Source organism: Pogona vitticeps, chromosome 4, assembly GCF_051106095.1.
Source record: "Pogona vitticeps strain Pit_001003342236 chromosome 4, PviZW2.1, whole genome shotgun sequence".
Classification (NCBI taxonomy): domain Eukaryota; kingdom Metazoa; phylum Chordata; class Lepidosauria; order Squamata; family Agamidae; genus Pogona; species Pogona vitticeps.
Window position 1 is genome coordinate 56,814,084 of NC_135786.1, and position 136,031 is coordinate 56,950,114.

At 42.3% G+C, this 136,031-nt stretch overlaps 5 protein-coding genes and 1 long non-coding RNA gene across 12 annotated transcripts in view; 3 read left to right on the forward strand and 3 right to left on the reverse strand.

Annotated features, from left to right (window-relative positions):
- Positions 1-1,516: 1,516 nt before the first annotated feature.
- On the forward strand, positions 1,517-14,337 carry SMPD2 (sphingomyelin phosphodiesterase 2). 2 transcript variants are annotated; one of them, XM_020795000.3, is made up of 11 exons: positions 1,517-2,031; positions 4,642-4,693; positions 6,091-6,187; positions 6,419-6,495; positions 9,095-9,188; positions 9,309-9,398; positions 11,259-11,341; positions 11,726-11,858; positions 12,285-12,389; positions 12,756-12,912; positions 13,109-14,337. In XM_020795000.3, the coding sequence occupies exons 2-11, from the start codon at positions 4,644-4,646 to the stop codon at positions 13,450-13,452; spliced, it is 1,230 nt and encodes a 409-aa protein (XP_020650659.3). In that variant the 5' UTR covers positions 1,517-2,031; positions 4,642-4,643; the 3' UTR covers positions 13,453-14,337. The 2 variants fall into 2 exon arrangements, with proteins under 2 accessions (XP_020650659.3, XP_020650650.3); XM_020794991.3 differs by lacking the exon at positions 1,517-2,031 and adding an exon at positions 3,263-4,444.
- Positions 14,338-15,472: 1,135 nt separating this feature from the next.
- On the reverse strand, positions 15,473-64,250 carry MICAL1 (microtubule associated monooxygenase, calponin and LIM domain containing 1). Of its 2 annotated transcripts, XM_072997460.2 has the most exons (25): positions 64,112-64,247; positions 50,151-50,241; positions 47,432-47,725; positions 44,633-44,840; positions 43,465-43,581; positions 42,832-42,933; positions 40,872-41,027; positions 40,364-40,464; positions 39,067-39,324; positions 37,647-37,762; positions 35,662-35,788; positions 35,187-35,271; positions 31,941-32,088; positions 29,165-29,352; positions 28,158-28,267; positions 27,850-27,900; positions 24,549-24,723; positions 23,686-23,771; positions 22,843-23,461; positions 21,700-21,779; positions 20,203-20,304; positions 19,721-19,814; positions 19,503-19,602; positions 18,448-18,521; positions 15,473-17,283 (listed from the first exon to the last, which is right to left on the reverse strand). In XM_072997460.2, the coding sequence occupies exons 3-25, from the start codon at positions 47,693-47,695 to the stop codon at positions 17,117-17,119; spliced, it is 3,528 nt and encodes a 1,175-aa protein (XP_072853561.2). In that variant the 5' UTR covers positions 47,696-47,725; positions 50,151-50,241; positions 64,112-64,247; the 3' UTR covers positions 15,473-17,116. The 2 variants fall into 2 exon arrangements, with proteins under 2 accessions (XP_072853561.2, XP_072853560.2); XM_072997459.2 differs by lacking the exon at positions 50,151-50,241 and having other exon boundaries at positions 64,112-64,250.
- On the forward strand, positions 17,773-19,765 carry LOC144589012 (uncharacterized). The gene is made up of 3 exons (XR_013544839.1): positions 17,773-17,907; positions 19,117-19,229; positions 19,672-19,765. It is a non-coding gene; the product is annotated as an uncharacterized LOC144589012 (long non-coding RNA).
- A 3,635-nt stretch (positions 64,251-67,885) lies between the features above and the next one.
- On the reverse strand, positions 67,886-102,428 carry LOC110081298 (inositol 1,4,5-triphosphate receptor associated 2). Of its 5 annotated transcripts, none has more exons than XM_072997462.2 (16): positions 102,320-102,428; positions 90,350-90,460; positions 89,930-89,991; positions 87,898-87,974; positions 86,004-86,100; positions 84,676-84,751; positions 83,441-83,468; positions 82,566-82,706; positions 81,977-82,108; positions 78,275-78,422; positions 74,109-74,158; positions 72,260-72,310; positions 71,357-71,436; positions 71,118-71,258; positions 70,181-70,303; positions 67,886-68,530 (listed from the first exon to the last, which is right to left on the reverse strand). In XM_072997462.2, exons 2-16 carry the CDS (start codon positions 90,373-90,375, stop codon positions 68,371-68,373), a joined length of 1,392 nt encoding a protein of 463 aa, XP_072853563.2. In that variant the 5' UTR covers positions 90,376-90,460; positions 102,320-102,428; the 3' UTR covers positions 67,886-68,370. The 5 variants fall into 5 exon arrangements, with proteins under 5 accessions (XP_072853563.2, XP_072853562.2, XP_020653555.3 ...); XM_072997461.2 differs by lacking the exon at positions 102,320-102,428 and adding an exon at positions 100,878-101,016; XM_020797896.3 differs by lacking the exon at positions 102,320-102,428 and having other exon boundaries at positions 71,118-71,255; positions 90,350-90,641.
- A 5,477-nt stretch (positions 102,429-107,905) lies between these two features.
- On the reverse strand, positions 107,906-114,738 carry RPL10A (ribosomal protein L10a). Its single transcript, XM_020794981.3, has 6 exons — positions 114,608-114,738; positions 113,118-113,192; positions 110,915-110,995; positions 110,360-110,508; positions 109,138-109,310; positions 107,906-108,102 (listed from the first exon to the last, which is right to left on the reverse strand). The coding sequence occupies exons 1-6, from the start codon at positions 114,610-114,612 to the stop codon at positions 107,932-107,934; spliced, it is 654 nt and encodes a 217-aa protein (XP_020650640.1). The 5' UTR covers positions 114,613-114,738; the 3' UTR covers positions 107,906-107,931.
- A 4,758-nt stretch (positions 114,739-119,496) lies between these two features.
- Positions 119,497-136,031, forward strand: part of PNPLA1 (patatin like domain 1, omega-hydroxyceramide transacylase) — a 19,293-nt gene continuing 2,758 nt past the window's right edge. The window contains exons 1-6 of the mRNA XM_020805304.3: positions 119,497-121,510; positions 126,853-127,085; positions 128,228-128,293; positions 130,097-130,306; positions 133,081-133,141; positions 134,360-134,602. Of these exons, the coding sequence (XP_020660963.3) occupies positions 121,309-121,510; positions 126,853-127,085; positions 128,228-128,293; positions 130,097-130,306; positions 133,081-133,141; positions 134,360-134,602 (1,015 nt within the window). The 5' untranslated portion in view covers positions 119,497-121,308. The remainder of the gene's footprint in view (positions 121,511-126,852; positions 127,086-128,227; positions 128,294-130,096; positions 130,307-133,080; positions 133,142-134,359; positions 134,603-136,031) is intronic.

Below are 136,031 nucleotides of genomic sequence, written 5' to 3' on the forward strand. Positions count from 1 at the left end.
CAAACTGGAGCCGAAACAACGAAGCAGCTACTTCATATTTACAGCATCAGATCCTGATCTCCCAGTGACCATTTACATGCCCCTCTTCATGCGCAGGATGCATTCCAAGAAAATGGATCCCTCAGCAGGAAACAGGGCAATATAATATTGCCCTTTCTGCCAGGAGTTCTGGAGGCCTTGGCACAAAGTGGGGAGATAGGGCTCCAGATATTTTGGTGATCTGGTTTACCACTAGCACAGGGTGAGCTGCCTTGGGTCCTTTTGGAGGGAAAGGTGGCATAGAAATATCATTAGACAGACAGACAGACAGACAGACAGACAGACAGACAGACAGACAGACAGATAGATAGATAGATAGATAGATAGATAGATAGATAGATAGATAGATAGATAGATAGATAGATAGATAGATAGATAGATAGATAGATAGATAGATAGATAGATAGATAGATAGATAGATATCTGAAAGCAGATCCTCTCAGGCAAGAGTTCAAAAAAAGAGAGGCAAGGTTTTGTGAATTGTAGTTTGAGGCTCATGGATCTTCACTTGGAAGGACATGGAAAGCAAAATTATTTTTTTGTTGGACATAACATCTGCCAGATTGCTTGTGAGAAGAAAGGATGGAAGGGCAGGAACACCTCTTCATCAGAGAAATATGGGTCATGATACCTCCCAACAACAAACTTCAGATAACCAAACATCTGCAGGATGGTGTTCTGTGAGGATCCTGTGGCCCTTCAGATGTTGAACTACAACTCCTATCATCCAACACTGACTGAGCTTGTTAAAGAGAATGAGGTGGCCTATTGAGGCACCAAGGGTGGGGGGAGAGAGCTAGGTGACCACTTCACATTAGCTGATGTGCACCCTTAAACTAGTTTTCTGTCTTACTAAACATTGAAGAAATTACCGGCCAATACAGTTGGTTTCTGTACTAGCAGTATTGATGAGTGACTGGTGTTCAGCTTGTCCTTTGCCTCAGGCGGCAATGGGATACTAAAGTATCTTGGCTAGAGGAATCCCCCTCCTGACTTCTTGCCCAAGAGGCTGCTGCTCATTTGATTGCCAGCATTCCAGTCCTCACTGCACCTTTTTATGAATGCTTTTTAGACCTTGATGTATTGGCTGCCGATGGATGAACCAAGAAGGATGACTGATATCGTCAACTGACATTCCTGATGTTTGATGAGGCCAGACAGCATTAAAAACCTTCAGCCATCTATAGCAATAAACGTTGTGCAAGGTTTATTCGTTTCTGCACTCCTAGAACACTTCCACTTTACTTCCAAGCATGATTTATTAACATTAATTTCCTATTGTGTCAATGGCTTCTATTTGAAAGTAAGTATATGATGGATACTTACGTGCAGAAAATATTCGGGTGCCGATTTTTTTTACACTTTGATCTTGTTTTAGGGACCTGAAAATACAACCATCTTGACAAAAACGAAAGACCCAAATGGTGTGGTTTAATTCTGCTTAACCACGAAAATAGGAGTCTGCCACGTTATTTATGCTGGGGAAACAGATGCATGTACATCCAGACACAACAAGATTTTTCAGGTCTGCAACACAGCTTGCAATAATATGCTAGAGCTAAAGGCTATAAGTTTAAACAGCGGTTTTTTAAAGTCATCTAGTCTTAAGGGACCAAAAGAGACAAAAGGGTAGAGATGATCAAAGCGATGGCGCCGTGATCCATCGCAAAGTATTTCGGTACTCGTAGTTCACGATTTATTTCAAGGTAGCGCTTCTTCAAGATTCGGCATTTTGTTCAGTTTCATCCGGCAGCGCCATCTCGTGGAACACCGACTGCGAAGGGAAAAGGGGCTTTAGCTTCAGTTGGTAACATAAGGCCCAAAGCAAAAGCCTACAACTCCCAGAATGCACCGCGCGCATCTCAGTTAGGAACTGCCGGCTCGCTGCCGTTGCGGGATTCTTGTCGGCCAGAGAAAATCATGAGGAGGAAGTGAATGAAATTTGACGTTGGAGTCGATTGGCCTGGGCGTGAATATATCGCGTCCGGTCAGGTAAGTGGCGGCTTCCCAAGAATTATCCAGGCTTTATCATTATGTATTGGGGGGGGGGGGGTTGTAGGTGGGGATCATTTGCTTCTGTTTCAGTTTCTCCTCTTTTCCAGCCAGCCAGAGTTAGATAGGCTTCATCTCGGGCTGGATCTGGTATACAGTAATATAGTAACTTAAAGGTACCAAGGCACATTTTGCTTTCCTTTTTCCCTCCTCCTTTCATTTTGTTCTCAGCAGCAGATTAACACGATGAGCCCTTTGACAACGGGGTCTCGTTTGGATCACCCATGCCTTCTCCACCTGACGTGAAGTCTAACTTCATTATGGCTCTCCCCAGAGACAATAACAGCACACTTAATTTTACGTTACAGGGCTTCTAACTTTTCTGTGTGTGCCGAGGGGAAGTGATTTTAAGCTGATGCAAGCAGCTTTCCCGTTGTTTCTATGTATTTAGGACACTTTTCCACTGGGCTTACATTTTTACATTTTAAAATCTTTTGCAAATGTGATTTTAAGGGGAATTATCATGGCTTTATACATGTACTTAAATGATTTGAATAAGCATGCTTAATTGATGTGTGTTATCTATGATAGCATAGGGTTGCAGGGTTTTGGTGGAAAGAATATTTTAGCTTTCACTCCTTACACCTCAGCCCTCCCCTTGATTAAGTTGCTTGTTTCTTGTACATGAAGAAATTAATCCGTGTGCATGACAGGTGTTTGGATATGCAACCTAGTCTGTCCAACAGCGGAGCTTATGTGTACACTTGTGTGTTTAGTCGTTTAGTCGTGTCCGACTCTTCGTGACCCCATGGACCAGAGCACGCCAGGCCCTCCTGTCTTCTACTGCCTCCCGGAGTTGTGTCAGGTTCATATTGGTTGCTTCGCAGACACTGTCCAGCCATCTCATCCTCGGTCGTCCCCTTCTCCTCTTGCCATCACACCTTCCTAACATCAGGGTTTTTTCCAAGGACTCTTTTCTTCTCATGAGATGGCCAAAGTACTGGAGCCTCAGCTTCAGGATCTGTCCTTCAAGTGAGCATTCAGGGTTGATTTCCTTTAGAACTGATAGGTTTGTTCTCCTTGCAGTCCAGGGGATTCTCAAGAGTCTCCTCCAGCACCACAATTCAAAGGCATCAATGTGTACACTTGTACCCTGTGCATATCTTGTTAAAGAAAATAAAGTTAAGTCGCCGGCTGGCTTGCTGTCCAGTAATGAAACATTGAAGGCTTTTCTCTAAACAGCAGGAAGAAACATTGCAAGAATTCTGTGTTGTGAGGGGGTTTCACCTGAAGAAATCAGGAAATTTAGTGTCAAATAAATTGTGTTCAGTGGCAGAAAATGGATGAGGTGCAAGATAAGAGGTATTTATGCCTCACTATGGTTTCTGTAGACAGATCTTGACAAACTGACAGATTTTCAACATGTTGGTAAGCCTGTGTATTGCTTTAAAACTCATATAACCACTGTTATAAATTTAGGAAGGAAAATAAACACAGTTCACATTCTTCTATTACAAGTTACATGGAGTCATACCAATTGGGAAGAAACTGCCCGGGCAGAACACAAGCAGGAGAGTGCAAGTTTGGAAAGCAGTCTTCTTGACCACTATCTGTTTCTAAATTTTATGCAAATCCTACTGCGTGCCTAATCTCTAGTCTAGCCAATAAAATCTCAAGAGTACCCTTAAGGGGAGGAGAAATCTATGGTGATACATTGGGGTAGCAAAGTACTAGAGGTTCACTTGTTGGTGTAAAGCTGTCTGCCATGGTTGAAAACAGATCCTGAAAAGAAATGCAAGACTTGGCTTTATGGATTGGGTGTCATCATCCTGGGTGTAGTTAACTTCTTGCCTTTGCAACGTCGCATTAAAAGTTTGCCAGCAAGAATGGTTTTGTGGCACTGAGCCAAAGACAATATTGTAGCCTGACCTGTATGGTTTGGAATATTTTTGCACAAAGGCCTTTAGATTCTACCTGGGAAACACATGAAATATGTTTAAAAAGAAGTAAGCAAACCCAGAGAACTATTGAAACAGTTCCCCCCCCCTTTTTTTTTAAAAAAGGACTTAATTCTGTGATAATTACAACAATGTGTCTCACAATCATAAAAATTTATGGTCTTTGAAAGATGTAGGTTTGCTTATGCTTATCAGCAATAAGGTGGAAATGGTAGCAGCAACTTCATTATAGAGTACATTTTATTGGCAGTTCCAGAAAGTGCAAAAGATTCATCTCATTTGACCTGAAGATGTCCCTTTAATGCTACATAACCCTGCTAAGCTGCAGGTCATCTTTGCACTTCCTCTTTCTGTTAAGGATTTCTATCTGCTGTTGCTGCAGAGTTTAATGGAGAGAGGCACACCCTGTCCTCATACACAAGACCACAGGCTCAGGGTTAGATTGGTGCCACCAAGTAAGTGCCCTGCCTCCTCCTCCCTTCCTTAATAATAACTTTTTGCATACAACTCTTAGTTACAACATTGCTGTCATAATCCTTCGGCAAAGGGAAAAGACAAAGCCAGAGAGCTATAGGCAGAACAGATTGATACTGTATTTTGAATCGAGCAGAGTGCAACTGGATCCCACCTTGACATTGTCTCATTCGCACAGGGATGGACAGGGACCGTCTGCTGCAGCTACGCATCTTTGACCTCAATTGCTGGTAAGTTTATGTTTTTGTTTGAAGCCAGCAAGGTTAGATTTAATCATGCTGCAATATATAGCATACAGTGTGAGGAATGGACTAGTATTCTCTCAGCAGAAGTACAGTTGTGTTTTATTAACAATATACCCTCCGGGTTGGGAGCATAGCTGGCAGAAGTCTCCTGGGTGATGAGGGCCACTTTATTTTATTTTCCTCTCTGCCTATGCCAGGTGGGGCAGAATCCACACAAAGACATTCTTGCCTGTAGCGTTCCATAGGTCTGAAGGAAGTCCTGCTCAGAAAATTAAGGACTTCCTCAGACAATAATAAGTTCCCATGTTTGCCTGTATTCTGATCTGTGCTGAGGAGCTTCCATGGCTTATCTGAACTGAGCCAGATACTATCATGGCATCATAGTTCTGCAGAGTTGGAAGAGTTCTAAGGATCATCTGGTCCAAAACCTGCTGACACAGGAAATCCGTGGTTACAGCATCCCTGATAGATGGTCATCCAACCACTGATTAAGAACATCCAGTGAAAGAGAGCCCATGACATTCTCAGAGAGTGCCTTCCACCACTGGTTCTTAACCTTGGGTTACTCAGGAGTTTTGGACTGCAACTCCCAGAAGCCTCCACCACCAGCTGTGCTGACTGGGGTTTCTGGGAGTTGCAGTTCAAAAGCATCTGAGTAACAAAGGTTAAGAACCACTGCCTTCCACTATCAAAACAAATAGTTCTTTGTGACATTTAGTTGGAGTTCCCTTTCCTGTCATTTAAATCTGTATTTAGGGTCCTATTCTCTGGAGCAGTAGAAAACAAGTTTGGTCCGTGTTCTCCTTTGAATATTTGATGGCTCTTTTAGTACTTTTGTTTGCCTTCAAGCAGAGGTTGGTGTTTTGCTAGGAAATCTGACCTTTTCTGATTACTTCCAAGCCATTTTGGTATATCTCAAGGCCCAACTGGGCCTACTATTAAATATGACTTTGTGTATAATATATTTGAGTGTCTGTGTAAATGCAGATGGGGACATTAAACCTATCTCTTCTGAGAGGAGCCTCATAGTGCAGTGGTTAAACTGCTGTACTGCAGCCAAAACTATGCTCACAACCTGGGGTTCAATCCGAAGTAGCTGGCTCAAGGTTGACTGCCAAGAGAGTGCTTGAAGTGCTATGTGGGACGGTATATAAGCAGCATGCTTTGCTGTTTGCTTTGATGTGGCCCCAACTAACCATGGTCCCTTGAAGCCCTCATTAGGGTTCCCCTCAGTGCAATAAGTGGCTCTCAATGTAATGCAAAATTGACTTTCTCTCTTCTTTACCACCTCTGAAGTATGAAGGACTAGAATACATGTAAGTGTTGATTCTTTTTTGAGGCTGCAGTTTCACTTATCTTCCTTTCCTTTCCACCCCTTACAGGGGTATTCGATACCTGAGCAAATTACAGCAGGAACGCATTGAACTGATTGGTGATGTCCTCAGCCAGGAGGGATTTGACTTGGCGCTCTTACAAGAGGTGAGGACCTGAGCTGCTACAATGGATCTTGCTAGGCTGGAGTTGAAATCCCTGTCTCACTGGGCTGGTATGCAGTCCTGAAACACTGCACACACTTCACAGTACTAAATAAACATGATTAATAAACATAGTTTATGGAGGAGATGCTTGGCCAAAGGGTTCTTAGTTCCCAAATTAGCTTGCCACTCCAGTCCTCTGGTTAGTGTGATTATAGCCTCTCTGTTTTTCCAGGTATGGAGTGAGAAGGACTATTGGGGGCTGAAAAAGAAACTATGTGCCCGTTACCCTTCTTCCCACTACTTCAAAAGGTAAAAAGTTGCTTGGATGATCTCATAAACCAGACTGCCCTTTGATCTCCCAGTGGCAATGGATGAGCACAGATCTGATAAGGCTGACTGTTTAGATATTACTTTATAAAGATGCAGGGAGCTTCACAGGCACTGATGGAAAATGATGAATTGTTGTATGGTTGATTTGTTGAAAACATGTAAGTAGACAAGTTAAGAGAAACACATTGGCCTTAGAAAGTGCTGAGGCTTTTGCTGATAAGATATTTTCCTGAAAGTTTGTGCTTCTATTAACTGCACTTAAATTTACCATTTACATTCATATAGACACCATAGTCTCCCAACAGATAATTATCTTTTGCTCTCGAATGATATTTGTTGCTTAATGATTCTTGAAAAACAAGGTGGGGCAGGTTGACTGAAAGGTCTGTACATCTGTTTCAGAAGGATGTGTTGTTACACACTTCTGTTGGAGTCATTTATACTCATTGGTTCCAAGTGAGAGGCAAATGATTGTAAATGTGCAGCTGGTTCCTGAAAGCATTAGTATCTCCTTTGAGCTGATGCAGCAGAGTGCAGAAACTTACTTGTATCAAATTGAGGTGGGTGGCTAAGTTTCTGCTTCCATTTCTTATCTTACTGTATTCGTTTACTAGATCCCCTGCTCTGTTGCATCAGATAACAAGAGAAAAAGCCCAAGTATACCTCTTACGCCTTATAATAAGAATGACAATACTGTAGTACAGGGCAACTTATTTAGTGCTAGGACAACTGGTGAGTGGCATTTCTACAGAAGACAAGGTACAGTCCATACATTGACCATAACAATCGGATTCCATATTCAGTTACAGAATGGGTCGTATGTAACATGTATGCTAACATACAACACAATGCAGGCTAGCTGGGTTAGATGCATGACAACACATACCTGATGTCAAAACCAACCTGCAGATTTTCATCTGTGGATGATACACATGGTGACATTAGGAATGCTGAGACTGTATTGTGAAGTTAGTGGCTAGTTAGTGTAACACTGATCTGCCTCTTGGCATCCCTTCCTCTAAACCTGCAAAATATCCTTGGCTAGGACAGCTGGCATCCATAGTACCACTTGAATGCTAGCTGGCTTTTCTGAGCTTCCAGCTCCACAAAGCAGTGTTTGATGTACTGACACCTTCAGCTACAGCTAGCTCAAGGTGTCAGCTTGATATTAATTTCTAGCTCCATCTCCCAGCAAAAAAGATGAGGAGAAATTTTATGTAGATATGCCCTTCACCTGTTTGAAGAATTAAGTTGGCCAGCTACTCTGCTTCCTCCTCCATAACAAATTTCATTAATGTTGAAAATGCTCCTTTGTCACCCTTTATCCCTGCCTTACTTCCCAGCCAACCATGGATGCTGCAGGTATGCAGTCTGTAAGCAATTTATATCAAGGAGTTTAGTGTAGGTTATTAAGTTCATTTTTCCCCTTAAAGCCATTTGCATATACTCAGCTCCCCCTTTTTGTTTTTCATTATACTCCTTTAATGAAGCTTTACTCTTAATGTAGACAAGAAGTTTAGGATGTGGCTTTGTTACCTAAATCTAAAAGAGTAGCTTCATAGCTATTAAGTCCTAATGCCATGTTTGTGGGGAGTATGCCTCCAAGAGCACAGGAGAGGAATTAGCTGCCAGTCTGTGACTTCTGGTGATTACTTCTTTTCCAGGTGAAAACCTGGCTCCTTGCTCTGGAATTCCTCTAAGCCACAGTTAGAGGAATGGGCTGATGGCAGTAACTACCTGCCAGATATTGGTGGCAGCCAGTGTGATATAGGGGATAGAATAATGAACAAGAACCTGGCCTTAGATCCCTATTTGGTCATGGCAATTCACTGCGGGACGGACATCGGTAAAACCATTCCTTAAACATATCACATTTTGTAAAACCCTGCTAGGGTCACTGTAAGTAAGAGGTGTCTTGACAGCACATAAAACACGCACAGATATGGGTCTGCCTTCTAGTCCAAGGTATGGCCTGAGAGTGGTATTTCACAGTTACTCCCTGATGGAGCTTCAAGTTCTGTAGTTTTTCTGTGTTCTTAAGATACCTCTTGTAAAGGCCGTGGATTTTAGGTGGGTACTAAGCATCATCACATCTTTTACAGTCTTTTTGGTTAGTGGATCTGTCAGCCTTTACTCAACTTAGTGTCTTCCAGACTTTTTGGTCTACAATTCCAATGTTCCCTTGATCATTAGATGTGCTCTCTGGGATTCATAAGTGTTGTGGTCCAAAACATCTAAAGAGTACTCTGTTGGGGGAAGCTGTTTTAATTTTATGTTTTGGTTGACTCCTGTTCTTGGCTCCATATCCTATTACCTTCGAAATGGGTTTTGCAACATCTTCTTCCAGTTTTCTCCTTGCTGGCATCACAAGATCTCAATTCCTTGGTAGAGCCAAGAATCACTTCAAAGGATCTTGAACCCTGTTTTTCTTTCTATAGACGCTAGCCCCCACCCCCAGTAACAACCACTAGTTTTGGACCAAATGGTAGGTGAGAGTGAAGTGGTAACATTGCATGAGGAGGTACAGTGTTGCCTCACCTTAGGTGATGACTTCGGGGTCTATTTGTCTTTTTTATAGTGGGGTGATTGGCAGCGGGCTCTGTATCTTCTCCAAACACCAAATCCTGGACACCTTCCTGTACCAGTATTCTGTGAATGGCTATCCATACATGGTGAGTAAGAATTAGCTACATCTCGCTATGGGGGAGATAGCCAAGTGCATCCTTTTGTCCTTACGTTTTCATCTTAACCAGCTGTGCCTGTGTGTGACTCATACACTTTTCTCTTCACAGTTCCAGCATGGAGACTGGTTTGGTGGCAAATCTGTGGGGCTGGTAGTACTAAAGATCCAGGGCATTGTTTTCAATGTCTATGTCACCCATGTGAGTTCGTTTGTGTAATTCTTTTATTGGTTTCAGATTTTATGAATAACTTTGTCACCAAGTTAGATACACAGAGCAATGTGAGTAAGTAAAAATGGTTGAGGAAAGGGGAGTCTAGATGTGAGGAGCACTGAACTGAGTCGCTGGAAGCCATTTTCTACTGAACCAGCCGCTTGGTCTGTTTAACTCACTGGTTTGTATTCTAACTCATTGCATCTCTCCAAGATGACAGGCCGGCGTTTTCAGTGAGCCTTTCCTGGAGAAGCTAGTTTTCCCTCTTGGTCTCCTATTCATCTGTTAACCAGAGTTGACCAAGCTTAGTTTCAGAAATAGACTGTATATTCTGAGTGGTACGGTAGGATGCAGGACAGCAGTATCCACTTTTGACATGACTAGACAAACTTGGTGATTACAGAATATCTAGTTCTTTTTTATTTAACTGTACCAGGTCCTGAATATGTGGGGCTGGCCGTTTAAGCGACTTACCCGCCAGCAGGGGGCACATATGGCAAACCAAGGTTTTGAATTCTCTTTATTGACACCTTCTCAAGGAGGGAAAATCTGTCAAAACAGACAAAGTAACAGCTGTTTTTGTGTTGTCTTTATCTTTGACTCTTTACTTTCTCCCTCCATTGCATCACTTCCTTCCTTTCTTTCTTTCTCAAATGTTTGCAGTATTAGTACTCAATGCTTGTCCCCATCCCACTAATCAGGACGTTGCTATCTTGGTGAAATTCATGGCAGACTGAACAGCTGAAATTGTAACACAGACCATTCCCTTAAGCAGCAGCCTTCAGAAGCTGTTACTTCCATTTCAAAGTCTGTAAACTCTTTTCTGTTTGTGAAAGTTTCTCTGAAGTAATTGCTAGCTTTGAAAAGAATAGGCAGAGACAGCAGAATGAAATGTGTAAGACAATCTACTACAGTTGGCAGGCTTAACAAGAATCACTTCCACAGTCTGCTCTTAAAGGGTTCTTGGCCATACGTGGTCTGCCTAAGACCAAAAGTAGTTTCTGGAAGTGTCTTAAAGGTCTGTTTCATGCTCAGAAGATACAATTATCCCAGAGTATTTTTGAGAAAATGCCTGTATAAAGAAAAATTCCAAGATATACAAAGCTACAGTTTAGCATTCTGTGAATAAGCCTCATTTAGGCTCTTCCTCTTAATCTTCCAGCAAGGTTTCAGAAGCAAAACTGACTATGGCTATTTGATACTCTGAGGTCGCTGATCAGCCATAGCTTAGGTTTGCACCCAAAACAGATCACTCTTTTTACTTGGATCGTTTATGTGTGTTTCAGTGAATTCCTACTATCTGGCAAACACTTTTTTGTATTGTTTCACCCTTTTAGCTTAAGATACCCAGGGAGATGCTGTTAGCTCTTTCTACTTTGATATTCTTACTTTGAAATTAGAAAGTGACTAGAGGTACACATTTGTACAAACTATGGAATGCACTCCCTTTCAAGTTGCTATCTGTTTGATTTCAAGAGGGAAATAAAACACACCTTTTAAGAGTGGCATGTGCTGTTTAGTCTGCCCAGGGTATTGTCATTTGAGTTTAATTTGTTTAATGCATTTTCTTTGATTTTAATGATTTCATGGTGCTGCAGTTTTATGTGATTTTACTAAAGTTTTAGCTAAATGTAGCTTTATATGTTTTCATTCTTTTAAAAAATGTATAAGCTGCCTTAAAGCTATCTGTTAGTGTAAAAGCAAAGTATAAATGCAATAAATTTTAAAAAAAACCTTTATTTTGTAATTGAGGTGGGCACAAAGGCTGAAGTCTTTACAGACAATGCTGTCTTGTGGTTTGCTGTATTCTGTACTTACTGAATCTTGTGTGTGTTTTTTCCTTCCTAGCTCCATGCAGAGTACTGTCGAGAGAAGGATGCTTATCTGTCCCATCGTGTAGTTCAAGCTTGGGAACTTGGCCAGTTTATACAGTAAGTAACTTTTAAAAAAGGAGGTGTGTGCTTCAGTGGATGCTTCATGGGACACAATTTTATGTGCCGTGTCCTTTGGCTCCCACCTGATCCTCCTTAGTTCCCTCCTTAGCAGTGGTCAAGATCTCTGACCTGGGAAAATACTCAGTTCATCTAATGGTTAGTATCTGCAGGAAAAAAGAAGAAGTCCTAAATGTAATGTAAGCCCCAAGTAGAGCATACACATCGAAATCAATGGATCATAAATAAACTGAAGTCATGTTTCATTGATTCTGCTTTACTTGGGACTAACATTGGATGTAACATACTCTGTAAAGCACCATCGCAAGAGCAGTGGGGCTGTTTGTTTCCTTCTGTTTTGGTGACACTGTCTCATCTTCCCAGGCATACATCAAAAGGGGCTGATGTAGTGCTGCTGGGTGGGGATCTGAATATGCATTCAGAGGATGTTGGTGTTCGGCTCCTGCGAGGATGGGCAGGGCTCCGGGATTCCTTCATTGCTGCTGAGAAGGTGGTGGTGAGTATCTGGACAAAACAGTCAACAGAGGAGAAGTGTTCTCTCTCTCTCTCTCTCTCTCTCTCTCTCTCTCTCTCTCTCTGTGTGTGTGTGTGTGTGTGTGTGTTTCTGATCAAAATAAGTTGGCAAGTATGTGATCACTGCAGCTCCCAGCATTTTCCAGCCAGCAGGGTCACAGTCATGCTGGTGAGAAATTAGAGGAATTGTAATCCAAAGAGAACCTTTTCCAACCTTTGGAAAAACGAAGCATTTGCTTTTATAAATCTAAGAGTTTCATATCCTTAGTATACTTAGTATGATCTGTTTTGGCCACATGGATGTCTCCCTTTCTCTGCTTACAAGATACAGCCACCATAGCCTCAGCCAGATGTGCTGGAGTGTTGTGATCTTTTGTTGAGAGTATTGATATCCCCCTCTTGCTCTCAGGGTTGTGAGGATGGCTCTACTCTGTTGCCTGCCAACCGCTTCACAAGCAAGAAGGAACTAAAGTGTTATCCTCAAGGGATTCGTATTGACTACATTCTTTATAAGGTATGTGCACACAGAGACTGTAGAACTGTATACAGAGCTCAGGAAACAAGTGAATAATACATACGCTCAGATCTGAGTTGGATGCTGACCACTGACAAAGTCCATATCAGTGTTTTCAGCTTGAACTGGGGGTGGGTGGGTGGTGAAATGCCGCTGTATTTCTGCTGGTAAATTCCTTATATGAGGTCTCCAAAATTATGCCCTGTTAGTCTAGATATGTCCCTTGCTACAGAATTCAGTTCATCCCTCCTTATGAACGCTTTTCAACACTGTCTAAATGCAAAATTTCTGGAGGCATTTCTTATTATGTTCACACCCTACAACCAAGAGGCAACCTCCTATCATGTCTGATGTCTATTCTTTTAGAGTATGTCTCAGTATGAAGTCAGATGCAATAGCCATGAGACCACCACAGGAACAACTCCCACTAAAGACATTCCTTATTCTGACCATGAAGCTGTCATGGTCACTCTGTCTGTGGCTAGAAAACCACCACAGGAAGAGCTAAATCATCCCACAATTGGTGAGTGACTGAGTTTCATTGAGGGGAGGGGGGTGCAGGCAAGTTAGTTCGCTCCATCCAGCTGCCCTAGGCAAGAAAACCTTCTTTGGACAAAACAGCATCTGATCTCTATAATCTTGGAGACAACTGGACCGAAGACAATATCATTAGTGGCCTCCCTGTTTGGTTTCAGTATGTATCTTCTGCTTTTTTGTAGAGCCAGTGCTGGTGGACATCTTAAATGAAGCCCGGATGGAGGTGCGAGTGGGGCTACACTCAGCTGAGCGCCAACAGTACTCTTGTGGCCGCATGGCCGTCCTCGCTGTTCTGCTGCTGCTCATGCAAGGAGCCATGGGCCTTAGTTCCATGTTTGGTGGAGCCCTCCAACAGCCCTTCCCCAAGTTCTCCTTCTCCCTGCTCAGCCTGCTGGCTGTGCTGGTGTTGCTTCTCTCAACTGGACTCTACCTCTTCCATACCATTGAAGTGAAGGTGCTGCAGGGGACGGAGGACCAAATGCGCCTGGCCCTCCAGACACTCCAGGACAAGATAAGCTCTGGCTAAAACCTTGGGTATCTCCAGCTGTTGTAATCAGGGACCAAGAGGCTTTCTGGTGGGTGTGAGGGGGAGCTTCCTGTTCTTCCTGTGCTGCTTCCTTCTGAAGCCAGAGCGGGCACAAGTGCAGCCCACAGGGCACCTGGGGTCTGCACGGGGGGCAGTCTTGTGCATGTGACACCCCCAAGGCTATCCCTTCTCCTCAACATTTTTCCAGTATTTTTGATAAAACAGGTTTTTTAAAAACTAAAAACATGAAATCCCTCTTGTTCCTGTTGGTCACGTGGGAACAGTTTCACCACATTGTTGACTCCCTAGGAGCAGTTTTAGGCTTGAGTTTGTGTGTGTGGCTTCTATTTTTGGGCCTAAGAGGACCTCTTCTGGACCAAAGAGATTAAAGAAAACCTGGCAAAATTGCCCCCATGCCTACAAGAAGGCCTGAAAGAGTTTTTTTAAAATACTGTAATTTGTTTAGTTCTGGGTACGTCTCTGGGTGGCTCAGGGACTCCAGGATATTTCCTATTCCTGTTCTGAGAGTGAGGCATTTTTAATGTGGTTAGTAATAATTAGCATTTGATAGTCTAAAGATTTTATAGCTGACATTTACGACAATACAATTTTGTATGAATGGGTCTCTCTGTTCACAATTCCTTTTCTGTGAGGCCAACTACACAGAAAAGGAATTTTTAAACTAAAATGACATGTCAGTTAACTTGCAGCTATTTCAAAAAAGCAATTTGTTAAAGGAATAAACAACTACCGGTACATTGTTCTAACAGCATAAAATGCAAGCTGCCTCAGGTTTTGTACTGTAAAGCTTGTAAATTAAAACAACTAGTTGCATTCAATTTTTTTCTTGGAATAGAACCAGAATAAATCTGTTTCCAGGGGTAACTGAGCAGAAGGCGGCATTTGCTGATAAAATCCTGTCCTTGACCACATTAACCAGTTAATGTAGCATTTCTGTGCACAAACCTTTTCTCCTCTTTGGCGTGCTTTTCTTTGCAGCACTCTTACAAAATGTGCCCCTTTTACTTCCATTTCAGCAAGGGGAGGGGGTCTGAAATTGAATGACTTGGCCCAGATCAGCCAGAAAAATCTACAGCGGATGCATGTTTGGTACAGGTTTCTGAGACATCTCGGTAACAAATCAAACCATTCATCCTTCCACCCAGTCTAGTGGTACTGTTCATATTGAGTGTTAATAATTTTCTGGGTTTGCAGATAACAAGATCTTTCCAGCTTGCTTAGATGTGATCACTTAACTGGGCATGTCAGAATGAGACCCTGGGCTCCCTGTATGCACAGCATGCCCAAGTTCATATGTTCCTGTCTTTCAGCGTTCTGTGCTGGAGCACAAGCCTTCACTGAGCAGTTCACCATACAATGTCTTGGAACAAGAATAAGATGATCACGGTGCGTGAGAACATGGCTCCTGCGATTGGGGAGCCCGTTTGTCTCTCTCTCTCTTTTCTCCCCCACCCATCCCATGCAGTGTGCAAAGAAATGACTCCTTTCTCCTCACTGCTTTCCGTAGTCAGAATGGGAAAGCAGTGTTGTGTGCTTATGGTTATATATCTAAACTTTGGCCAACAGCCTCATTCTCAGCTTTGAGAAGGTTGGGATAAGAAGCAAGCGAGTAGGTAGTTTTGTCTTGTTTGCACACAGTTCCTTGAACTCATTTAGGGAATGGTGTTCTGCATAGCACAACATGTTTAGGGCACCCTGGTATTTATTTACTAACCATAGCTCTTCCTGAATGATGTTCGGAAGACTTTAAGCACCTTTCCTGGCTATCTGCCATCCAGGCACCTTATGGAGTTCAGATCTGCTTACCTTCTAGCAGAAGGCCAGAATAGCACAGTTTCAGGGTCAATCTCATTTAGCTACCAAGATGTAGGTGCCATAAGTAGACAGCTTCTTTGATGTTTGAATGAGACCAAGAAAACACGGTGAGAAAAAGATTTGTAGAGTAGTTGCTCTTTTGTGAAATAAACTTGGATATCTAAAAATGAAAAACTACTTCCTGTCCACTCCATGCAACTTTATTGAAATAGGAGAACAGTTTGTAAAAAGAACAGTGGTTTACAGCAGTCCAGACAGGACTAACTTCCAGTTATAACAACAACAAAATCCTACATTTCCTCAACAGAGTAGCAAAGTTAACATGAGTTCTCCTGCAGCCTTCTTGCAGGTTTCGTTTATGATATATGCACACTTGTGCACAATATGTTGTCTCACAAGGTGGTGTTTCTTCTAGAAGCATTACACATTCAAGTTATAGGTGGGTGGTTTTATAGCTGGGAATTACACGGTTATGAGTGGACATGTGGTACAAATGGCAGAAACTGTCCGGGGCAAAGATGGGCAAAATGCACCCCCCTGGCCGTTTTGTGACCCTCTACACCCACAGGGCCTCCAAGGGCAAAAACGTTGGGGAACAAAAACCTTTTCATGGGCTATGCTTTAGAGAGGTTGGGAGCTCTCACAAACCCTCCCCACCTTAAAAAAAAATCCCCCAAAATTATCCTCCTGCACATTCTTTGGCTAGCTACCACTTGCAAGGGCTGCTTTTCTTTGTCCAAGAAAGAAACATTTTAAAATGTCGAATTAGGAGGCTGTGCCCAATCTTGGTCAATGCCCAGCAACAGCCTTTTTTTAAAAAGAAGATCATTTATGAGCTGTTTTGCTTTGGGGTTGTTGTTTTTTCCTTCACTCTCTTATCTTCTCTAACGGAATAGCTCTCTCCCTAGGTTGGAAGAAATAAGCACAGACAGGTTGCTGTATGTTTCAAACCTGCTCTGAGCAGTGGGGATATTTGCTCTCTTGGCAGTGGCAAAACAGACCGAGACAAACACTGTTCAGGCACAGAGAGCAGCCCTTCTCCCCAGCTATAGGAGCTCTTTTAATAGGATCCCTCTTTGGACACACAGGGGTCACAACAACTGCAGACTGAAGAGCCTCAGGTTCAGCAGAACTCTGTACTGCAGTGGAGCACACAGACACAGTTGAAGCCTTGATGGTATTTCCTCTCCTTACTAATGCTTTGCCACCCATAATTGCTCTCCAAACGTGCCATTACACTGGTCATAGTATTAAGATACATTATAGTAAAATGGCTTATTGGCAAAATAATACATTAAAAAAGCATTCTTCCCTAGCTTGCTACTCCTTCAAGCATTCACAGCTCTGTAGCTGATGTGGAGCATCAACATCCAGCTTGTTCTTCTCCAAGGAGTAGCCAATCAAGCCCTAACCTGAGGATAGGGAATAGGTTCTTCTATTTTATGGCTTTGAAATTTTTTTTTTTTTTGAACGGTCCAGAAAGCTTCCATTTTCTGGGTAGCACACAAATGTAATAAATAAAAAATAATACAGCGCACGCATTCTGTCTCTGGAGCAAGGGCCCCATCTCCAGCAGGGCTTCCCCGACATGAACTAGGCTGATGATGGATACAGTGGCAGAAAAACCTGATGTGCAGTCCAGACCTTTGCCATGGTGGCTTCAATGCCAGTTTGAGCAGCATCTGCCATTTCTTTGCATAAAAGATCTGGCCGCATTGTCATGGATAGCGCCACCAAAACACTGCTTGCTTCTCTGGTTAGTCCTGTGCTAAAATGTCACTTTGCTCCAAAGTCAAAGGCCCCTGGTCTCAGCAGGTCTCCATCCAGCTCACTTTCCTATCTTTCGGAGGTCCTGCAATGGAGGATGCTCAAGAAGTTCACTGAGACGCTTTTTCTCCTGCATCTCAATCAGGGCACTGCGCTCATCCACAACCTTCAGCAGCTGGGAGAAGATCTTCTTCTCTGCTAACCGGTCTTCTGGGGTTTTTAAAGATTCTTTAAAAAAACACAGAACCACCCATGTTAAAATGAAGTACTGTCATGGTATTAAACTGCACCATAAAGCAGGAATGGTGAAGGAGCCCTATGGACATTATTGCATATTTTATGTGATGTTCAGCAAATTTAAGAAGAAAGGTAAGGCAAGACTATACACCCATCCTACCCTCTTTCTGTTGGCAAGGCTTCTGTTCAGCAGGCATGGATGCCACCAGGGTTCATCCATTTACTAAGTAACTAGAACAAGGTCAGTATAATTTAGTAGCTACTATTGTCAGCTGTACCTGCTATCTTGCTGCATGCAAGTTATTTTGGTTCCCTTGTCAACTAGGCCAAGACCCTTTAATTGATGGTCAAAGACTGTGAGCAGAATAAAAGGTAACAAGCCCATCAGCTGATCCTGGGGATACAAGATCACCACTGACTTGCACAAGCCATTTGAAGAGAGCACTCAATTTTAGCCCACTGCCAGGCTTTGTCTGCCAGGACAAATCAGCTGTTGCAGAAGACAAATGAGAAATGGGCTGCATATGAAGATCTGAATGGGGATATCCAATTTTTAGAGCAGTCATGCAAGTAGTCTTGAAACCGGGTCAGTGATCAGTCAGGATGTCTACTTGGGTAAGCACCAGGGCTACAATGTTTAGTTCGTTCATCTTTTTCTGTGGAGGGAGGCAGCTTTGGTATGGGAGGGGGGCAATTTTCTACTCCTTTGAACACTGGGGACTGCACTAGCCCCCAACATGCAGTTGTAAAACAAATCACTTCGTTTCTATCACTCTGTTTCCTTAAAATAATAATTGGGGGGTATTAGGAAGCCTTGCACTTCCTTTTAGAGCAATAATGCTCCTGTGAAAGCTTTCAGATGTGGAATTTTTATTTTATTTTATTGTCTATTGTATTTTAGTCTAGGAAGCAGGGGAACCCCAGGGGGTGCAAAATCAGCAATAGCGAGTCATATATCTGCATTTTGTTCACTCCAGGTTCTAGTAATTAATTAAAATGCTGTTTTAATGAAGTAAGAAAGAAACCCCTAATTGGAGAACACACTTTTTTTAAAATTCTACTTGTCATGTACTTCTCCATGTTTTGTTCCCAAAATGTAGGATCTATTTATAGCTGCAGTCCCAGTAGGAAATGTGGGCACACCATCCTCCTTACCATCCATATTATAGTACTGCCGCAGTTCCTGATCCAGCTGGCACTGCTGCTCCTCCAGTTTCAGCTCCTGCACCCTAAGGGGATAAAGGAAATGGGAATCTCAGCAGTTTTGATGAGAAGCTCACAGCAATACATGATTCCCGCTCATCACCCAGAGAAGTCGCCCCATTCAGCCACCCTTTGTTAAGAGCCATCCTCTACACATTACCCTGTGTATTGTGTAGAGCTCAAATAGCCATATCCCTTAAGGCTAAATGAGAAAGGGCCCATAGACTTGAGTGACAGTAGTCATGAATTAGATATGTTTGCCTCATCTGTGTTGCTTGAGGTAACAGATACTTGTACAATTTAGCAAGGCTTTATCAGCTGCAGAATATATAATTGGAGGAAGATTTCTTCAGCCATTCTACTGAGGCTCTCAACATATACTTTAGTGCTGTCCCAGCTTTGTATCCACTGGACACTGGGGATTCACTCTTAGGGTTATTTTAGGCTTATCATAAGCTACCAAACACTAGTAGTAACAGCAAATTATATTAACTGGCATTTTGTTTTAAATGAACTATTTAAAACCAGTTTGATAAAAGGGAGATGAATAATAGTATTTACTGAAATTGGTTGGTGTCTATGTGTGCTAGAAATTTATGAACTCCGTGCTCTGTCTGACAGATCCCCTTATAATGGGATAAGAACAGAATCTTTCCACACCGCCAAGAGATGCCAAAGTAAAGTACATTTTTATTGCGGACTGATAGTGTGGGAGCCACAACTGTGCCACTAAGGTAATGTGGAAAGCTAATCATTATGATGTGGAAGGAGAGCAAACCACAGCTCCCTGACAACCCAGCCTAAGGCTTCTGATGTTCCTCATCTGGCCTAAGAGAGGAACACTGTTGTGGCAGCTCCTTTTTTCCAGAACAACGGAACTTGAGCAAGTCATTTTTATGGTATGGCACCCAGCTGACTGGCAGATTCTGGGAGCTGTCCTCCAAAAATCCTTTGCAAAACAACATGTGCCCTAGCTCTTAATTAGAATGGCATGTAAGTCTTCTTACGTGATCATGAGGTCCGATTCTTCACACATCAGGCTGTTCTTCTGGTGGACCAAGGAGAGCAATTGGCTCATCCATTGTCTCTTGAGTTCAGATTCTGTTTCTGGAAGAAAAAGGAAGTGCTGTGTTGTCCTGAAAGCATCATGCATAACAAGTTTTATATCTCTCGTAGCTTCCATTCTCTCATGAGTGGGTAGACTCATCCTCACTGAGACTCTTACCTCCCGCTTCTCTCAAGGATCGTTCCAGCTTTACTCCCTGTCTCTCAAGCTCTCGGAAAGTCACCTCAATTTCTTCTAGCCGTCTCTGGATTGACTGGAATACCCAAGAAATGAAGAGTTCGTCAAATGAAGGAACAATTCTGAAGGAAGAAGCACCCATATTCAGTGTGCAGCTGGGGAACAGGACTTGTAGGGCACTCAACTGATTGTTTATTGGGGGGGGGGGAGAAAAAGGACACTAGTCAAATTCCCCATGAGGTCAAAACTGTCTTTGTCTCCTGCAAGGATGTCATGTAAAAGGGCCATGTGCAGTTGTGAATTAGCAGGGTATTCAGAGTGTTGAGCAAACTTGCATGTTGATCTTATCAACAAAGTTGGGGATGATAAGAATTGTAGAGGAATTCATCTGAAGGGTGGCAAACTGGAAGGAGGCTCCTATACAATTTACGGCCTACCTCTGCCCGCCATTTTACAGGTACTACCTGAGCTTTGCAAAACCTCTTCATCTGTGCATCCCTGGCCCGTCGGATCAGTGTCTTTTTCCAGGTTGGATATTGACCTCCTTCCCCCAAACTCAGGAATTGCTGCAACCACAACACACAAGATAAGAATCAAAAGAAAGGAATAGAATGAGGAAAGGGAAAAAGAAGCCCTACCCACCACCTAAAGTGCAACTGCAGCAGCAGTTCTAGAAGCTGTTCAGGCCACACCATCAATGTTTCTGGCTCAGCTATAAGCAACAGTGCCTCCTGGCCCAGTCTCTCTGCAGTAGATACACAACCCCAAGGCACTGGCAGGGGATGGGGGGGGGAGGCTGGGGGGTTGGAACCCCAGGTAAGAGAATGTTACTAAATCAAGAGCAACTCACAACCCTGCACCTGCAAGACATTTCAGGGGACTGATTCATTCTCTAGTCACAATGAGAAGTGCAGACAGGGTGTTTCCTGTATTTACAATGGAAAGAGTTATCTGCAGAGCTTTCTTTAAGTCTGGTTAGTCATCTTTTTCAGTATATAATGGTTATGCTGTTCTGATGGACCCATGGGCCAGTTCCAGTCTCCTGAGGCAATTCCAAACACACATCACTCTGCCAGATGCTTCTGAGAAGAACTCTAAAGCCTAAAAAGGCCCACCAAAAAGGTGGGGTAGCAAAGGAAAATCTCCTGGCTCGCTGTGGTCTCCTACATTGTTTCTGTCGCCTCTGCCCTACCCCCCCGCCCCAGATCATAAATGCTTGGTGGAATTGGTGTCCCATTTCAGCTAGTAGCTACACTCCATGGCCAGCTGGCCTATTAGGGTCCTTTAGTGATATGAATTGCTGAAGGAATGTCAAGCAAAAAAGAAATATATAAAATAAAAAAGACAAAAATGCTGTGGCACCTTAAAGACTAACTGTTGCATTTTAATGTAAGCGTTCACAGACCTTCACCCATTTCTTCAGACATATGAGGTAGAAAACTGAAGGAATATGAGTACATATGAGGTACTCTCTGAAGCAATGAAAGACATGCTAGGATGGGGCAGGGGAGACAGAAAGACTAAAAGAGAGAGGCAGAGAAAGAGAAAAAGAAAGGAGTATCAAATATATTTCGAAGACAGAGGGTGGTGTAGAGAAACCAACATGGTGTGGAAGGTGGGAAAAGGGAAGACAAAATGCAGAGAAACCTGTGGTGGAGCAGAGGAAAGTATACAAAGATTTTAGAAGGGTGTCAAAAGCAGCTACAGGTGACAGAATAAAAGAAAGACCACAGATTTGTCTGTTGATTAGAAAAGAGAATAAGAAAGGTGTTACACAGAGAGAGAGGATATATGTGCTTGTGAGCAGAAAAAATGAGTTCGGTGAAAGAGAAGGGTGTAGTAGTGGAAAGAGGATGTTTAACAAAAAGACAACACAAATTGGAAATAAAGATTTCCTGCTCTAAGAGAGTGATTAGAGGACCGTCTACTAAAGGAATTCAAGTGTAGTGCTCTAGACTCACAATCTGTGCTCCAGAGTCATCATCTTCCTCCTCTTCTTCCTCCTCATCCTCTTCACTGTCACTTTCAATGTCCAGAGAATCTGCCCAAATAAATGCTTTTATTAGGATCAAAACCTTTTAGGAGAGGACTGCATTTCCCTTAATGCTGATTATTCTTTTGCTGTTGTATTTTGACTGGATATGTCTTCCTCTGGGCACCCTGGAGTTTTCAGGAAATCCCCCCGCAGGGATGTTTTTTCACCTAAAGCTCCAAGGTGCAGATATGTTATTTGCATGTGGGGGTGATTTTCCATGTGGAGTGGAAGTGGGGAGTACAGACGACACTCTCTCCTCTGCCAAGCGCTGCATTCAAAATAATAATCCCATCCCTCCCCTACCTAGAGGCTGCAATTCATCTACAAAGATTCTCTTGTGTTATCTTAAACAGCTTGAAAGCTTGGCCTCAACAAAGTTAGGGAAAAGGTTCAGGGAAAAGCGATGCAAAATGAGATCCAGAAGATTAACTGGCATCAAAGAGGAGGAGAGGATCTGATCGGCTACTCAAAACAGGGATTGCCCCATCAACAACCTATTGCTACTCTGAAGGAGAAGGGTTCCTCGGAGCTTACAACCATTGACAGGCCATAAGAGACAGATTTTCTCTATGAACCATGATGGTGGCAAGTTTGTTTTGCTAGGAGGAGCTCAACGTGACTATTTAAGCAGCAACAGTGAAGCCTGAATATATAGCATCACAAAGAACAGCGTAACAGAACTTGGGACCACATACTGGAGAAACCCCATTTTATATATAGAAAGAAATGGACAAAGCAGCAGCATATGTTGCCCTCCCTCACCCCCAACTCTAGCTGCAAAGTCCAAACTTATCTGCTTCTCGAAAAACACTTCCACCATGGACAGGATGATCAGTGAGATATTTGAAGCCAGAAACAGGATGCAGAGAATAAAAAGCAACTGGTCATAGCAAGCATGTGGCAACAACAGGCTTGGACTTTAGTAGTAAAGTCCAAGGAATACTAAGACTACTTATTGGATCAGAAGCCATTGAATTCTATGGTGAGCAGCCGTCCTCTCTTTTAATTATCCACCCCAAGTCTTTGGAATGGGGCAGGTTAGAAGTAAAAGTAAGTAAATAAATAAAACCTTTGTTGATGCTGGATTCTTCCAGAATCATATCTGGAAAATGAAACGAATCTGAAGTAGGACTCAGCCTGGATAATTCATGTTTTTCCAGAGTTGACAGGTGAATCCTTCTCCTCTGTGCATTTCCAGGCTCTTCCTGTTCTAATTCTAGTTGAGGAGCAATTAGCACTTTGCTAGAAATGGCAGGGTTTACACCAGTTCCTTGCTGTTCTCTCACAAATTGTCCATCTGCCTCTCTCAGCAACTGGCCATCAGTCCAATTTCTTAGATCAAGTGTTTTTTTAGGATCAGTCCTGCCATCGGCTACACTTTTATCTACAGCCTGTGAAGCTAAACTGGTCTCAGGAACAAAGCTCCCCAATTCCACATCCCCTGCAACAGAGGACTGATGATGCAAGTGCTGTGATGAATTAATTGTGGGAGAGTCTCCATCTTCCCTGGATGGAGATAGGCTGGCGTCATCATCAGTTGACTTCCAAAGTTCTTCAGGTTGGCCTCCTGGCAGCTGATCCAAGACAGAAGATAGACTTTTCTCATCTGAATCTGTTTCCATCCTATCTTCCTCAGCATCCAAATTCAGTATTCCTTCATCTGAAGGACTGCCCAGCTCAGAGAAGCCCTAGAGGAACCACACACAGAAAATCAACTTTACAAGCAAGCAAGTTGCAAGTACATCCATCCCTCATGCATATAATAAGATAAGCTGCCCAGATACCTGTGACAAGGTACAAAATAATCTTTTAGAATGAAGTTGCTGACTTAATTATGAGTTCAAGAATGGTCTTGCTGAGTAAACACCAAACCCTTCTTAATTGTGAAAATTAAGTGCTCAACCTCACTTACTTTCTCTTCTTCTTTAATGGAGGTTCTGTCACTGGGTGTAGTTCTATCTGTGGCGGCTGAAATATGGAGGCTGCAGTAAAAATTACCTAAGAGTTGAAAACAAAAAAGATCAAGTTGCAGTAATCAAGTTGAGGAAAGTTGCTAGCACACATCTGGCCCACTTGTATATGCTACTGCCAGGGAAGAGTCAGTTTAATAAAGAGGAATAATTAGAGATGGGGTAGATACAGATTCTAAAACCGGGCCTGCAGAAAGTAGAAACACAGAATAAAGAATGGTAGCCAGTCAGATTTCAAAGAACACAACACAACCCTGTCTATAACTGGTCTCTGTGCCATATACAGGTCCACATACACTGCCTTATTCTATGGCAGTTCACTGCTAGCTCAGCCTTGTCTGCACTGATTAGCAGCAGATCTTAGGGAATTAGAGATGGACACAAATCACCCATCTCTAATTCAGACAATTGATTTCGGACTTTGGTAGTAAATACTGATGCTAGTTCAGCAAATAGCGAAACAGGTGTTCCATGGTTCAGCAGCCTCTCCAACAGGTGCCCACTGAGAAGCAGTGTTCTGGCTTCCCTGCCCTACTTCCTCCAGGTGCTACCTTTGGGCAGGTATTCGGCAGAGGGGGCAGGGCACCACACTGCAGAACACCTGTTTGGCCTTCTGCCAGTTTGGCAGAAATCACCAAACTGGTGGCTCTTGCCCATCTCTAGTGGGAATCGCTCCCAGCCCTACTGGGAGACGCCAAGAATTGACACTGTGCATGTAACACATGTGCTCTCCCATTGAGCTACAGCCCTTTCATCAAGCTTCCCATCTGCATTTTCTTGGTTCCAGCCACCTCTCTTCACTTACCATCATCCTCATTGAAGGCAAAGTCCCCCAGTCGCAGAGTGGTCTTACAGTGGTGACACTGGAAACAGCCTCGGTGAAAGAAGCGCCCCTCTGCGCTGACTCGCTCTACAATGTACACGTGTTCTCCACAAATATAGCAGGCATCGCTGCTCCTCACAGGAGAGAGAGGTGGGCTCTGTCAAAAGAGTAATATATGCTTTTCTTATGGTTAGGTATATCTCAAGCAATCTTGTGTGTTTAGCATTTCAAGTCACAACTCTGATGGGGCTGCCACATAAGAGAACCAACAAGGACTGTGGGTCTGGCATTGTGTTGGGAACTGCTGATGGGAGAACCCACGGAAAGGCACATGGAGCTGAATAAGAAGGTATCCTAGTGTGAACTAGTGCTGGGCTTCTAGTGAAAGCAAGACCAGGTCTCGTATCTAACCAGGCATCCATCCCTGTTCCATTAGCCATAGAAAATATGTGTCAAGATGCCGTACACATCATGATCAAAAAGCACCAGTGCTTCAGCTCTTTAAACAGGAAACTATTTTAGGTGAAATCAGATGGTTATTCAGTGTAGGGCACATGTTGGAGTGTGCGGACAGCATGGTCTGGTTCATTCTATTTGCCAGTAGCCGGATGACGTGCTGCAGATTGTGAACCAGCCCAATCCTTCTCCGTCCCCTGTCTGGATCTTTTTGGTCCAGTGGTAGGGCTGATGGTTCGTTTGTTTTTTCCAGAATGGGCTAGTGTGATCAGGAGCAGACAGAAGGGTCACTTTAAAGAGTTCCTTTTAAGACTGCATCCTGGCAGCAACCCTTTCCAGCATGATTCAGTATGTCATCTTACTGATTGAAGCCTTAATTGCTTTTTTTTTTTTTTAAGGAAAGACTTGCTTTTAAAACACTGCAGCTTGGGTAGTAACTAACTACTTTGGAATGATGACAGTACCAATAAAATATCTTTAAAAATAAACTTTCTGGATTTTGTCTTTCTGTTAGAGGCGGGGGGGGGGGGGGAGAGAGAATAGCACCAGTCAGAATGTAATTGCATCAGCAGAGTGCAAGAAAATATTCAGTCGCTGCCCAATTCCATCCATCTTCCTCTAGTCTAACATCTGCTTCAGCTACACTAAGGAGAAATAGAAGAACTAGCAGCCCCACATCCTGACCTACAGAAGAATGAACACAAGCCCCATGAGTGAAGGCAACTGGTCAGGTTTCATCAGCAGCTTCTAATCTTTGTACATCTGCTATCTGTACACATCTAAACACATCTGTCTCCTTCAGCCACTGATGCATCCATCCAGCTAGAATTCCGGCTTAATGGCTTGCAAAGTAAATGAACCACTCCCAGTTGATTTCAGCATCTAAAATCAAGCATTTTCCTGACCCCAGCAAAGTTCAAGTTTGAATTGGAGGGGTGGGGTCTAAGGGGTGATGTTTCCTAAATGACATCTGAATTTCAGTTTTCACGGGTGGAATTTGGCCCTTGGGACTCATATTTGAACTGCGGTCTGGAAGCTATTAGTTATATGGCAGTTGCAGTCAATATATTCTGTGCACTGTATTTCTAGTTTTGTAAAAAGGTTAGAAAACCTAGATACTCAAAAGGAACTCAAATCATAAGCACTAAGGATTTCCCACCAATGCAATGGCTAGGAATATACAGTGGTGCCATTCCGGATTAACCTTCGCTACGCTGAAGCATCATTGAACGGGGCAGGGATTTCCATTGGAACGCATTAAACATGGTTTAATGCGTTCCAAATGGGCCAAATACTCACCGTTCAGCGAAGCTTCTTAATGGCCGGCAGCCATTTTCGCGCCCTCGCCTCACTTAACGAGAGCGCGAAAACGCTGCGCTCGGCCATTTTGGGCCATTTCCGGGCTTCCGGCGGCCATTTTGGCCGCCGAACAGCTGATTGTCGGGCTTCGTTTTGCGAAGATTGGTAAGCGAAATGCTTACCGGTCTTCGCAAAGCGAATTTTGCCCTATCGAAAAAACGTTAAGCAATCGCATTAGCGATCCGAAAAAACAGATCGCTATGCGATTTCGTCGTTATGCGGTGCGCTCGTTAAGCAAGGCACCACTGTATGTTGTAATGCTGGATCACAATGAGAAGTTTCTGTTTATTTTTCTGATTATCAGTAAAGATCTATTTCCAGCTCTGCTTTGGACCACACAAATCTCCAGTTCCTTACTCTATGAGTCATTTCACACATAAACAGATTCCTACATCTATGGCATCTGCACATCCAAATTTTGCAGAAAACATGCATTAAATCAGTGTATAATAATGATGCTGAGATAGGGTTTCTCACTGCTGCATATATGTACAATAGAGCCAAAGCTGGGCATGTCTTCCCAAGATGCAGTGAGGATCTGCATACGTGAGCTTAACTTGCATGGGCTTCCTGTTTATTTTTACAAGGCAGTAGCTGGAATCCAATTGGTGTTAACATTATGTCTGTGTCCCTTGCCATGGCTAATCACAGCTAAATGGTAAGGTGCCAGGATGCATCTCAGTTGTACAATCAGGTCTGTGACAAGATACACAATCAAAACAATCCCCAGTACCTCACTAAAAAGGTAAAGGTTCCCTTTGACGCTTAGTCCAGTCGTGTCCGACTCTAGGGGGCGGTGCTCATCCCCGTTTCCAAGCAGTAGAGCCAGCATTTGTCCCAAGACAGTTTCCATGGTCACGTGGCCAGCGTGATTAGACACGGAACACTGTTTACCTTCCCACCATGGTGGCACCTATTTATCTACTCACATTTTTATGTGCTTTCGAACTGCTAGGTTGGCAGGAGCTGGGACAAGCAACAGGAGCTCACTCCGTCAAGTGGATTCAATCTTACAACTGCTGGTCTTCCGACCTTGCAGCACAGAGGTCTCTGCAGTTTAACCCACAGCACCACCACATACCTCATTAAGTAACTGTAATTAGCCACAACAGGTTATTCAGACCTTATGCAAATACCAATAGGATTCTGACCATCACCTTCCATATGGGAGCATCATGTATGTGGTGACATTAATTCAGCCACAAGGCATACTCATGAGAGCTGTTACACCCGTAAAACAGGAGTGAGCCAACTTGTGACCTTTTGAATATTGTTGGACTCCAGCTCCCATCAGAGCCAGCCAACATGGCCAAAGGTTGGGGAAGATGGGACCTGGAGTCCAATAACATTAAGAGGACCATGGATTCCTTATCCTTGGTCTAGAAAGGCATCACTCAGCGGAAGAACAGGATGGCCCTTGTACCAGCTAAAGTGATGAAATACTAAGCACCATGAGAGGAGAACTTACCCCTGCCTCTTGCTTTGTCTTCTTTGTTTGCGCATCCCCCGCAGAGCTCTCCTGCAAGCGAATGTTATGCTTTTGGAACAGCAGGAAACACAGAAGGCCAGAACCCTGAGTTGTCAAGATAAGTTGAACCCCCCACCCTCCTTCCTAAATGGAGACATCCAACGAGAAGGCAGGTATCAGAATCATCTGGAGGGAGATGATGTCAGGTACCAGAGGGTGACTAACCAGAACACAAGCTACAAAGGGAGGCGCCACTGGGGGCAGCCTGGTCACAGATGAGCAAAAAGATGCTGGCCAGACAGACTCACCAAGTTCCTTTTGCGTGAAAGTGACAGACTTTTCTGAAGCTTGCTAAGGAAAAGGATGGCTCCTTTGGTGCCACGTAGCATTGAAGATTTAGCCATCTCCTCCTCTGGCTCTGCAAGAGAGTACACAGTATTTCCTGGATGTGAGTCTAGCCTGAGGAACATATCAGACCCCCCTTCTCTCAGTACAGAAAGGAGGACAGCTTGGTCTATTTGGACTACCACACCACAAACTTCACTGGCAGTTGTAATCCAAAAGAGTAACTTTTCGAAGATTCTGAAAGGGGGAATGACAGCACTTAACTGTAATCTTTTCATTACCATCACAATGGTGATAGCAAGCAACATCCGGAGGGCCACAGATTCCCTAACCTTGCTCTTGAACCTCATCACCCAACTAAAAAACAGGACAGCTTTTGCTCCAACCAGAGTGATACAAGGTGAAATACTAAGCATCATGAGAGTAACAGGGTCTCAAAAGAAATGGAGATTGATGGCCCAAACTGGTAAAGCTCCAGAAACTGCACTGCTCTTTCATTCTCCCTTGTGCCAAACTGACCCGTATGGAATTTAGCACCAATGAATGTCGTGAAAGCCAGCAGCTTAGAGGATTTTAAGATGAGACAAGACCAATGGACATGGTCATTATCAGTGGCTATTAATGGCCATAGTCAAGCTCCAAGATCACAGCCAGCATGTTTCTCAATACCAAATGCAAGGGAATAACAGTAGACAAGGGTTATTGACCTTATATCTTATTTGTGATGTTCCTATCAATATTTGGTTGGCCACCATGGGAAACGGGATACTATGCTAGAGAAGTCTTGCTCTAAGACAGCAACATTTTTATTATGCATCTATGTTTATTTATCAGCCCTTGATTCATCCCAACTCTCAACTAGCCTCCTCTAGTATGTACTCTAAGACCTCTGGACAAGGGGAAGGGTCTGTCACGTGCACAGGATCTGTGCCTGCCAAATTAGGTGTTCAGTGGTAGAACTCAGACCTACCTGGAGAACTCTTGAAGGCATCATGAAACTGGCTCAGGTAAGTGATCAAGCCAAGCTGTTCCGACTCAGACATCGAAGCCATTTCAGTGCTGGAGAGGACTGGAGGGATGCCCAGCTCCTGCTCAGCCACATCTAAGGCCAGCTGGTTGTTCCCAATGGGGTCATTCCCGTCCAGTGACCTAAAATCTCTAGAGAGGGAAGTCACAAGTCAGGGGGTGCCTGGCCTTTGCCAAGAAACCAAGCAATTTCCTCCCTTCATCCCCTGGCAGTGGTCATCCCATCAAGATGCCACAAAGGCAAACGGAAAAGAAAGAGAGCTCTCTCAGATCCACTAAGAGACCAGCAACCTTTGGCTCCTATTTTCCATTCCAGCAGACCGTTCTCAGGATTCCATAGTGTTAAAAGCAGGCTTTCTGCCCACTTTCTCCCCTCCTTGAGGGCCTGAAAGTAGGAACTGTCTTGTCCTTCTATTGATATATAAATTCTTCCGGGAGGTTTTCACTCAACTGTAGAGCAAACATGTTTTAAATAGCCCTGGGCTCTTTGTAAGAAAGGGTGAGACCTGTTTGTCCGTCTGATTATCTGTCTCATGTAACCATAGAATTAAAATAGAAAGTAAACAGCATTTCAGCTATTTTAACCCTCAATCAGAGGAGAGATTTCAGTCTCTCTTGAGTCTCATTTCATTGTAGAATTCAAAGATATGCATAGTAGGCATTCTAAAATATCATCACCCAAAGAGTTGTAAATACATCCTAAATTTCAGCCATTTGCCATGTACAAAAACAAAACAGTAGAGCCAACATCATCCCAACTCATCTACTACCCTTCATCTTATGAGCACCTTCTTTCTTTTATTTTCTCTCATTTTTTGTTCCTATCAAATGATTGGGACTAAGAATGTCCTTTGTTCACCAAGCCATGGCAAGATGCAGAAATCACATATTCTGCTTCTTTGTATGTTAGCCTCATTTGGGTGAGATGTGGATGCATTAAAATTCTCAGTGTTTCTCAAGAAATGCAACCTTTTCACTAATCTTACTGCCAAACCTCAGTATACTAGAATTTACATACAGTCCAAAAATATCCCCAAACTCATACAATGCTGTTTTTATTGCATCCATTTGGATGAGGGTTAAAAAAGGATTGCACAGCAACTCCTAACGTATGACAAGCTATTCATGTGAAGCAGCTGTTATATGAGTTAAGACACCAGCAGGCAATCACACAAATTACTTTTATTTATTTGGAAAACACAGCTCTGTTCTCAGTAACTGAACACTAGCCAGTTCTTCTTCTTCCTGTTCCATTTCTCTGTAGGACAAGGAAAGAAAGACAGATCTGACTCTCTTGATCATGAAACATGGGCAAATAAAATGCATAAAGCAGCTACCCCCACCCCTTTTCTGGGTCTGGGACTAGGTTTGTCCCTGAACACCCCCCAGGGAGAGAGAGGAGAAGCCATGGTGGCAAAATAATCATGATGAGAAGTTGCATGTTTTGAAGGCCATGCCCACACTTTGCATTTATATCTGCCTTCCATTTCCTATGACTGTAGAGAGAGGCAGAGTAAGAAGGCAGTATTATACAACTAAGGAAAGAGGCTTGAGGCACGATAATAGCTTAGTGCACTCCATGACAGCAGGGCAAAGCTAACTCAGGGCCAAAGGTTATCCAGGTTGTCCCCAATGTTCGAGGCACAGATGAGTCTCCTTGACTCTAAAACATCATCCAAAACTAAAGTTGGATGGGCCTTTCTCTGCAGTAGGAACAATACCCGGAAGGCAATGTTCACCTCACTCAAGGTATTTATAGCAACCACCTATGATTTCTTTTTTTAAAAAGGTGCTGATTAGTACAGACTGCCCGAGAACTGCAGCAAATCACAAAGTCAGTGACTAAAATCTTGAAGGCTTGCTAGGTTCTGGCTCAAGCACAGAGCTTCTTACAGTTATATGTGCATGCCTGTTCATCACTCAAAGATGCTAATTTCAATCTCTCCCTCCCTCCCTCCCTTCCCCCTCTCTCTCTTTGTATCAATCAGCTACTACCCTCCACTGAGAAAATTACACACCACTGCACATCTCCTTGTACCTAGTTTTTAAGAATGCAGTCCATTCACATACTCAAGCCGCATACCAACATGCATAAACTAGTTCTTACTTTGGCTCTTAAAAATTCAAAGAATTTGCTGAAGGACGATCAAAATCCTTCTGTTAGCCACAACACACACACACACACACACACACACACACACACACACACACACACACACACACACACACACACACACACACACACACACACACACACACACTCTCACTCACTCACTCACTCACTCACTCACTCACTCACTCACTCACTCACTTCCTCTCTCTTCCTCTCTCTATGTGTTGCACAGATTGCTCACCATTTCAAAAATGCAATTCAATCAACAAATTCTAACTATATTTTCTATAAATTTAAAATATACTTACATATGGTAAATTTAAATTACATTTTGAGAAAGTGTTCATGACATGAAGCCTTCTACATGTTTCAAGCAGTGAATGAAGAATTTCCATGCTTTGTCATATAGGATTTTCTCTCTAGAGCTTAGAAAAGTAACTTGTTTGGGCTACAAATCCTAGAATCTTGGGATCTGTAGATTTAACAGGTTACTTATCCAAGTCTTGGACTTTTTAATACAGTTTTTTTTTTAATACTTGCCCAAGGTTAGCAAGTATTCCCCCCCTCCCCCTGACACCTTCAGCTTCTCCAAAGGGGTGACACTCACAGAAGATCTGGCCGGAAATGATGTATGAGGGCGCACAAGGCTAGGCCGCTTTTCCAAGAGTGTGTGAAGTCTTTTACCTTCACATTATGGTAACTGACCGTGTTAGCTTGACACCAGCTAAGGAGCTCTTCGGAGGCTCTGTTGGCATCTGAGGAAAGAGGAGTGGAAAGAGAAAGAATACAGAGAAATGTGAGCATGGTAGGACACAAGAGATTTTGCCAGACAGCCATATAAAATCAACTCCCTTCTCAGTTATGGGATTAGCATATTAGTACTTGTATCTTGTTGGCATATACGGCCTTCCTCTCCATTTTATCCTTACCTCAACCCTATGAGGGAGGACAAATTGAGAGAGCATGACGACTTCACGGCCACCTAGTGAGTTTCATGGCTTGATGGGGACTAGGACATGGATCACCCAAATTCCAATCCACAACTATACAATCACTGCAGCACCCCTGCTGGCCATTTCTGCTTTCCAGTCTAGTGATTTCTGCATTAGACTACAGGTAGCTCTTTACCATACTAAAATTTTGTCAACTAGCCTTTCCCAAGTGGATCTCAGAAACCAAGGTCAGACCACCACCAGGCAGAACTTATGCAATACTACTACGTAATAATCTTTGGGTGAGCTGTTGCACTCCATATGGGGTTCCACCAAGAGTTCCAGCCAGCTTGCTTGGTGGAGATGTTTGAACTAATAAATCCAATATTTTAGTTTCAAACAGCACAGACCTGTTTAATGAATGGGACCTGTTAAGTTGGCATTAAGTCCCACTAGTTCCTAGGATATGAACCACAGCTCTGCTGCAGAAGGGGGAACAATCGAGATATATCTTCTTAAAAGAAGAACAATGCAGTGCTGAGCAGGAACCAGTACAGGAATCACATTACCTTTTGCAATCCTGCACCCATGAACAAGCAGCTTAAAAACAGCCTAATGTAACTGAATTGGCTAAAGCTTCAGGGACAAGAGCTCAGGATCCATTCTTACCCCCCGTCCTCTCTTTCCTAATCACCCCAAAGCTTGCAAATCATTTCAATACCAGGACAAAACCAGTCAGGAGATGGCTAAGAGGAACAGACTGGGGGATGGAAACAATGAAGCCTAGGAGGAAACATGAGAAAACACGGAGGAGAAACAAGAGAGAGCTGTAATTTAAAGAGGCAACAGAGAACTACTGAGAAAGATGGGTACATACATAGATGACCTCAGACCTAGAAAGTATAATGGTTCTTCAGGGAACACAGAGAGAAATAAGTGTGGCATATTTAGATTATTTTGTAGAGAGCAGAGAATGAAAGGGTCTTAAACTAGACAGATAGATTGTTATGGAATGAAACGGTCTGGTATGATATTGTATTGGATAGCAGGAAATCTGCCTCACCAAGGCAACCGTTTGAAAACAAAAGATTGTCATAAATATGTGTTTTCTGTCCTGGGGGGATGAACAGAGAGGGCACCAGTGCGGGAGGAGATATACTTCTACATAGCCAGTCTGATTCTGTCAGGAAAGAGGGGCTTTTGCACCCTGCTTTGGACTACAATCAAAGGAAATTTTGTCATCAGCTTTACTGGGAATAGAGTCCAATTATCTTTTTTTCAAGACAATTTTGACATGCTCACCATGCAGCCAAAATACAACAAGGTTGATTTGTGGAACACACTAGCAATGCCCCAGGAAAACTAAGCCATGTCTCCTGGAGGAAATCATGGTGTTGTCTAGAGACAACTGGCTGACTATAACAGACCTGAGGGTTTTACAGCTACATTAATGTGAATGGCTTCTGATTCCTCCGTCTCCATCTTTACTTACTAGGGTACATGACACGTACTTATGGGGACATGTGGACATTGGAAGAAATCCAAAAGAAATCATGTGATGGGGTGAAATACCTGTAGAGATTAGGTAGCATTTATCCAAAATTGCATGCCGGTTAGCAAGGCCAGGAAAACTTCTCTCTGAGATGTTGCTGGCAGTTTTCTCAGACCTAGCAGACTCCTTCCAGTTTTATGTTGGATTTAAATTTGTATCCTGCACAGAACTCAGAAAAGTTTCTCTTTTTTAAAAAAAAACCCTCAGCCTGCAGGCTAAGTCAAGCAGAATTCAGCATCTAAAAAATCTCATGACTCACTGTTTTAAAAAACAAGGTTCTGGTCCGGATAAAGACAAAGAAAGACTTGAGGAAAAAGAAATTTCGGCAGCGCTTGGAGACATGCAAGGAAAAGGAGTGTGGGAAATCCCTTGTCCCTGACTGTTATCAGTGAGTTAAAATTGGCAAAAGAAACATTTTTTCCATAAGACATATGGAGCACAGACTCCTTCTTTATCATATGTTTCTTTTCTTTTGCCAACTTGTTGATATAAGCTAGCACAGCAACTTCTTTGGAAACAACTTTATCAAATATATTTTAGCAGAGAATACACCATCTTGTCTACAGGAAACCATGTACAGTGTGTAACAGTGACACCTAACATTCATATCCTTTTCCACATTTAGAGCTAAAGGCAGCAGGATCCACCCTGTTCCACCCATAGATATTCTGTTCAGGTGCAAAGCAGAATCCCTTGTGGTGCAGCTGTAGCATGTCTGATTCCAGATCAGAAGCATGCATGTTTGAATCACACTGGAGTCAAATAAACTCTCCAATTGCAGAGGTTAATTTTGATACTCAGTGTGGTATAGACTGATGGACTAGGACGCAAAAGGCCTGGGTCTGAATCCTTGTTCAGTCATGGAAACTCACTGGGGGTGTGGAACTAGAAAAAAATTGTTCCTTAAATACTTAGCTCTATTAGGGTTGCTATAAGTTGGTTATGACTTGGCAGCACATAACAACAATAACAGAAGGTGGAAATTACAGTGAAGCAGATTTCAACTCAATATTAGGAGAAACGTCCTAACTATAGGAGCTCTCTGATAGAGGAACAGACATCCTCAGGAAGGATGGGTTCTCCTCTACTGGCAGTATTTAAGCAGAAGCTACACGGCCATTTATAAGGATTGCTGCATTTGCAGCCTGCACTGTATATTCTGCATGAGGAAGGGCAGGGAGTTGATGACCTCTAAGGTCATTTCCAGTTCTACTATTCTTATGATCAACGTGCAACAAAAATTTCACTTGACCATGATAAAATTCTGGTTCTAAGGGATAGAACAACAGAGAATACAAGCAGGCAAGAGCTTATTTGGAAGTTGGTCAATATAGCCTACTGCCTAGAGAAGGAACTCCTCAAGACTTACCTCTATAAACTATTTCTGAGCCAGCATGACTTCTCCTCTTCTTCTGGTCCATTTCAATTTCTCCTGTCACATAAAGGTGGCGAACCTGAAGATAGATGCAGTCAGTTACTTGCTATGTTTGATCCCAGCCTGGATGCAAAGTAGAACTCAGTTGGTTCTCTCAACCCTTGGTCTGGTCCCCATCTTCTCATTTTCACAAATGCTTAAGACTGTCATTTCTCAGTAGAGAACAAAACAAGAACATCTTGAAGGGCAGACATTTTGCAGGCCTTATCACCAGGGTCGTGACACATTTCTGCTACTTGCTGAAACATGGCTTAGTGCAGTGGGGTGCCAAATTTTAGAAATCCCAGATAAAAAGGCCAAGACAACAAATCAAAGAGAAGAAGAAGAAGGCAGTCAGGGAGCAAGAGAACCTTCTGATGCCACTTCCTTGCCCACCACCCTTATGTTCCCTCATAAATAGGCAAGGTACCTGAGAGGCCTTGATGGCTTGAAGGTTGATGTTTGGGTACCGTGTAGTAGGATCAATGCTGTACTGACTGATGTTTTTGTTGGTGTTGTCAGGCGAAGTCTGTGACAGCCGCTGATATAAGCTTTCTCTGGGTAGAGATTAAGTAGGAATGATCTCCAGGATTTGGGAGCAGTGGCCCAAAAAAGTAGCTTTCCTGAGCACTGTTACATGCAGCCCTGAAGTTTCCTGGATATTACTAGAACTCTATTGAGACTGTGACTTCTGACTTCAACCTTCTGTCAAGAGGCAACTGACCCAACCAAATCTGGGGAGTGGAATGAGTCACCTGTGCTTTCTTTGTGAGAGGGATAATTCTGAGCAGATAAACAGATGAAAGGGGAAAGAGATTAAAAAGATGAAGGGCTCTCACTGTACCATATATTAAACTCATTCTTCTGGGGTCCTCTGAAAAAACACAGTAGAAAAGATGGCTGTGTCTAATATGCACTTTGGCCTTTAGGATACCAATTCATGCCCACTGCTAAGCTGCATCTCAACACAAAAAAGCTTGATACCCAATTATAGAGCACATCTCTACCTTTCCAATGGCCATTCTTACTAGACTAAATGGAGTCTTTTCCATTAGAACATGTTAGTTTTTCCTGTCTCTCCCCCAGTAAGAAGCTTCCTGCAATGTTTGAAAGCCAAAGGGAGTTTGGGGACAAAGCTTTTATCCTACAACTGCCCCTGCCTCATCAGTCAAATTATTTCAGAGCTAAGGACAAGCAGGCATGCCTCACTATCATTTGTAATCTTCCCAGATTTTTCCACCGCCTTCTTTTGTCCTTTTTCTAGCCACAAAAAATCCATTAAGGAGAGAGAGAGAGATTGAGAGAGAGACAGAGAGAGACTGGTTCCACATGGCACTCTCATGAATAGTACAAGAAGTCTGCCATTTTGATGCATCCAGAATTTTCAAAGGATGCCGAATTCAAATCCATGTTCTAGGATAGATTGGGAATGTACCACCCTTCAAATGTTGCTGAAATACAACTCCCATCAGCCTTACTTTTGGCTATGCTGACTAGGGGCAATGGTCACCAAAAGTTCATCACCTTGTTAGAGAGGTGCTCGAAAAGCCAGTTCAGTTGACTAAGAATAGAAATACTCAAATTCAATTTTCTCATCAGCTTTTAAACTTACTGGGGAGTCTTGTGTAAAGCATTACCTCTTAGAGCAAACATCTCTATGATGCTATTACAAGGATAAAAAGCATGCTCAGCTTGCTGATGTAAAGAATAAAGGAGTGATAAATAAATTACTAGTAATAAATAAATGTAACACAGAGAATCCTTCTAGGCCAGGGTGAGAAACCATGATCCTTCAGATGTTGTTGCATCACAACTCCTATCATCCCAAACCATCAACCATACTGGTGAGGACTGTAAGAGGTTGGAGCCCAACAATATCTGGATAGCTGAGAGTTCCTTCACCCAGATTCTAAAACTTCATTGTTAGGTAAGCAGAAGGCGGCCTGAAGATGTGCCCTTCCATTTCTGACAATCTAATTGTAGTTTACTTGGAGATACTGCATTTTTATGGAGCAAAATGCCTGAGATGCTACCCTTCAGAACAAGAAGTCAGGGTCAGAGCCCAAGGCATTTTCCAGCTCGGGATAGAAGACTACATCCTCCTCCTTAGTTCACCTATGGAAACCCCTGATGATGAGACAGAAGCCCTCCATTCATCTGAGAGCAGATGACTAGCTTAGCTCATTCAGGACAGACGGTCTGACACACACTGTTTTGTCCCCCAAAGGGTGGCTGCTCCTTCCCCTCCACATCACCTGCCATCTTGTGGCTCATTCCACAGGCAGGACTGACTTGGTACAAGACTCTCTAACCCTATGTCCCTCTTTTCTACAATGAACCACATCTAGACCAATCCGCTGCCCCAAATGCCCCTATTATCAGGGATGAAAAACAAGACTATTTGAGAATGCTCACCTTTCTGCCAGCACATCCAAGGGAGAGGTCCCCGAGGCCCATCTTTTCACCATCCAGGCTGCATCAAAAGCTGCCAGGAAGCCTCTACCTACACCAGTGCCCAAGGGCCAGAATGGCTGGAGAAAAGAGAGAATTAATTAATTAAATTTATACCCCACCCATTTAGACCCAAGTCTACTCTGGGCAGCTAACAATAAAAATGGCATAAAAGTGACATAATAAAATAGAGAACAACAATAGTTATAGTGTTCAAGATGTGGAAAAGATAAAATAAGAGAGAGAGAGAGAGAGAGAATGAGAAAGAATGAGGGACGCTCTGTGGGTAGTTGTTAAAGAAACAGGTCTAAAGGGTATCTCAGATGTTCGTTTGCAGTAAAACACACACTGGAACATGCACAACAGAAAATGGAATTCTGAAATTAGTCTGGGCATACTGATTATTTCACAACAGCCCTTCTGTGCAAGACATGTGTATGAGAAATATTTGCTGTAAATGGGGCCCCTCCTCATCTCCACCCACCTCAGCTCATTGCAGGTGTCAGATGGCAAGCTGATCTTTGCAACACAAAACCACACAGTGCAGCGTGGAATTGCAAAGGAAATGCCAGATGGGCCACTTTGGGTTTGCCAGCTGCTGGATGAGCCCCTAGGCTAGACAAACAGAGACACAAAGGTGCAGGACTCAGAGACAGCATGTACCGTTCCCAGCCAAAGGATATCCTGAAGTATCACAGGCTCTAGAAGCTAAGGGGCCTTCCTGCCCAGGTAGACAATTGTTGTGTCTTTCTCCCAGAGAATCTGCTGCCTGAGAAATGCACAGACTGAAACAAGATGGCATGTTGTCTGGATCTTGGTTTCTCACCAGCTTTAAAGAGCAGCCTTCCAGATTTCAACACCTTTTCTCCAACACTTCCCACTGCATCAGGGTTGACATCCCGAAGGGGTGGAGTGATATTTCTTATTTGTGCAGCTCTTCCTTTAAGAGTGCAAGAACTGCATGCAATTATCTGCATGTTATGTCTCACAGAAATGAATGGGAATGAGAACAGAACCACAGAATCAGGAAAGTCCCTTGGTGCAAATTTCCTGCGGCGATACCACTTGCAAGGAGATCATGTACATCAGTGCTCCTCTGTTTAAGGCAGCAATCCCCAGGCTCACATAGGTTGTTTTAACCCAGGCTTCTTTACAACCAGAGAATTCTAAATGGGAGAACATTTAATAAAGCAAGCACCCCCACCCTCTACACTGTATTTTGTATAGTCTCAGAATAGCAAAACCATGTGATTTTCCAGACATGTAACTCAAACTTGGGTGGAAATATTTCTGAGTGCAAATTCAACAAAGACTGCTGGAAACACCCCCTCTGGGAAAAGGCCCCATCCATATCTTTGTCCCAGTCCTATTAAAAGGCACTTACTTCTACCAAGCAGTCTCCCACCAATCCGATGAGCAGCTTACTATCATTGCAGTCACGCACCAAAGCTGCATTATCTGAGCGGCTCATGCAGGTGAAGTCAAACATGTCAACATCAGGTTGGTTGCGGTGGTTCAATGCAAAGCGCAAATTGGGGAGCTGGTAGTTGGTGGAAAAGTTGGCAGCTTCCTTTGCATAAGCAAGAAGAGCTTCCTGGTTCACATTCTCGGCAGACAGCAGGCTCTCTATGTCCAGCTTGTCCTAGAGATGAAAAGACACCATTGTATTTTATATACTAACAATGTCTTAACCTCAGTGGGATGTTAGCAAAGCCATCAATTACTCTTGAAGGGCTGCTAACTCTGTTTTAAGCTTAAACTTCCTGGGATTATCAGGGGACACAGAGGACTCCAAATAATTAAAACAATGGGTCACAGACATCAGAAACCTTCTTCTAATAAGGGGTTGTGATGCCTATACATGAGCAAAAGATTGTACCTGTCCAGATGACCACATCAAAGCATCCTGATCCTCCCACAGTGTACTGAAGAATATCAATGAACCTTGTCTGCTGTACTGTACCACTAATTCTTTCCCTTCTCAAAAGTTTTTTTCATCATCTACAATCTTATATTATTTGGTGTTCAAATTTCAGGAAGACAGAACACAATTATGAATAATGTTGTCCAGTGGCTTCTAAACTCTGTTTGTCTTATTATCCATTATTAGACCAACTGACAGCCTAAAAGCACAAGCTGATAATTCATTTAACCAGTAGCTGCAAGCTGTCATGGATCTGTACATGCACACCCATGCACACAAATGTATGCTCCCCAATAAATATTTTCCACATATTGAAAGGCATCACACTGGAGAATGGGGTTTAAAATATCCCAATTGGCCATAAGTGCAAAGCACTGGTATAACTTCACTGAGGTGCTTTCTTCCAAAGAACCTGCAACGACCAAATCAAACATCAAACTATAGAAGTTGCAGAAAAAAGTTGTTGCTGCAAAAGTGAGGAGGGGTTCCAGCTCTGGCAGGCCACGGTAGTTGCTCTCTCCCCTTAACTGTTTGTGTTTTCATAACATTTTTATTTTCTTTTTGTATATTTTAACTTTATTTTATCTGGGGATAGTTTTCTTATTGTGCCACAGAGAAGAGGTAGGAGTGTTTCGAACTACAGAAATTGCATATATATAAGCTCTGAGCCTGTAATGATGTTCCTTCTCAAAAACATATGAATAAATTCAAAATATGTCAGTATCACATTTGCTGGAACTTCTACTCTTTGACTTACATTTAAGATGACCCCTTTCTTTAGCAGGCTCTGTTTCTTGGCCGTCATGACAAAGTAGTGAGTATCATCTTTATAGTAGACAATATTTTCCAAGTCAATACCTAGCATTGTTTCAACACAAGCAAAAGGTTAAAACAAGTTTTAAAAAGAGGCTAGACAAATTCATGGAAGTTAAGTCTACCAAAAGCTGCTAGTCATGATGGCTATCAGCCACTTCCAGAATCAGAAAGTTGTATATATTTGACAAAGCACTCTAAATGCTGTGTTCAAAAATCCTCAACTGCTTAATACACTTCAAACAAGCAAATATATGTTTTTCAAATAATATAGCCTGAATGTATTAGAACTCACAAAAGGACACTACAGAGACAGATCAATATAATTAAAGAGACAGGTTGACTTCTTTTGTTCCCTGTCTTCTCTTGATAACAATCATGAAATTACACCAGCTGAGAGGCACAAGGAAATGTCACCATTTTTTGTAGGTCAGGAAGTATTGCATGCAGACCTGTTTTGTTATAGAGGTTTTGGAAGAATTTCTGGTTGTAGATGCGAGCTACTCCACTGATCTCAGCCACCTCCACCTCAGCCCGGCTATGGTGATTAATGAAGTTGGTGGTGATGCCAATGGCCAACTTCCCACGAGTCTCCTTCCGCTTAAAGCCTAGGAATGAACATACAAGAGAAAAGTCTAGGAAACGGATGGAAGGAGACCAACACAGACAGTAATGGTCAGACTATGCTCCAATAGAGCCAGTGCCATAACCTACAACAAGGTACATCCTAGAAGTGTCCACATTAGAATCTGTCACTCCGTCTTCAGTGGTAGAGGATAGAGGAACCAACCTTACCCCAACTGACAGATGCTTTGAATTTCAGGATTTCTCCAAAGCGCATTTCTTGTAGAGGGATGTGATATTTTCTTGAGTGGCCCTGCACATATGGAATATGATCCTGTACTGGAGATACATATGTTGCCTTCTTTGCCTGTTTTTTATGGAGATCCTTAAAGACATGCTTACTTTCTTCTATATCTGGATGATTGAATGGAGCACTGTTTTAACAAGTATTTATTTGTGCTGCTCATTTTCAATACTATTGCTGATGTTTTGTGCTAGCTTAATAATTTGGAATGATGCTGTGATGCAATATGTTGTACACGTACAGGATGCTATTTGCCAGCTCTAAACAGGAAACAGTGTGGGGAATTATGCAATTATGACGGCACACTGGGAGAAACCTCCACACCACAGGAGAAAACCAATCATTTTTGCTAGTGAATGAGAAAAGAGTTTCTACAGTCACAACCCAGATCTAAAAGAGCAACAAAAAATGATGCAACCAGAACCAGCTAGTTAAAGACCAGCCCTAAGGTGAGATGCCTTTCATATATATTTTAAAATCACCCAAGCTACTGAGATCAATGGCTAATGCTGCTGTAGCAGACTATAAAATGATGAGGTGGAGTACACCCAACCTGAACAACTACTCTTGTCCTGCTTCCAAGCGCTCTTAAGGATTCATGGGGCTTCATTAATTTGTTGTTGGAAACAATTGAAAGAACTAGAAAAGAAACACTGAAAAGCAAATCCCAAGTCACTGGTGTCAAAATCACAGTCTTGTCACTTTCTCCAAATTATCAAAATCCAAGAACCACAAAAATGACACTTGTTAGTAGCTTTTCTCTCCATAACACTCTGGAGCCACTGGCACTCTCCACTTACCTTTTGGAAGCCAGAGCAAACATGAATACAAACTTTTCCCACAGTCAGAAAGAGCAGGAAACAGTTTTCCCTTTATTTCCAAACAATTCCTACTAATATAAAAGCTGGAGTTTTAGGGGTGCCTAAAATACAGAATCTTTTGGAGATCATCCATAGGGCATCCACAGGTGACTTGACAGCACGCAACAAATAATACAGAAATTTGTGGCACAGCAGACCCATTTTCCTTCATAAATTCTTGGTTACACACAAAACTCCTAAACTACGTGACACTGATATTGAGTTATCCTGTCTAATTCCATTAAGCCAATGATCCTCAACCTTGGGCCTCCAGATATTCTTGGACTTCAACTCCCAGAAATCCTGGCCTGCAGATGTAATGGTGAAGGCTTCTGGGAGTTGTAGTCCAAACACATCTGGAGGCCCAAGGTTGGGGACCACTGCATCAAGCTACTAGAGATTCTCTGTTCAGGATGCTTCAAATGCTCAGCCCAAAGAAAAGGGGATGATGGCTCATAACAAGGCATGAAACAAAAGCTCCCCTCCTTCTGTCCAGATAACTCTCCCAAAAGTTGTTGGTAAGAAAACTGAAGTTGTTTTGTGCTGTGCTTATAACACAATACAACATAACTAATACTTCCCCAAACCTGCCCCCCCTTCCTTGCTAAGGAATTTTTCCTCAAATCTCTAAGCACAATAGAAAGAAAAGCGCCTTACTTACAGATGTTTTAAATAACAGCTTACCTTCTGGCACGAACCTGCCACCACCTGCAGAGATGAGGACATCAAATTCATACTGACTCAAGGGAGAGTTGCTAGGATGCAGTACAGCTCTCCAGCTACTGGCTGCAAGAAGAAGATGAAATCAAGGTATTTGCTGCAAAGACTACCCAATCTACTCCTTGACCAAGTATGCATGTTTATAAAAGATAATATCAGGCCCAAATAATGTTAGAAGTGCAAACAGACTTTCTGGCCAATGGTTAAGAACTCATGATCCACCAGATGTTTCTGCTTGCACTGCAATCAGTCTTAGCAGTATTGTAGTTCTTGTAGTCCCAAATATCTGGAAATCCAATATATTCCCAACCTCTGCTGGTAGCAACACGTGTTTCAACAGAGTCAGTTCTCTGCACTTTAGACTCTAGCAGTAGCATGAAATCCTGATTATTTGTGGAGAAAATCTCTAAGGCCTAAAAAGCAGTTCCTTATTCCCTTTAATGTTTTTTTTTCTATAATAAAAACTCTTAACCTCTCCTAGCCGCATTTAGAATTGATAAGAAAGAAACTTGGATTGGACACACTGCTTTTAATCTTTAAAATCTCAAGCACAGTGGGGGGGGGGAGGGGCAGGAGCTGATCTCTTAAGAGCCTCACCCTGTCCACTGGAATTTGCTGCAGGAGGAATAAGCCCTTTGAACTGCACATTGGTGTGAATCTGAACCCCCAAAAGTAAGGCGACTTTCAGCAAGATGAGCTGCAGCTGGCGGATACCTGCGGGTAGAGAAGAAGGGAACAATAAGAACTGGCTTAAAGCAACCCCATCCATGCCCCTTTCATAGCTTGTTCCAAGCAGTCCTTGCCTTCAGATCAGGAGTGGGCAGCAACCTGGGGCCCTCCAGATGTTCCTGGACTGCAATTCCAGGAATCATGGGAATTTCAGTTCAATAAAATCTGGACGGCTACAAATCCTTCCCCATGGTTTAGATGTAGCTCTACCCTCCTACCACCTTCTTTGTTGTCTCCAAAACAGCCAATCACATGTTAACCCTGCCAGGGTCATGGTTTGGGAAATCCAGGGGCTCTTCTGGTTTTAGCAAGGAAGGTATTAAGCCTCCAAGAGTGACATACTATGGCACAGTAGGGCACTGTTTTGTAGGAAGAAGCAATGGGAAGGCAAAAGGCAACAATAAGCAATAACTTATCCCTAATAAGCTAAAAGTGCTCAAAGCAGAGAAAGCCTGCCATTAGTGCTAGAAAATATATGGGGATCTGAAGGGCAACACATTTCTCTGGTGACATCTTGCTTGTGTTATTCTACTTACGTCCCCTGACAAATCATTTACTTATTCATCTTATCAACTACCATTCTTCCTGAACTGGTGCCAATAGGAATGGCCAGTTTTTCTACAGTTTTAGCACTGATGGGGTGTCTTCTATGCTGTCCATCAAACTGTGGACAATGCCATTCAGCGAACAGTTATGCGACATTTGCTCCAAACATAATGAAGCATCTTTGGTCTTTAAAAGGCACTAGAATTTATTGCTGTCCTTTTATTAAACTCTTTATGCATCTGGTAAAAATATATAACTGGGCCCTCCTTACCTTTCCATGATGACTTGCAAACCTTAGCAATATTGCTTTCTTAAAAATGAGATGAAAATTTGTAGAATCACCTGAGTCAACACAGTCAGGGGATTCTGGGAGTTGTAGTCCCAAATAGTCATTTTCCTAGGTTTTGTTCTTTTGTGCTCTTGGCACTGTCTCCCCATCGATAGGCTGTTATCCCTCCCTGTCCTCCTCCATCTTTCTGGATGTACTTACTAATGTGATCCAAGGAGCCCGTACAGAAGTGGCCGTAGAATTTCTTGGCTCCCAGGGCCCGCACGTCCTGGATGGTGAAAGGCCAAAGGTGCAGCACATTGTTCCGGGAAAAGGTGTCTCGCTTCTCTACCACCACCACTTGGGCTCCAAGAAAGGCCAGCTCAATTGCAGAACGGAGACCACAGGGGCCTGCCCCAATGATCAGGCACTGGAAAAGTCATTAAACAGGCAGTCATTTAGGAATCAGAGCCAGAAGGGACACCATGTTTTGATTTGGGAGCTGTGGCCTCAGCTGCCTCTACTGCAGCCACCCAACGCACCTCTACAGCACTGGTTCTTAACCTTGGGTTACTCAGGAGTTTTGGACTGCAACTCCCAGAAGCCTTCACCAGCAGCTGTACTGACTGGGGTTTCTGGGAGTTGCAGTTCAAAATGAGTAACAAAGGTTAAGAACCACTGATCTACAGCATGACATCAGAGCTGCCACTACAGTATGATGAAGAGGATGAAGGATAGCCCTGAGTGTCTCTACACTTGACAGCTTTTCTCCTTGCAGGAAAGAAGGACATTTCAATACTGTACTAATTACAACAATGGGCTTCCTCATACATTTTTTTTGGCTTCTGGAAATTTCAGAACTGGCATTTCAAAGGAAGCAGTTGTCCAGTGCAGAAAAAGAACAGCAAAGAATCTTTTGGCATCTTTATTACACTAAAAGCATAAGGGAGACCAGAGCAAAAGAAAAGCATCAGTAAAGTTGAATAATTTTGTTTTAATGTGTCTTCTGGCATCTTAAAGACCGACAATTTCGCATATGCTTTCATACATTTCCTCAGAGGAGTCTAATAAAGTGGATCGCAGACAAGAAAAGTAGATGCCTAATAAAACTTGCTGGAGCCACATGGAGTCTTTTTCTCTATTTGTATAATGACTACTTGTTCGTTCTTGGCCAGAGGTTGGGGGGCCTGTAGCCCTCCAGACGTTTGAGATGTCAGCTCCCACAGCATCCCACCATAGCACATAACGGGTAAAACTGCCCCACAAAAAGATCCCTTGCCAAAGCTCTATTTCAAACCACCAGGCTGTTGTGGATCCAAGGCCTGCTGCTATCCATTCAGATATTACATCCCAACAAGTCACTACAGATGTAGGAATATTTCTCAAGACACTGAAGGGTCTGTTACATACTTCTGAGCTCTGCCCCCAGGGCTCGAGACTTACATTTAAGGATTATCAAGACAAGCAGCTCAGAAGCACTCTTCCCTCAGTAGCTGGAGGGTGGTAAGTATAGCTGCAGAGGACCCAGCCTTTCCAGGTGCAGAAAGATACCTCTCTGGAGATATCGGTGTTCCCTACTACAATTCTGCTTCTTTTTAAAGTGGGCATTTAAGAAAACAGAGGGAAATGTTACATGACCTAGCTTTAAAAAAAAGAGCTCTTTTCCCTCTCTTTTCCAGTCCTCCCTCAGCTGTGTCTCTCCACTATTCTTTTAACATTAGACACTTTTACACCTTCAACACAGGAATTGGTTATTTTAACCCAGATGCCTATACAGGTGAATAATGTCTGGATAGGGCTATAGTGTCATCAGATTACATGGTTCCTGCACCCCAACCATATAATCTGATCTCACTCAATGTTATTCACAATCAAATAACACCATGCAGGCAAAGGGACATTTTGCCTCACACCCCTCATGGGGAAAGCAACTTTTCCAAAGATCTGACACTCTTATGTTTTCCATGCGAGCAAGATCCCTGCTCTCCCACAGTTTCTGCTCATGTAGAGAACTTCCCACAGGAACAAGAACACTATCTCTGCAAAGATAAAAGTGAAGATGACAGAAGGATAAGGAGCTAGGTGGTCTCTGGCTTTGGCTCCTGTGTTAAAGAAAGCAAGGTGAAAAGTATGCCTGGAACAGGTTTACATCAATAAACATAGCAAGTAAATTGCAGTTTATGTGTAGGCTCAGCCTACACATAAACTGGCATGAATGAGAAGAAAGTTGGTTAATTTCAAGGAAGTCCATGTTGAAGCCCTACAACAGAAGCACCGCAGTCAAGAGCAGAATGCAGAGCCTGGAAAAGTTATTTTCTTGAACTAACTCCCAGAATCTTCCAGCAAGCATGAATTAGAGGGTGTGTGGTGCAACAGTGTGACCTAACCCAGCTTTGTTGGATCAATAAATTATGAGATGAACCACAGCAAAGTGCCAATGCAGAGGGAGAACCTCGAAGAGATAATTGTTAAGTGGGATTGGGATGCCTAAACCTTCCCCTCACCTGCCAACACTCCCTTGCCAACAATCCTCCACCCCACTGGTTTGCTGGGCTTTGAAATTAGAAGCCAGGATAAAAGGAAAGCTACCCAAAGGATCCATTTTCAGGGAAGAGTAAGCAGCCAGTGGTTAATAATGGTTAACAGTTTAGCAGGATGGGGTATGCGTGTATAAACTTTGTTTCTTTTTTTAACATTGGGGATATTTAAAAACCAGAGCAGACACAAGCATTACCGGTGTGGATTATCTTTTAAGACTGCAGGAACTGAAAATACCCACCAACATCTGTAAACAAAGAACCAGGAAGTTATAATAAAACATCACAGCAATGCACACAGAGAACTAATGTTTTCACTCCACAGAAACAAGATAAGTCAGTACCTTCTTGGGTTGGGCTGCAGCAACCACAGATTACTAAAAATTGAGCCATGATCATCTATGAGGAAAACTCCATCATGACATGCTGATTTAAGTTAGCCACCATCTGAACATTGTATAGCAACCATGTTCTGCCTCCTTACCTTAGTGTTGGCACATGCTGTCCCCTGATCATAGACTATGTGCCCAGCTTTCTTGTCCAACTTAGTCCACAAAGCTTTGGCACTCCAATAGTTGAGGCTAGACTTAAGCTCATGATAGAACTGGATCCGTCCAGTGTGTTCCAGGCCCAGATGTCTACACAGTGCTTCAAAACTGCTGAGCACTTCTTTGCACTGCTTAGCATGGACAAAGGCATCAAAAAGAGAATGAGAGATGTTGGACTGCTCTCCATCCTGCTGGCTCATCCTCCCAGGAACTCAGCGCCAAGGCAAAGGCTAGGGGAAAAAAAGGTGGAAATGGCAAATGAACACAAATTCAATGTATTCGCGAAGGCTTTCACAACCGGGATCTAATGGTTGTTGTGGGTTTTTTGGGCTCTTTGGCCGTGTTCTGAAGGTTGTTCTTCCTAACATTTCGCCAGTCTCTGTGGCCGGCATCAGAGCACAGAGTGCTGTCCTCTGAAGATGCCGGCCACAGAGACTGGTGAAATGTTAGGAAGAACAACCTTCAGAACACAGCCAAGGAGCCCAAAAAACCCACAACAACCACCCATTCAATTGCTTTGGAAAGACAAGCAACCTGGATATTTAAGACTAGGCATGACCATAAAACACAGTGCCTAGCCAGCTACTGCAGCTGGGAAAAGTTGTTCTTTCTTAAATCTTTTGGACTACAAATTCAAAAATCACCTAGCTAGCATGGCCACTGAACATCCTGGCTGACAGATTCAGAGAGATTCGAAATGTAAGTGTGAACATTACAGATGTGAATGCTCTGCCCTTTTTAAAAAAGGAAGAAAGAACAATGAATGGTTTCCCCACAGATTTAAAGACAAAAACATGTTCAGATGAAGAGTTTTTTTCATATGTGAGATTAATACTGGTTGCCAGTGCTAACAGTCAGTTAAGTAATTACATTTTTCAGGCCTTTTGCCTAAGTGCATTTCCTCCCCAAAGTGCTTTAAAAGAGGTTTTCCACATTTGGGCTCCAGGTATTGCTGCTTTGGCTGAGCACAAGAGTGCTTTCAATGGCAAAAGGCACATCTTAGATTCTTGTTTCTGTTATGCAAGATAATGTGTTTTTTTTCTTGATTAGAACATGGCCTGTACAATGTAGAGAAAGAGAGAGAGACAGAGAGAGAGCAGTAAATCATAGTCACAGTGGCAAAGTTTCATAAACTCTGGAGTAGTGCCATGGACTAGTTATCTAGAGCTGCTGGACAGCTCAGTAGTTAAGTATCTGGCTGTGGAGCCAGAGGCTGGGAGTTTAGTCTCCCACTGTGCCTCCATAACGTCCTTTCCAGCTCTGCAGTTCCAAGATCATGATGATGATTAGTGCAATCATTATCATTTTACACAGAACAGCCATCAGGGGGAAATGTTGGCATCTTGACTCCCAGTCTCCGAGAAAGGTCACAAGAAGTGTCCTTCTTTGCTTCACAATGCAAAGATTAGCACTTGAGACTATCTTCCTAAATGTAGTTCATATAATGACAAAAGGGAGTTAAATGCAGTATTATGCCAGGGCTCCTGCTATGCGCTGGCTAGAACTTTAAGCCTAGCGATGAATGCATTTCTTCTTCTTAGTATTCTGATATATCTATTCCCACAGTTAGACTTTTGTCTAATCCTGCACAAAAGCACAAATGTAATGACCTAAAGCCAACTGCTAGCAACAACTAGAGTAGATCAATTGAATCAATGGGATTTTCACTGATTTACCAAACATTAAACCATTCGGTCTACTCCATTTGGGATTAGCAAACCGATTTATACCAGTGAAATCAGACTCTCTGGGCCAAACTTCGCATGATGTTAGTTGTATGTTTAAACGTGTGTTTAACCTAGGCACTGTTTTTTTTTTAAAAAAACAACAACCGTGGACCTCCACTCTATAGTAAGCTCCCAATGAAAATTATGATATCAAACTACTTTTCTGTTGTAAACTGCCCCTGGCTGCTGCCTATGCTAAGAAATGTTACGTAGCTTGGCTCTTGATCAACAAAAATATGGCATTTGTTTCTTTGAACCTGCCTTTCTCCTTAAAAAGGAGCAAAGGCACTTGCATCACTAGAAGATAATATTTAAAAGCTCAAAACAGTAAGTATACAAATATTTTAAAAGAAACAATAACAATATCAATCAAATAACATACTAAAAGTGGAAAATAAAATCGACACCAAAACAGATTCAAAGCAACAAGGCATTCCATTTAAAACCCCTCCCAGACAGTCACTCACAAAGGGAAAGCCTGACTTTGTCCACTCGCAGAAGTAGTGCAATGATTTCCTTGTATGCTGCTTCAACACTTCTAATACTTTATTCTTTGTCATGTCTTAGGATGGTCAAATGGCTATTACATTATATTTATGTAAGCATCCCACTCATTATGGGAAGCTTCTCATCATGCAATCTGTTGCATGACCAATCTCGCAACCAGCACAGGGCCACAACAAAGAGACTACTGGGGGCAGGGACAATCATGCAACTGCTCTTCTGCTTCACATTTAAGCAATCAGACACTGGGCCTTTATGTGCAATACATTCCATGTGCTTGCAAAACCCCTGGTAAGGTGGAACTTGAAAAAGATATGGTTTTGCACCACAATTCCCAGAATCCATCAGTCAACACAGCAGGTAAAAACTTTGGCCAATATTCTTATCTCTGTACTACAGAGGGCCGTGAAGAATAGCAGCCTACCTAAAGCCACCTTGTGAGTTCATGAGAGTGTCAGCTTCTAAACCTGAAAGTTCTGGTTGACAGCTCAGCTTCTTACTCACCATGCCAAGCCCTAAAAAAAACATGAAAGTTACAGGAAGATCTGGAGGGTCAAGCATGAGAATGAGACAGTAAGATGATGAATTAGCCACCTTGGTTAAGCAACATGATGAAAGATGCACCTCTGATTACTTAATGTTTTACTCTTAACTAAAGGCAGCCACGGAGGAATTGGGGTACTACTTTGATTGAGGAAGTAGTACAGAAGTGGAGGTGCCATTAAACGTTTCTTCTCTACACTGTTCCTCTGATCTGAATTCCCTACCACTCAGCTGCTATTGGCTTCATAGATGGAAAAATTCAGATAGGATACACTTAAATGAAAACATCCCTGCACTATCATGATACCTCTCCAATCCAATTAGCCACTCCTCATCTCACAACTGCATCTAATGCTATTGTTTTAAGTTACTGTCATGGTATAAAATATGGTTTGACCCTAAATTCTAACAAGCCAGCAAAACAGGCTAATCAAATTAAGGGGAAACCGAAATCCACACAATAAGGATTTTTGCGAATCCTTTGTTTGATAAGCCAGGAGTGTTGTTTGAAAACCACACCTTCAGTGCAGTCTACTTTTTTTTTCTAAGTCGCCTCTAAGAAGCAAACCTGGCACAAACATCTGCTGTGAATTTTTGGGACATTAATTTATTATTTTTCTGCACAATCCACAACATATCAATGCATGGCCTGAAGAAGTGGCCATGATCTATAAAAGCTTGCTGATGGTCTGACTTTTTTTCAGTAATCTCATAAAGGTATATACAGCAGATATAACATAATATTTTACATTTGATAGTATCCCAAGAAACCTTGGCTTATATTAAGTCCACTGAACTGAGTTTTAAACATATGTATATATTTTATCTCAGCTGTCTCTCTCTGGATTCTTGTCCTGTATTTTTTTTCAATAGAATGGCAACTTTGTGCAGAATGTCCAAGTAAATTAAAATGATTAGAAACAGATTTCTGTGTATTGCATTCCTGATGTTTGATTTGTGTCCATTAATTCTTTTGTGCAGAGGTTGTCCTATTTATCCTATATAGACTACAGAGTGGCATTGTTGGCAAAACATGGCATAGATAACAGTGAAAGAGGAACAGATAAAGGTACCCCGTTCCCAAAAGCCACTGAACACAAAACATGTGTCCTGATTTCATGTTTGTTTTTATGATTCTAATCATTTTTAATATTAAATAACATTTTACTCCTTTTTCAAATCAATCTTTTTTGGGGCCTCAAGTTACCTGACTCTTAAACAATAAAAAATAAGCCACACAAACATCTATGTAGCTTTGAAATTTAGCAGCCGTGTTAAATATCTAGCCTTCCTTTCTTGTTTAATAATTTTGGAGGCACTTTAAAACTAATTTAGTTGAAAACATATATTTCATGTAGAGTAAGTTTTTTTTAAAAATGGAAAAATATATACAGTAAACACTGAGGGGATGATGAGACACAGTAGATAATTCCTTACCATAAATACATGAAATAGGATCAGCTGGATAAAAATTCAAAATAAACCTATAGTTAGACAAAAGCTTAGAAGAGTTAGCTTTGTGGACTATATCTCATCTCTAGCCCATGACTGATGGGCGATTTTTGTTTCAGGAGTTTAGTTTCAAGAGCTCTGGATGTGCCAACTTGGAAGATTTCCAACAAAACAGTATAAAAAAGGAAACATTTTGAACAAACACCTGAAAGTCTACGACGGCAAGGTCAACACACAAAAAGTGTGAATTTCATCATACTTCCTGCTTTGTATTACCTGATACACAACCTCTGCAGTATTCAGCACAGCTTGTCGGGTTTGCTGATTATCATAAGAACCGCCTGTACAAGTTCCTTATCACATGGTGGTTATTTCCCCCTAGCTAAAAGCAACCAATATTTCTTAATTTCTCCCTTCCTCCTCACTCCCATTTGTGCTCCTTCTTCCCAGACTCCGCAGAATAAACAGGTAAGATATACAAAACATTAAATAGCCTACAGAGATCTGTCAACCCACTGAGTCCTTCCATTTAAGTGTCTGAAGACACTCAGGGACTCTGGAAAAATCAGAGCTTGGAAATGTCACGGGGGCGGCAGGGGGAATACAGTACAGTCCTCAGAATCCTGTAGTCATCGTGGATGGCTGAGAGGTTCTGGAACTTGTAAAATGAAATATAATTCATTTTGATTATATTCTGTTTATAGAACAGGGGAAGTGGGCTTATACCAACACTGAAAAATACTTAAGAACAAGGGGGGGAAGGGGATCATGTGACTCTCAAAACTATAAGCTCCATCTGTTCTCACCCATCAGCTTGGTGTTGCACTTCTGACGGGTGTTGCAGTCCAACAACAACTCGACAACTGGACTGACAAATCTTCCTTTCTCTGCTGTAGAGTCTAATCCCAAAAAGAAGCCCATAAAAAGACTGACATCAAAGGCATGTTAAACCATGACATATTAACTGTTTGGCAGAAAACATCAGTCAGAGTGGGAATTTCTTCACACACTAGACAAATTAACTGGTTATTTCTTGATTAACTGTTATTTCTTGACACATAATTGAGCCTTACTTATTCTTGGGGGTGCAAAGTGCATGAGATTAACCTTAGTGAGGTTTAATTAAAATAAACTTTCTCTAATTACACAGTGGATAAGGAGGAACCTACAGATTGGCTTCAGGTCTCCCTCAGTAGACAACTCCTTATTTATTAGTTTATTTCAACAGGCACTTATTGTCTCAATCATTCACAGAGATGCCAGTAATGAGAAATATTTTTTCTGTTTACAGTATTTAGTTCTTCCTATATAAAGACGAACATCATATCATGTGGAAAATTATTACCTGGTTACATTACTGTGCTTAACTATTAACTAGCTTCATTAATGACTAACTGACTGGTTACACAGCTGACAGAACAGTTCTTTAGATTCCACTGCTAACACTCTGACTGGAAAAAAGGTGGGAAAAAGAATCTGGGATAGAAAGAAAATAATTGGCTGTTACTGGATTAATTGACATCCACCCCAATCCAGAATGGTCCCTCCCAGCCAAAACCTCTTAAAGGCATCCTAAGTAGATTGCAATATATCCAACATTTATTCCTATGATTTTCGTGCAGGCTAGGAAGCAGCATGGGTTCATTTGATCTACATGCAATACAGAGAGGTGAAAGGAACCGAAAGCACTCAGAAGGATTAAGTACAGTACAGGATCCAAGCAAGGAATTTCTCCATACAGAGATGGAAGAGGGCTGCCTGAAGACCGCCCTCCTCATCACCCCAGGGAAGAAGCGTTTTCTTACAAATGCAAAAGGAAAGTTTATTTCCCAGATTTTGAATGCCAGTTGATGCAGGATTTGTCCCACTTCCTGTATTTTCCTGTGACCTCAGGACAAATTTTTTAAAAAAAATTCCAGAAAACAATGATTTCCTGAGGGGGGGGTCACTCTGCAAAGTTTTGAATCAATTTCTCGTGCGAGTCAATGTGTCAGTGTGTCATAGCAAGAACAACAGAGTCTTCTGATACCTTATTGACTATAACAAACTTATTATGGCAAAAGCTTTCATAAATAATTCAGCGAAGCTTAAATAACAGATGGTCTGAATCATGTTCAACTACACACTGCTCATACTTGAGGAAAAACTGTCTGCACCCAAGCAAGCAAGCAAAACCCTTTATTGAATGATGTTTCATATATGTTGAAAAAATATTAAGATATCAGAAAGCAGAAATCAGGCTATATACGGGAGGCTATATACGGGAGGCGGTTATCATACGAGCACCCTCTGAGGCCTAATGCTCCGCCATCAGGATGCTGCCAGTTATATACTGCAACATGAGAATTAACTTCCATGCAGCTTTACATGCATAGTCTGTTCATCAGATCAGAGACTTCCCTGATACACAGGTTAGATTTCTGGTTAGGAGGAGAGGACTTCTGATGGTACAACTGTACACACATAGATTCTTGCATTGTCAAGCAATTCTTCTCACTCCATGCACACACCATAGACTGAAGAACATTATTACAAACATGAGACCAAAACATCAGTGAGTTGTAGACCAGAAAAGTAACTTTATCAAGCCCTTCACAAGACTGCCACCCCCAATATCTGCTCAGCATCTCCACGGCAGCTGACAAAGCAGCATGCAGGAGGAAGTGTTGAGGGTGACAATCATCAGTTATCAAACATCTCCATGTTCCTGTTTCCTTAGATATCTGCTTGTTTTTAGGTTGTAAATCTGCAAGGAAGGGCTCTTACCTTTCATTCTACATGTTATATTCAGGATGCTTTGCAGGGCATGCCTGTGTGCTGGAGACAAGAGCTTGGAAATGTTACTTACTTTTTTGAACTATCCCTCCAAGGATCTCCCAGACAGCCAGGCTATCTGGGGGATTCTGGAACCTGTAGTCCAAAAAAGTCCATCACATTTCAAATAGTGCTTATTTTATTTGTTTGGTTGTTTGTTTTATATACAGCCCATGGCAGCCAAGGCCACTCTAGGCGATTTACAACAAGTAAGCAAAACAACAAAGTAGCAAAATAACAAATAATGACATCAATAGATTACAGGTGCAAATAAAAAATAAAGTGCAGTGAGGACAAAAATACAATAAAATAAATACAATTAAAAGCATAAAAGATATGTCAGAATCACTTCTCCCTAAAGAGGTTATGTCTTGGGCGAGGAGTCACTGTAGGTGCAAGCAACCACTACGTTTCTTGCCTGAGACAGGTCTTTTAGTCTCAGAAGTGCATAGTCCTTGCCCTATGAACAAGTTTGACCTGAAATGGAGCCTCTTGCCTGCTTACAAGGCAATGAACCATCGACTGTGTGCTTCCTTAGACAGCACAACAGACAGACTAGGTAGGACCTCTCTGTAATAGTAGCAATTGGTGACCTTTCCGCTCCACACTGGTTTTAGGTGCAGTCCTGCTGTTCAAGAGATAAGTCCTATATTAGAATTATGCAATATTTTAAAATTTACTAAGGAAATTTATTCTGCAAGGAAATGCAGAATGGCACCTGCCATCTCTGTTCATCAGAGATGAAGCACCTGAAACAAAGCACTTCACAGTATCAGGCAAACATTAAAAAATAACTTCACTTGCCACAAATAGTAGAGAGAAACCTGCTTCCAGAGACAGACGTAGAAAGCAAGAGAGAGACAAAGTGTTAACCAATTCCATGCTGACATTGTCTATGTAATGCCCCAAGTATCTTCCTCGGCCAATGAAGAAATGTTAGTGCTAGAATCAGACAGACAGATTTGGCATTGTTACCATGCTGCAGCAAATGAATGTGGAGGATGGTTGTGGAGAGATGCCATTTATCTCAATCGTATTCTGTCTTATTTGCTGTAGAAAGAACTAGAGCAGCTTGGGGAAGCCATCTGACCTCAGAATAACCCATCTGTCAATACTGCGCACAGAAGCAGCAAGACAACAAAGTGCTGCAAACACTCCTCGCATTTCTTACACCAATCACGGTAAAAGAAAACTGTCTAAACCTTCCAAGCAATCTGTAGGCAGCTTTATTTCCATAGGTCCCAAGCAACTTACTTCTCTTTAGGATATAAAGGCATTCAACGCCTGCGAAAACTGCATGCTTACTGCTGGAGCCTTCCAAATATTTAGAAATGTCACATCATTGCCACACCATAAGTGTCTGATTATTCTGGGTTAAACACTCTGGGAGACTTGCCAACACCAGACCATATATACCCCACAGCTATAGATTAGAATCCCCAGGTCACTCCAATCTCAGTTTGCACAAATAGGGCAGAATCCATTAACATTACGCTCCTTAACCTCTCTTAAGTGCAAATACAATGAGATGGTTAAAGGCTAATAATCCCATTTTAAGTGATCTTGAGCACGTGACTCTAGACCAGGAATAGAGACCTTTTGGCCTTTCAGATGTTATCCAGATGTAACAATTAGCCATGCTGGCTGTGGCTTCTGGAAGCTGAAATCTAAAACATCTAGAGTGCCAAATGTTTCCCACTCTTCTTGAACCAGAGAAAGTTTAGATTGAAATTGTCATCCCAATCCATTGCCATAAGCCATCATCATCATCAGTTTCCAAAAGCAAGTGGCATCACTACGCACAAGAAACCTATACAAATAGAGTTTACAAACAAATTAAGACTAGTATTCTCGAAGGCTTTCATGGCCGGGGTCCAATGGTTGCTGCAGGTTTTTCGGGCTGTTTGGCTGTGTTCAGAACAAATTAAGACTAGATTGGGATGGATATGGACCACGTGTCTCTCTCAATTAATACAGCTCTCTTCAGAGAATCCGCATGTCACAAGGCCAAAGGCAAAGCCATTACAGAGCCAGGAAGACTGTACTCTCAGCTCATCATGGCTCACATTTCCTATACTCAGGCTTTCTGCTTTTCTCAAACTCAATTTATAATGGTGCACAAATAGTGCATCACTCAGAAGAGGATCAGTATACAATTAAGTGATCCTGCAAACAATTTTCTGTCTTCGTCAGCCTCAGTTCTCTTTCAACTAAACAGAATCTGTCCTTCTTATATATAATCAGAACACTACCTTCTGGCAGACAGATATTGACTTTCTACCACAGTAAGCTTTCTGAGCTCTCAATTCCTTTGCACTAGGAAGTTGCTTAACCACATAAGTGTCAACACAGCAGAAAGCAATAGGGCTCTGAGAACCAGGTACACCTTAATTACACCAGAACTGATATGAAGCTCAACAATATCTAGACGTTTCTACTTTGCCTTGGATAGGCAAAATATACCAGCCCATTTCTGCTTTTTGTTAGTGTAACCCAGACTAGCAATCCCACACTCACTGAATACAAGTACAACTTCTAGGATAAGAATATCTAAACCAAACAGCCACTAATTTATTTGGATGGTACTGCACTAGAAATATAGGATCCTACAGCAGAATGTCAATAGCTGATTTGACATGGCCAGTTGCCAAGCAGAAGGGCTAAAATGATGTGCCAGCCAATTCTGTGCCTGGGCTTCTGAGCTCACATCACAGGTTTATCCTCTGTTTATGCCTGGATTTAGCAATAGCATATATGTTTTATTTGTACTTTTTTATATGGCACCTTACAAAAACGAACCTCTCCTTATAGAGGGCATTCCTGATATTCCATAGCCAGGGTGCAATCACTGGAAAATCCTTCAAGTAAATATACAGTACTGGCAGAATCCTTCAGAACTGCTGGATAGCTACGTAAGTGGTTTAGATCTCTGGCAGCAGAGCCAGAGGTTAGGACTTCAATTCCCCATGGTGCCTCCTTGATAGGGACTGTACCTGATGACCCACAGAATTCCTTCTAGCTCTGCAGTTCTAAGATGATGATGATGATGATATATTCTTGTCTTAATCCATTAGAAGGTTTAATGCTGTCAAACCCAGTACAGCGATCGCAAAAACGTCAACGTAAAGCAGATTCGTCATAGAGTGGGGTAATCGTCCAGTGGGGCACGACTTATCTTCTCTTGGACCTGCAACTCTACTGGCTTCACACTGGCATGATTGTCCAGTATGCTGCTTAGCAGTCTCATAATCATTTCCTGAATTAATTACAGTTTTCAAACTGTATTCAAAACACAGTCCCATGTGCAGTACATTCTCCAAGGTGTACCACCGTAAGCTGATGAAAAGTATACTGAGCCACAAAGGCTTTTAATGGATTGATGAACACCTGTTTTTATTGATGTATGTTGTCGGATATTTTAAAGTTAACTTTAAAACTAATGATGTTTTGGTTTAATCTTTTGGTTTAATTATGTTTTAATGTAAATGTTTTTGTTTATTTAAAATATATGTTATTTTTAGTTGTTGTATACCACCTTGTGTCCTTTTATTGAGAGAAAGGTGGGATATAAATAAAGATAGATAAAGAAGTATGAAGATCCCAAACTAAAAACCTGAGCCAGAGCGTAATCCCTTCCAGAATTGCCTTAGTTTCACTCACCTGGTCTGATTATCACCCATTAGCAATACTGTACCTACATTTCTGGATGGAGATTTATATTTAGACTTATATCAGACAAGGCAGACATGCTCCTGGTCAGGTGACAGACACACTTAGAAGCAGGAAACCATCCTGGTTTGGATGCAATAGCAGATCCTTGAAGAATCCGATTTGCACTTAAAAGGTAGTACTGGGCTCAGGTTTGGATTTTGATGTTCAAGCAGCAGCTGCCAGGAGTATCTCATAACTCTTTAGGCATATGTTCCCATGGCCGAACCCAACAAGGTCAGGCCTGGCTGCATGAGCCCATGGTTTAATTACATCTAGACCAGATTCTGTAGTGTGTTCCAAATGGTGTTACTGTAGAATGGCCATCAGTTCACCCTAAGTTTTCTTGACATTCTGAAATATTGGGCTCTTTTAAATATACGAAGGAAGCTATCTTGATGTCTTCATGTCTCCCTGCCACTTTCAGCTTTTCAAACAGACCATGATTTCACTGACTTCAACTGTGTGTTGCAATTACGTGTCATCAAGTTGCTTCCAAGTTATGGTGACCCCATGCGTTAATGACTTCCAAAAGATCCAGCCACTAACATTCCTGCTCATATTTTCCATCCAAAGGCTGCAGCTTCATTTATTGAGACAATCCATCTCATGTTCGGTCTTTTCGCTCTTTTTCTACTGCCTTCCACTCTCCCTAGCATGATTTTCTTGACCAGTGGCTTTTGCCTTCTCGTGATACATCTAAGTGCAATAGCGCCCATTTGGTCATTAGTGAGAGTTCAGGCTTCACATAGAACCAACTTCTTTGGCTTTCTGGTGGTATCCATAAAGCTCCCATCCAATCCAACAGTTCATATTGTTCATACTACCTGTTACAAACACAGAATTTCAGAAGGCATTTTCAAATGCAATCGCCCTAGTCAAGCAGTAACAGCTACAACATCCTGATTTCACAAGTCAAAGTAAACTGCATACTTGATTTTTTACATGCTAACACTACAATAGGACAGTTATCAGCAAAAGGACAATGTTCCTATCTTGGAAGATTTTGTATAAATACGCTGGGCTGTACCACATGAAGTATTGACACTTCAAGACTGAGAGCAAGTGGAGATTATGCAGAAAGGATGAAAGGAGACAAAAAAAGAGAGGCAAAAATGTCAAAAGGACTTTTCCAAGGTGACATAAGAAGCCAATGGCAGAACAATAAACTGATCCTAGGTGTTCCACATCTCAGGCTACCTTAAACCTCCTATCTATATCTTAGATTAGTTATACTTTTGCAAAACAAGATGCCAAAATCTTCCTTCCTGTTTTCATGTGGAAATCCACTATTCAAACTTGTTTACCAGGCTGTCCAAGTTTCATTTACCAGGAGTCCCATCTACAGATTACAAACTTGTTCTGGGACTGTACTGCAAACGATTTAAACTGTTTTTGTTATGAAGCAGTCTGAATCTTGGGCATCTATACATCAAATTCCCATTCATAGGGAGACCACAGATGGAGGGGTAGGGTGGGGGAAATGGGACATTTTCCACTGATACCCCCATAGCAATTGTGATGATTCAACAGAAGAAGATGAAGGTTCTGAAATGCTTATTTCTAGTTGTTTATCCCCTCTCCCCATTGGCTACTGTAACAAACACAGACAACACCAAACACAGCTGATGAACAAAAGGCAGGAATGACAGAAGATTTATCACTGGCTCTAACTCACAAAGTGAACCACTCATCATCATCAGGATCTCTTGGGACACTTGCACCATATCCGGTCTTCAACAATGTCAGAACATTACCCCTCCCTTTTGCAATGGAGTAAGAGAGAAGTAGTGCCAAGTTATTTTCTCATTGGAACAAGCCCATAGGGTCTAGAAACAGTTTACATTGGAAGTACTGTACTGACTGATCCAGGAAGACATTTAAAAGAGTACTAAAAGATATAGTTAGTTAGTTATTATTAATATTTGGTCAAGAGATAACTGCAAAAAGGAATGATTCATAAGGTTGCAATTTAAAAAAAAGATTTTCCATGTTTATAATTTACTGTAGAATACGTGTACAATAATCTGGATTTGTATCTCAGCTGTCACAGACATTCTGAACTCAAGATTTCCCATATTTTTCCAGTTTTCAACTAACAATATTTTAACTTTGTGCGCAGGTAAATGTCATTTGTTTCCAGATCAGAATCAAAGTACAGTATCAACAGAATATGTCACATGGAATGGAAAGAGGCTGCATCTATGTAACAGGAGCCAATTAATTGTGTACCATAACTTGATGGATGTGGCCTTCTTTCTTATACCTATGCCATTTTGGGAACTTGACAAGTTGAGGGTCACAGCTACCCACTTCTGTTTTAGAAGATCCCTAGCTTGTTGTGACATGGAAATCAGGAACCATTGTTTCAAATATGCTCTAATTTGTACAACAAACCAGCAAAACACTAAAGAATTTGTAAACTTTGTTTTAAATATCTAATGTTTATTTTCATTATTGGCTGGATCCACTTCTGAGTATTTATTCTCTACTGGAAAACCTTCAGAGGTGTCACCGTAAGTCAGAACTGACTTGACAGCACATGATTATTGTTATGTATTCTAAACTAGACCTCTGGTTTACACATGCACAACTGCAAGGTAGGAATACGTCTTGCTCCTTCTGGCAGTACCAGGGGGGAGAACACGTGAGCCCAAGACCTCAATCAAGCTTCTCGCTTGCTTGAAGGGATGGGAACATGTGGTCCTCCAGATGTTGTTCATCAGGCAGCTCCTCATCGCTGGCTCTGCTAGTTAGAACTGACAGGCAATGCCATTCAAGAGTTTCTGGAGAGATGTGTAAACTCCCTACTGGCTGGTTTAGCATTATGAGGGAACCCTAATACAGCTTAATGCAGAGGCAGCAGGCACATCCTGGATGAAAACAAGGCTTAATTACTCAGATTTTCTCCAAGCAATTTGTGAAAGCATCTTACCAACTTAATAACCTTAGCGTGAAATCCTATGTGTATGGTGACAGAGAGGGAACAGCCAGGGAAAATGTTTCTGAGCATCCTGGAAGGGCACTGGTAATGCTGATGCTGCTAAATAATGCTTTGTACAGTACATGTGTTAGAAACAGCAGGGCTTTTCTGCAAGTCATTTTTCACATTTTTTTAAAAAAATTGCCTCGATGAGTATCCTGCATTGGGCTTATCAGGCACCTTAAAAGAAAAATGCAAAAATGCAAAAGACAAAAATGTTGTGGCTCCTTAAAAACTAACAGCTAAATGTGATCTTCTCAGAATCAAGACATGAGGGCTTCTATGCTACCAGCACCTAGTCTTTAGTTAAAAATGAAATTCACAAAATGAAAGATGGACGTAGTAGAAAGGCTAATAAGTCATGCTGCGTGTCCTCCATCCTGTCCAGTGAGGGACTTACGTTTTGGTGTGCTATGCAACGCTCATCAGCCAAAGGGACACCAGCTAAGATGTGGGGTGAAGAATAAACTGATTTGGCTTGAACATTTTCCTCATAGCCCCGTCAGTAGCTGGATGAAATGTTGAGCTTCTGCTGGGCTTTTTTCCTGAGGGAATCAGTGTGGCGAAGACATGATGCCTTCTCCTGCATTCCCTTTCCCTTCTAGTGGGCTTTCGATGGGGAATGAAAGAAGGGAAATGTTCACGATAACAGAACAGGTAACATTTGCTGATGTATTCAGAGGAAGAGTTCAACTGAAGAAAGACCTGTTGAACAAACCAGCCTAAACTAGCACTCGGGACACAAAAAAGAGGAGGATTTTGTTTTTTTTGTTTGCCAAAAAAGGAGTTTCTATCTAGAGCCAAACTTCTAATAGTTTCTTCCCATCTACATTCAGATGCTGTCCTGTTCCCATGCCCTCTGCTCCTGCTGTCTATGCAAAGAGTGCAAGAGAGTTGAGTTGAAAACTTGCTCTGTCCCTAGTAAAAAGTCTAGCAGGATCTGTGGCTCCCAGGAAGCTGGGCTATGAGCTTTTTGTCTGCAGCGTTCTTGGCCCTAGTGCAAAGCCTCAGCAGGCACAGGCCTTCCCCAGATGAAGCACTTGGTTGTTTTTCCACCAGGAGAATTAGGCTGCTAGGAAAGTCAAACAGCAATTAGGGGAGAATATGAGACCTAAAGAGAGCCCTACAGCTACGCTCTTCCACTTCCGCAAGTATCTGCCACCTGGCTGCTGAAAGGAAAGCAACCCATCCGGATGATTAAGTGAGAGTCAGAGTCCGCGTGCAGCCTGCAAACGTAACTGCTGCCGCACTGTATTTTTATCAGTCCCTCCAGGAAGTGGTTTTCTTTTCTCACAGGGGTGGGTCATGATGAAGTAGCATGAAACACTAAATATGCCCTTCATATCCTGGTTTTGCATTGCAACTACAGGAGCACCTATACCGTCAACAAACACCATGTCCCATCTCTCAGGGGAAATACAATTCCAATCAGCCACAGGTCTCATATCCCTTCTTTCTCCCCTTTGTTTTCCATTTGCTCAGGCAGTACTTCCTGTGTACAGCAAGGGGCGTGTGTCTTCTGGGGTTACTCATAATGCAGATGGTAGGCTTTTACCTCATTTCAGCACTGAAACTGCCAGAGGCCAGGAGGAAATAAGCCTCTCAGGAAGTGCCAGCTCCCTTAGCCCAGGTGTGAGGTTATCAAGACTGTGAAACAAAGCCCAAATTAGGCCTCTCGTGCTTAAGGTGGTGGAATGCCCTGCCCGTCTTAAAAATAGGAGAAGATGCCTGCGGTGGTGCCAAAGAAGAGTCCTCTTAGAGAGGATGGCAGACAGGTTGACTTAAGGACAGAATAATAAGGTGGGCAGCACAACAGTGATATGATCCTGTCTAACTGCTTGGAGCCCTTGAACACTGGGGGGTGGCACTGTAGATGGAGACCATGCAAACCTGGTCACAGGCACTGCTGTCAATAAGTCACCTGTGTAATAAGGGCACTGTTGGCAGAATTACAACAGATGCAGCTTTCCCGGGCCCAGACGCTGCCATGGTGTTTCTGCCTGAATTTCTGCCAAGCATTAAGGCCACCACATCCTTTCTGGTGGAAAGGAGAGGGGGGGGGGTTATATTGGCAACCTTTATCTGCTGAAAGCAAGCACTAATTGAAAATGAAAAGACACTTTATGGAACTTTAAACAAGCGAGGTGGGGAACACATATAACTCCTCCCACGATCCACGTGGGCCAGAGAGACAGGACCCGGAATCTGATCGAGTGGGTACCCCGAAACCCTTCGATCTCCCCAATCATCCGCCTCGTCTGCAAGATCCCGGAGGATCGCTCCCCGCGGATGCCGGGGCGCAGCGCTGAGACCAGCCGCCTGCTTGGGCGAACAGCCTTCGTGCTCGCAACGTAAGCAGCTGGAGCGCCCAAAGGTTAACTTTCCTGCGCGTTCAACGTCGCCACGGCGTCCCCGAGACTGCGGGCAGGAGGAAGACAACCGTCTCCGCCGTTCTGGGCAGGGAAGGGCCATCTCGGCTCGACGTGCTTCGCAACTGCTGGCCGCCGAGGCGGATCCCCTTCCGTCTTCGTCTCCCCCACAACAAGAGCACAGCCGCCGCCCCCCTAACTCGGGGCGGGGGAAGAAGCGAGCAATGCCCGGCTGACCCCTCAGGCTCAACTCCCTCCCTCCCCACCACCCATCCGCCGCCCCTCCCCGCCGCCTCGGAGTCGAAGAGCGGGGCTCCTCTAGCGCTAGAAGCAAACCCGATCTGCTCGGCTTCCCGCTCCGCTTGGGCTGCCGGGCCCTTTGGTAACCGGCTTGGCTATAGCGGTCGGGCGGGACGGGACGGGAGGGGCGACGGAAAGCGGCGGCGCACTCTGCACACGCTCAGTCGCACCCTCTACCGCAAGAGCCCAAGCTAGCCCACGCACGCGAGGACTTACGGTCCGATCTGTCCGCGGTGTCCGGGGGCTGGAAGTAGGAAAAGGACCCGGCGCTCTCTTTCCGCCTGGCCCTTGAGCCAGGCTGAGCGGGGGAAGAAGAGCGTCAGCTGCCGACCCGCCCCGCCGAGCATCCAGCCTCCGGCCGGCGATCGAAGTGCCTCCGTCCAGGCAGCCGGCTTTGCTCTCTCCCTCTTCGCCTGCTGCGCCTTCCTCCGCCTCTCTCTTCTTCGCGCCGGACGTGGTTGGTGCCGCAGGCAGTGCAGGGAGCCGCACCCCCCACCCACCGGCCGCGCTCAGCTGAGTCCTTCCTGGGCTTCTGGATCGGGAAGCGCGGCTGTTCCCCTCCAGTCCTTCTGCGCCCCCCCCCCCGACGTGGCCCGCTCAGCGGGGCGGTCGAGACGCGGCCAAGAGCGTTGCGGGCGCTGGGCTGGGAAGCGGCAAGAGTCACCCAGCCTGGGTGGGGGCGGAGCTTCGTCGCCGGCCAGGCGCTCCGTGCAGTCTCTCTCTGGGTCATGCCGGAAGATTTAGGCAAGACCATGAGGAGGACGGGAGTGTCAGCAGAATGAAACTCAGCCTTCCCTCCAGCCGCCTCTTGATTTATTTTGTTCTTTCATCTTGAGTCCTTGTCTATTGATGTACTATTTGTTCTATAGTTTAAATGGTTTATTTTATATGTTGTTAGCCGCCCAGAGTCGTCAGTTGACTAAATGGGCAGGGTACAAATTCAATAAATAAATAAATAATAACTGTTATAACTGAAACGTGACATCCATGCGTAATACTAACAGGAAGCTAAAGGGATGCGGGCTGGGATTCTCCGAAGTTAACAACGGTTTGCAGGGAAAAGAGGAAAACAAAATGTGAGATGGACTGACCGAAAAAAAGCCCCACATCTCAGTCTTGAGTTTGCAGGAACTGAGCAGGGGCTATCAAGGACAGGATCTTTCAGAGGTCACTCATTCATAGAGTTCCTGTAAGTTGGAGATGACTTGACAGCACATAAAACAACAACCGTTGCAAAAAAGCAGGGACAGTTGGAGGTGAAACCATTCTTCTTGCTGGTTTAAACAAAGGAGAATTTGAAGCCTCAATTTGTTCCACAAGTGGCCCTGTGTATGGTTATCATCTGCAAAACTGAAGGTGCTCATTTACTTATATCCAGGGGCAAATTCTGGCATGTGACCGCAATGCAGGTCATTATGTGTTGTGGGTTTTTGTTTTGTTTTTTGCTTTTAACCTTTTCTCACCCTTTGAAACACACATGCAAACAGCTGCATTACGGCCACCTGTAGCCTAATCCACACAGGAGGGAAGCACACGGTTTGGGTGAAGTAGCAGTTGACTTGCATGGATTTAGCCCCTCCAAAGCTTTCCTCCATAGGAAGGTGTGTGTGCTTCATGCAGACACAATATTGCTGAAGACGAGTGAAGCTGTGGCCAACCCATGAATTAGAGTTCACTCGCTTGCAGAAGTGAACTGGGACTTGACTAAAAGCTGGCCAGTGAGGCAAGTGCTGGGGATGGGTTGGCAGCCGCCGCTACCGCCATCTGCCACCACCATCTGACCGTTCCTCTTGAATCCTGTGGCCATTGCCTTTCACTGGATAAAGCAGCAGCATTTCTCCTGTTTGCACAGTGCCCCTCCAGCACTCTGGAAAACTGCTGGATGTCATGTTGCATCACGCTGAAACTAGAAAGCACCCAATGAAATTCATGTGCTTTTAAAAAAAAAATACAAGATGTTCAGAATACACAGGAAGCTGCCTTATTTTGAGTCAAGTGTCGGGCCATTTAGCCCCTATTGTTGACACTTACAATAGCATTCCAAGCCAGATTCTTTCCTTGCCCTCTTTGGAGTTCTCTGGGATTACCTGGTGATCTTCCATCCGCTTGTTAACCAGGTCCAAGGCTGCTTAGCTCCTGATATCAGGTAGCGGCCTTTTCTGTTCCTATTACTTCCTGTATCTATTCCTGTTACTTCCTGTATCTAGACCACATTGTCCCTCTCGAAGGCTACATTTAGATGACAGCTTCGCCCATGGCAGATTTAGTAACACAGTGCCAAACTAGCAGTAAAGGGGAAATGGTGGGAAAGAGGAAGTGTGTGAGTTATAGGGCTCACTTCCTACTTTGCTGAATTGTGTCATGACCTACAACAATAATCCTGCTAACTCTCAACCTGCCATTTGGAGCAGCAGACATTAATCTGCAAAGGGATCAGCCTTTATCCTGTGCCATGTGCGAGCCTCACTTATGCTCCAAGTGACACACCTGAAAGACACTTTGCTTGGCCGCACCCACACATTAGATACTCCACCTCTTTCCTATGTGGTATTTTGTGCTAGGCTCCCGTGTGTGTGTGTGTGTGTGTGTGCGTGTGCGTGTGTGCGTGTGCGCACGCGCGTGTGCGCGCATGCATGCACAGATGTGTGTATCTCGTTAACTTTGCTTCCCAAAAAGGCATCTCTGGTCTGCTGACCTTGGAGAAAGTTATCCTGTTTTGGACCCAGAATCCCCCAACCCTCAGATCTGAGTGGCTGGGGCACTGGGAGTATTAAACTGCCCTGGGTGGACTGATGTGCTTTACCTGTATATAAAACATGCTGAATGTTGAACAACTACAACATGGAGGGAGCAAACATTGCAGTTTATCGAAACACACCTTGCAAGAAGGAGCCTCCCCTGTTCCTAAGATCCCACAGAAGGAAGGTGTGTTGTGTTTGCAATTGACATGTCAGTGCCTCTGAAAAACCCTGTTGACTGCTCTGTCAGAGGTTTCTTACCCTCTTCTGTTTCATCCTTTCCTGAGGTAAATAACACGTGGTCTCTGCATCCTATGGACAGCTTCAAAGTGGATGTGGAACTGTGCAATTGGTCATACAGAACAACTTCATGGGGTTGCATCGTTCTCTCAGTTCCCACCCCACTCATTTATTATTTGTGTGTCCAGATATCCCATTTTGACCCTTGACAGATGTGCACTTCTCCACAGGGGAGGATTTAAGGTTTGTTTCACAACAGGAAAACATCCAGCTTAATTGTCTCAGGTCCAGCCCAGGACATTTGGCTCCTGGCAAGATTTCTCTCTTTTTTAAAAAGGACAAATTGGCACCTCCGCACTCCTTACAGAAGGCTGCGACTTTGGTGAAGAGATGGCATGTCCCAGGGCACTGTCTGGCACTGGGGCAGCTTCAGAAATGCGGGTCAGGATGCCTGGCATGCACACGGCTGACCTCCCACTCTCTGTTGCGCCTCCAGCAAGTGAGGGCAGGGCCATTCTGTCTGCGGCTTGTCCTGCATTGCTTGATAGAAAGCCTTTTCATTGTTGGGTCTTGCCTAGCAGGAGAATGCTAATTTCTCTTCCTTTCCTGCAGCTCATGCCTGTTACCTATACTGTATGTAAGACCCATTCGGCCCAATACTGTTCACAGCATGTTTTCAAGTGTTGCTAAGCCTGGGTCCTGAAGGAAGGCAAACCCTTCTCCCAGGCCTCTCTCTCTTTAAGGCAATGCCCTCAGCTGCTGCAGGATAGCCTGAGCACCACCTACTGGTGGTGAAGAGTGGTGTGCCACACATCCTTTCCTCCGCAATATGACTTTATGCAATCAATGCTACCCTCATGCAGCGGAGCCTTTTTAAGAATTTTTTTTTACGACAAGTCTCCCTGATCAATGTATGTAATTATGGATTTCTACCATGCTTTTGCAGTACAAAGTAATCAACACTGATAAAACCTGAGAAACCTTTTCTGTTCAAGGATGAGATAACCACAAATACTATATAAATATGTGATTTGCTTTAAATTGAGCAGCAGCTGAAAGGAGTGACCAGTTATGAAAGGGTCTGGAGCAGAAAAGCCCAGGACTGCTTTGCGGACACATCCTTGAACATGCCACCTCCATCCAATGATTCCTTTCTTACACCTGCTCATTGACCCAGACATTGAAGGATATTAAACCTCAAAATACAGGAGAAACACCTTGATTCCACTTCTTCAAGGACTTGTAAGTATTACCTCATTAAGCCATGTCTCAACAAAGGTGTGCACTGGGCATATATACGAAGGCCATGAACGGAGAAAATGTCCTTAGCTATTTGCAGATTCCTCCAGAAGTCTTCACAGGAGTCAGACATGAGTATCCAGTCATGCACACTCAGCAGTATCTTTTCCCCCAGTTTTAAAAAATTTGGATAAGTAAACAGTGTTTTGGTTTTTGGTGGTATGATGTTCTGGCATGGTTATTCTGCTCCTTCCATGCTTAGAAGTCAGAAGTTATAAATGGATATTGTTTCTGCAGCTCCAGGAACCGGATCAGAATGAGGCAAACAATACCCAGAAAAAACAGCCACATCAAAACCCAGTAGTACGTGGGCATGGAGAACCAGGCTTTGCAATACCCCCTTTCAGCTCCTTTGGACCTGCCAACAATAATAAGAATAAAACAATCATCCAGTGATTAGTCAGCTATCAGCCTGATGTTCTGCCTCAATATAGGGAGATCAAGCCAGTTAACCAACTCTGCAGATAAATTCATAGGATATTCCAAGCATTTATACGCTTCAGGATTACTACTTCAAAAGTAGTGTGGGCTTGATACTTTTTAAAAAAAACGTAGTGCCACACTAACAACAAATTCTGTACCCCTCTCCCCAAAAAAGGAGTTGAGCTCAACAACCTATATAAGTATGCATGTATGTACATACGGTGCTGTTTGTTCTCTTGTATTTCCAAAAAGGGATAGAGACATTCTTTAATTAAAATGGTCAGAAAGAGCATTCTGAAGTTCTTTGTAGATTGAATTCTACATATAATCTCTAACTCTAGGCAAGAAATATTTTTATGCATTAAAAGCCTTCCTTGGTCAGACTAACCAGTCACATACGCAGATATCCTGTTCCCCACTGTGGCCAGTCAGATGCCTCAGAGAAGGTCATAAGCAGGACATGAAGACAATTGCCCTCCCTCCTATTGTAGCTCTTAGCTATTTTCATAACCTGCTGCCTCTCGATCTGGAGGTTGCAAACTGTCATCCTGTTGGTAAAATACAGTTTTGGATGCTTCTCCTTAGGTGTCTGTGGAAAGCCACTAAACTTGTTTGAGATGGACCCTCCCTCCCTCTTCTCCTCTCCAGAGACAGAGGCATGAAGATGTAGCTCCACACTAACTAGCCATCTAACTGTTTAAATGGACAAAGTCATGAACAGTAAGCAAAGGCTCTTTTGTTCCCTTTAACTAAGAAGCATCCAGACCGATCATTTCCCAAAGTAGGGAGGGAGACAAGCCACATTTCTCTGCACTAAAAAGGGAATAACCAAATGCCAGATCCCTCCAGCATATTGTGAGTCACAACCATTCGTGGGTGTATCACCCCTGAATTTGTCTCATCCCTTTTCAAAAGTATCCGATATAGACAATTTCCATAAATGGGAAAAGTACTGTGTCCTTTTATCCTAAACCTCCCACTGATCATTTTCCTTGGATGAACCCCATGCTCTATTTATTGTGTGTATGAAAGAGGAGAAAATCTGTCCCTATTCATTTTCTCAATATCATGCATCATTTTACAAGCCATCCTTACAGGAACTGGGAACTTCTGGACTACAACACCCACACTCAGTTATTACTGGCTATTGCTGACTGGAGTTTCTGGGTTTAACATCCAAAACATCCAGATGGCAAAGGGTTCCTTATTCCTGCTCTACCATGTCATTAGTTTTTCTCTGCACTGTGGTGCAATCAGCTGCTCCAGCTTTCCTTCACAAGGTGCTCCATTCCCTCATCATTTGGGCTCCTCTTTATTTTCCCCTTTTCCAACTCTCCTACCTCCTTGTCTGAGATGTTGGTAACTAGTATGGTGGATTAAATTTCCCATGTGCTGGAGAAGGGCTAGAGCAATCTAACACTGTTTTCATATATCTACAGTCATGATTAAGGGAGCGAGTTAAACCTTTCTCTGATCTTCTCTCAAATGGCTTTAGAGAATGGACTGCCAATATTCATGATACAATTTTTTAAATCATTGGGAGAAGGCACCGTGTGCGGAACGCAAAGGCAGAAGAAACACTCACAGGAAAACATTGGTTTCCAATTCATCACACTCTTCCTCCCCTTCCTCATGGCCCTGTTCTTCATTGGCTTCTTCCTCTACTGTCTTTCCAATGCTGGTTCTTCTCCTCAGTTCTGATCCTCTCCTGGGAGGAAAAAAGAGCAGGGATCCCTTATCCCAATTCCTATGCAAATCAATCAATCAATCAATCTTACAATGCAGCTCATAATACCCAGTGGAATTTTCAGGAAGCCAAAGGAGTTCTGAAGCTCCCATCTAATTTTGGAGATGGGCTAGAGAGGCAAACTAAGGGTCAAACTGAATGATAGCTAACAAGTAATGAGAAGCAGAGCTCTCTTAAAAGGCAAAAAAAGTCTGATTTTCAAGCATAAGATTTCATCACTTCTACATGTTGCAAATTTGCTTGCTTTTGCTTCAGTCCAGAGGAGGTAAACACAGGCCTCATTTATATGGAGCTTTGTTGAAACTATGTGTCTGAAGGGGGAAAATGCTTTTAATTGTAACACTGGTGTTTCATTTAGCTTTACCTTACGTGACGTGCTTCATGATATAAGAGGGCTCCTTTTACTTGGCCATCTTGTTTCTCACACATATCCCAATGTTCCCCACATGAGATTTGCAGGGTGTCATTGGCCCATGGCATCCAATATGCACATGCTAGGAACTGCAGCCCAATCTTGGTTCCCAGGTGCATGTACACAAGCATTCACATTGTACATGTGTGCTGCAATGCTGGTTCACTAATGGCAAAAATAACCGTAGCTCAGTGGAAAGCCATATCTTAATAGGCAGGGAGCCAGACTCTCAAATTACAGCTACCTTCACTACCCAGATCTCTGCTCTTCTTTGGCAGACCAGACCAGCCCTGGATGAAGTGGGGATGTGGAATTGCTTTCCCAAAAACGAATCTAGTAGGAAAGCTGGGCTGATAACCGTACCTTTCTGTGCAATAACTTCTGCGTGTGTCACCCTCAATGCTATTTGTCCTCTGCAAGTTCAGATGTGGAATGTTGGAAGATCCCGCATGCAGAATAAAGCTAGTATCAGTGAAATCTTCTTGAGGGAAGAGGGGGTGTCTGCTGGGAAAAGGGATAGACAACCAGGGATATCAGGACTAAGCAAGACAACTTTCCAGAAATGAATGAAGCTCTGACATCTTCCATCAACCTTTCCCTACCTTTCTGGGCTTTCTTCCTCCATTGTTGTTGGCTTAATGGCTTCTCCCTCTGATCCTTGTCCATTTTCAGAACTGTGAATCTATTGCAGAAAGAATAAGGAGAAGAGGAACAGACGCCTTTTCTGTTCTGTGGCTCAGTAGGATTCCTGCAGCGTTAGCAGCTTTTATAGGAAACCCATACAGCCATGCAAACTATAGCTTGCATTGGGAATAGCATGTTTCTAGCCCTCATGGTCTGAAATTTGAAACTGTGAGCAAGTATAGAAAAACCCAAATGCAAACCCTACAGGAGGTTTTTCTATACTTGCTCAGAGGGTTTGTATTTGGGAGAGAGATGATCCATAGGGTCCCTTCCGGCTCTGCAGTTCTAAGATTATTATTATAAACAGCAGCATTAGAGGAGTCCATTGCTCTCTCTTTTTCCTCTGCTACCTGATCCCTTTTCTATTCTTGTTCACATACTAACACAGATACAGCAGAAGAGGAGGCAGTTCCCAGAAAGGTGGTCCACAGAGAGCACAAGTGGGCCTAGAGCTTCCAGACAATCAGACAATGCTTAAGGCTAGAGGACCCTCGTCCAAGGGCTGCAAATAGCTCCTTAGCCTCCAGGTAACTATTTCAGTTTTATAGGTAGTGGCACCACTATGAATTTGGTCACTGCAGCCAGCTGGAAGTCTTGAAGGCCAACACAAAGCATGTTGGTTAGTAATTATTCATGAAAAGAAAGAGCTGCAACTCTCTCTCTCTCACACACACACACACACACACACACACACACACACACTTCTCTCTCTCTCTCTCTCAACTTAGCTTTCAAGAAATGTGTAGACAAAATAGAAATGTTGTCCAAGATAGAATGACAAGCACACATAAAGGCATATAGTAAGCGCAGGGATTCCTTACTGTTAGCTGCCTGGGAATAACTGCAATGCTGACTCTACGGCGAGCTGAACCCTGGGATAGAAAGGAAGAATAGAGGTTACTAACAGGCAAGGTCAAGCATTATTTGGGAGGAGAGGGTGTTGATACTAAGCTGTGACACCCCAGCTCCACAATCCCTCTTCCCATATGTGCCCTCAAGCATGATTTACAGCAAGATTGACAACATTGGCAAGTTTAGGGGGACATAGTTTCATACCTAGAACTTTCCACAGACCACACCAGGTCTGAAAATAAGCAAAAGTGGCAGAAAAATTACAGGTATTCAAAAACAGAAGTGCTCAGATAGCCAGATATATTCTATAACTGGAACATGGCTACCCAGAGAGTAGTAGTATTGTCCTGAGATTAGGCCATGCTAGTGTATTAATTACTGTACATGTTCATACTGTATTGGCTATCCAGTTTAAATGTGACATTAACTGTATGGAAATCCTTTGTTTTAAATTATGCATCTGTTATTATTTTTGAACAAAGCTTGAGACAATAGACAAAGAGTCTTGAACAGTTAAAAGATTAATCCAGATTAGGGGACCTAGTGATTTTTCTGAGGCTGCTGGACCTCCCATTCCCAAGATTGGCACAAACCCTCCAGGAAAGATGCACCCGGACTGCCTTCCGTGGAGGGAAGAGGAGGAACACTTCTGGTGATGTGTCATGCTGGACCACCATCTTGTTTGTCCTCATCTTGTGGCCATGTACAGCAACTGCTTGCATGTCACCAAAAAGGAGGATTGACCTTCAAATGGAGGCCCATCCTCCCTCAAGAAGGACTTATGGCCACCTTATTATGATGTCTCCCACAGCTGTTGGAAGAACGCCTAGCTCCAAGGTGGTTTTCAGATGAAGGTGATGTGGTGTTCCACATGATGAAGGTGGCCACATGATGAAGGTGGCCACATGATGAAGGTGACGTGGTGTTCCAGTGAAGCAAGACTCCAACAATGGTCAGCTCAGATGACAGTCAGTGGATGTCAATGTTAGTTCCACCACCACCACCCAGGACTCTGCTGCCTGAGGCATCCACCTTACTTCAGCTCAGGACCAGCCTGGTCTTACCCGCCATTTCCAAAAGGCCCAACCAGCTTGTCCAATTAGAGGGAGTTGCCCTTTAGCAGCATGTGGATGGCCACGAGTCCTCCAGCCCTAGTTTTACCTCCATATCACTCTGGATGAATCATAACAGACTTTTTAAGCAGTTCACCTTTCTACCCTCTTGGCCATGTTCTCTCCTGTGCAAGCCAAGGCAGAAATACATATTGATAGGGTAGAAGGAGAACACACAAAAATCTTTCTTGCTGTTCATCCTGGAAGGAAGGGACCTACAAGCCTTCTGGGTGTTTCAAAGCTCATTATAGAAGAAAATGACCAAGTTTCATAATAAAGAGAAGAGGCATTAGGGTGGTGGTGGGGCATCCTAAGGTTTAGATGAGAAGTCCCTTGGCTACCACTTAATTGTTGTTAATGGGAGTTCACATGACAGTTTCCACCCTCATTCTGCAACTACTGCCATCTGGTTGCTTTGCTGCTTTGGTTTAAGAACAAGACATCACTGCAAATAACAGGCCTTGCTCAAACTGGAGAGGTTGCTTAAATTTGTGCCCATGCCAATAGCCTATAGGGTGGCATCAGAGGATGAAATGCATAGTGTCAAAGGTCATGACCCTTCTAAGGGGACAATGAAGCCACATGTCTGACCCCTCTCTTTCCAACCATGACTGTACGGCTTCAGGGGAATTGTAGGTCTGGCTCCTGTTCTCTGCAAGGTCACTGAAAGAGCTGGACAAAACCCTTGCACCCCTCACTTTCTTACCTGTTGAAAGAATCGCACTGGAGGATGCTTCACTCTCTGCTCCCCATCATCTGTGGAGACAAAGACAGACCCTTATGGGCAGGGGGCACAGAATCAGTTCAAAGCACAGGCTTTAAATATAACAACCCTCTTTGTTTAGGAACACTAAACAGAGCTAGGAAACTCTTCAAAGAAAACCCTGGAGAACTGTTGCCTCATCAGTGTAGACAAACTGAGCTATATATAATCTGACTCAATACAAGGGAGTTGCTTATGCTCCTGGAGGCAATTATTCAGTCTTGCTAAGTTGTTTTATGCCCCGCATCTGGCAGACAAGGGGGCTACAATGAAGGTGAATGGTTTTACTTATGCTGCTTTAGTTACTGGTTCATTTTAAAATTGGCTTTATGACTAATTTATGATTTTATGAATCTGAATACTGATATAGAAATGTATGTTTAATATGAAAAGCCTCCTTACTTGACAAACTCTCTATATGCCCTACCTACCACTGACATGGAAGAGAAAAGGAAATGTGGCTGCTGGGCCTACTCCCTTACAAGGAGTCCTAAAATGCAGACTGTGGGATCATCCCATACCAAAAAAAAGAAGAGGAATAGGCCTTTTGTAAAGTTAATGTCTCTTAATTGCCCATTCAAGATCAAATCACCCTCAAATACTGTACTGTGCACTAAGGCAGGGATTGCTTTTGACAATGCACTGCTCCTGGGGAAGTCCATTTCTCTCTCTGCTGTTGGAGGACTGCTGCTAAGCTGTGCTGCTAAGCTCGGGGCAACAGGAAAGACAGAGGCAGGGTACGGATTGGCAGTTGATATCCTGCTACTCAGGAAAGTCTCATGGCTTCAGCCCTGCAAGCCATGGATTGACTACACCACTGCTAAAGGGAGTTTATAAGCGCTGATCATAGTTACAATCTTAACATAGTTAGAGAGTAGCCCTTGAGGAAGGTGAAAGATGGAGAGCTGGGGCTGAGGAAGGTACTGTGTATGAATGTCATTCATCACACACAGCAATTATATAAAGTTGGAGATGTACCCCATCTCTAAGCAGATTTGCTTTAGGGAGCATGTTTTCCTAGAACTACCCAAAACTCAACAGAATAATTTGTAAGTGATGAAATCTTTCACGTGACAGTTTATTGTGATGGAATTGCTCATTAGAGTTGGGACACCACTCAAGATAAAATGTTCCTTGCCTTGTTTGCTCACCCCAGTAAAACAAAAAAAATGATAAACCAGCCCTAACTTAATTGTAAGATTAAATGCAATGCCTTTGCATGGAATATATAGGGTTTAAAAAAACACCCTGGAAATTGTGTCAACTTGAGATTCTGAGACAGTTACGAGGATCAAAGGTGTCAGTAAAGAGGAGAATTTATCCCTTTTGCCGCCTATTGTAGATCTGTGAAAAATCCCACTTCCAGTGTTGGCATCTGTGCACATTTTCTCTCAAAAGCCTAGATAGACTTCGGAAATGGGATTTCCCTCAAGAGGTGTGGAAGGAAAGCATTTAATTCCTCTCTCCATGCCTGCTCTTTGCCCGCCCATAGTTGGCTCCTACCTTCACCCCACTTAATGTAATCTGCCTTTTAAAAAACCTACGTGGCTTTTCCAGACATAGCACTGTGATTTTTATTTATCTGAAACCAGCAGGTGATCTTCCTTAGGGTCAACTAGATGCCAAAGGGAATATATATTCTTTCCAGTTAAGATGATCCATTTCCGCTTTAACAATAGGATTCCCCTGAGATGCAGGACTCAGCAATTAGGCTTGAAAATTAAACCTGTGTTTATCCTGCAAACATCAGTCATAAAACAAAGCATACAAAGGCTGCAGTTTACTCCAATTTGATTCACAGCCTGTATTACAACTGAACTTGCAGTCAGCGCTCAGGAGTTCAGTATCCACACTTGGTGTGATGCAATCCACATGTCAGCCCAAGCCCCCCTTATTTTGTTCATTCCTCTAGTCCCACCTCTGCTGATCCTTTTATGATTCTCTGTCAAGCTGCTTGGTTTTGAAAGGGTTGTACAGTGTTTTGGGAAAGGTGGCAGCAGTCCAAAGTTCTTAATGTGTGCAGAAATGTCATATATCACAGGAACATATTTTATTTCGTCTGAATTGTTTCTGTTTTGTTCATATATATATATATATGAACAAAACAGAAACAATTAAAATATTCTCATCCAGAGATGAATTAGTGCTATACTAGCATATCAATACCAGTGATAATAGGATCTAGTACTAATGATCTAGTACTAATCATATATATATATATAAATAAAATAAAATGAGAGGACAATTGAGGGAAAGAACATGGGAGAAGGTGTTCCTGCAGTCTTGAATATTGCATCCCAACTACCTACATCACCAGAACACCGCTCACAGACACATCTCCCACCTTTAAGAGAACAAATCAACTGATCACACAAGAAAAAGCCCATTCAATTGTTCTGGCTTGAAAAAAGTTGACGGCCCCAGCAACAGAGAAAAAAAATAAACATGCTAGGAGCAAAAAGGGCCGGACCGATTTGAATCAGCCTTTGTGTCATGTGATCAGAAACAAAAATACTTCAAATTGACTTATACTGTAGCCATAGACATCCTGTGGTATTTGAATGAGTAGTCCCAGCCTAAGCATAAGATCAGAGAAGAGGAAAATCACATGCTATGACAAATAGATTCAGTGTGGTGTAGTGGGCACAGTGATAGAACAGGACCCTGGAAACCAGGGTTCAAATCCCTGCTTGGCTATATAAACATACTGAGAGAATGGGACTGGTAGAATATCTACTTGCCTTGAAAGCCCTATTAGGGTCGCTATGTTACGACTTGATGACACATAATTATAGGCATCTTTTGAACTTCAAAGCCTCTTCTAAAATGTGTATTATTTAGTTTGATTCACAAATGGCTCTTAACACAGCTTGAATGTGAGTTTTTTAGGCTATTGTATCAACTCCTAAAATAGCCATGTTGGCTGGAGGATTCTGGGAGTTATAGGCCAAAAAAGCAACTTCTCAAAGTTCTGCCTTTTAATAATTTGGAAGCATGGTTTCAGGAGGTCAAATTCATTTTTTAAAGCCTCACCTAAATTACTCCTGGGAATCTTTTCTAGCGTGAGGTGTTTTCTGACTCCTCAGAGGCCCCCATTACAAGACACCAGCCATTGTATATTATTACACATTGATATCTTCTCTAGGCAACACACATGGCCTAGGCAAGACGGAGATCCTTCAGGTGGGTGGCCCAGACATCAGTGGTTTGGGAAACTCCCTCTCTTTTGGGGGGTGACTCTTACCACTAAGAGTGAGGTTTGCAGTTTGGGTGTACATCTGGACCCAGCACTCACCATGGAAACCCAGGTGACATCAGTGGTCTGTCCCGCACACTTCCATCTTCGGCGGATTGCCCAACTGCATCCCTATCTTGATGTGGGGACTCTCACCACGTTGGTCCATGCACTCGTAGTCTCAAGCTTAGGCTATTGTAATGTGCTCTACGTGGGGCTGCCTTTGAGACTGACGTGGAAACTTCAGATGATGCAGAATACAGCGGCCAGAGTTCTTACAGGGGTGAAAAGGTACCACCATATTTCACCCACTCTGGTTGCCTTGCATTGCCTGCCCATTCATTTCCGCGTTGATTTCAAAGTTCTAACGATGACATACAAAGCCCTAAATGGTTTAGGACCTCGATATCTGGCAGAGGACCTCCTCCCACCCAGTTCTTCCAGAGTCACTCATTCCAGCCAGGCCAGGTGGCTGAGGGGCCTAATGCTGAGCGAGGTCCGGAAGGAAAGAATGAGGTACCGGGCCTTCTCAGCAGTGGCTCCTCGCCTCTGGAACAACTTGCCCCTGGAGATCCGCTTGGCTCCTTCTCTGGGTGTCTTCAGGAGTAAAGTTAAGACCTAACTATTTGAGCAGGCTTTCCCTCGTGCCATAATTAAATTTTGACATGTTTGCCATCTTGGATTCATAATTCACATTTATTGGTTTTACTGTTTTTTAAAATTTGTAATGCCGGCCAGAGTAGACCTTTGGTCTAGATGGGTAGGGTAGAAGTCTAATCAATCAATCAATCAATCAATCAATCAATCAATCAATCAATCAATCAATCAATCAATCAATCAATCACCATCCACACAAAGGATTGTCCCACCTCACCCCTGTTTTCTGCCAACTGCCGGTTGCGAGAGTTTTGCTGGATCAGTCTCTTCATTTCCTCCAGTTCTGTGTGATCTCTCAGGTGATGCCTTTTCAGATTCTCTACATGCTGGACCATCACTTCTGTGGCCCGGCTCATGCGTGCCTCCTAGGGAAGAGACAGGAAGGGATGCTTAAAGTAAAGCAGCAGGGTAAGATGGAGCAGTTCTCCAAAAGCCACCAAAACCGTCCTGGAGGAAGCCCAAGAACAGATTCTTTCTCAGAAACGCCAACCAACCTCTGGGAACACAACTTGTGCTTATGTTCCTGGTTGCTCAAATCATTGACAAAATTGGACGTCACATTGGGATGTTCTGTCATCCTTTGAATTTTACACCACGTCTGCAGTACTCAAGGCATGCACTTAAAAAAAATTGGCAATGCACAGGACTATTCATAGAGGAGATGTGACTGAAGGTGAGAGCACAATCAGACATCATGGAGCAGAAAGCACGTTAATATTGGACAGGGATGACTGATACAATCTTCCAGGTTTATGAAAGCAGATTTCAGAAGAAACCTGTGTTTTGGTCCTGAAGACCAATTACCAAGCAAAGCAAGTAGATTTGTATTTTCCTGGAGGTGAGAAAAGCACACTAGAGTGAATGAGAGTTCCCTCTCTTCTCACCACAAACCACCTAAAATATCTGGTTTGTCCTATGAATTGGTGGATTGCCTGGTTAAGCTGCTTAACAAGTTAAGAACATAAGAAGATCCCTGTTGGATCAGGTCAAAGCCATATCTAGTTCAGCATTTGGTTCTCACGGCAACCAACCTGTTGCCTAAGAGAAACCCACAGGCAGAACACATGAGCAACATCCCTCTCCGGTGCACGCACCCAAGCAACCCATACTGGGTCAAACTGCCCTGGTATTTTCCAAGATTGAACATGCATATATTCATCACACCTAGTAGCCTCTGATTAGCTCCATCTTTCATGCATTTGCCCAAGCCTCAACTAAATGGGCAGCCATTGCTACTTCTTGCAATAGTAACTCCACAGTTCAGCTACGTGCTATGTGAAGCTAATAAGTGAAGCAAGGTTCAAACAGGAAATTTCCATGTCTAGATCTGTTTCTGTTAGTCATTGTGCTGTATTAGCTCTCAGAATAAAGTCCAGAAGGGGTTTTAAATAAGGGTCATGTGAACCTATACAGAAATTGTTACATTCCCTGGCATGGACAGAACAAGCTGTAGGATAACACTCTGCTTGTTTATACCTGTAGAATAGGATTAGCAGTGTCTAGAGAATATGTTAGTAGGGACTGGGAGGCCTGTTTTATTAAGCAGCGACACCCACACAAGCACATTAGAATGACATTGTGGTGTTCCTGGGTGGGGGCCTCTAACAGCAGCCTCTGAAGCTTGCTTCTGGTTCTAATTAAGTCTAGCAGCTCTTCCTCTACCTCAGTTTATAAACAAATTCTGTACAAGGCAATGCAAAACCACCCACTCAGTGTACTGGGTTGGCAGTGTAAAAGTCAGATAAAATAAATTTGCACAGCCTACTCCTATCGCTAAAATAAGGACATTTCCAAGCGTTGGAAACTGGGCCTATGAATAAGGCATGTATTCTTATGACTATAGCAAAACCAGATGCCAGTTGAAACCAGAAGATATATCTCTTATGCAAAAACCTGGACAGTTCTACTGCACAACACAAGTAGACAAACATACCGGGGCTGATTCTAGGTTGATGGGATCCTTGGCAATACGCCACCTTGGGCATCTTGTACCACATTAGCAAGTATACAGTATAGTAGGAACAAAGGGTATCCATTTAAGTTTTCCCCAGTGCCTCCATGAGAAATTAAAATGGTGGCTTCCAGAGCCAGGTACAAGGGCAGATGTTGGTACCAGCAGGTCCTCCCTATGAGGTGGGCCTCAGCACTTGCCCAAGTGTGCCTGCTCATATTGATATAGAGAATGGCACTGCAAATGTACAGCTGGATGCCCCATGACAAGATACCACTTGCTTGCCACTTCTCCTTACTGTCCTATGAGATGAAGGCAAGATATTGTGTCCTACAGATGCTAGCTTGTGAGCTCTCTACAAAGCCAGACTATGTCTTCTCTGACATTAGGAAACCATCACCCAAAGCATCTCCTTCCACCTACTACATGGGCAATGTAAAAAAAAAACCACACACACACAAACCAAAAAAATCCTCTTCAACATTAGAAAACAGTTTTGGAATGACAGGAAGAGTTGGCAGGAAAGACTTAGGCAAGTAGAAGAGCATGTTCAGTGCGATGCATAACCCTCTCTTCACACCCTGAAGAACACAGCTGGGGCTACATCATGTGATCCCAGGTTCTAGTAATGAACACATGACATGAGAAGTGGGAACACAAGGTCAGAAACACTCTCTTCAGCATGTTCGTTCCCTATAATTCAGAAGCAGAGGAACAAAACGGCAAGAGTGGTGAGAAAAGATAGGTATGGAATATCAAGAAAACATTATTGCTGATTATTATTTTCTAGTCATACAATCTTGGGCAAAACATCATTTGGATTTTAGAAAATCATATCAGTAGGAAAGATAGATCTTGTTCCATGTTATCCTAGGGTAGGCCATGGAATCTTTCCCAGGAAGCAAAGATAAAGCAGTTCTCCCAAGTGAATTATACAGAATGGCTGAAATCCTGTTGCTTAGTACAGTGAATTTCACTAGACCAGTCCCACTGAATCAGTGAAGGTTTGTTGAGTCATAAGTTCTCCATAAGTTCATTTGACTTCAATAGGCATAAAGTAAATTGTAGCTTACATAGCTACAATTTAGGGATGTGGTGGCGCTGTGGGTTAAACCACAGAAGCCTCGTTGCTGCAAGGTCAGAAGACCAGCAGTCGTAAGATCGAATCCATGTGATGGAGTGAGCTCCCATTGCTTGTCCCAGCTCCTGCCAACCTAGCAGTTTGAAAGCATGTAAAATGTGAGTAGATAAATAGGTACCACCACAGTAGGAAGGTAATGGCGTTCTGTGTCTAGTCATGCTGGCCACATGACCACGGAAACTGTCTATGAAGAAATGATGGCTTTATGGCTTGGAAACGGGGATGAGCACTGTACCCTAGAATCGGACACAACTGGACTAAATGTCATCGGGAATCTTTACCTAGCTTACACAGACCCATTGGAGTCAATGGAACTTACAGGGGAGCTAACATAACATAACATAAACAATGAGATGTCAGCTATTCTGTATAATTCACTTGAGAGAAGTGCTTATCTTTGCTTCCAGGGAAGGATTCCAACCAGCAGAGATTCCCCGTCCATCTACTGAACTTCTTCTGCCCTTTTCTCCAATCAGACTAGAGATCGTGTTGACCAGGAAGGCATCACATGGAACAGAAGGCCTGGTTTACAGACCTGAGAAGGCCCTAAAGTCAGTTGCAGCTTATATAGTCTCATTTGCAGCCTTACATCTGCTTTACACTTCATGGGACATCTATATAGACAAGGACCATGCCTGCTTTTCTGTAAACCAACTGATGATGTGAATGCAAGATCTACACTAGCAAGAAGGCAAGTGCGATTTCACTTTCATACACCCTTGATAGCAACAACACACAACACAAACATCACAAGAAGAGCTCAGCTTTATTTTTATATTTTTGGAAATGGTCTCTATCAAATCATGACTGCCCCAAAAGAAACTAACCTGATGAACAGCTCCTAATTTCTCTGCAGCAACTGTTGCCCGTTCAATTGCTCCAGCAAGGATGGTCAGACTGCTTTTCAGCTGCTCTACCATTTCTTTGCACCTGCTGTCTAGACAGGACTGGTCCAGCTTCTGGAGGAATTAAAAGCAGATGAAAGCCATTCAATTACATAAATATTAACCAAATCTGTAGGTGGTATTCGTCTCCCAATCTGGCCAAAAGCAAGCAATCTCCAGCACCGAATTTATGCATTTTTCACATTCTTCATTGAATGAATCAGTTGCTTGCAGCATTATTTAAACCTGATTTAATCAATGGCACTGTAGACATTGGGTTATATTCAAATGGGTTGACTGCATTTAGATCCCATTGAAAGGAAGGGAACAAGTTAGCCATGGCTCAGTTCCCATTGAAATAAGTGGGGTTTTACAGAATATTCTCCGTCTATCTCATTGTCTGTTGTTCCCTCTCCATCTTTAATTCTTTGTGAAGATGCAATGCTAGTGATGGGACTAGACCTCCACACTTAAGACACAGTAAGAAGCACTCAGAAAATGATCAAGAGATCTGATATGTAGTTTCTCTGACCTGCAACATTGTCCAACATTCTGCCAGTTCCTTCTCAATATTCTCCTCAGCTGTGTTCCTTGCCCGCTCTTCTACCTGTACCCTCCGCCTGAGTGTAAACATGTCACAACGGAAGGCCAGTGCTAAGTGGGTAAAAGCTGTCTGCCAAGGAAGCACAAGAGTTAAACAAGGCATATTGCAGAGAAAACCCAACCAGTATTTTAAATGCAAATGTAAGCACCTGGAGGGGAAACACACAACTGATTTTTCAAAATCACTATATTTGAGGGGACATATTTACTAAGTGAGCTGTGAATTGACTAGTTTAGAGTGTTCCTCTGCCTTCTGAAAAAAAAGTTTTAGGTTTAATTTTCTGTACACCAAAAAAGGAAAATGGTGAAGTCTGTCTCCTCCCCCCCCCCGCCCCCAATTTCCTAAGATGGCATGGAACATCTTCAGATTTTGCCTGGAGACAATTAGGATCAGAAAAAGATATGAGCATGAGGTAAGAACTGAGAAGATTCCAGAGTCTCATTATCAGTAATATTGTGGCTATCTCATAGAGGTCTGTGGGCACCTGTATTAAACTGTGTTCCAGGATGTTCTTGAAATTACAGTAACTCCACAGCTCTCAGGACTGGCTCTGCTAGTTGAAAGAATTGCTTTTCTACAACAACAGACTGTTGTGATTTAATTGACAGTAAGATGTGATGTTGCATGAAACAGAAGGATTTCTTTGTAGAAAGTCAGAAAACAAGGTCTCAGAGTCATCTATGAGAATCAGCACTATATCAGCTGATCAAGCTGATAACCCCCCAGAATATGTTGAGGAACAATTCGGAGGGGCTACTTGACACCTTTCCATGTAGAAACACATACAAATAAAACCCCCTCACCTCCACATCTTGCTCGGTCAAGGCCACCCTGTGAAGGAAGAACATACAAAGCTGTGAGGGAGGAGACCTTAAGGAGTTCACAGGAAAGAACAGATAGTTTAATGGGATGTGTGTGTGTGTGTGTGTGTGTGTGTGTGTGTGTGTGTGTGTGTGTGTGTGTGTGTGTGTGTGTGTGTGTGTGTGTGTGTGTGTGTGTGTGTGTGTGTGTGTGTGTGTGTTTACAATTAATTTCATCATTTATGACAGTCATCTCCCTCTCACAACATTCCCAGGGCAGTTCAAAAAAAAGGAAGAAAACAATCCAACTAAAATTGTGATAGAATAATTTTAAAGCCACAAAAGAGCAAAAACAACAAAAAAAACAGTTGACAATTAAAATGGCACGTAAAAAGTTAGGCAAAATAAGAATATCTTTGCCTGGCGTTGAGATGCTCTAGGCCAGTGGTTCTTAACCTTGGGTTACTCAGGTGTTTTTGGACTGCAACTCCCAGAAGCCTTCACCACCACCTGTGCTGGCTTGGGTTTCTGGGAGTTGCAGTTCAAAAATACCTGAGTAACCCAAGGTTAAGAACCACTGCTCTAGGCAAAGACCTGAGTGGCCCTGGGACAAGAGTCAGTTCTCTCATTTTCTAGCTGTGCAAATGAAGTATTGCTGCTGGAGTGCCAAAGACATTTGTCCACAGAACTGATGAGGATTTTCTCCCTGTCACAGGGGTCTTATATAATAAGACCACGATAATTATAGAAAAGCTAGGAAATCAAGTGATGGAATGTGCAGGACTATGGGATAATCACCTTCCTCAGGGGTAAACTGTTGCATTCTTGATCTTTTCATTGACACACCTTCTGAACAAAGAGATCCAGATGGGAATATTTTGGAGGGATTTCAGCACAGGTGCCTTGTGGCCCAAGTGGTAAAAGGGGGTCGGGGGAGAGAGAGGCACTGTAAGATGGGCTCTTGTCACTCAGACTGTGGGCCATTGGTGAATTTTGGTGCCAGTGTTATGGGGGGTTACAGCTCTGGCAGTAATTTGGTAAAATTTCACATGGATTTACTCCCTTGCTCGCTTGCTCTCACTCTCCACACCCATATCCACATACATCTTACTCTAAGGATTGATTTCAACCCAAAGTATGGCTATGTGCTCACTCCTGAGAAGGAATGGCATCTCCCTTGAATACTGCCACATTTTATATTGCTCTACCAGCTCACAAAAAATCCAAAAGCTTCCAACCTATGCAGCCCCAGTCTTTGCAGCACAGAAAGTTCCATCAGTGAGGTGCTGAGTCCATCTTCAGAGGGATCCATATCTAGACAAACAAAGACAAAACCTTAGTATGGTAACAAAGCATAAACTAGAGCCAGATTAAATAATAAAAATTGGTGCATCGTCAAGTCAATTCTCAGGGACGTGGTGGCGCTGTGGGCTAAACCGCAGAAGCCTGTGCTGCAGGGTCAGAAGACCGAGCAGTCGTAAGATCGAATCCACGCGATGGAGTGAGCGCCTGTCGCTTGTCCCAGCTCCCGCCAACCTAGCGGTTCGAAAGCATGCAAATGCGAGTAGATAAATAGGGACCACCTTGGTGGGAAGGTAAACAGCGTTCCGTGTCTAAATCACACTGGCCATGTGACCACGGAAAGATTGTCTTCGGACAAAACGCTGGCTCTATGGCTTGAAGAGCAGGATGAGCGCCGCCCCCTAGAGTCGGACACGACTGGACAAAAATTGTCAAGGGGAACCTTTGCCCTTTACCTTTACCAAGTCAATTCTGACTTATGGCAACCTTTTCCAGGGTTTTCTAGGTAAAGAATACTCAGAAGTGGTTTACCATTCCCTTCTTTGGGGGGGGGGGTGCCGTGGGACTGTGCAGTTTGCCCAAGGCCACACAGACTGGCTTGACTGCAGGAGGCACAGTGGGGAATCGAGCTGCCAACCTCTGGCTCCATAGGGAGGCTTATGGACAAGGGAACCTCACCCCTAAATGTTAGGGAAGGTGACCTTCCCACTATTTATTTATTTATTTATTGGACTTATATACCGCCCCATAGCGCTACAAGCACTCTCCGGGCGGTTTACAATTTAATTATACAGGCTACACATTGCCCCCACCCCCAGCAAGCTGGGTACTCATTTTACCGACCTCGGAAGGATGGAAGGCTGAGTCGACCTTGAGCCGGCTACCTGGGATTTGAACCCCAGGTCGTGAGCACAGTTTTAGCTGCAGTACAGCGTTTTAACCACTGCACCACGAGGCTAGTCACAAACTGTCACCGGTAGAGGGAATCTTAATTCTTGAGGGTGAAAGAAGAAGTGCTGATTCTTTGAAGGTGGGGACAGTTTAAAGTGGGGAAAGAAAAAGAAAATTAAGGGGGAGAGCAGATGAGAAAGAATTAAACTGGAGAAAGAAAAATGAGGGGGGTGGAAATGTGTAGCAGAGAATCTGAAAGATGTAAACAACATTAGAACAGAAGGAAAGAAAGAGAACGGCACAGAAGAGACAGAAACACGCAAAGGGAAAGAGCGCAAACAAGGAAAGCAACAGCAAAGACTCACTCACCAACCTTCATCGCTCTCACCACTGTCTTCAAAGTGTACAGCAAGTTCCCTGCTCCCATGGCTGTCCCTCCTGGCTTGCTCTCGGGGACTCACAATGCAAGGCTGCAAAGGGAGAGCAGTAGGTACATATAATGAACATGCCAATAGTCAATGTACTCTCAGCTGTACTTAATAGAGAAAGCTGTAGTAGGCAGAAGAATAAATGTGTGCAGTCAAGTCAACTTTGACCTTACTGCTAACCTTTTCAGGGTTTTCTAGTTAGAATACCATTCCCAACTTTTGGAGGCTCCCTGGGGCTGTGCAGTTTGTCCAAGGCTACACAGGCTGGCTCTTCTCCTGGGAGATACAGTGGGGAAATCAAACCCCTCGCCTCCAGCTCCACTGCCAGGTCCTCCAACTCACCAAACTATTCAGCCAGCAGTGAGCAATACAGGGAGGAAAAAGGTGTCTCTCTACAGGTGAAGGGCAGGATAGCTATGTATTCTGCTGATGGAAGAAAAACCTCTGCTTCCAGGGCTGCTAGGCAAAAGTCCTCTGTTTGGATGACTGCCCAATCCAAGTCAAATTTGAAGACAACAACAACAACAGCAGCAGCAGCAACAACAAAAAAGAGGCAGAGAAAGGGGAGCAGGGTTTTGAAGTTGTTGTAAACCATAAGCACTTGGACAATGGACTAAGAAGGTAGACAGGTCACCTGGTCACAGTCTTTCTCACTATGATGAGAGGTACTGTATTTTTATTTTTATTTTTAGAATTTAATCCATTATTTCTAAGCTTGCCTCTATACAAATAACTCAGTAAATGCAATTGTTATGCAAATCTATATCTCTAATTTTGGTAATGTGTTTGCTCTTTTCTATAGATTTCTGTAAGTGGGAAAAACAGTTGAATGAACTGTGATATCTGTTTCAAGGCCAAAACCTTATTAGGGTAGTAGAACAAGGCAGGTTCCAAGTTGGTATAGGGATGGTTTATTTACTCATTTAGCAAGTTTAAAACCACTTATCTTCAATTTAAGTGAAATCTAGTTGCTTTCAGAGTATCTTTGCCCCCCAAAAAGTTTCACATAATTGAAGACATGATTGTTTTTCTTCCTTGCTAGTGTAAAACTCACATGGCGTCTGAGCCTTTTGCATCCACTACTATGAAGCTTAAGTGTATATTCATATATATTTTGTGGTAGAGATTGATTTGACCACAGGAGGCTAGGCTGGCCTCGTCTTTATTGTCCTTCCACAAGAAGGCAGAGATCTTTCTCTTCAGGCAAGCTTTCCCTGACTGACTAGCTGATTCAGTGGGTTTTTAAAATTTATTTATTTATTTATTTATTTATTTATTTATTTATTTATTTATTTATTTATTTATTTATTTATTTATTCATTCATTCATTCATTCATTCATTCATTCATTCATTCATTCATTCATTCATTCGATTTGTATGCTGCCCGCACTCTGCAAGAGTCTCCGGGCGGCTTTCAGCATCAATTAATGGATTGGTGTACTTTACTGCTCTGAATGTGTTTTGGTGTTGTTTATTTTTCTTGTATAATATTCTATGAACCTTTTTAGTACTTTTATACTCAAAGTTGTTAGCTTTAAATACTGCTATTTAATTATGTAAACCGCCTTGGGTCCTTTTCAAGGAGAAAGGCAGGTTAAAACATTATGAACAAATGAACAAACAAACAAGTGAATGAATAAGTCCAAATCAAATGATCAAAATAGCAACATAATAACATATTCAATTAGAGGATCTTCTAAAGGCACTGCTAGGCCTAAAGCAACTGTCCAAGGTCTAATAAACTCCTAATCTGGACCTAAATAAATAACTAAATAAATAAATCCCTTGAGGATCCCTCTTAAGTCAGAAAATGTGAAACTGCTTTCAGCTCCACGCACCTTGTTTGTTGTTTCAGAGGTCATCCTTCTCTCATCCACCATCCTTTCTGAGTCTCCTTCTGAACTGGCCATTGTTCCTGCAGAATCAAGTGGAAAGCAAAAGGCAAGAAATTTTAAATTCCACTTCTATGTGGTAAAGTCAGCATGGCACCAGCAATAGAATTACCATATTTTTCTGTGTATAAAATGACATTTTTTTTCTAAAATAATTAGAGGAAAAATTGAGGGTCGTTTTATACACAGAAGGCAGCAGGAGGAGGCTCCAGCAATCGTCTCCTTGTGATTGAGTGGCGGCGGCAGCAGCCAATGGGCAGCAGCAAGAGGCAGCTGAGCCGGGCTGCTACTTTGCTTCAGTCTCCACTTGCTGCTGCTGCTGCCTCCACCACTGGTGCCCTTTGACCGCCCCTTTTCCCTTCTTTTTGCTAAGCAAAAGTGACCTCTGCTTTTCCCTGCCTTTTGCAAAGCTACAGGTCTTAGCAAAAAGGAAGGGAGCAGCAGCGCTTCGCAAAAAGCACAGGAAAGTGACAGTCACTTTGAAAAACCACTTTCCCCTGCCTTTTGCGAAGCCAGGGGGCTTAGCAAAAAGGAAGGGAAAAGCGGCAATCAAAGGGAGCCCTTTGATCCCTGCCTTTCCCTTCCTTTTGCTGAGCTCCATGGCTTAGCAAAATGAAGGGAAAAGCAGGGATCAACTTTTCTAATTTGGGGTTTAAAAAAGGGGGGGGTCGTCTTATACATTGGGTTGTGTTATAAACGGAAAAATGTAGTATCATCAATCCTGAGTTCCATTCTGTGTCTCCTGACTAACATGAGATGGCTAGCAGTTCCTTTTGTTGTTGATGATTGAGACTCTCCCAGTAATTCAAAGGACACGGGATAAATTATAGCACAAAAAGCAAAAGCAAGCTGCTGTAATAGCTGAGTTACACTGGCCGTTGTGAAGAAAATTCAGAGAAGGAAATTCCTAGGAATGCTTCTGCTACTAGCGGTAAGTTGGTACTGTGTCTACTGATTAGGTCCAACCTCTGTGGCCCATCCGATTTGTTGGAATACAACTCCCATCATCCTGCAGTTTTAGTTCTCCTGGCCAGGGATGATGGGAACAGTGTTGGCCGTGGGATGAGAAAGCTTGGCAGTTCCCAGAAGTACAGGGTTCAGGGCTGAGAGAGGATGCCTGGGCTGAGAAGCTGTTTTTAAAATGTCCTATTTACAGTTAGCAAAACAAAAAACAAGTTTACATAATCTTTTTACAAGGTAGTTTAGATATTAACTACAAACACAGTTTTCCTTCAGTTAACTTTAAGAGAGAGAGAGAGAGAGAGAGAGAGAGAGAGAGAGAGAGAGAGAGAGAGAGAGAGAGCACGCATGCATGCCCTTTCCTCCCTAAACCTTTTATATAATGCAGAGACTTTCCTGGAGAGCACCAGCCAACAACAGGAATCAGCCCATATGGTCTGGAAACACCAGGCAAAAATTATTAAAATGGGAAGTGAAGGCATATGTTAAAGCGGCAGCAGAATGAGAAAACAACCATGCAGAGGCTGTTTCAAAGACTCACTAAAGACACATACAGGTAGATGTCTGCTTTCCTATAGCTGGAAAACTTTATGACAGGAGAAAAAGTCTGAAACACAAGAGTGTGAGGGGGCTGGAGGGGGACTAGAGGAGGGGGTTTGAAATTATGACTTTGTGTTATGCTCTGCCTAGACCAATAGGTACCTGCAGAGTAAGGTATAATACTTGGAGGCAGTGATTAAGCCATGCAAGAAGAGTATCTTGTGGTTGGGTAACAGGCAGAAGGGGCCACCTTTCAAAAAGGATGGCCGACACCATCATCCCATTGGGTGAAGGATGCAAACCCTTGAGAACATTAGCCAGATAACGAGCAACGAAGACCTTGCCCATCACGGGTGGCACAAGTTTCTGCCAATTCTAACAAGTCAGGCCAAGCGGTGCATGGAAGGAACTCCCCCACCCTACCCCTGCTGGGCTACAGATTCCTCCTTTCACCCCCAAGATGCTCTGTTAACCTTACCTGTTTCCAGTGACAGTGCAAGTCCATCCAGTTCTCCTGAACGTTGTCCTAGTGGCTCTTTGCTGAAAGAATAAACAACTAGATTAAGGACCAGAGCTCAAGAGGGTGGGAAACAGCCTAGACAAGCAGGCAGATATTCTCATGCTCTTGCCCCTACCCCAGCACAGCTCCAGAGGACTCCCCACTCCTGGAGAAAGACCCTCACAATATCTGTCAAGCATACATATCTTTATTAAGTAAAAGTTGCTTCAGGCTGGACCCCCTCTGCTGCAGGATTTGGTTTCCATAGGCTGCTGGCAAGCTGTGCTTTGCAGTCATCCCCTCTTTCCGTCTGTCTGCATCCTTCCCTCCCTCCCTCCCTCCCTCAAAAGCATCACCTACTCCACAGATGCTGGCTGGCCATGGGCACAGCAGGCTTACCTCTGCAGCACCACTCCATTCTCCATGCTGGCCCAGACGGCTGGCAGCCAACGCTGCAGAGTCCTTGCTGCAACCTTTCCTTCCGTGGTAAACTGGACAGAAAGAGTCTCCCTGCAAAGGCATTTCCCCAGAAGAACTATGAGTCACAAACCCACCACGGTCAGGTTGGCATCCATCACATTTCAACTACTGTACATGGACAAAGGCTCTTGCCGTCTCCCAGGCTGTTAAGTAAGTATCTTCTCTGCCAGAATGGAGAATGCGTTAAAGATAGAAAGAGGACGCCATCTGCTGGAAAGATTCAAGTAGAGGAATGAGGAAGGAAGAGACTTAATTGACAGAAGCAGTGGGGTAAAATGGGAGCTGCTCGCCCAGCGCCAGTAACTGTGAGACTTGGCAATTAGTATAAAAGCTGCCACTTTAACATGCTCTGTTATTTATGGCTGAACAGGTTCTGGAGAACTAGAATCGCCTTGGTCTGTTCCTGGCACAGCCACTCAACTCCCATCATTATTGTACTGGAGAACTCTTGTTCTAGCACTTAAAGCCCTCTTTCTCGCTCCCTGGAGAAGCTCCATCTTCAGATTATCCTTGACACCTCATTGTTCCTTTGATATGGGATGCTGATGATTTTGTGCCTCTCTCTCTCTCTCTCTCTCTCTCTCTCTCTCTCTCTCTCTCTCAATGTTTTTTGTCAACAGCGAGACTGGGAGGCAAGAGATGCTTCTGTGCCAGTATTATTCTGCATTTTTTCACCCGGAGCCCTACTTGTCACCCTTATTCTGTTCAATTCTTCCTCTCCCACAACACTGGAGGCCCCAAAATGTTTACATTCTTTAATGAAACAAGTCTCTGCACAAGTAGAAAGTGGCTGCCTGGCAACAGCAGAAGAATAAGGCAGATGGCATATTTTCTGTTCAAATTATTTAAAGGACAAAAATAAGGAACATTTTTGTTGCATGTTTATAAATGTTTACTTTGGTTTCCAGGTTGTGAATGTTTGTACGGACAACAAAAGAAAGCATGACATTAAAAAAAGGGGTGGTGGTACAAATGAGCACTTATAACCAAGGCTGATGGATGGGTAGCAAACGGGCAGTGAGGTAGCCTTAGGTGGCATGTTTTGAATATCATAAGAGAGTAGCAGATGTTTAGTGGTTAAATTTTCACTGTTTTATTTTATTGCTTGCTAATGTTAGACAAGACTGTTTGTGGGGTTTCTGTCTCTTGTACCAAAGTAACCAATCTAATAGCTTTGGGCACTAAGTACCTTAACTTGGCTCAGGGTGAAGTTACCGTTTACTGTTCTCCTTCAGATAGCAAAATGTCTTGGGTTGGTCCTGCTGCCACGGCCTGTCCTGTTCATACCAGACAGGACGCCACTTCTATCCCTGGAACACTTGTTTCAGAGGCCACTATTAATCTGAGTTCAGGACTTGCATTAGTTACTTTTTGGGACTGCAATTCCAATATCCATCCATCCAATCTCCATGGGTCTTTTGTCTCTTGTGGATCTTAAAGTTCCTACAAAGGTGCATCCTGCAAGAGTAGTCAGCGTCTTGTATTAGGTTTGAACATCTTGGAATAGTTACTTTTTTCTGAATAATAATTCCTGGAATTCCCCCAGGCAAATTACATAGAGGATTCTGGGAACTGAGGTTTTAAAAAGTAACTGCCCTGAGTTTTGCATTTAGATATCCTATTCGCCCTCTCACCAACAGGGCTTCTCACTGTTGGCAGTGCATGCTCCTTCCTCAACCAGACCTGTAATTAGAAAGTATGACACCGGAGGTGAATGTCATCTTATTCTGCCCATTGTGTCCTAAGACATGGGCATGAATCTCTCTGCCAGGGAGAAAGGAGGTGATGCCTTCAACACAAAGAGGACGTTTCTGCTTTTAAAGGGGAAGGGGAGGAATTAATAGATCTAGAAGGCATTCCATTTTATTTTCCTATCACTCACCAGTAGATTCACCTCTAGTTTTGGCACCCTCTGAAGTTCCCATTGCCCCACTTGAAGATAGCCCTGTCATAACAAATTTTCCATCAGAATGGCTGCTTTTGTCTAGCATGAAAAATGTTTGACAAAGCAGAGATTAGTTGGAACCATGGACCTCAAACTATGGACAATGTGGCATAATTACATAGCGCCTTCCACAACTAGCCACATCATATACCACCATTGTTCTGCAGTTATACCACTTTTGTGTTGGAAATATCACTCACCAATTGTGTATTTCTGTTTATTTCCAGAATTGTTAACCTGGTTTTTGCTTTCAAAGGATTTCACAATATGATAAAAATAAACATATTATATCCATGACAAAAATGACAGTAAAAGAAGCAAAACTAGCACAAAACAATTATACCACAGACTAAATGAGGAGCCAGGCAGCCAGTCTGTTAAAAAAGAATAGAACAATATCAGATGACAATCAAAAGAGAAAATGCAGAATAAAACCAGATGTTCATGGGGAGGTTTGGCTAAATAAGATTTTTACTTGCTGATGCCTAAATCATAATGGTGGTCTCAGGTAGGCTTATTTGGAGGCAGACATTGCATAAATGGGACTATCAAGAAGGACACCCATTTAATCTCTGAAAGGATCTGTGACAAACCCAGACCTACTGGGATATGTCACACAGTTTCACTAAGCTGCCACCAACCATTCCCTTTAAGAAGTCACACAGACCAGGGATGGATTTTTAAACAATAAAAAGAATAAGGTTTATTTAAATACACACACAGGGATAATAAAAATAATCAGGTGAATAGATAAAGTAACGTGGCTTAGTTTCACTCATACAAGCATACAGTTTGGTTCACACAGAACCCTTAACTTAAAGCACAGACCCTGAACCTATCAGTTCTGGCTAACCAACAGACACCTGAACCTATCAGGTTGGTACTCTGACACACAGTAGTACCCTGTCTGACACACAGACTCCCACAACAGCTTCTTCTTCCCAGCTGCTGCTTCGTCACAACCCAGTGTCTCACAGTGTCTCTTCTTCTCACCACACAGGCATCACATATTTATACAGTACAGCCCCTCCTCCTGATGTCCCGCCTTACACTTCCCATAGGATGGAACTTTCCCTCCAAACCCATGACAGACAGGTAACATCAGTGCTGTATGTAACACCTCCCCTCTTTATAAGTTGTTTTGTAGGGGGAAAGCTAAGGTGCTTTTCACCAAAAAAACAACCTGTATAAAATACACAACAACAGTTATACATACCATATAATACTTACTTATCCTTACACTCTAAGTTAACCATAGCAATTATGCATTTAAACATTTACCATATACATTACATCAATTTACCTTTATTCATACAAACCAAATTCAAAACCAGGTACATTTAACTTTTGTCATCATTATATACACATAGTCCATATTCTTTCGCCGTCTTCATTCTTCAGGTCTTCTTGATAAGGCGTCAGCAACACAGTTCACTGACCCTCTGACCACCTTCACTTCAAAGTCATAGTCCTGTAGGTTTAAAGCCCACCTCATAAGTTTGCTATTGTGGGTTTTCATTGTCTTTAACCATTGCAGTGGTGAATGGTCAGTGCACAGAACAAAATGTCTTCCCCAGATGTAAGGCTTGGCCTTCTGGATCGCGTAGACTATGGCCAAACACTCCTTCTCCACGGTTGCCAAATGTCTCTCACCTTTTTGAAGTTTCCTACTCAGGTAGGACACTGGATGCTGGTCACCATTCTCATCCTCCTGGCACAGAACTGCTCCTACCCCGCTGTTAGACGCATCGGTGTAGATGATGAACTCCCGGTCGAAGTCTGGAGCACGCAGGACAGGATAGTTGATTAACGCCTCCTTCAACCTCTGGAACGCCGCCTCACAGCCGCTGGTCCACGGGATGCGGTCATCAGCCTTCTTCCTCGTCAGATCGGTCAGCGGAGCCGCAATCTCGCTAAACCTCGGGATGAACTTTCTGTAGTAGCCCACCAACCCAAGAAATGATTTGACCTTTTTCTTGGTGTTGGGTCTAGGCCAATCACGAACAGCTTCTATTTTGGCCTCCAGGGGTTTTATCACTCCTCCCCCTACCATGTGACCCAAGTATTTTATTTCTGGGCTACCCAGCTGACACTTGCTGGCCTTTACTGTTAGCCCTGCTGCACTTAACCTCTGCAGCACTAACTCCAGGTGTATCAGGTGATCTTCCCAGGTATTACTGAAGATCCCTATGTCGTCAATGTAGGCCACTGTAAAGTCACTGAGCCCTGCCAAGGTCTGGTCCATCAGCCTTTGGAATGTGGCTGGTGCATTTCTGAGACCAAAGCTCAGGACTCGAAACTCATAGAGACCAAAAGGGCTGCAAAAGGCAGTCTTTTCTTGATCCCTGGGATCAATTCTTAATTGCCAACATCCCTTTACCAGGTCCAATGATGAGATGAACCGACAACCCCCTATGGTTTCAATCAGGTTGTCTAGCCTGGGCATTGGGTAGGCATCAGGAGTGGTTACACGGTTTAATTTCCTGTAATCAACACAAAACCTAATGCTCCCATCAGGCTTGTCCACAAGGACTATTGGAGAGGACCAAGGACTAGAAGAGGGGACGATTATGTTCTCCCTCAGCATCTCGTCCAGCTCCTTCCGCACCTTGTCCCTATAGGGTCCCGTTACTCGGTATGGGGATACTGCCTGCGGGGGTGCATCCCCTGTGTGGATCCGATGCATCACTCCCTTCACTATCCCCGGCTTGTTGGAAAACACCTGTTGATATTTACTAAGCAGCATTTTTAGTTCTTGCTGCTGGTCTTGGGTGAGTGCAGGACTGATCTTTACCTCCTCTGGGTTGTATTTTACTTCCCCTCTACCCTCCCAGAAGGGTAATTCAGCTTCCTCACTCTCAGCTGCTTTTATAGCAAATAGAACCCTCTGTTCCCCTCTGTAGTAGGGTTTTAGGGCATTCACATGAACCACCCTCCTTGCTTGGTTCTCCTCCTGCTCTATTAGGTAGTTCAGGTCTGACATCTTGGAAATGACCCTATATGGTCCTGCCCATTTGAGCTGCAGTTTGTTCTCTCTGCAGGGCCTAAGCCAAAGCACTTCCTCCCCTGGGTCAAAGTGCCTCTCTCTAGCTTTGTGGTCATACCATGTTTTCTGTCTGACCTTCTGAGCTTGCAGGTTTTCTGCTGCCAGCTCTAGATTTCTCCTTAGGTCATTCATCAAGGTGTCTATGTATGTCACAACGTCTTGTGGGTCATCCTGGGTGACCTGCTCCCAAATTTGTTTGATCAAATCAAGGGGCCCTTTCACCCCTAAGTGTGCAGCAAACATGTCAGAGTGACCCCTTTGTAAGATCATGGGGTGATACTTTTCAGGTACCACCAGCTGACTTCTGATCCCATCTCCCCCTTTTGAGATATTCCTCAGGGTCTCTCTATATAAAACCCCCTTTTTCTCCAGAAATCTCACTGGGGTTTCAGGTGTTAGCTGGGCGTCAGTCACCTGTTCAAAACACTTTTGGAGAGTGGCGTCTGCCTTTTGCTCCTGTCCAAATCTGCTGTCTGTGGTTAAGGTTTCCACCACAGCTTCTGGACTCCCCTCTGCTTCCGTCTCTGGCTCATCATTACCCCCCTGAACTGTCCCCGTGGTGGCTTGTGAGCGTGTAATCACTAGCACCCGTTTCACATGTCCAGCCAGGTCATTTCCCACGAGCACGGCTGCTGGCAGAGTCGATGAAATCGCTAGCCTCCAAACTCCCCTCCAGCCTTGAAAGTTGACAGGTACCTCTGCTACTGGCAGAGAGATTACCTGCCCCTCAATCCCTGCCACCTTCATGCTCTCATTTGGGATTATAAACTCCCTAGGAATAATATCTGGATGGCACAGGGTTACCTGGGAACAAGTGTCCCGCAGCCCCCTATACTGACGGTCAAGTATTCCTACGTCCACTCCTGCTGTCTCAAACAACTGAGAATCTGTTTTTATCAGCAAGCAGCGCTTTACCTCCACAAGAGGACCATTTTCCTCAGCCTGATCAGCAGCGGTAGCTGTTCCAGACTGAGTAGCCATGGCAACAGGCTCCCTCAGTGACCCTGAGCCTTGCTCTTTCTGGACACAGAACACAGCTTTTGGCTTGGTCCCACTAGAATTCTGAGGCACCATTCCTTTTAGCTGCTTTAATTTCTCACACTCTGAGATTAGATGACCCTTTCCCTGACAGAAATAACATTTTCTGGTGTATTTTGATTCTCTCTCATCTTGTTTTGGTTTTCCCTCCAAAATCTGAGGTCTTTGTTTCATGTCTGAGGGCTTCCCTTCACCATGGGCCCCTCCCCCTTGCTGGCTTTTCCCTGGTCCCTGAGAGTACTTGCTGTAGGTTTCTTTGGGTTTACCTACAGATTTCCCCTCACCCAAGGGCTTTCTTATTTGGGAAATAAAATCTGCGATCTCTGCGGCTGCTGCCACAGATTTCGGTTTCCTTTCCCTCACCTGGAATTTCAATTCCCCATGCAGGACTGAATAGAACTGTTCCAGTGCTATCAAGTCTTTAAGCTGCTCATAGGTCTCTGTTCCCTCCTGCGATAGCCATTTCTCAAGCAGCCTCACCAATTGGGCCCCCACTTGGGTAAAAGTCTGTTCTGGTTTTTTTGTGAGGGACCTGAATCTTTGTCTCAGCTGCTCTGCATTTATCCCATGTCTGGCAAACACCAGTTTTTTAAACTCTGCAAAATCTTTCATCAGTTCCTCAGGCATCTCGGCATAAACCTCAGCCAGGCTACCACTGATTAAAGATCGCATGATGGTCATCTTCTCAGTTTCCCTCACTGAGAAGTCCACAAACGCTCTTTCCACTAAGGAAAAGAACACCTCAGGACAATCTCCCTTGTGGTACACAGGGAATTTCTTCAGGTCAGCTTTAGACAATTGGCCTCCCTCAGAATCCCTATTGTTATTATTGTTCTGGTTCATCAGTTCCAGTTTTCTTAATTCAAACGCCATTCTCTCTCTCTCCAATCTTTCTTCCCTCTCCATTCTCTCTCTCTCTCTCTCTAATTCAAATTGCCGCTGTTTCTCTCTTTCCCTTTCCTCCATTTTTTCTCTCTCTAACCTTTCCTCCACTTCAAATTGCCTCATCCTCAGTTCATGCTGTTGGACTATGAGCAATTTTCTGAGTTCTGGGTTCTGCTCTCCTGTGCTGTCACCTTGCACTGAGCCAAATTCATCCTCAGAACCTTGGTCAATCTGGGGGTCTTTCACTTCACTCATTTCGGCCATTTGGCTTCGAGTCAAGGGCATAATCCCCCCTCAGAACAGGCTGCTTTAAAAAGTCAAGCCTCAAAATAAAACGACCACTTTTTTCCTTCTTGCCTCAGAACCAGCTTTCCCTAGAGATTGCTGCTGTTCTTCAGCACTAAATTTGCAACAGTATCGAGTCAGAGCCTACCCCCCTCTGCTGGGCCTCTCAGCTGGCAAGCTAGCTCACTGTTACTACGCAGTTTTGCCTCAGCTTTTTCCCGCCAAAACTAGGCTGCCTCAGAGCACCTTAATCTAAGTCTCCCCAGTTGGCACGTTCTTCTACTAGCGCACCTCCCCGTGAGGTACACCTAGAAGATTACCTACGCGCCTCAGACTGTCCCTGACTAGACCCCCCTTGCTCTGGGCACACTTGCCAAGGCTTTGCTGGACCGCTGGACAACTGGACCAGTCGTATCCCACACGCTGGACACCAATCAATGTGACAAACCCAGACCTACTGGGATATGTCACACAGTTTCACTAAGCTGCCACCAACCATTCCCTTTAAGAAGTCACACAGACCAGGGATGGATTTTTAAACAATAAAAAGAATAAGGTTTATTTAAATACACACACAGGGATAATAAAAATAATCAGGTGAATAGATAAAGTAACGTGGCTTAGTTTCACTCATACAAGCATACAGTTTGGTTCACACAGAACCCTTAACTTAAAGCACAGACCCTGAACCTATCAGTTCTGGCTAACCAACAGACACCTGAACCTATCAGGTTGGTACTCTGACACACAGTAGTACCCTGTCTGACACACAGACTCCCACAACAGCTTCTTCTTCCCAGCTGCTGCTTCGTCACAACCCAGTGTCTCACAGTGTCTCTTCTTCTCACCACACAGGCATCACATATTTATACAGTACAGCCCCTCCTCCTGATGTCCCGCCTTACACTTCCCATAGGATGGAACTTTCCCTCCAAACCCATGACAGACAGGTAACATCAGTGCTGTATGTAACAGGATCATCTTTATTTTCTGGACTTACGAATAGTCTGCAAATCTGCCGTTATGCAAATACTCACCAACTAACAAATCTATGCCATGGAGAGTCTGAATGAAAGGAAGGAAGTATTGTGTATACTGATGCATTTCCATGTTGGTATCTTTTTGCAGTCGACAAAAGAACATGGAAAGACATCAGGAAATGAAGCAAGTGAGTACACAGGGAAACAGGCCATGACTCTGAAATGCGAAGACAACTCACCATGCTGAGTTGCGCTACCTTAGAGGCAAATAAAGAGCAACTCTCTAGATGTGGTTAACTGTAATGCTCATTATCCACAACCAATGATGAGGAATTCTGGGATTTGCAGTCCAATAACATCTGCAGGCCTATGTGCTGTTCATGCTTATTTTATGCCAGGGTGAGCCAAGAATGACTCTAGAACCACCCTTGAGTTCCCAGCTCTCCCAAAAAGCTCCTATTTCTGATGAAAAGAAAAAGAAAAAAGTGCTGCTCCTGGAAGCCTCCTGGAAGGGTGATTCCCTTTTTAAATGTGGCACTTCTAGGTTCTGCACCATTAACAGCCCCATACCCATTTTTCACAATGGGAACTAGACATCTAGCCACTTCTGGATGTGTATTTTTGTTCCCCATTTTTTTTCTCCAATTGTACAGCACCTGGAAGGTCCTGGGGCAGAAAAATTCTGGCTCCTGCATCCCCCAAAGTGGCTCAGTCTGTATTACTGTCCATGGGAGTATTGGCAATACTATCCTCCCAATGGGTGAAATGTTAGTTTATTTTTAAAAACAGCTTCACCTAAAAGCCCAATGTCTTCACTGTCTTCAATGTAGGCCCAAGGACTAGCTGCTGACGGCATCATTCAACCATGACTAAGTCTTTTGCTATCAATACTTTATTGTTTCTGACCAAAAGGCCTTTACAGTAGGCTTTTGTAGGCTTTTTGAAACGGGGAAAAAAGATTTTTCCCATTTGAAAAGTAGGCAATTGTAATAGGACACTTGTCATCAGTCATAGCATCCTTCAAAATGGCCAAACTTGTGGCATGTGTTTGTGGCAGCTATACAGCATGATGATCCTTGACAAAACAGTACTGCAACTTCTTGGCTGCCAGTGCAAATTGTGCTACAGCAGAAGTGATAAATCAGTGAGCAAATGTATTACTACTACTTCCTCAGAGGTGTGGCTGGCAAATGACCGGATGATAGGTGACAAAAATGTTTTCCTAGGATCCAGATGAAAGAGACAGAACAATAATCAGTGAGCTATATCTTCAGTCCCGTTATAGCCACAGACACATATTCGTTCTGAGACTGAGGTTCCTTGGTATCACCCTTCAAAATATGCAGAAGGCATCTATTGGAATCTGAGTTCTGTAAAAGTTCTGTGGAGCTATGGCAAGGATAGTGCCTCAAAGTAGTATGGCCTTGCACAATTAACTTTAAGTTGAGGATACCAAATAGAAAATTGTGACCTGACAATGGCAGCCTTATCTTGGCTGGCAACTAAATCAAGAAACAGAAATTTTCCAGCACTGTTTGCCAGAAAAAAACATGGAGCCTGTTGTAAAATGCTCACCATGATAGCTGCTTCTGCATGGGATGTTGTTACAGTGCGGTGGTTTACCAGACAAATTACACACACATACACACAGAGGCATACACTTTGGAAGGTCTGCAGGAGGAAATCAGCAGCTCTTACAAGGTGTAAAATATCAGCTTTAAATAATGAGTATGACAACAGATTAATGCAAATAACAGATGGAAGCATAGCTAGCTTATTGACAAGAAACAGAAAGACACCCCATAAAACAGCATATGAAGGCAGCCACAAATACATATAAAAGTTGAGCTGTAGAAAAGATTGGCATGTTCGGGAAGAGTTAATTTATGATTTATTTACGGTACTTTTCTTTCATAAAAGGAGGATATTCTCTCCATTCCACTCTTCCCATATGCTACATAATCTAATAGTCTGTAAAACACAAAACATCATAGAAGCAAATGGTATCTTAATTTCCTCTCTACTCCCAAACAACAAATATAATGAAGTGTATGTACATCCAAGATCTGTTCTATGCACTTAGCAATGTGTGCATTCAAAGCATACTTTCCCGAGGATGGATTAGTATGTCCTGAATATCCTTGCTAGAGCCAGTGGTTGTTAAATAAAAATTGCTCCCAAGCATGTATTCGCAGAAGGAGCAACCATATAAGACCAGTTAAGTGCTGCAAACCACCAATCTTGTAAACACACTCATGAAATACATACCTCTGAGTTTCATCGAATATGTTCACTCATTTGCTGAAACGAAGTCTTCAGTAGCACTGCAAATTCTGTTTATTTTTTTAGGAGGCTCTTACTGTACCACACAAAAATGTGCCCATACAGAAATGAGAGCACACAAACCACTACGACTTGACTCTCACCTTCAGGCCAATCTTCCTTATGAGAATCCCGAGATGGCTTTCAAAAAGTAGCAGGGAAGAACAGGGAAGGATAGAGAGGGGAGGCCAGGGGGAGTTCCTTATTGCTACACTGCCAGTACCGCTCCCAATGGGACATTCTTCTCTTGTGAGAGCACCTGTTTATGACTGATCTTTTCTCACAGACTGTTCATCATCGCTGTAGTACGCTGGAAACTTAATGGGAGCTCCCTCTCCTAAGCCTCTCTAGCAGAAAGCAACTCTAATCCAACCCAAGGGCAAAGAGTGGAGGCAGAAGGTGCGAGCCGGAAGGGATTGGTTGATGGGAAAGCTCTTTTAGTCCATCACATTTCGAGGACTCATGCTTCTAAACCCAGGCAAAGACAGGTAAGAAAAAGATAAGGATGGCATTTAAGGATGCTCTTTCCACTACCACCATGTTCTTTTCAGGGACGTTATTCATGTTCTCATTCTCACAAGTTGACTAAAATAAGATAGTTTGCACAAAAATGATTGGATTTCACCGTTCATTTTCAAGCTCACATGCTGAAGCAACAGCAGAATCTAGATTTACTACATTATTGCCAAAGTGCAGATCATGTGCATGCGTGCGTACACACACACACACACACACACACACACACACACACACACACACACACACACACACACACACACACACACACACACACACACAGAGCTATGCATAAAACAAAGTTTAACCACAAATTCTAAGAGTTGAAGTTCCAAAGATTTGCTTTCCCAAACTCTCTATCATTTAGGTTTCTTATTTCTTTTTTAGTTTGTATGTTATGTGCCATCAAGTCAATTCCATCTTATGATGAACCTAGTAGGATCTCCAAGGTGTGTGAAATATTTAAGGAATGGCTTTACTATCAATATCCTGCACTGTGTTTTAATGGCCGAATGGGGACACCCATCTCCATCATATTGCTTTTTAGAGAAAAATTATCCTTGAACAGTTTCTGCTGTCATCCCAGAATTCTACTGCATTGGTGTTCCCCCGCCTTCTTTAGACATCTTCCTTCACCTCCATATATGTACCATTATGGGTATGCTCAGTGGGCCTCACATTTGGTGCCACTGATTGTCGTTAAGAGAATGGTTTGCTTGGATCCTCTATCGTACCTTGGGAGTGGGCGTGGGGATGAGCGAGAGGGAGAGGGAGAGAAGGCACAGTTTCCAAATAGCAGTGGTCTCTTACCCTCCCTTCTTTGCACTTCACTTTCTCGACCTGTACACTGAAGATAAGGATAAATTACTTACCTAGATAAGGAGGTGAAGGTTGCCCAGTGCTGAAAGGCCAAATTCTAAGCAAGAACGCAGAAGGAAACCCCTTTGAGAGGACTTGCCTTTCCTTTGTTGATGAGAGCAGTGTAACAGCCCAATTTGGACAGGGGCAGGGACACAGGCTTGCGTCCTGCCACAAAACAAAACCTCCAACTCACGAAGACCAAACAGTAGTGCCTCTCCTTTCACTGCCCCCTCGAAAGCAGACTGCTCTCTTGCCAAGCTTGCTGCCTTTGGAATGCATGTCTGCTGCTGCTAGAAAAACCCCTTGTTTATAAACCAGATGACTGCCGTCTTGTAAACACTATCTGCTCGTCAGGGTTTCAGCTCTTTCTAGCTGTGTGTGAGGGAAGCTGAAACCCTGGCAAGCAGACTGTTCACCACCCCCATCTCATTTTGGAGAGTGCCCTGTGCTACAGCCAGGGAGTGAGGGGATATTTCACAAAGGTTGCGAACGCTGACCGAAAAAGAGAAGGCCCAGAAAGAAGTACATCGTGGCCTCCAGAAAAACACATCATTTCAGAAATTGCATTACACCAAGACATTTAAATTACAGCAGTCTCCACAGTAACTCCAGTCAGGGCTTAATCAGAGTAAACAGTGTAGACTTCAAAGAAGATACGTTTAAAATGGCATAGAAGTGCTGTGGAACATATAATGCAAGTATACACAAACAGTCTGATGTCTGTCTCAGAGGCAGGAAACTTCCCCCCAGTGCATGGTCAGCCCTTGATCCCTGATACCACCCTCTGATGGTGTCAATTTTTGTATTGAGTTTTCTGACTGTAAATAGTTGGGATGCCTCTCCAAAGGCTCAGGTGAACGGCAGCAAGAGCTTTCAGCTGAAATATGTTAGTATTTTCAGTCCCATGCTTAAGTGCCACAAGAATGTCCCTGAAATTGAATGTGGCCCTTCAGCAACCAAAATTTTTAATGCAGAATGTTAAAACACACAAACACATCATAAGAGGCATCTCCTCTTGCCCACATTCACCCACCCGTCTGTCTCTTCCTCTTTCACAAAAAGGGGTGTACTTTTAGGATGGTGCTTGCTCCTGTGACACATGCATGCATAATTTTAAAGCATGAATATGTGTCTGCTTCAAAAGTATCATTTTAATTTATGTGCAAATATATCCCAGAAACATGCATCCTTCCTCAACATCCACAGGTCTAGACTGGCCCCAGATGTTCCAGCTGAAGATGACAGGTTTTGCCGTCCCAATATACCTAGAGGATACCAGACTGGAATTATCTGGAACATCAATTTTGCACTTTCCCTTCTATTAAACATCTGCAGCCAAATCTTACTCAAATTAGGTAGGGTACCAGCTAGTTTGGGCCTGGCATTTTGTGGTTGCCTTAGGCACTGCAATGGCAAAACCTCCTACTTCCTGACCTCTCAGCACTGAACTACAGCCACACTGCCTGGTCTTTCCAATCAAATCTTTTCCCTCCCAATCCCAATGTCAATCCTTTCTCAAAGAAGCTTTGTTGCTTTTGATCAGATGTAAGCTGCAATGATGGCTGTGTGCAGATAAGGAGAAGCAGTTTAACTGACCAGAAAAGAGCTTCATTGGCTTTTTGGTCATCCTGTATGCCCAAAGACACAGCCCACAAAGGTATACTGTATTGAGATTTCCTCTTTCCCCACCTTTTTAGTGGAATATTTGAGGCTGAAACTGTGAATTTGGGTTAAAAATATAAATCTTGCCATATGTATCCAATGACCCGAAGTATTATTGCTGACATGAATTTCAATAAGCAAAGTTGTTTCATATCTAGGATGAGTTTGATGTTTTTAACCCAAAGTATATGATTTGGTTGCAATTACTTGGTTTTAACAACTGCACTCTTACCCCTGCAAAATGGAATGGTCGGCTTTGCCCCAGTAAGAATATAAAATTGGATCCAGTCGTAATCCTACTTAGGCAGAACTTGGAGATGTTAATTTTTTAAAGATCTGCATCTCCCACTGTCCACACTCACAAAGGTGTTCTGAGAGGTATAATCCCTGAAACTAACACTTCCAAACACATATCTGAGCAGACTCATTGAAGCACTGGGGCTTACGCATCACAGCTCATTCTAGATCCAATTCTAACAGATTACAGTCAACTCTCAACTTACAAACGGCCCTAGTTACAAACATTTCAACTTACAAACCTCTCTGATAGAAAAATATTGACTCGACTTGCAAACTTAGATTCGAGTTACAAACCGGAAAAAACACGGAGGTGGGGAAAGCGCGAAATTTGAACTTTCAGTTAACTGTTGGCCAGTGAAGAGGGTGCCTGTCTGCTTCTTTGCTCTTCCCAGCGTTTGGAGAGTGGATTTGGAGAGTCTTCAGACTGCCTGGTACAGTGCTGTACGGACTTGTATTTTATTTTTTGGATTTTTAAAATTTTTGATTTTTGGATTTTTAAAAGGTGTTTCCTCTCTCCTTTGCTTCCTTCCCCCTTTTTTCCCAAAAGGTGCTTGTATTGGCTTGTCTTGATTGTAAAAGTGCTTTTCAAGGTGATCTGTTATCTGAAAGGTGTTTGGTTTTTCCCAGGTGCTTGTCTTGGCTGAAAAAGTGTTTTTCAAGGTGTTCTGTTGAAAAGGTGTCTGTTCCCTCCTTCCCTCCCTTTTTCTTTTTTAAATCTACTTCATCTTAGGTTAAAAAGAAAAAAAAGAAAAATTCTGCCCCTAGTGGTAGGAACGGATTAACCGGCTTTGCATTAGTTCCTATGGGAACTAATTATTCGAGTTACAAACCACCCCTCGACCTAAGAACCAAAAACAGCCGGAATGGATTAATTGGTTTTCAGTGCATTCCTATGGGCAATGCTGATTTGACATGAACTTTTCAACTTACAAACTTCCTTCCGGAACGGATTAAGTTTGTAAGTTGAGGGTTGACTGTATGTGCATTTGCTCAGGCATAATAAAATTGCAATTAGAGATTTTAAAACCAGCAAGATGAAATTGGTCATAATCACACAAGCCAAAATAGAACTGAACTAAAATATAGTCAAGAATATGAGAAGCCAGGCATTCCATCACTACCCAATATAAGAAAAACTTATCTAGAAACAGAAAATTGATCTCTGCAAATAAGATCAAAAGGCCATCCTTCAACAGCTTAGGGAGGAATGTATTGTTTGTATTGTTTCAGAAAAATAATGAATCTACTTTCCATTCTCACTGTATGCCCAGTCTATGTAACATGCTGAAATATTCCATCTAAAATGGCAGATAGCATTAACTAAAACCTCGATTCTGAAAGTACATCTAATGGGTGTTTTTTTTTTTTTAAATAATTAAATATTTTTCCGGTTCTTCTAATATTCAAATCACAGTGAACCTGCCAGCAATACATACAGAAACCATATATTAATTAGCATGCCCATTTCCTTCAGCCTTTTCCTAAAATCTGATTTGGCTAAGAGACCTCTTGGCTTCATAAAAGTAATTTGAGAATCCCCATCAGTAATTCAGCTGAACTGTTTTCTGGGACCAAAAATTAAACTTGGCATATTAAATGGCATTTTCTCTGTGTGTCAAGCTCCATCCAACTTATATTGACCCCACATTTTTCAAGGTATGATATTTAAGGAGTGATTATATCAGTGCTGCCACCATCCCACTGAGTTTCCATCACCGATGGATGGCTTTCACCCAGGTCTCGAGATCCAGTTCATCTCTTTTTCTACTACACCACACCTGCATTTTCTGTGATGGGCCAAAATTTGAGCAAATTTTGGAACTGATCTCAGCTCAAAGCAAAGCTAAATTATATGTAGGCCGTAACATTGCTGTCAATGTAAAGTTCCAATTATTTGTTCCTACTCAGGGGTTTTGTTAACTAAAAGTAGGTTTTGCTTATACGGCCAGTCCTCTTTTCCTAGATATACTGTCTTTTCCGCTGACTCTTCTATGTGCCTAGTACAGCAGTCTCTGTTTAGTCACTCTGGTTTCAAATGGGTCTGGCTTGAATTGCTCCAAGAGCTATAAATTAAGGTATCAGACTCATGGATTTTTGGAACTGGTAAAACCTATGTATTTAAAAACCCTTATGTTCAACTTCACTTTGTAGTGAAGATACCATTCCAGCTCAGAGATTTTGGGAATTAGTATGTTATTTACTCTACAATTTTACAACTTCTGCGCTAGTCTGTTCAACTTAATTTTCCAATGCTGAGGAATCTGTCAAGGATCAAGATGGCGTAGTGTAGCCCATAAACTGCACTCACCTCCAAGCTCTTTTCTGTGGCCCATGAGAAAAGCAGCTTAAAAATTTAATCTACAAGTGAGCAACATATGTGCTGTCCAGCACCGACCCATTAATTAACTTGGGGGCAGCGGTAGCCGCACTGGCTCAAGAATTCCTCTTGTGCTCTCCAGGTGGCACAGAGTACTATTTTGCAAATGTTATGAAGGCCCCCATCACCCTTCTAATTTTAGAAAAAGGAGTCACTAGCATGCATAATGAACCATTTAGTTTTAAAATAACCATTTTTAAACAAACAAAAAAAGGGATGGAGCTATGGGAGCAACACTCTTAAAATCCAGTGAAGGGTATGTGAAGCCCCCCAACCTCTTCTATTTGCCCACCACTGCTATAGAGGAATCTCAGTAAGGCAGGAAGTAGGCTTTTTTTGGCAATGTGATTTTAAGCAGGCAACCTTAAACGGCCATGCTCTTTCCAGTGATTATCCAGCATTTCCCTTCCTTAAACCTTGAGTGTACAGTGGTACCTCGATTTACAAATTTAATGTGTTATCCCGGATATTTTGTATTGTGAAAAATTTGTAAACCGAAACGCTGTTTCCCATAGGAACGCATTGAAAACCAATTAATCCGTTCTGGAGGTCAGAATTTTTTTCTTTAAAAAAGTCTTTTATCTGTGCAAAACTCTTTATAAAGTGCACTCTGAAGGCATAAATATTGTACAGGGACATAAATTAATCTAGCAATAACATTTCAAACATCCAACTTCAACTTTTAAAACATCACACATCAGCTTTTAAAACACGGCTAACTGGGGAAACTTGCTTCGTATTGCAAAAAATATATATCATAAACCAAGGCATTATTTTCAATGGATTTTCATTCGTAAACCGAAAATTACGTTAACCGAGGCGTTCGTAAACTGAGGTACCAGTGTATATGATTTAAACTTGTTAAGAACTTTGTGTTGTTAAGATACTATGCAGTGTTTGTATTTGCACTCAATAAAAATAATGAGTTTTAAATGTGATATGAAGGCTTGAATAGAAGCACATTCTAATTCAAATCCATCACTTTGCTCTCAGAATGCTTGGGCATTTTACTAAAATCCTACTCATGTGCTTCTTACACCTTTGCAAAGAAAAACTCTAAGCTTCCTTCTCCATCCATTATAAGTAGTGTACAACTCTCCTGAAGTGCCAACTTGTTTCTCAGCAATTCTGGTTTCTCACTGCATCTGAATGCAGCTGCTACTGACATACAGGGCGATGTCAGCTTAACAGAAAGAGTCAACTATTCCAAGATGACATATACTAAGACTTTATGAATTCAAAAACCACACACAGCGAATTAATGGAAAACAATTGTATTGTCAATCAGTACAGGCGCTGGGGCTTCCCCATGGTGCTCTTGATGTACAAGGCCCGCACATTTTGCCAGTTTTTCTTCAATAAAGATACCAGGAAGTTGATGGCCAGATGGATGTTGTAGACCAATTCATCCTCAGTCATCTTCACATGGCCAACAGCCACAGCTAGACAGAGTACCTGGAAACAGATTTAATTTATTCAGCTGGGTCAATAGGAGATGAGGGGATGAAGATCAAACTATATACAACTAAAACAGAAAATTGATCCTCCAAAGGATAACAATACACATGGACAACACAGAGAGCCAGATCTCATCTCAGTGAGCAGAATGTTAAAAGTCAGGGTTGGTGAGGCAATTATTAGGCTAGATTTAGTTTGCCTGCATTCATCGCCCTGTTTTATCATAATGCAAACTGCAATGGTTCAAACAGCCTGAATTCTCAAATTGTTATTAGGAAGAAACTGGCACAAAAAACTCAGAACTTATTTTTTTATCAAGGGTCAAAGCACTAACAGTTGTATTTTAGCTGCAGAGGGATAATTCTTTGAACACAGTGCTCATGTACACTGAGAAGGACTGTGGTTAATATAATTTAAATACCCATTACAAAAGCCATTAAGAAGATTTCTGTTATAGATTACACATTTCCTCAAAATTAGCAAGAGTTAAATACTTTAAAGAACCAGATATAAGCTGAAAATGATACAGGACAGCAAGGTAACACATTTCAAGTTTGTGGGAGTTACAGCACAATTACTCTTTAATACTGTATAGAACTGGATACATCAAGACCTGAATCCAACTGTTAGCCTCACCTATAGGAGAAATAGTGAATTAATGGAAACTCAGCAAGTTCACACTTACATAAATTCCAATGGCTTGATAGATTTATTCTAGTTAGAGCTAAGAATTGGATTCAGATCAAGAAATCTTTCACAGAAACACAACCTTGTATGAATGCAAAAGGACTGGCTCAATCTTTACTTGCCTTCATTTATATTCTGCCTGCAACCCTTTCCTTAACCAATCTATTTTTAACTGAGAGGACTAGCCAGGTTCTCCCACACTAAGGATCCAACTTGTTACACATACTGATTCTTTGTATGGTCACCCCACTCTCCATGAGCCAAGTTTACTGTCTTTGCACAAGCCTTGAATTTTTTTTTAGCAAAAAATAACTGTTACCAGCTGTGACCTTCCTTTAAAAATACCTTTTTCATCTGAAACTTGATTGTGGATTTGACTTCATCAATCTTGGACACCATGTTCTCATTGTGAGTGAGGAGAGAAGGGAACTTGCCAGCCTTATTCAGTCCTGGGCCTAGGATTCGAGGAATCTGCTTGATCAGGGACTCAGAGGCCAGAAAAGCATCATACTTCTTGGCTAGTATCAAAAAAGAAAGAAATTAATACATGGCACTGAGAGCATTCAAGAGTCTCACCCTTTTCCTCCCAAAGCAGCACACAGGTGTCTTCAAAAGCAATCAATTCAAGATCCATACATACCCAGAAATTTTAGGGACACTGAAATCTAAGCTCCTGGTCAGGAAATGAAAGCTAATCTAACTATGACTGGGAGTATTACAGCTGAGGGCTGCATCATTTATCTTCCTACTGTTTTCCAGCTGTCTAACTGCAATCTTCAAAAGGTGGGCAATGAACTGAAGATATTTGAGTACATGCACTCTCACTGTTGCTAAATAAGCTGGTTTTTTGTAGATGTTAACCCCACAAGCCAGCTCTTGTGCATGTTTCTTGCTGACTAATCAGACAAAGCTAGCTCTTGCTGGCTTTATATGTTACAACAAACCAGCCCAAGTAGCCAGCCCTTGGTTCTATGGGTTATTTTAGTTAGCCCTACTTTATCTAGCATGAAAGTTCATTCTTGACAAGATGAAATTCTGGCTTGTATCTGTATCCAGATGAGTTTTAAAATTCATTTGCAAAATAAATAGTCTTAGGAAATTTAGTGTTTCCCTAGATTAAGTGAAGTCATGAAGTCCATACTTAAGAAAATGACCCAATTTTCTCATCACACATAATCAAAGAATTCATCCCACTGATTCTTGACACTACATTCTGAGCCTTATAACTTACTATTGAAAGTCACTGTCATGCCATACTTAAGATGGTTAGAGGATTTGAGTTCGTCCACTGACCCATGAGACTTATTTAATGTACTCTGGCCAGTCACCTTCTTCCCTGTCCTACCTCACAGGTTTGCTGTTTGAATAAAGTGGGATATAAACTTAACTTATACACCACCTTGAGAAGAGAAACAACAGAGTTATATCTAATGCATACATACATTAATTTATTTTTATCTTCTTTCTGAAGTGCTTATAGCACCTGGTGTTGCCAGGTGGAATCCATTCTCGGCATACATATTTAACACTCTCTATGATTCAGAAATCCCTTTCTAATTTTGCTCACCCAGTTTCTTCACTAGCTTCTTGTTCTTATTCAGCTTCTTTAGAGCCTCTATATCCATGTGAGGGATGTCAACAGCTTTGGCCTCATCACAGTGTTGCTGGTCACCCAGCACACAGATTGAAAATTTAGGCCGTGGAGCAGACTTGAGCCTGAGAGGAAAAAGAGATCTTCAACAAAAGCCACCTCATATCCAGGAGGACAATGCAAAATAGGAAAAGCGTGTTAAAAACCACAGCTGAAAAGTCTTACCACAACCAGCTGGTAAGTCTTCACCCACCAGCGTTTAAGTCTGGCTTCCTAAAGTGTTCGGTGGGGTCAGCAAAAAGCCTCAACCCACCTTCCCTCATGTTTTAAGACCCAGGGTAGGGGTCCGTCCAGCCACACCCACTTGGCAGTGGGGGGATCTGAACTACCCGGGCGATTCAGCATTACACCTCGCTGCCATGTACTTGAGTAGTCAAACAACCACACAGTAAAATAGCCTGAATTCAGAGATTTTGTGACAGGGAGCAGAGCGTACGCTGAAGGCTGGGTGGAACAAGAACAGTGCCAAACCTGACAGTGCCAGAAAAACGCTTGTCCTTTTGTGGGTCATAGTTTTTCAGACTGATCTGCAGCTCCACAGTCTCCAAGAATCTAAAGGAACAGAAGTGAAAGACAATCTGGCTTAAAATCCAAGAAAGTAGCACATAAAAATGAGGCTAAGCACATTGAGGACAAATTCAGCAGCACACATAACAAGATGGCCCGTATGTTCTCCTAATTTTAATACCACCCAAGAACCCTACTTTTCCTGACATAAGCCTACAGGCCAATATCTGGTTAACCAGCATTGGTTATTCTTGTTCCCGGGTTCAGCCAACACTGCAGAGAGCATGTAAATTTATTGTTACATTTCCTTTCCATTGAGACAAAGCACTATCAGACTTCTTTTTTCATATTCCTCACTCAGGATCATGATGACGGGACATCAACTAAAATCACTACAGTACTTTCTTTTTGTAATCAAACTGCATTTTGTAATTAAACTGCTACACCATCCTGAATATCACATTTCTGATGAGTTAAAGACTCTAATTGTTTATTATAGAGACATATATCTGCTGAATGATTCAAATCACTTGTATCCATCCCAATCTGGGATCAGACCTGCTTTGAAAAAGCACCCTTGATTGACCTAGTATATTAATTATACCATGGGATGGACAGGATGGTGCATCAGTTGTCTTAGACCTCTCAGCACCCTCAACATGACTGATTACAGCTTCCTCCTGATCATCTGTATGATGAGGGCCAACTGTGCTGTAGTGGCTGCAACTCTACCTGCCACTGCTGAAAACATGTGCACCACCCCATGGCCTCTGCGGAGTACTACAAGATTCCACCTTGTACCCCACACTATCATTTACATGAAGCCAGAAAGTCTTCATACAGTTTGAGCTGTTGCAGTAAAAACAAGCAGACAACACAAAGCTTTACCTGTTTTCTACCTATTAATCCCAGATAAGCAAGGAAATCTTTAAACAGATGCTTCAAAGTGGTACAGGGACAGATCAAGGTGAGTTATAGCAGAAGACAACAATACTACTGTTGGAGAAATTGGTAAAGACATCTGTACTGGGTAAAATTTTCAATCAGCATTATGTTAGGCAGTGGCCAGTATCTTGTTGTACAGTGCTGTCTGCTCAATGGGAGTGCCCTCACCAACAGTGGCAATTACTGCTAATCAAAGAATTACTTTTTAAAAAGTTGGGTACATGCAACTTCAAAGAATCAAGCATCCTATACTCATCTTGATTACAGCTCATCAACCTCTCTACCCAACACTCCAGCTTCTCTTTTCCCTTCCCACTCACGACTGAACTGGGCCAGGCTCCTGCACTTGTTGAACAGGGACAGAATAAAAGGGAGATAGCCTGCAATTTGAACTGAGACTATTTCAGAGTTTGTGAAATCAGGCTTCAAAGGAATCTCATGGTTACATTTTGAAAGCCAATCTCCTAAATAAGCAAATCTGCACAATCCAGGAGTTGAGAAATGCTTATGCTGACACTGAGATGTTCACATTGTTTAGAACTGGGGGCTCCAAAATACAGCCCACCGAGTATTTTTATCCTGCCTGTATGGGTGGGTGGGAGAGCACATACGCACGTGTTCATTCAGCACCCAAAAATATATCATGTGGCCCTCCATGCTAAAAGTTTGGAGACCCCCCCCCCCAGTTTAGAATGTCTCTTCTAATCACAGGCTATGTGTAACAAGCGTTTTTGGCCCGAGAGAGCATGTCTCATCGTCCCTAACCTCTGTATTCTTTCCAGCTACCATGCTCTGTGACAGAGGAAAGGAGTGGCATAGACACCCAGTCAGCCACCACTTTCTTTCCATACTATCAGATTAAGTTAAAGTGGTGCTGTGATTCATCTTCCATTTTTAAACCAATATTGTATGTGAGAGTGTACAACTGCATCTCCCTGCCTGCCAGGTAGACAGAAACGAGTTTGCCATGTTTCTCAGCTTCAAAGCACAGCCAGGGTACTCTGGCAGTGATTAGCCTTCATATTCTCCCTCTCTGTAGCTAATACTGTATTCACAGGCACCAATTCCAGTTTTTAGGCCAGTAAGGACGCAACCCCTAATTTATAGTCCCCACAACATAGCACTCCCCACCTTACTTGCACTACACAGGATTAGGCATTCTTATGGAAGAAATACATCTGCCATGACCTGTAGAGTATTAATAGTATAAAAAGTTCCTTACTTTCGTGGCTTTGCTTGACTCCCCTGAAGGACTTCCTTCACAGCTTCATACAGCGTATCACGGGATACTTTGCTGCTGCAGAGAAATGTAACAGCCACGTCAAACACATCTATTTAGACTTGGTAAGTGCCTTAAATACACATATGAAACACAGAGCAACATCTCAACAAATACTTTTGCTCACTAAAACCACCTCCATGTGTCCCCTGCATTTTTATTTGGGGCACAGGTAATTTCCCCCTATTTCCCATTAAGAAACCAAAAGGACAAAAGTGGAAAAGACATTTGAAAATGGCAGATGTTCTAATTCATCAGGGTCAACCCTCATTTCAAGTTTCTGGACAGCTTTACAAGTGAGGTAAGGAATCTCTGGCCCTCCAGATGTCTTCTGTAATTCCCACAATCACTCATCACTGGTCAAACTAGTTGTGAGTTGAGTCTCCAGACATAGGAAGAACTAAATGTTCTCCCACTCACTTTAAAGAGTCTGTCCTCCACTTTAATACCACAACTTTACCCATCACATATTTATACCTTTTCCTACTGGAGATCATTACTAAACTCAGATGAAGCCTAGATGATCCCAGCCTCCTCTAGCATAATTTGAAAGCTGAGGGAAAGGCATCACTACTAAAACTGAAAAAGTCCCCAAAGGCTACATTCTAATTAAGAAGAAAATGCATCTCAGTACAAACTGTTAACATACATTTTGTCTCACCAGACAATATCAGGTCTAATCCTGTATAGCTCAGGGCTCATCTACAGTCTTGTTAGCAATAATACACATGCTATGTGTACCACCAACACCTATATGGAGACCTTGCTCTGCATTACACAGTAGTATCAAAGGTGGTGCACGTCTGCAGCTGACTCAATGCAGACACTGACAAGGATATCTTCTACCAGTTTTCTATATAAAATACTTAAAGAAGCTGTGCACACACGTTTTTTAAAACACCGATACTAAATAAACAGCAAATACTACTTTCCTCCTCTTGCGCATTTTGCAGACGGGGGAAAAACAGCCTATATTCAGTATACGGACAAAATAACCATATTTTTCAGTGCTAGTGAAGAGAGTAGCCCAATCCGACCTGCCACTCTTCGTTCACAAGGACCAAAATCTGCCTCAATTGAATGGCCTGTCAAAGGCAGTCACCACCCCCGAATCAGTCTCATCGAATTCAAGGGATTTCACTCGGTTTGCGGGATAAGACATCGTACGCCTGAAAAGCAGAATTCCCCTTTAAACCTCGCGATCAGGAAGAGGGCCGGGCCACCTGATCCTTATTAAGGGATACTCTACGAAAGACAGTCTCAACCCAGCAAAGGTCCTGCCAATTCCAGCCCCGGCACCTATCCAGCGCCTTTCCTGCCAGGCGCCACCTTTCTCAACGTTCCCCCTCGACAAGGTCTACTAAACACCACCCTGAGAACACGGATGGAGAGGGATTCACTCAACAGGCCTCAAGAGCGAAAAGCATACCGACCTCATCTTGCTGCCTCGCGTGAAACGAAAAGGACGCACCTCTTCCGCTTCCGACAGAACTAGATAGACTTATCTCGCGAGATTTACAGTCACGTGAATTTGTTGGCCGGTCGAGGCAGGGGAGGGAATGTGACGCGCGGTGCAGCTTGGGTAGAAACGATCTGAGGGAAGGAAGGGGAGATTTTTGAGTTATTTTTGCTCTTCCAAGAAGCGGGTCGTTTCTGTGTTGCTGCTTGGGGTGGGATGTAGCGTCGGTGATAGAGGCCAGGATTTTTATGTACAAAATATTTGGGGGTTGGGAGGGACTTTTCTTCCTTCGAGCATTTGGACTTCAAGTCCTATCGTGCATGGTACATGAGAGTTGTAGTCCAAAATAAAAGCACAGTTACAGTGTTCATCCCTCACTGCTCCGCAGTTTGGGGGGGGGGGGTGATCTAGATGAGAGTGCGAAATATGTATCTTTAGTGACATATTGCAAATAAGGGTTTCGTATGCCTTGAGGAGGTTTTCCACATACGTACAACCTGCAGTTGTCTGCCGTGTTATTTCCAAGAAAATGTACTGCTATTAACTAGAAGGCTTTCTACGTTATTTTTTCCCTGCCACGCAATGCATGGTCAGTGTATCATCAAAGAAGTTCACGAATCTGAGGACAAAAAAAAAGACACCTTTCTTTATCTTAGTTTCACTTAAGAGTACTCTCCACCTGGAAAACCCTGAAAAGGGCTGCTGTAAGTAGGAATTGACTTAATGGCACACAATTTTATTATTAGTTATTTTAGGGCACTTTTGCATTATTTATCTAGTTTTTCAGCCCCAGATAGAATTTTGACATCCTGCTGCTGAGCAAGATTGCATTAAATTTCACTACAGTAGGCCCATTGAATCAATGTAGATTTGTTGAGTCAACAGGATTTCAGCCAGTGAAAAAATAAATTGTCTTGGAGCATCTCTACTAAACAGAGAAATGGAATTCTTCAGTAAAGTACAATGAACCAAAAATCTTAGGTTGTTCTGCATTCCTAGATTACACAGCACACTCACATACTTTGCATGAAATGCTATACAGCAACAAAAAATTGCAGGAAAATGCTTGTTACTTATGCCACATATTATCTGAAGCAAATGTGAACTAAGGCACAAATGTCCTAAATCTGAAACCATGGTGCAGTGGAATTAGTCTGTCAAAAGACAAGCACACAATTCACATATTAAGCATAAAACACAAAAAAGTGATTTTGTAATAACTTTATAAGGTGTGCTGTGCTGTTCATCTTATTGAAAGTGTGTGATTTATTTTTTTAATAAACACATGATGGCTTTTCACATTGGTCATGAATAACATGGGCTATTTGAGTGGCTGCATACTTAACTAGTTAGCCATAGCTAACAGTTACAGCTAATTATTAAAGGCCAAATAAAAGGAAAAACAAGTGTGAGGAAGAAAAAACTGGCTAAAAAACGTCAGGGACTGGTTTGGATGCAACTAGACATTTGGACCACTCCAGCAAGGAGGCGAGATGCTGAGACTCACCCCCTCAGCTGTTTAACAGCTGGATGCGCAGGGAGGCAGGAAAGCACTGGCTGTGCTACTTCTTTGATTATTGCAATGGGAACAACACTGGCTGCACGTGTCACATGGCAATCAGTAATTGGACCTGCCAGCTCGGGGTGGGGGTGGGGAAGGGACAGGATTTCCTAGGCTCCTGTGGTGCTGATATTCATTTTCATATCACCAGGGAGTGAGAAATCATTGATAGTCAATCTGGATTCCAAAGGGAAGAGGCATTCGAGATCATATTTTAAATATCTCCTGTCTACTCATTCACACCAAAGAATTTCAGAAGATCAGCCTATGCTTTATAGACTACAGCAACACTGTTTGGGGAGTAACATACTGTATGTAAGTGGCTGTAGAGTTCAACAAGATCCCTGTCTGAAACTAGAATGATTTAGAAGAAAATGCTTATGTTTGGAAGTGACCTTTCCATTATCATTAACAGTGTTGTTTTCCAATTGAGTTGGAACTTTGAATTCTTCTTTAGTGAGACCTGGGATAATATAAAAGTAAAGTACTGTACTTTTATATCAGGGAACTGTGAACTTGTTGAAGACATTATGAAATGAGTTACTACCAGAACACTTGTCTGAATATTTCTGTCTGTCTTGCAATGTAGGAGCCTCTAAAGTATTTCATATTTGTTGTTGTGGGTTTTTTGGGCTGTTTGGCAAAAAACTAACATTTCACCAATCTCTGCGGCTGGCATCTTCAAAGGACAGGAGTCAGACTCTGTCTGTACAGAGTTCTCAGAGACTGGCAACCTTCAGAACACAGCCGAAGAGCCCAAAACAACCACAAAAGCCATCAGGTCCCAGCTGTGAAAGCCTTTCAGAAGTATTTTGTATTGTTTGCACATACTATATATACTCGAGTATAAGCCTAGTTTTTCAGCACAATTGTTTTGCTGAAAAAGCACCCCCCCTCGGCTTATACTCAGTGTCAAAATAACATGTTCTTCCCTGCAGTGCGGGTGTTCTCCGGACTCCCCCGCTCATCTACAGGCGCCTGCAGCCTCTGTGGGTGGTTCGATGACCCAGGTTAAGTACACTGCATTTCCGCTTTCAGGACACTCACATCCTCCTCCTTCTGCATATTCTAAGTACCCACCTTCCTCCTCCCACTTTCTCCATCCTCCATCTGCCTCTATCTTCTTATGCAGCAGTAGAGCAGTAGATAAGCGGTGTAAGTCCTCCCTCCGCAGGCAGTGAAGTGTGTCTCGCAGCTAAGAAGGGCGGTATCTTTAAAAACATTTAACCTACTGATGCCTCAATTAATGTAATTTTATTGGTATCTAATTTTAATTTTTGAAATCTACCAGTAGCTGCTGCATTTTCCACCCTTGGCTTATACTCGAGTCAATAAGTTTTCCCAGTTTTTTGTGGTAAAATTGGGTGCCTTGTCTTATATTTGGGTTGGCTTATACTCGTGTATATACGGTAATTTGATGTTTGGTCAGGCATACAACAGTTCTTAAATTACTAGATTCCTGTGGCCTCATTATCAAAATAAAATATTGTGTTTAGCAATCTGTTTCTCAGCATACAGGAATGTACTGTATTACACATTGTATTATCATTGCCCTTGTTTATTTTGTGATCTTAGTAGGAAAAATGTGCCCTCTCATACTGCTTGCAGAAAGGACAGTGGTGCAGGTGTCTCTGTTGGTGGGCTGTCTTCCTACCACCAGGGTCCAAAGAGTGGACCAGTCTACTGCTGGATATAGCAGAAAGCTTGGTCACTCTGGAGCCTAAACTGTTGGTGGGGCAGGGGGCAAGGAGTCCTAAGGAAAGGACACCATGGCTCAATCTCTTTTCCCTGTTTGTGGCCCTCAAAACCCTGAGGATCGGCAGGTGACCTCTAGGGGAAAGGAAACCCTCAATGTATCCTTGGTAGGTGAGATAGAAGGGCTCTTGCCATGAAGCAGAAAGATCCCATTGCCAGAGAGAACCTGCAAGGAGCAAGCTTGCCAAATGGACCCCAGGAACCCTTTTCTAACCCCAAAGGGTTAGAAGGAAAAGCCCTGGAGGAAGATACAGTACTAGGGGCTTACTGGGCAGAGAACTCACCTGATGAAGATTCTAAGCCACCCAGGGAGTGGGACTACATTTATAAAGAAGACTGATTTTCTGGAAGGGAGAGGGGGAGAAATATGGGAAAACCCAGCTCCCCTACAAACTCCTCTACTTGGTGGAACGGAAGAGGAAGGAACAGCAGTCTAGCCTAAAGCCTGGAAAACTTACCAGCACTCATCTCCAATGCTAACGGAGAAAGAGACAGCAGGAATGCCCGTGGTATGGGGAGAAGGAGGCAATAACAATGCTCGGAATACCCTGGAAAACTACTTTCACTATACGCATACCAAGGCAGGACATTTGCCAAATCCATGTGAGCTAGGGGCCTCGGCTCTAATGCTCATCCTGACTACAGGGAATAGAAGTGAAGTTGGGAAAGACATTCAGCATCTCTCAGTGAAGAAAATTAAGGAATCATAGACTATATAGTGAGACTACCCCAATGAAAGGTACTGGCAGAAGGAAGTTAAGTTATTATATGGTATGTTAATCCCTCACATGTATAATAAACCCTGTTTTGTTGCAACCCTCATGTCAGGAGTTCATGGAATGCATGATGAAGAAAACACAGCCGAGCTGGCTGGGACTGGCAAGGCTCACATGCTAGGATTTCATGCTCTAGTTTATCAGTTATAATTAAGTGTAGAAATAATTGTGAGTTAACTTTCATCAAGTTGGTAAACAACATTTACAAAGACAAATTGAATGAGAATGGTTTAAAAAGCAACTGAAATTAGACATGCATTCTGAAGCTGACAGTGCATAAAGAGTGTGGTCATTTAGGATGAGACTTTTGGGTAATGTACAGATTAGGCTACTAAATGGGAGAGAAACATGCAAACAGCAGCTTCATTTGTTTTCAGAGTCTTTTGTAGCTTTATGTTAAAACCCTCTGAAGTGCAACTGTGGGTCTTGATGATGGCAATTTTAATTGTATTTTAATCATATTTTAATTGTATTTTAATCATTTTATATTTTATTGTATTGAATTTTAATTGTAAGCTGCTCAGAGACCTTTGGGTAGAGTGGGCTGCATAATAAATAAATAAATAAATAAATAAATAAATAAATAAATAAATAAATAAATAAATAAATAAATAAATAAATAAATAAATAAATAAATAAATAAATAGATTTGGGATTCTGAAAGTAGATAATGAAGCTGTCCTATCTGGTGAGTAGTGATTATAAATCCAATGATGCTTCTCTTTCTCTTTTGCTGTTTCTGCTGAGGATGTTGACTAGAATAGGATGGGATGCAAAGTCCCTTCTGCATAAATATGATTATGATTTTTGTTTCACAGAAACTGTTGTCGTGCTGCCTGCATTTGGAGCAGATGATTGTCTGTTGCTTTGACCCTGTTTTTTTGGGGAATACTTTTGAGGGTTAAGCTCTACCTTAACTCAATCCAGGACCAGCAACTTAAATGATGATAAGGGAAATGAAAGTACACAAAAGATTGGGCCCTTTCGGGTATGCCAAAAGACCTGGTACCTGAAAAGGCCCAAAACCAAAAGTAGAGCCCCCTCCCAAAAGAACCCAAAATGAAAGCAAGCCTAGTTTTCGACTCATACATTCCCAGTGGACATGTATACAGTGCCAAAAAGGGGGAATTATTTGAGTAAAATTGGTATATGCCAATTAAACTCAAAGATGGACATTTAGAAATAATAAGTATAATTCAGATATAAATATAGTACAACACAATGCAGTGTAGTGCAACAGGAAAGCTATTCAAATCGGAGCTGCAAATTATCAGAGTTAGGGCAAGAGTAATAGCCAAGATCATTCTGGTTATGCAAGCTGTTGTACAACCTTGTGCACCTCTCACCCAATGTGATCCAACATAACTGTTCCAGCAAGAATTTTCACTTGTCTAGCATTATGCTGGGTTTATATCTAGGTGATCCATGTGCCGCCTCAGTCTGGTGCCTGCTAACTGCGGGCAAACCTCGGGCTACTTGACTTTCCCTGGGCAGCCCTGTTCAGACAGAGGATACCTCTAATTCCCTTTCAGCAAGAGGACTCTCCTCTGTAGAGTAGGACACATGGCAACCTTAGCGTGTCAGGAAGCAAAAGTCTTGTTCCTTGTAGAGGTTTGAGTGAAAGTTAAAAATGAACTTGTTGATCAGATCTAATGATGGGGAAGCCTTTTTACATGTTGATTCAACTCTTTAAAAACCCTGTTTTATGAATGTTAGATATTGTATTCCTGTACCTATGATTCAAAACACCAAGAAATGGCACAGTGTTGCTGCATACTATCATGCCAGTGTTGCCAGCACGAAAAAGGATTCCAGGCTTTACATAGCAAAGGCCACCCTGAATGTTGACAATACCAATAGTAGCAGTCAAGATGGTCAACAGGATACCCTCTTGTGCTCACTACCACTCACACCTGTCAAAAAACAATCCTGAAAATTGCTTTGTGTTTGAGTGAGAACTGGTTAACTGATGATAAAAGGAGTTAGCATCTGGAATTTTTCCCTTGCCTGGTGCCAGTGGAGAGTTAATTCATCAGGTTTTCAAATGTAACACAGCCCTGTTGCCTACTGCATAATCCACCGGACAACAGCTTCTGCTTCTGAGTTGGTTGTACAAATCTCTCTGCTCGTTCAGTGCTGAGCTGTTTCTAAGAAGAGATTGTGAGAAGATCCAATTTAGAAAAACACTCCTGAGGAAGACCTGGAAAGAAAATGCAGTATTGAAAACGTTGCAAAGAAGGTGGAAATTCCAACCAAACTTTGAATACATGATACAAGACTCATTCTTCCATCAGTATGTCAAAAATACTGGAGCCTTATTCCGAGCCAAAAAAGAAAAAGATAGGCGTGGCCTTATTGCTCTAAAGCTACTTCAATGGGTGAAGAGCTTTATTTTTAGCCAGAGAAGTAGTCAGGACATAGCTCTGGACCCAGAATAAAAGAAGCAAAATAAGTGAATTTCTACAAGCAACAGTGGCCTTTTGATCTGCAGTTCTTTCTGTCTGAATTGTATTGTTGGCATTTAAATAATATGGAAGCCTTATCTATGAAGAGATTGACAACTCTGCGATTGTTCTACTGAGGATGACTGAAACAGATTTAAGGATGTCTGGTGCTCCATTTTCTCTTTCTTTTTCAGGTGGTGGTTTTCTTGCCATCTATGAAATAGGTGTGATCCAGGGCTTATTGGAACAAGCTCCTGAAATCTTGAGATCTGCACCAAAGGTGTATGGAGCATCATCTGGATCTGTCATAGCAGCAGCTGTGGTGTGTGGACTCAGTCTTGGTAAGTGGCATATTGATTTGGATTATTATGGATGTCCTTACATGTATAAGAAAACAATTTACTGTGAAATTTCACAGATGGTTAGGAGTGTTTGTTGCAAGGAGGACCCATCTTGATAAAAAACCTTTAATTGTAAATTACAAATATGCAAGGATATCTGATTCTAATGAGTGTCCACTAATGTCATAGACAAATAGATATCCTAATAGGTTTAATTTAAAAGAACTGCTTTAAAAACTACTTTAATGTCTGTGTAGCTCTATGGAAGCCACTATAATTGATACACATCAAATAGCAATGTAATGAATTGTTGGAAGCTCACTGAACTCAGCCTCAGTTTTTAAAATTAATTATGTTGTGTTTGCTCTTGCTGAAGGACATTCATATGCCTCCATATTTTAGGAATAAAATAGCAGTGAGAATATGATTATGAGTGCTTTCATGTAATTCAGACCAAGTGTCTCTCAACTTAGAAGAATATGTGTTTTTAGCTATTTGTAATATTAAACATGTGTGATTTGTGATGTTGTAGTGTATAATCCATGATTATAGATTTGTGATTTAGGTATTCATAATCTGTGGTTTTAATTTTGTTGTTATGTAGTTGTTAGAAACTCTGGGCATGATTATCAGGAGTGAGATGTAAATAAAACCTTTATTACTAACAAAAATAATATAAATCAATAACATAAATTACACCGGTGATACAAATGTACCTCAGTGATAAGACACAGCACTTAGAAATTTGTTCATTTTTAAGATTAGGATAGAAACACATGGGCCATCTGTCTCTTTCTCTCTTCTCCCTCCCCCACCACACATCCATTTTGCACAAACAGTGCTGTACCACATGTCGGTGTTGAATTAAACAATACCACTAGCAAAACAACAGTGATTCCAAATTTATGTTCACTTTACTGTAATGGAGAATTGAGCTCCAAGAAACACAATTTCCATTTAAAACCAAGTATCTGCTTGCTTCTGTAAAAGTTTGGCAGCATTGAAAGACATACCCTGCTGGTAGCAGAGTGGAGAAGTTGGTCTCCAACCCTGAGAATGGTGACCACCCCAAATTTAAAGTATCTTTTTGCTCCTGGGAGCCCAATTGTAGGTCGGAGATGGCTCATCACTAGAAGAAAGAATTCTTTATGTATTGGCTATGTGTGGTTGTTATAGCAGGACTTTTTCTCACCTCCCAGGGTTTACAAATTAGCTTGCTTTCTTGAGACTCTTCTTTGAACGTATATCTTGTTCTTCTTTTGTAATTCTGATTTCTTAGATGCAAAAAGAGAGACTACTTTAATTGTGTTTCTTAAAAACTAACATGATTTGAACTCAAATGATGGATTATCTATAACATACATTTGGACCTGAGTAAAAAAGACTCCCAGTTCAATTGTGTAATTTATATAATGAACAGGTTTATGGAGGTACATTTGTATCCGTCTGTCCTCATGCAATAAAGACAAGATCTACCTCCATGTGATTAATATCCAAGGAGGGCATATCCAGGCAGCTTTTTTCCCCATGTTTCTGTTTGTGAAGTTCAGGCAATCAAACATTTATCTAGGAAAACTCTTGATTATGGTTAATATTGCTCATTTTTTGTGGCCTAATTTAACTTGTAAAATATATTTCAGTATTGTTGTAAAACAATTGGGGTGTGTGTCAAAAACCCTTCCAATTATTGCATTGTCACCCCAAGATCTACAGCCTCACCACTGCTCTGAGGAATCTTAAGGGTTAGACATATTATCTTAAAGATAAGTCCTTTAATTCCCTGGACACTCATTGCTGTCAGAGTTTGGGAATCTCTTAGATCAGTAGACGGCTTGTACCCCGTCAAAGAGCCTGTCCTCAAGATCCTATTTAAATGAACAGCTAAATCCTTCATGAGTTTGAGTGGGAGCAGAATGAGTAAGCTTTTCCTTCAAGGGCTTATTAATAAATATCTGTATAAAAATAGCACCGCGTTGTGTAATGACAGCAAAGAAAGGGGGAAATACTACAGGTCAATAAGAGTACAGCTCAGTAAATTGTGCTTCCAGATGGATAGGTCGTAGCACAACCAGTCCAAACCTATTGTGCAATTCTTCCACCTTTTCCTCAAAATATTAAAAAGAAAAGGAAGGTAGGTAGGTAGGTACTTAGATAGGTCCTAACTCTTCATTTTAGCCTGGGTGGGCTTACTTAACCCGATCTCATTATACTGTACTAGTTAGACCTCCTCATTAGTATCATCTGTTTAGATTTAAGAGTTCATGTACTTCTTGCTAACCTGGGCTCCAGGCCAAAAGAAGTTCAGTGTCTCTTTAGTTTATAGTTGTGATGATCAAACTAAATTTTTGGCCTTGTTGTCATAATTCAAGTTTATTTACATCAAGACTTTACTCGAACCTAATGTGTCCCTTAATATGTATTCAAACAGACCTAATTCCCAGGACCCAGTATCTCCAGGACACTGTGATATTTTTGATTCATCTAATCCGTCTGCCTGCCTACTTGTCTGCCTACCTCTGTGTTCCAGAGAAGCCTTAGGGGTCACTGACTGTATGACGATAAAATATGCAAACTGGATTGACTCCATGACTTCCATTCCCATGGAATCTCACTATTATCAACAGTGTTTATTGGACATATAAATTTAAGACTAGTTTAATTGTAATGTTATGTCAGCTATCCCTCCTCTACTTTAAGACTTGTAATGTGGGGTGGTACTTAACAAATTAAGCATATTTTCCAGAGTCTGGAGATGCACTGATGGTTTTGGTAAACATTTACAACTATTTATCTAGAAAAGGATTGTTGGTTAGGAATAGGTCTGAAGTTGGGATAATTGCTGTCCATTTATGAAGCAAAAAGATTCCCAAGTAACATGTCCCTTAGAAAATTACTTTTTCCAGCTACCGGTACAAAAATTACTGAGATTCAGGAGAGCTGATTGTGCCCCCTCTGGGCCTGACATACTGCATAAGATTATTGTGAAGATACAGTGGGGAGTACAGGTTGTAAAGTAACTTTTGAAAAATAATTACTTGCAATTATAATCACCTGTTTCTTGAAAGTAACTTGAATAGCAACATTTAATTGCTTTTTAAAAAACACTTTGAATGTTCTAAAGTAACTGACTTGCAGAACAAAACACACTTTTCTCCCATTCACTTCAAGATTGCCTCAGCACCGGGAAGATAACACAATGAAGCAACAAAAGCCAGCATAGGAACTATGTTAGTAATTATCCTCTTTTGAGGTCACATATATAACTATAAAAGTAATTAAAATGTCAGTTATACTACAAAAAGGGCAAAACTATTGCTCGGAAGTGGGTGAGGAGTAGAGCGACACATGCTGTATTGAGCTCATTGGAAGAAAGGCAGGATGTAATGATGGAAAGAAACTAATGATAAAAATAAGTAATGTAACAAATGATGAAAATGACCAGTGAAGTGTTCAATTCTGCCCCTCAAGTGTTTCCCTGGTCCTGAATTAGTACTGCAAGTGAAACAGAGGGGTTGGTGCTATTAAATAATGTAATAGGGCTAGTTTGGCTGTATTATGTCATTTGGAGAGAAAATCAATGAAGAGGCTTGTGGTACCTTAAAGACTAATAATTTTTATTTGGCATAAACGTTGGGCGACTGGTTGTATCTGTGACAGTTGATTGCCATACATGAAAACTTATGCCAAATACTCTTTAAGGTGCCACAAGAAATAATTGTGGTTGTTTTTTCCTGCATTATTATAACAAAAAGTAACAAGCTGCAACAATATATTTCCCTGTAATTCTTGGAATAAAATTAGAGTATGGTTAGGGGGGAAAACATTATGAAAAAAACATAATTTAATTGAGTTTAGCATGTTTTAAATCAATTTTCAACAAGTTGTCTACACATGGAAGTACAGATTTTTTTAAAAACCCGGAATCATGTGTTTTTGAATTGGAAATGAGATATTGTACTTGACTGCCAGAGAGTTGCTTATTTTAACTCAGAAATCAAATCAATGTATTCAGAATTGTTTCGACAGACGGTACGTGAACTCCTCTATCAGTATAAATTCTGTCTGTTGCCTTGTGCTGCCTCCCTCTCACAGGCAATAGCCACTGCTGCTGTGGAGTTATTTTTAATATATATATTATTTTTATTTTATTTATTGAAATCTGGGATAGTGCTAGTATGACATGACAGATAGGAAAAAAAAACAAATTGGAACACAAACTTTCACTGTAGCCCAACATGTGCATGTAAACAGACAAAGACACACAAGAGTATTTTGGGTGGAAATTGACACAGGATATGAAATTGCATCAGCAGTGAATACAAACAGAACAAAAATAAGGATCTGGAAAAGATCTCAGCTGAAGAAAGGAAATATATCTTTACAAGGAGAGAGACTAAGAGGAGAACTTAAAAAATAACTTAAAATGAACCACATAGGCATTGCTAACTATGTTGGATGTGGATGTTCTGGGATGCTGAGCATCACCCTAGCACTACCCCATTATGGAAGGATTCTTCCAGGTAAGGCTTTTATTGTGCAGATACTTTGCCACATGCATCAAGTTTTAAAAGGAATCTTCTTATAATTGTCTGGTTTCACTGATTTAACCTTTTTTTCTTTTCATAAAAAAACCAATTAAAGAGGGAAAGGTGGGATAGCTACATAGTGATTTTGATAGCACAGCTGTCCACTGGGAAGCATGCTGGAAACAAATGTTAAACTATCCCTCCTATCAAATATTTTGGGTCTGGAAAATAGAAATCAGGTACCATTTTTAGGTGATTGTATGATAAGATTCTCAGTTCCTAGCCAGAATATTAAGGGTGTCTTTCTATGTCTTCTTTATTCATATACTATACCACCCCACTCTAACTTGTGGATTGCAACTCCCAGAATCTTGCAGCTGGTACCAAAGTAAAAATGTCAGTACATTGCTCCCAAGCACCTGTACACCATTCCTGGTGCATTTGAGTGATCTAGAAATAAGGTAGTCCCAGCTAGCAATTTAGGACATTTTACAAGCAACTGACAGATTTCTCTGTGTAAAGAAGCATATCTAAAATGTTCTGTGCACAATACATTAGTGTAGCTGTCATTTGTCTGCTTGTTTGTTTTGTATTATAGATTCCCCTCCCCCCAAATCCCAGCCATCCATTTGGCTTCCTTCCATGTAGCAGCATAGGAACTTTGTCCCACAGTACTTTCTTTTCTGTTGTAAATAAGATAGTTATTTTTATAAGCATTTGAACTCAATAATTTCATTGCTGGTAATTCTAATATGGTTAGAATTGTTGCCATGTCCTAATCAATGCTTGCTTTTGTTTTCTGTTTTCTTCTGCCAGATGATCTTAAAAAATGTTTATATGGAGCTGCAAAACATGCCAGGAGAACTATCCTTGGTCCTCTTGCCCCTGGTTTTAGTGTGCTTCGGATTCTACAGCGACGATTGTACCAAATTCTGCCAGAGAATTCTCACCGGATGGCAACAGGAAGGCTGTATGTTTCTCTTACCCGGTTGATAGATGGTCAGAATGTGGTGGTTTCTGAGTATAATTCCAAAGAGGAGCTGATTCAGGTGAGAAAAGTGGGTGCTCAATCATGTCAAGCCTAAACTCTTACTAGAGCAAAAATGAGTCAACTGAGGCTGTCCTAAAGTGCAGTTTTAGCAGTTATTTATTTATTTATTTATTTATTTATTTATTCATTCATTCATTCATTCATTCATTCATTCATTCATTCATTCATTCATATGCTACCTTTCTCCCAATTATGAGACCCAAGGTGGCTCTCAAATTACTTAAAAAAAAAAAAAAAAAACAGATAAAACACCAAAAAATATTCCATTAAAATGAATTAAATTTATGTTTCTATTAAAATACCTAGTGAAAACAGATGAAAAACTAAAAGAACAGTTTTAAACATACATAAAATAATAAAGTATGTTCTTCATCTGTCCCTGGAAGGACAAGAGGGAGAGGGCCAATGTAGCCTCCCAAGGGAGGGTATCTCGTGTTTTTAGGCTGTATTGTGGTGGCTCATAGAGGATGACAAGAGCACCATTTGTGCAATGGGAGAGATGATATCTGGCCTAGAAGCCCCAGTTACATCTACAAAAACTCCACAGGCTTAAATCTTCTAACAGTGATGTTCCTCTTAGTGGTGGTCAGCTACTCTAGTATGAAATGTTGTACACAATTTTTCCCTCCCTAGTGTTAGTGACAGAACTCTTTTTAAAAATTCATCTGGTAAAAAAAACAGTGAAAAGTGAACCTCTCGCTTTGATTGGGATAAACAATAGGGCTTTGGAAATGGTGGATCTATCATTTTGTTCTTCCTTCCTATCTTGAGATTGCTCTTTTGGCCACACTGCTTTCAATCAAAACACTTAAGATGTCTGTAGCATCCCTTAAGACTAATTTTTAATACAGTATCTGGTTTCATGGACTGTAGGTCACGTCATCAGAAAGAGGAAACATTACTTTGACTTAGAGGTACATTATAGAGTACACGTAAGACTTTAATACAAATATTTTGTCATTTTTGCTATAATCCTAGATAGCAGGCATCCTTCAGTCTCGAGAGACTATGGTAATGTGTTCTGAATAAAGGTCTATAATGATAATTTTTGGAAACTGATATATGAAACAAAGAATATTATAATATTGATTGTTTGCGCTGAATGATATATCGACCTTTCAGTAATATCTCTTCTCACAGGCACTGATCTGCAGCTGCTTTGTCCCAATATATGCCGGCTTCATCCCTCCATCCTTCCGAGGTGTGGTGAGTTCACTTAAACAAATAACCAAGATGATCTGGGCTGCTCTGCCTTTTAAGGCCAATATTATAGGGTCACAGAGAGATAAAGTTATAGTAAAAGGTCCAAATTTTATGAAGCTGTGCTGGTTGAGAACCACGCCCTGCTTTGTTAGACTAGTGGGCTAGAATAGATGGCCTTCTGATATGCCGTAGTTCTCTATTTCATATAGACTATAGGTTCTTAACCTGTGGTCTGCAAAACCTCAGGAGCCCACATTATCCTCACAGAGGGTGTGCAAAGGCTTGAAGAAATCTTATGAACTTTTGCAGTTAAGAAAGAAAGAAAGAAAGAAAGAAAGAAAGAAAGAAAGAAAGAAAGAAAGAAAGAAAGAAAGAAAGAAAGAAAGAAAGAAAGAAAGAAAGAAAGAAAGAAAAGGAAACATAAAACATCTTAATTTCCCTCGCTTGTTTGTTTAAAACTTGGATTTTCTAATCTCCTGCCTCCATTAAAAACAAACAGAAGTAAAAACTGGTTATGAAAATAACTGTTTGATGGCAAATAACTTACAAAATCAAACTTGTGGGAGTGGGAGGGAAATGCATTGAAATAAATGGGATTAAATCAAGATGGAAGATTATATTTAAATAAATATTTGATGCACTTTAGGATTTTAAGTCATAGAATCATAGAATACAGTGGTCCCTCACTTAATGACATTAATTCGTTCCAGCGAAATCGCTGTAGAGCGAAAACGTTGTAAAGCGAAATTAAAAAGCCCATTGTAATGCATTGAAAACCCCTCAATGTGTTCCAATGGCCTGAAAACTCACCATCCAGCGAAGATCCTCCATGGGGTGGCCATTTTTGCTGCCTGTAAAGTGAGGAATCCGTCCAAAAACACAGCGGGGAGCCATTTTAATCAGCCGGTGGCCATTTTGAAACCTGACGATCAGCTGTTTTTGATCGTCATAAAGCGAAAATCCCAAAGCAGGGAACTGATCATCGTTAAATGAAAAAAAACCATTTAAAACACCGTTTTGCGATCGCAAGAACCTAATCGTCAAGCAATTTCATTGTAAAGCGGGGGAATTGTTAAGCGAGGCACCACTGTAGTGAAGTTGGAAGGGGCCTATAAGGCCATCAGGTCCAACCCCCTGCTTAACTTAATCTTCAGTTAAGTCTTGGTGGTCCATGGCAACAAAATATATTTAAAAGGGGTCCATGGTAAAAGAGAAAAAGAGCTCTAACGCATGATATCAGAGATCACAGTCCCAAGACTTGTTGTTATTGTTATGTGCCATCAAGTCAGCTCTGATGTATGGCTACCATAGGAGTGATCAATCTCCAGAATATCCTGTCTTCAACAGCCCTGCTCAGCTCTTGCAAAGTCCAACTCTTGTGGTTTCCTTTAGAGAGTCCTAAGACTAGCCAGTTGTAAAATAAAATTAATGAATTTCCCACTAGAACAGAATCAAATGTCAGCAGCAGCATTGATAAACATAGTAACATGCTTGCCCTGTTACTAACTCTGCTTCATCTATGTTTCATTTCCACCTAACTTAGGGAATGACTGCACAATGAGAGAAATGCGTATTCTTTCACTCTGAAGTCACACCAAGGAATTTGGGTTTCCCCAAGTCTGTTTGCGTTAACCAGCCACCAATTATGGTGGTTTTACATTTCCTTTTAGGTTACATGATCAACAACAACAACAACAAAGTGAATCAGACCATCCCAATCCAATAGTGTTCCCACATTTTTTGTTAGTGTAGTTGCAGCCTTAGTATCTGTGATCATCTTGAAATATTCATGTCCCTTTTCTGCAGCGGTATGTTGATGGAGGTTTCACCAACTTGCAGCCTTGCTCTGACGTGGAGACAGCCATCACAGTCTCACCTTTTACAGGGGAAATTGACATTTGTCCTCGAGATTGTCCAGCCATCTTCTACAGCTTACATATTGTCCACGGAAGCATTCAGATTTCCATAGAGAACTTGTGCAGGATTGGCTATGCCTTGTTCCCACCCAGCCACAGGGTAAGTTGCTTTAATCACATTCTTATCACCCATCTCTGGGTGTCAAAGCAAGGAATAGTTTCCTTTTTTAGAGTATAATTCTCAGAATCAAAAAAGGAACTTTCCTAAACTTTGGTCTGTCTGGACCAGTAGGTAGGTTGATGGATGTTTCAATAGCTTGCAACTTTCTTCCAACTTATATTCCCAAATGTTAACTTTTCAGAACTCTGGTCTGGTTAATCAGTAGAGTCAGGTTCACCACCCACCCTCTTTTTCTCCCTCTTTATAGCAGGGATGGGGACGAGTTGCAGGACTTGCTGTCAAGCCAGACTTAAGCCCCACTGGTGGCTCAAATGGAGTTTGTTTTTCCCCCAATGATTCAGACTTGCCTCACAACTTGGAACCCACCCTCCCTTTTTTTCTAGGGGGAAAAGTTTGCTTTTAATAGGGACTTGGGCTTTGGACTTGGTACAAAAGACTCTGACTCAGACTTAAAGATTTACCAACATCCCTGATTTACAGTTTCAAATTAAGGAAATAGAATTAATCAAGAGTTTAGAGACATATGTAAGTATGTCAGAGCATCAAAAGAAACTTTATTGAAGCAAAATGTTTATTTTGCAAAATCTGAAAAGTTTATGTTAAGATTTGCAGACTGATCTACTGGTTAAACACCACATATTTTGCACGTATCTTTCATAAGGTTTTTGTACATAGCAGTTAGATAAGCAGTTATAACATCTCCTTAACAAGGGGTCATGCTTCTTCAGATCCAGTAGATAGCTGCATTGGTTACAGCTGGGAGTGAATTCTGTAGTCTGTTGGGTCATAAGGTCTTTTTGAAAGCCAGCCAGGGACTGAAAGATAAAATAGTGAATGAGGTACTTGTGACCATGAACTTCCATCAATAGTACTTTGCTGGTTTCACCATTTTATCAATACTTTCCTTTCCTTGTGTGTGTGTGTGTGTGTGTGTGTGTTCTGAATCTTTTTACAAAATATGGCCCACCAGATGTTATTTTACTCTCCATATGCCCCAGACAACATGGCCAATGATGATGAGGGAAGATGGGAAATGTAATCCAACAATACCTAAAAACCAAAAGGTTTCCCACCTTTGTTTAAAAGTCGTCTAGATATCCTCAGGAAAAAAATCCTGCTCCATTCCCCCCCCCCCATTTAATCCAATCACAATGTTGAATTGATAACAAGAGACAAGCTTTCAGTTTGTCTCCCCCATGGTTGTCAATTTTATAATCTGAGTGATTTTTAGCATTTCCAGCCAGAGCTTCTAATGTTCACAGTTAGAAAGCATTTTGCACCTGTGCCTGTATTTTCACCTTAGTTGCTTTTGTGACTGGAAGACAGGCATATAACTGAAGTGGTGTGGCAGAACCTTTGACTCCAGGTTCTGAAACTTAGAGGCCTAGAAGAGTGTGAACCCTCCTCCTTAGTCACATCTCTGCAACACTAACATGCTTTCAGCTGTAATGACAGACCTCTTGTAACTTCTGTTTGTGCCTTTAGGACTTCTAGATGGATGGCACTAGAGATGGGGGTATTTGTATTTGTATACAAATATCTTCCCACAGTGCAGTCCAGCCTCCTGGGGCCAGACCGACCACTCACGATTCTGCCACCCCCGTGAGCTCTGCAGTCCATTCTTATCACTCTGTTGCCTGTGATGGATTAGCAAAAGGCAGGATAATGAGTCTCTCTGCCAGGTCGAAGATTGGCTAATCCATTGTCAGCAACGGAGAGATAGGAAGGGACCATGGAGCTCGCAGCAGTAACATTATCTGCATCTGTGGGGAGATATTCATATTCGTATGCCCCCATCTCTAGATAGCACCTTCCACTATGAGTAAAAAAAGCATTGTGTTTCTATTCCTTCTTTCCCTCTACAATGCATTTTCTGTGGAAAGACAAAAAGATAGCCGAAGCAATAGCCTACAGGAAAGTTTCAAAAGGAAGCATCATTTTAGGGACGTCTCATAACATTCCATATTCAAGGCAGGGCTACTCTACAATAAAGGTTTGATTGAGAAGTACCCATCTTGTCTTTCTTTTTCAGTAACTAGCAGCCACACATGGCTGCTTTGAATATAAAGGAAATGGTTTCCTGAAAGATCATGTTCAACCTTGTAGGAACATAAAAAGCTCTCTTGTGCTGAATCAGGCACCACTGTTTCATCTAACCCAGTGTTATCTTGTAATTATGTACCATCAAGTCAATTCTAAATTATGGTGTTCTTTGTCAAGATTTTCTAGGTACAATGTACTCAGAAGTTACCATTTCCTTCTTTTGGGGCCACCCTGGGACTCTTTAGCTTGCCCAGGGTTACGCAGGCTGACTCTTCTCTCAATAGGCAGATGTCTTGCAAATGTGAATAACAGAACCTTTTCCCATATAAAGCATGTGCTCTACCATCAAAATATAGCCTGCTGGGATAAAGCAATAGAAAATTAAAATTTAAAAATTCAGTTGTGTGAGGGCAACTTAACTTTGCAGTATAACTAAAACCTACCTGCCAACTGGGAGAAATCTTATTAAATCTTTGTCAGAATTTTACAGACATTGCTCACCCAGATATGCTAAACATGTTTTTACAGGCATAAGACCTAAATACTTATCTTGTTTTTAGTAAACAAAAGCTGACATTATTAAGAAGCCAAATTGTGCCCTTAGTACTAAATGCAATTCTTTTCAGTCCTTCCAAATTCTTCCCAAGATCCATTATTTCCATTTTAGTAAAGCTACTTGGTGTCATTTGTTTTGTGATATCTTTCTGCAGGTTTTGAATGAATTTTACTCACAAGGATATCGGGATGCGCTTTTCTTCTTACACAGAAACAGTAAGTGTTAACCTGATGCGTAAAAGAAATAAGTTTTTATTCTTTACACCACACATTTTTTCACACAAAGGAATCGTGAAGCTTTCTAGTGACTTGGAGAAGGTGTCTTAGGAAGCCATATTTATTTTCTCCTGATGTCCCTTGTTAGAACTCCTTGACTTCTGCTAAAGAAGCCCTGTGAGTGAGCTCCATTCCACTAACACTTCATTTTGAGCCAAAAAGGCCATTACTTGTACATTGCAGCATGAAAATACGTGGCACTATGGAGCTATCTAACTTGAACAAACAAACAAGCTTTCTTCTAATAAATGAGTTTAAAAATTATGTTTTTACTATGTTACATAGTAATCACTATGGTTTTTCTCTAGAAAGGCTAGTTTTACTCAATAGTACAAGAAGAATATTAAATTTCATAACCCTCAGTCCCAAGGCTGTTCTTAATATTCTCCGGTCTACAATCCTACTGAAATTTTAAAAGTATTAACCCATCTGCTCAAACCAATTCTAGTTTCTGCCCTGAATGATTCAGGGGCTGCAGGAAGATCAAGGTATGAATGAGATGAATGATTTTTTTAACTCCTCAAAGAAATCTATATTTATCATTGACTGTTTTACCTTTTAAACCCATTTTGAGGAGCTATGTTCACATTAACTGGAATTATGTGTTTCTGAAGTGGCTTTTATACACTTTACAGAGGTTTTAGTAAAACCTCTTGTTTGTTCTGGGTTCAAGCAAGTCCCTAAGCAGGGCCACTGAAATGAGGGTTAAGTGTGGAATTGGAAGTAAAAGGAGTCAGTTCAAAAAAGCTAGAATGAAGAACACATTTCCAGGTTCAGAATAAGCTCAGTGCATCCTATGCTTTGTCTTCTTATGTACAACCTATCTCCCAGGCTTCTCTGTCCAGCTCTTCCTTTAACCTATGAGTCAGCAGAGCAGAGCACTGCTAAATCTTTAAATGGTTGGAGCAATGGTTTGCCTATGTTGGAAAAGAACATAAATTTATGGTGGGTAGATCTTGCTGTTTTCAGAAACAAAGTACCTTTACTTGCGTAATGTTGCATTTCATCCATTGCTTTCATTTGATATATATTACTTTACTGATGGAACAAACATAGTCTTATATATAAACCCTGCTTAACCCCCTCAATCCCTCCCCCATTCTTAAAAAAGCTCTTTTATGCCAATATTTGTGCATTTGCTTTATTTTGAATTAACAGATATTTTTGAAAATGGCCACCTTGCCAACACAGTGACATTTGAGTTTGTTGGGGTGTTCAGTAAAAAAGATTTGTTCCATGCCAATGAAGAAGTTTCATGCCAAGAGCCAAGGATGGAAGTCATCAACAGTTCTAACAGGGCAGCTTCTAAAGACTCCTCAAAGCGACCTGCTTTTTTGAATGGAACACTGCATAGAGTAGGCAACAGATTACTGCAGCAGCTGCCCGTGTATTGTCAAAAAGGTAGAGATCTCAAGAATTCTGTTTTCCTCTATGGTGGTCCAGGGACTTTTGTGGGAAAAAGTGTTTTGGGTGGAATAAACGCATTTCTAGAAATGCAGTCATGAGCGAGCAGGTTGGATCCAAGAGCTGACTTCAGTGCATGATAAGGTTCTCTTCCTGGAATGTGCCTCTGCTTAATTTTTGTAATCCCACACATGCCAAATAGTTTGCCTCATTCATTAGTGTCTCCTAAGCATTTTAACAGGGTTTGATTTGTAGTACTTGATTGGTTTTATTCTGGAGCGACCAGAGATGGAAATTACAGCAGGATTGGAAGGAATTATATTTCATACATCTGATAAAATGGGCACAAATAGTTCTGCCAAAATAATTGTGTGTGTTTTTTCAAAGTGGCAGACTATTTTGTCTTATTTTGTTTTTGTTGCAAGAGATAATAGGACTAGAAGGCAGTACCAAGCATTTTGAATTCCAAGATTAAATCCTTTGGAACTCTTAGGAATCAGAGTGATTTTCTAGAGGCCTGTTTATAGGAAACTATGCTTGTTATCTGTGTCTGTGGGAAATGTATACTAATAACATAAGAGGAGCCCTGCTAGATTTAAACCAAAGGATTGTCTGATCCAGCACCCTGTTTCTCACAGTGGTCAGTCAGATGCTTATGAGAAAGAAGCTCACAAGCAGGACATGAGCACAATCACATCCTCCCTCTTGTGTCCCCTAGCAGCTGGTATTTAGAGGTATACTGCAGTTTATTGATTCCATTTCATTGTTTAACTATACACTATAATCCTGTTCAGCTATCCCATTGCAATACTGAATAAATATGAGGAAAAGATAGGTATTACTCCTGCCCCCGCTACTGTTCCTATCATTTTCCATGAGTGGAGGGTGACTTTCTGAAGAGCGAAGACTCCTCTATTTGTAGAAAGTGGCCATGTGATTGGGAGCCCTGTACAGTGGACCCTCTACTTACGGAATTAATCCGTATTGGAACGGTGGCTGCAAGTCGAAAAGTCTGTAGGTCGAATCTCCATTGACCTACAATGCATTGAAAACCGATTAATCCCATAACTGGCAGTTTTTATTCTATTTTTGTTCCATTTTGGCTTTTTTCTGGTCTGTAAGTCGATTCTCCGGCTGCAAGTCGAATCTAAATTTTGCGCCCAGAGAAGTCTGTAACTCGAAAAGTCTGTAAGTTGAGTCGTCTGTAAGTCGAGGGTCCACTGTATTTCCAGGATTCTAAATCCTATAAGAAGCCTTGATGGATAGTGGAGGGTCTTCTCTTCAGAAGGTTGTCTTCCACATTAGGAAAGAAGTAGGAGAAGAATAACAAAGGGGGAAACAGCCAGCAAATCCTTGTCTATTTACTCTCAAGTAATTCCCTTAACTTGTCCCAGACTCAATGCTTAGTAGAGTCACTGGATGACCA

Coding starts and splice junctions, on each gene's coding strand:
- SMPD2 (XM_020794991.3), top strand. CDS start 4,291: ATGCTACATAACCCTGCTAAGCTGCAGGTCATCTTTGCACTTCCTCTT. Junction 4,694..6,090: donor ATCTTTGACCTCAATTGCTG/GTAAGTTTATGT, acceptor CACCCCTTACAG/GGGTATTCGATACCTGAGCA. Junction 6,496..9,094: donor TCTTCCCACTACTTCAAAAG/GTAAAAAGTTGC, acceptor TCTTTTTTATAG/TGGGGTGATTGGCAGCGGGC.
- MICAL1 (XM_072997459.2), bottom strand. CDS start 47,695: ATGAGCCAGCAGGATGGAGAGCAGTCCAACATCTCTCATTCTCTTTTT. Junction 35,272..35,661: donor AAGCCATCAAGGCCTCTCAG/GTACCTTGCCTA, acceptor ATCTATCTTCAG/GTTCGCCACCTTTATGTGAC. Junction 17,284..18,447: donor GCAGTACTATAATATGGATG/GTAAGGAGGATG, acceptor GTTTTTTTAAAG/AATCTTTAAAAACCCCAGAA.
- LOC110081298 (XM_072997462.2), bottom strand. CDS start 90,375: ATGGAGAATGGAGTGGTGCTGCAGAG. Junction 82,109..82,565: donor AATGTTGGACAATGTTGCAG/GTCAGAGAAACT, acceptor TAATTCCTCCAG/AAGCTGGACCAGTCCTGTCT. Junction 72,311..74,108: donor CAGTGCGATTCTTTCAACAG/GTAAGAAAGTGA, acceptor TTTCTATCCCAG/GGTTCAGCTCGCCGTAGAGT.
- RPL10A (XM_020794981.3), bottom strand. Junction 110,996..113,117: donor AGTCAAGCAAAGCCACGAAA/GTAAGGAACTTT, acceptor CTGTTCCTTTAG/ATTCTTGGAGACTGTGGAGC. Junction 108,103..109,137: donor TCAAGTTTCAGATGAAAAAG/GTATTTTTAAAG, acceptor ATCTGTTTCCAG/GTACTCTGTCTAGCTGTGGC.